The sequence below is a fragment of the Neoarius graeffei genome, chromosome 1 (assembly GCF_027579695.1).
Source record: "Neoarius graeffei isolate fNeoGra1 chromosome 1, fNeoGra1.pri, whole genome shotgun sequence".
NCBI classification, from domain to species: domain Eukaryota; kingdom Metazoa; phylum Chordata; class Actinopteri; order Siluriformes; family Ariidae; genus Neoarius; species Neoarius graeffei.
The window spans coordinates 27,069,271-27,181,128 of record NC_083569.1 but is presented as its reverse complement, the minus strand read 5'-3'; the positions used below and the strand labels follow the sequence as shown (position 1 = coordinate 27,181,128).

General features: G+C 40.5%; 1 protein-coding gene, 1 long non-coding RNA gene and 1 gene segment (V, D, J or C); 2 read left to right on the top strand and 1 right to left on the bottom strand.

Moving 5' to 3' along the window:
* Nucleotides 1–21,396: 21,396 nt before the first annotated feature.
* Nucleotides 21,397–23,482, bottom strand: LOC132884445 (T cell receptor alpha variable 17-like). The segment is given in 3 exon segments: nucleotides 21,397–21,423; nucleotides 23,010–23,282; nucleotides 23,443–23,482. Coding segments are annotated over 3 exon segments (340 nt in total).
* An 18,627-nt stretch (nucleotides 23,483–42,109) lies between these two features.
* On the top strand, nucleotides 42,110–42,647 carry LOC132887084 (uncharacterized). The gene is made up of 2 exons (XR_009654767.1): nucleotides 42,110–42,146; nucleotides 42,446–42,647. It is a non-coding gene; the product is annotated as an uncharacterized LOC132887084 (long non-coding RNA).
* A 13,487-nt stretch (nucleotides 42,648–56,134) lies between these two features.
* On the top strand, nucleotides 56,135–86,918 carry LOC132887076 (polyunsaturated fatty acid lipoxygenase ALOX12-like). Its single transcript, XM_060922432.1, has 14 exons — nucleotides 56,135–56,278; nucleotides 56,578–56,779; nucleotides 56,874–56,955; nucleotides 59,200–59,322; nucleotides 59,408–59,514; nucleotides 64,766–64,938; nucleotides 75,623–75,766; nucleotides 75,857–76,060; nucleotides 76,158–76,244; nucleotides 79,829–79,998; nucleotides 80,148–80,269; nucleotides 84,379–84,479; nucleotides 86,229–86,399; nucleotides 86,674–86,918. The coding sequence occupies exons 1-14, from the start codon at nucleotides 56,135–56,137 to the stop codon at nucleotides 86,851–86,853; spliced, it is 2,010 nt and encodes a 669-aa protein (XP_060778415.1). The 3' UTR covers nucleotides 86,854–86,918.
* The last annotated feature ends 24,940 nt before the right edge of the window (nucleotides 86,919–111,858 follow it).

Genomic DNA, 111,858 nt, shown 5'->3' with positions numbered 1-111,858 from the left:
TTAATTTGTTCATGTAAAAGGTTTGGCTGTTAATTTACAGCAAAAGTCTGGCCTTTGATATCAGTTGTACAACAACAACAAAATCTAGATATACAAAACATTTTGGTAAATTAGGAAATGTTGCAGAAAGGAATTGGAAACTGGTTATTTAAACCATCCTGAACTCTGTTTCTTCCTCATGGTGTATTCATTTGTAAGTTTCACCTGTAAACTAATAAACTGGCCAATTTGCTGCACTCACTTGAGGAAATGAACTCTGACCTCTAAACAGCAAAACTGCACCTTGAGATTCACCTGTTATTTATTTAATTTATTTAGCATGACAGCACCAGATTCTATATATTTAACAGGTTCAGACTGTTGGCTGGAGTGTATTTGCTTGTGAGGAGAAACCAGTAGAATTCCTCCTGACCACAAGGTTTCAGCTGAAGGAGAATTTCTTCTCCACTGTAATTATCAGAATGACTTTGTTTCACAGATAATCATTAAATGTGACATTTTTGTTAGCAGACAAACATTTATAGACAGACTTTCAGTTATAAAGTTTATTTTATGCTGAGGGAAGCCATGGCCTCCCAGAGGAAAGGAAATTTTAAAATGAGATCTCTTCTCTTTCTCAATTGTTTCTCCTATACAATAATGAGATCATAGTGATATTAAAATGAGATTATTGCTTTTGTCTCCTGCTTCTCAGGTTTGTCTCTGGAGCAAAAGAGTTAAGTTATCACATTGTAGACTCCCTTTAATCTACAAATGAGTTTTCAACAATGTTTTAAATAATGCTCAGTGTTGACCAATTTATACATCTCATACTTTACTCAGGCTGATCCACCAGAGAGCTCTCTCTGTAAACTCGCAAAATTCTCATTTCAGATCTATTTGGTGAGTCTCAGATTAGGCTCCGTCAGTTTTGTAAAAGAGGTCTCTACACAATCTTGAACCATTCTCATTCTAGTCATCTCAGTTTAGTCCTTTTTTGATTTACAAAAGAGATCTCAACAAAGGCTTAAACAATACTCAGATTAGAGGTCTGCACGGGACAGAATTTTCAGTCCCGCTCCCGCATTGTGCAGTCCCGCTCCCGCAAAGAATTATGATTTTCAGTCCCGCCCGCGCCTGCCATATTTAGTCCCGCTCCCGCCCGCAAATCCTGCATGATGCAGACGTTCGTGTTATTTCTCACGAAAGTTGAAATTAGTCAACTAATAAAATAGTCTTAGATGTGGCTCAGTCAACTAAGGTGCCATACCATAAACCTGGGGACCTGGGTTCGATTCCGACCTGAGGTCATTTCCCGATCCTGTCTCTACACTGTCCTATCCAATAAAGGTGAAAAAAGCCCCCCCCCCCCCCCCCCAAAAAAAAAAAAACCCTAATATATCTTTTGTGACTCCTACTTGTCTCATTGCTATGTCTCATCTTTTGCTTCTTTTATTTCTCCTAAGGCAAAATTAGGAAAAAGAACTGTGACAAAAGTAATACTTAAATGATCCTTAAAAGAGAATCAGCATTTTGTCTCCTGAGCAACAGAAGGGATACAAATGAGAAACCAAATTTTCCTCTGGACTGAAGATTAGAGAAGCAGCTTTGGGACCAAAAGGTCACTAGTTTGATTCCCTGGACCAGTAGGAATGGCTGAAGTGCCCTTGAGCAAGGCACTTGACCCCCAGCTGCTCCCCAGGCTGCCCACTGCTGTGTCTTATATCATGTGGTATGTCAGGGTCCTGCTGTACATCGCTCTGGATAAATGCCTGTAATATAATGTAATGAAACCAGTGAGAAAAGCTTATTGTGTGTTACTGTATAAGAAAAGACACTTGAGACAAGAGTGTTCAACAAAAAGATTTTTAAAAATCCTATCATAACCTAGCAAGCCAGACTAAATGTGAATATTTAGTCTGGTCTCGGTCGTAGACATTTCCGAAGGGTGTGGGTAGGAACAACCCGTTGTCTTTCAAACTGTCTCTGTGCGTATAGGCCAACGCTCTGACCAATCAGCACAACAGTGACTGTGACGTAGTCAGAGCGACAGAAAGCAGTGGGGGAGGCCTTGAAATAAATAATTTTTCAAAATGCATATTAATTAATAAACAGGTTCTAGATATTAAGAAGTTTGGAGATAATGACCACAAGTTTGGGGTCTGTACCACATATACTTAACATACACTCATTTTTTTTCAAGTGTTTTTCAAGGGTTTGCTTAAACTGTTTTTGAGAGTTTTTATTTAGTGGTGTTTGGTGAAATAATTTCCCTTAAATTTAAAATAACGGGAAAATAAGAAACAATCAAAAAGTAATGTTTCAAAGCTGTTTATTAATTCTTCGTACTGCACAAACTAGCCCCATCCTTTTGGCTACCAGCGGAGCCAGCTGGTAGATCAGACTTTTGCCATAGCCGGTCGGCAAAACAGCGAAAACGTCCTTCTTGAAAAGGAATGAGCGGAGAGCCTCTTCTTGCTCATGTTTCAACGAAAACTCCAAGTCTAATTCTTCTAAAACTGATTCCAAAGCAGAGTCAAACGAGCGCTGTTCACTAGCCATAGCCATCTTTCCTGTTGTGCTTTCTCCAGCATCGCACAGCCTTGTCGTCACTCCTGCAAAAGCCCGCCCAAAGAATCCAAACAAAAACCTTGCGTTGTGATTGGCGGGCACGATTTGATGCCCGGGGTGTTTTGTTGATATGGTGCGAGGCTAGACCCACTCGTAGGCAAAAATATTTTTGGCCGCTAGGCGGGTGGGTCTAGTTTACTAGGCTAATCATAACCTATACATTTATATTATTACACTTTATACGATTTATACTTTTACAGTGAATACTCGAATCCGATTGGATAAAGGTTTGCATTATTTTAGTATAATTTATCACAGGTAGTTCTAGCTGTAATAATAGGTTAATATTAACATGCTCGTTCGAATATTATTTCTACAGCAACAGCTCATAAACAGGGCAGATATAAATGGTGGACATAATCTGAGACTATTAATAAATGGATGTTTGTTGAACAAAATCATTCTAACAATCATTGCTGTGACATAAATTTAACACTTCTAAACAGAGTTTCAGTTTGAATGAGTTTCTTTTACGTTTCAGAAAGCCATTGATAAAACGTGCAATGTATCGTTAATACAGTCAACATTGCTGTCCTTGTCAAATTGCTGTGGTATAAGTGAAATAACACACACTAGACTGTGAAGGGTGGTAGGGGTGTGCACAACTTTTGTAGAATAATTTTGCATCAGTTGTCGGTCATGTGTTATTCCTTAATTTTAAACGTATTAACTTTCATAAAATTTTATTAACCATAACAACCTAATATATTCACATATTTACATGAATATAGAAAATATATGATACTTAAAGAATATCATGTATTAATTTGATTACTATGAATTTATATTCATTATACTAAAGCATAAATCCATAACATCCTACAGTAAAACACCTGCATTTTTAACAAGAACTAGAAATAGAAACTTACAAACTTTTTTTAATAATTGCTGTAAGTGCTATAACCTCAGGCTCTTCATTGGGATTCAAACGCTGCCTTCTATGAGGAGTGGCTTCTTCACTGTCATCTTCATCGTCCCTCCTCCTCCTTATCCCCTGGTGAGGGACAGGAATACAGTCTACAGGGATCATAGATGGATCCTTGAAGGGAACAGGGTCATCAAAGGGGCCGGGGTCCTCAAAGGAGATGGGATCCATACAGGGGTCGGGGTACAGTGGGGGGTTGGGGTCCTCAAAGGGGTCGGGATACAGCAGGGGGCCGGGCTCCTCAAAGGGGTCCGCATACAGCAAGGGGTTGGGATACAGCAGGGGGTCGGGATACAGCAGGGGGTCGGGATCCCCAAAGGGGTCCAGGAACAGCAGAGGGTCGGGTTCCAACCAGGGGTCGAGGTCCCCAAAGGGTTCAGGGTCCCCAAAGGGTTCAGGATACAGCAGGGGGTCGGGCTCCAGCCAGGGGTTGGAGTCCTTAAAGGGTTCAGGGTACAGCAAGGGGCCGGGTTCCAGTCAGGGGTTGGGGTACAGCTGGGGGTTAGGGTCCTCAAAGGGTCCAGTGTACAGCCGGGGGTCGGGTCCTCAAAGGGTTCAGAGTACAGTCAGGGGTCAGGGTTCTCAAAGGGTTCAAGGTACAGTCAGGGTTCGGGGTACAGCTAGGGGTTGGGGTCCTCAAAGGGGTCAGGGTACAGCCAGGGGTTGGATGCCTCAAAGGGGTCAGGGTCCTTGAAGGAGATGGGGTCCGGTTCCCATAAGGGGACAGGTTCCATAAGGGGGACAGTGTCCCAAATGGGGACTGGTTCCGTAAGGGGGATGGGGTCCTTGTAGGGGTCCATAAAGGGGAGGGGGCCATCAAAGGGGATTCAATCCTGTTCCCTAAAGGTGATAGGGTCCTCAAAAACACCTCACACCCATCAGCATCTTCCTCATGCTGATGAGGCTTGAGGTCTTCATCTTCTTTCTCTCTCTCCCCTGTGCTGTTGTAAAGCTCGCTGGAAGGAAACGTCTTTCCTGTATACAAGGACATAAAAAGACAGTGATGCACATCTCATCAAATGAATCAGAAACCTTTCTTTTTATAATGGAGCGTCTGTTTTGTCCAGCAGGAAATCCTCACTCGAAACATCCTTTACACCAAGTGTATTTACACAGTTTTCTCTCCTATTAGTTGTACAGCAGTTTGCTGAACTACACCAATGAGCAACTCATTGGTGTAGTTAGATTTTACTGGGAAGTTACAAAGAAGTTAGATTTTACTGCGGTTGAAAGACTGTTGTACTTGCAAGGATGTGTATTGTAGAAATGTTAATGTGGACAGAAATAAGCCATTCAGCGAATGGTTTAAGAGAGATTCTAATTTCTCTAACTTAATGTTAGTTTGTGTGATAGTTTGTTAGAAAAGTCCAAGAGTGGAACAACACATGTTGTTGAAACATTTTATCTGTTTTAACACGTTAATTGTTTCCCAGAGTGTCTATTCACTGTTTTGCAACCCAATAAAAAACACAAAAAACCCTGAACACTGAAAAGCAATAATTTAGTGACATTAACCATGCTAACTAGCCGGCCAGCTAACCTTAGCTTTGCTGATATTCCTTCTCAGCGTAACTATTTAACTTTTAATAAACTTGAACTCTTGGACTTTTCTAACAAACTATCACACAAACTAACATTAAGTTAGAGAAATTAGAATCTCTCTTAAACCATTCGCTGAATGGTTTATTTCTGTCCACATTAACATTTCTACAATACACATCCTTGCAAGTACAACAGTCTTTCAACCGCAGTAAAATCTAACTTCCTAAAACTGGGTGTAAAGGGGGCAAAACCAGCCTGTCAGCACTGCTGTCACAACAATTTTAGGAGGCAAAAATGACTATTTATAACAATTATAAAAGTGGAAAATAGAAAACCGTAGCTGCGAAACATGCAACATGCACCAACTTGCTTCCACATTTGCAAGTTCTAAAACTGATTGTTCCAAGCTGAAACTCATTACATCTTATCTGCTCCAGTTTTGAGCTCCACTTTTGAGCTTTGCTAAAAGCAAAAGATACAGTGCCACACTCCAGGCAAAAATGCGGCACAATAGTCGATGTGAAAAGGCAGTGCCGTGCTTCATATGCCATGTGAAAATTCAAAGTTGACAAAAGGCCATCAGTCCTGCGGGGAAAATGTTTGCTGAAGCTTGAAAAGGTCACCGAGAATCTTGAGCTAACCATGTGCCACCACAGACCTTGTGCCAAATCTTGCTATAGACATTCCTCTGCCTTTAAATTCCCCTTCCCAAAGTTACACAGGGTTCCCCTTGAGTTCTGGAAAAAAAAAAATTCTCCACTTTTTTCCTTGAAAAATAAAGTCAAATAAATATTCTTCACCTTTTCTTAGTCTGTATTTTTTCTTCATTACCAACTTATCAAAGTAGACTTAATACAGGTTTATAGTACCAACCAAACTGACACAGTTCAAATATTTGTACAGGCCTCTTCATTACATATAAAATTTGGACTCCACTCCAGCCTCTAATAAAAGAGACTTGATTTTGGGCATCCTGTGCACCATCAAGCTAAAATAAACCTCTTTAGTTTGTGCTTACTTCATGTTATTTGAGCACAGAATTATTCAGAAGAGGTATTAGGACTCTTAGCTTTTACTTCAACAGAAAACTTGATTTACAATTGAACAGCGTCAAGAAGACTCTTGGAACAACCAACAGTGAAAGAATTAAAATTTTCTGTTGATTTACAAGCTGAACACGTGCATTTTTTCATCGTATGTTAGCCCAGGGGAACTCAGCACGCCATGCTGCCGCGAAACGTAGCTCCTTCCAGTAGCTCCTTGCTGCGGCTGACAGCAATTTCACTTTGGCATTTTTTGACTCCTCTATTACTGACACTGTCCAATGTGCTAGGGGACGGCAGGGGCTCCGAGTGTGCCTCCCTCATGGCTGTTTCAGTCCTTAAATATTCTTCAGTGCTTGAAGAAGTCCACACAAAAAACTTTGTCAGATTAGACTGTGCCTTCGTTTGGTTCACGCAGAGATAATTACATCACCACACCAGACTGATAAAGACACACTGCGATTGGTCAAAAGCTTGGAGCTTATTTGGGAATTATGTGTTGTCGATTTTTATTGGTCACAAGCATGTGCTCATTGTTTACACTCTGGCTTTCTGCCGTCTCTTCGCTGGGGTTGGATTTCGGCAAATGGAGGGATTTGTAGAGAGATTTCTAGAAAAGATGAAATACGATAATGATGATGAATACATTCATCACAGTGATGACTGCTAGTGATATTCTCTTCATCACTGATGGACTATGTTCGTCAGTGAGGAACATGATGAGTGCCAGGGGGAATCCTGGTTACGCTACATTTAAATCCACTTTGTCAAGGTTGAGGGAAAATTGCTCCAGCAGGTCCAACAGTCTTTCAAATCATCATTAAATCTAACTTGCTCACAGTGGGCAAAAGTGCCAACAAGGTAGATTTCAAGGCAGGAAAACATTGTCAGCACTGCTGTCCCAGTGAATTTAGGAGGCAAAAATATTTACAAGACATATGAACATGCAAAATGTAAAATAGTAATTGTGAAACATGATACATTTAAACACTGCTACATGTTCCAAGTGAAAATGCTCACAATTTGAGGCTGATCAAACCAAGCAATGTCGTCTACTTCTTTTGGATTGGCACCTCATGCAAATCAATCTACCACTACTGTGTCTTTGTTTGAGATCTCAACTATTCCTTTGCAATTCATCATTACATATGTGTGAAGTTTATTCCAACCAAGTTTCAAGGAAATCCAATGAACTCTAAAGGAGGTCAAAAAAGACTAAAAAATATGTGAAAAATACACAAATTCCAAAATGGATGACTTCCTGTTGGGCAGAGTCACTCCATCCAATGTTAACAAGATCAACTGTGAGTTACTTACGTATCCCCCCGCTCCCACTTATATCAGAATGCAAGCAATTGAAGGAATAGGACACTTATTATGAATGTTGACTTCAACAAATAATTAACCCTGAAACAAATAAGTAAAGGGCAGTGTTTAACCCAAGTATTTCAAATAGCATCCTGGTAAACTGTAATTTTGAAAAAACATTTTGCTTCTTGAAATAGCGTCAAAATCCACGCTATACATTTTATAAATACATTAAGTTGGTAAACAGGAAGTTGACTTCTGAGTTCGCATCTGATTTCATGTTGCGTCTCAAGCAAATTGATTGTCTGCCATTATGTCCTCATTTGAGATATGGCCCATTAAAAAAAAACAAAGGCTCGTTTTTGTAAAAAATGCAGTGTTTCCCCTACCATTATATTGGGGGACCCCCCCCACACACACACACACACACACACACACACATCCGAAGGTGCAAAAAACACAGGACTGCAGTTCTATTGTAAAAATTTTTCTAATTATTGTTCCAAAATAAACATGAAGCCTTAAAATTGATTACTTTAACTGCTTGTTCAGGTACAAATGCTCTGTAACAGGAGCCATGGGGAGGGGCTCTAAAGGTAACTATTCTCATCCAGCAACCCCCCCCCAAAAAAAAACCCTCGAGGATACATTGAAATGTGTTGCACTCAAAAAAACTTTGCACTGTTATCTGTTGCAGATGAAGTTAGCAGTTCTCCAGCAAGTCCTTACGCCAAAGAGAATATGTTGCAAATTTGGTGTCGCTACCTTGAAAAGTGACTGAAGTTATGCTCCTTGAAAGTGTCAAAAATATCACGATTGTAATGCTTTTGCTGTGACAAAACTTTAATGCTCTTAATTCAACAGTAATTTGCTTAATTTTACAGGTCCTCTGATGGCTGATCATTGGTGTTCGATATCCAACTGGTGGGTCAAGTCTTAGAGTGACAGGTGTTTTGCAGTTGTTGTTGATAACCTTGTTGTTACACCAGCTGGCACTGAATGTGTTGACTTGGAACAAATTTGACTAATTTGTCTTTTTTTTTTTTTACCAATTACAGCGTCATTGTTGCTTGAAAATTAGCCTAAATACTAAACCTGTGACCGTTTTCTCAATTCTATATTTTTTCTTCTCACAATTTATGTCGCTAACACAGTGGCGGTGGGCTGAAAGCTTTTTAAAGCACTTCAAAACTGCCAGGAGTATGACAGTAAAATTACTTATTGCCCTGCTGTGCATGCGCTTTGCATTTTGGGGACTTGGCTATGTAGTTTACCTGAAGGACATGCAGTCTGCACCAGGATATGTTATTGGATGTGCTTTTTCTCAGTACACAATGAGGAAGTGACACGTGTCAGAAGTGTTACACTTTCCAAGTTCCTCTATGTTTTTTAGCTTCACCCATCAAGGTCTATCCTCTTTGTGAAAGATATTTGCCTGCCTCACAGCAAAACCAGTGCTACATGAGTTAAATGGACATCCATTTCAGAAACTGTGAACTTTGTAGTACACAGCAAACACAAAATGTAATTTGAGCGTAGTTTAATTTTTCACCCTTTTGTCACACTCAATGAGCCATTAAAAAAAAAAAAAACAGGCCATATTCACTATACCTTCGCAATGTATTTTCATGTATCTGGAGTTTATACCAGCTAAATTTCAAGCGAATCCAAGGAGTTTGAAAGAGTACATAAGAATTTTTTTTTAATGCAAAACTTTCAAAACAGCTGACTTCTTGTTGGCCAAAGCAAATATAAGCCAGTGTGAAATATGTCTGTCATGGTGATGATAATGTCCCCACCAAAAACCATGGAGATCGAACAAACTTTGTGGCAACGACAGAAATAAACACACTCAGACATCAGCCCATTGCCTGCGTTCAGGGGCGATATGGAGCTCCTCAGTCACACCCAAACCCATGCACTATGCACGTTTTTGATTTTTCACAAGTATGAGGCCTGAGCCAAAGATGCATGTGCCACTGGAGGTGCAGATCCTCAGACCCTCAGCCTGCACCTCCGCTTCTCGGGCCCTAAAGGAAAATGAGCAGTTGATCGGGAAATATGACCAACCCTGATTTCAGAGTACTTATCAATATACTTGGACTCAATTTAAATTAAAATCATGTAGTTAAAACAGACAATCATGCCCATTCTGTCAATTTGTGTAAGTGGGTGTGATGTGTGATGATCGACATTGTCATTTGTGTTTAGCCTGAGGGAAATGAAAATAACTTCTGACCAAACTAGAACAATAACATCCTCTTTTTATTTGCATCCCTCACTGTCCTTCTTTCATTTAGGTTCCTGAGGCAAATTTACTCAGTTCATTTTCTTTTTGAATTTATCTGCAGTGTTTGTATCTGTTGTAGCTTTAATACTCACACAGTAATGTGCTAATGCTAACAGCTAATTAGCTTAGCAACTGGATCCAACTTTTCTGACTAGCCGCTAACTTTAGGCTCATTATCATGGATATAAACCGATTCGCCCAACAATAAGGAACAGGTCGCTTTGAGCAAAAACCCTCTGAACTCTGTTAACTCTATTCCTGAGAGCATTTCTGCCTGTTTACTGCTATTTTTGACCCTTTTTGTAATAATGAGGTGTTTAAAGCACTGAAACTGAGAAACTTCACCATTCCAGGGCTCGGTCAGTCCACTCCATCTGGGCTGATGCGCTTCACTCCTGAAGTTCATTGCTGCCGGTGCGGGAATAAACCCAGTGGTGCTGCAGGAATAACCGCTGTGTCAGAGTCGCTGCTGGGATCCTGATCTCGCCGCTTCTACAAATGAACGTTTTTCTGGGGGGAAAAATTCTAAAGATTTAAACACAAACATTCCAAATTCTGAATGCATCTTTCAATTTTCGTGAGGTAGGCGGGGAAATCATGAATATTCATGAGGAAAGTGCCGCCTGATTGGCCGGTGAAGTCTTTCTGTTCCACCGCGTTACTTTATGAGGAAGCGGTTTTGTTTGGTTCCGAACCCATCAGTCTGAGTCCAATAATTATTCTACCATCAGGAAAAGCAGCACAGAATTTACTGCAATTGGTTTCAAATGCATGTTGTTGTGGTTCGTGGATTATTATCCGTGAATAAAGTTGGACTTTTCTTCAAAAGGAGTGAAATAAAAGATTTGTATAAAACACAGGTTTATGGCCCAAACCAGCATTATGTAATAATTCATTTACTGTGTTTTGATCCAATCCTATAATTAGCCTCTGATCAGGAAAAGGAGCACAAAATTTACTGCGATTGGTTTCAAATGATTATAATTTCATTTTCAGTCAGACTTCAGATGAGCATTTTAGACGGATTTATTTTTGAATATGTAGTTTTCACATTTTCATAACAGGCTTATTAAATAAATATACAGCAATAATGTTCCAACGAATATTTTAATGAGTCTGAGTTTTGACTTTGACAGAGTTATGAACACACCAAAGATCATTGCATCATATAAAATAAATAAACACACACAACTGTGGCTGAGAGGTTAAGGTGATGGACTGCTAATCCATTGTGCTCTGCACGTGTGGGTTTGAGTCCCACCCTCATCGCATTCCTGCTCTTTTGGGCAGCATGGTGTTGTAGTGGTTAGCATGGTTGCCTCACAACAAGAAGGATCGGGGTTCGAACCCAGCGGCTGGTGAGGGCCTTTCTGTGTGGGGTTTACATGTTCTCCCTGTGTCTGGGTGCTCTGGTTTCCCCCACAATCCAAAGACATGCAATTAGGTTGACGTGGGGTGCCCTTGAGCAAGGTACCGGCACTCTGGGCTGCTCACTGAGTGTGTGCGCGTGTGTTCACTGCTTCAGATGGGTTAAATGCAGAGGATGAATTTCACTGTGCTTGAAGTGTGCATGTGATGAATAAAGGTTTTAAAAATAAATATTAACATAGAGTATATAAAATGCAATTTTAACCAACAAACAAAGGTTTAGGAAAAATGTAAACACCTGTAACTGAATTCATGACACTTTTTCTCGTTATCTGTGCAAAGATCTGTACTATTAATTCAGATTTATTCCCTTTGCAGACTTTTTAATTCAAATCAATGTCTTTAAGTGTCAGATAGAAATGCATCGTGGCTGATCGCTTCATCAGGGGGAAATGGGGGAACTGTCCTTAAACTGCTCACACACACAAAATACATTATGATTTAATGCTGTGACAAAATACAGACAGACAATAATCAGCAATTATTGGTCGATAGTGATGGCCGTCTGAAGCCGAGGCTCCAAAACGTGTGCCGAGTATAAGGGGGCGTGGCAGATGAAGCCCCGCCTCGGGGCGTGGCTCGTTCGGAAGAAAACGACGTGACCGATGAAAAATGAGGCCTCGGTTTGTTTGGTTCCTGTCAGAGTTTCATCCTGAGAGTGGATTCCCGGATAAAAGCGGGCAAAAGAGCCGCCACTTTGTGGGTTGGAGAGAATATCGGAGAGAATATTTCTTTTCTTTCAAACTTTTTTGGAAAATGTTATACTGTATATCAATCCAACATTTGCAGTTTGTATTATTAAGTAGTAGTGATTGTGTTATCAAATAATATTAGTGCACTGATTGTAATAGTGGTAATGTTCTCCCCCCCCACACACTTTAAAAAAAAAAATATTTTCTTTATTTCTTTTCTTGTCTTTATTCTAAAATGGGTCCTGTACACAAGAGGAAATATTCACTGATGTGGGAACATTTTGAAATTGTTCCTCCCCATAAGGTCTTCTGGTCATATTTTATTAGAAGATTTTATCATCATCATGCACAATTATATTCATATTGCATATTCATGGTTTAAGGTGAAGTGCTCTCTGTGCCAGAAGGAACGAGTATAACAAGAACACATCATCAGTGCTGAGGCATTATAGAGCTTTTCATGAGAATGAGCCGCCTGCCAACAGACCAGGTACAAGCAAAAGTAAGAATCTTTTTTTCTGTTTCAATTGTGTCATCAAAATCAAACTTGGTTTAACTGAAAGATATCATCTTTGTGTTATAGATTCCAGAAAACCAATGATAGATGAGGTCTTGGTTAATCATCTTCTTTCACCTGCTCCCATTAGGGGTCGACACAGTAGATCTTTTCCACATATTTAATTTGGCATACGGCATTTTTTCACTCAGGGTACACATTTCGAGAAATAAAATGTTATGCAGGTGTATTTTAAAAAAATATGTCAAGTTTCTTGTATTAAACTGATATGTTTACATTAGTGTCATCGGATCACCACAGAGAACACTTTTTAAATTTTGTTTCCATGTTGATTCTTTCATTTTTTTTATGCCTTTTTGGTCCATTTTAGGGCTGTTTTGGCATGTTATACTGTTCCACTGTACATTGAACTGCATAACATCATACAGAATCCCACATTTCTAGTGCATTTTGTGCTATACAATTGATATGAAATGATAATGTAGTATCTCTGCTTAATTTAATATACAGTATGCATATAAAGGAGTCATTTATCACCTGGCAAAAATTTTGCAGTTCTTTAATAATGTGTCCGTCGTTATGCCAAATGACGTCAGTGTTCTCAAAAAGGAACCCAAAAATTCAATCACTGATTCTTTTAATGGTATCCATTTTGGTAGTTTCAATCTCTATATTTCTAGGAATAATGCACAGAAAAAATGTGCTGACTGTAAGGCACCGACACCTTTCAGCGTTCATTGAAAATGTTCACTGGGATAATGGAAAAAGCATTGTAGTCTCCGTAGCCCTCTCTAAACTCGGGATTTAATCAGGGTTAAAGAATTTCCCATAATGTTTTTATAATTACCATGAGAAGTAAAGGTATAAAAATGCCTTTAGTCATTACAGACTTGAAGGAATTGCACTGAGTAGTGGTTTAATTGAGAAATGTAGTCTCCGTAGCCCCCAATTCTTCATTAGGCGGTTCTTCATTAGAAAATATATTTGATGCTGTGCTCATTGCCATACAAATTGTATTTTATAATATTTCCAATAAAATGTATCTAGTTATACCTTTAAATCTTTCTTTTTTTTATTCTATGGAAAAAAAATATACACTGGTGTAGTCGCCGTAGCCCCCACCAATTCACCGAAATGGTGGTCTTGATCAACAGGCCATATCTTCTGAATCAGATGAGGATACCTCATAAAATTTTCACACTGTAATATTAAGATACCGTATGTGGAAACAAAATGCACTGAATAAAATCTGAAAACTAAACTTTCAAAAAATGACCATTTTGGAACAGAAATGTGTACCCTGAGTGAAAAAATGCCTATCGGTTTTACATCAGATGCCCTTCCTGATACAACCATCCCCAATCTATCCAGGTTTGGGATCAGCACTAAGTAGGCACTGGCTTGTACAACCCCAGTGGCTGGGTATTTTACTTAATCTGCATGTCTTTGAACTGTGGAGGAAACTGAAGCACCCAGAGGAAACCCACACAGACATGGAGAGAACATGCAAACTCCACACAGAAAGGCCCCCATCGGCTGTGAGGTTTGAACCCAGAACCTTCTTGCTTGAGGTAACAGTGCTAACCCCTGCAGGTTCATATGATTATTAAAGACACTCAGCCATTGTGAATGGTGGAATATGTGGGCTTTAGGGAGCTCATACACATATTGGAACCCACTTGTGTTCTCCCTGCTAGGAAGGTGTGCATTTAGTAAAGTAGTTAATTAATTAGTAAAAAGTAATTAATATAAACATTTAGCAATATTTTTCTACATCATTCAGCATTAAAGGCCATGGTAGATGAGAAATATCAAGAAGCCAAGGAAAAAGCCCAAGCAACACTGCAGAATGCAGTCACAGTCAGACTCACCTCTGATATGTGGACATCCATGAATACGGAGGCTGACCTTGCAGTAACCTGCCATGTCATTGATGATAATGTCATATCATGCCACTTCATTGATGATACAACAATGACTGGGGCAGCCGTGGCCTAATGGTTAGAGAATGGCTTTGCGACCAAAAGGTTTGATTCCCTGGACCTACAGTGCTGTTTGCTGAAGTGCTCCTGAGCAAGGCCCATAACTCTCAACTGCTCCCCAGGCTGCTCTGGGTATGTTGTATGTAACTCTGGATAAGAGTGTCTGCTAAATACCGTTAATGTAATAACGTGTACCAAATCCAGAAAAATTGTACATTTTTTTCTGGACAAGTACTATGGCAAAAGAGAGACTGTGTCAGGTACATAAGCAAATGGGGAAGCAGAGTGTGAATCTTCACTGATTAGAGAAGTAGATACATGCAGGAACAGCATCTTCCACATGCTGGAACACCCTTATAAAGAGAGAGAACCAGTGAGAGCAGCCCTGACATCTTTAAAGACAGACATCTCCTCAGTTAATGTCCATGAATATGATGCTATTGGAAATAGTTTACATGTTCTGGCCCCAATCCACCAGGCTACTGTGGAGCTATCCGAGAAGAAAAGGGTGTCTGCTTCAAAGGTCATACCCTTGCTAAAAATGTTACAGCACTCTATATTGAATGTATCAGAGAGAATAAAAAATGATGCAGCAAAGCAGCTGGGTTATAACCTGGTACAACGTATAAGGGAAAATCTGTCTACAATGGAGTCACCTAGTGTGATGACAACGACCACCATGCTTGAGCCAAGGTTTAAAACCACTGGGTTCCTCAGCCAAAATAAGATGCATGAAGCAGTAAAGTGACTGAAAGTAGAGTGTGCCAATATAATTATAATTGCTGAATCTGCCAGATCTAGTGAGCCCTTAGTCCAGCTGCCAGCCTCCTCTGAAACAGTTGGGGATGCAAACAGCTGTAGTAAGAATGGAATGATTCTGTTCATTTGTTTTGTCATACAAAAGATATCTAATAAAATATCTACTAAGGATATTTTTAAAAGTAATGTTGTAATGTGAAGTATTTTAACCACTCTTCAAGTGTTTTATATATATATATATATATATATATATATATATATATATATATATATATATTCCTTACATGACTTGTGGCATCTGCTGGACACCACAGTGAATCAGAGCAGAAGAAGCTCAAATGCCACTGCTGATGCCACAATAGAAGTGGAACGTTACTTGGGAGAAGCCAACCTTCCAAGAATTGAGGATCCACTTGTATATTGGAGTAAACAAAAACATGTGTATCCCCACCTCTACCAGCTGGCACTGCAGTTTTTATGTTCACTAGTATCCTGAGTACCATGTGAGAAAGTGTTCCACAAGGCTGGGGAGGGAATTTCTAAGAAAAGGAATCACCTTAATCCAAACACAGTGAAAAAAAAATCTGTTCCAAAACAAAAATCAATGAAGGTTCCCCTAAAAGTTACTACGTGCACTGCACGGCTGCAGTAGCACTCACAGTCCCATCACACAAGCACTGAACACAAACACAAATGTTACCCCTCTTTATGTACAACTTTTTATAGTGCAGACACAATTATACTGACCATAAATCCATAGAAAGACACAAAGTGTGTGTGCGTGAGAGAGACAGAGAATCTCATCTCATCTCATTATCTCTAGCCGCTTTATCCTGTTCTACAGGGTCACAGGCAAGCTGGAGCCTATCCCAGCTGACTACGGGCGAAAGGCGGGGTACACCCTGGACAAGTCGCCGGGTCATCACAGGGCTGACACATAGACACAGACAACCATTCACACTCACGGTCAATTTAGAGTCACCAGTTAACCTAACCTGCATGTCTTTGGACTGTGGGGGAAACCGGAGCACCCGGAGGAAACCCACACGGACACGGGGAGAACATGCAAACTCCACACAGAAAGGCCCTCGCCGGCCCCGGGGCTCGAACCCAGGACCTTCTTGCTGTGAGGCGACAGCGCTAACCACTACACCACCATGCCGCCCGAGAGAGAGAGAGAGTTTAAAAAAAAAAAAGTGTTGACACCAAATAACATTCAGGCACATAAAAAAATATTACATCACAGTTATTTAAAAATGGAACACTGAGCAAATTCCTGTCCATGCAAATAATAATGTAAAGCGGCAGAACATTGATGTGATGTAGAAATTAAAACATGCTGCACATTTCTGTTAGCAGTAGGCAGCGAGTGAAGTCTGCTGAATGAGACTCAGAGTAATGAACCTTTTAGTGAATCACAGCTCGAAGTGGGGCTTCATCTGCCACGCCCTCTTATTCTTGATACACACTTCAGAGCCTCATTTGGCCATCACTATTGGACAAGGTTGAACAAAATATCGTGATTTGTTAGTGGCAAGCAAGCAATTAATTATTTGCTGATGCCAAAAGCAGAGGCAAATATTTGTTTGCAAGACACTAATAAATCACAATATTTTGTGAAAACTGAGTTCAATAATCGTTTTATCATTCATTTTTTTAAATACTGATTATAAAGTTTGTTTGACAATTCAAACGATGACAAATAAATTGATGCACGTTAACAAAAGTGCAATGTACCTGCGCATGAGCAGACCATTATTTGTAGGCAGTTATCTGCAGTTTGCTCAGCCAATCAAAACAGCGTAAAAATGATTTGAATGATAATTAACAATTATTCGAACAATTATTCAACTTCATCCCAGTTATTATTCACTGATATTCACTGAGCTTCAGGCGGATGATTGTTTTAGTATAAATACACAGGTGATTATTTTTAAAAAATCATTTTAAAATCATTTATTTCAAATTTCAAAAGCAGCAGGCAAATGTAATGCACACAGACGTGTGTCACTTATCTATGCCGACTCACACAAAATACTTTATTTTGAAATAGATAAATAAATCACAATTCCACCGTACTTTTGAATACTTTTAGACCAAATTTCATTGCATCTTTAGTGCTTTAAGAACAGCAATTTTTTTTTTCATAATCTGTAATTCTTCCTCACTTACAGTGACAAAGTGATTGGCCACCATTTTGCCGAGTCTCTCGAGGTGATTATCGAGAAATAATCCGAGTTTCGTGACCAATCAGTGCACAATTTCTGATATTCACCTCCATATTTATACTAAAACAAAATATCCAACACACAATACATTTCTGGAGGTGCTGACTCGCTAAATATGAAAGAAAAATGTCGAGAGCATATTCTAAAGAAGCATGACTTACTGTTTGTTCAACCATTTTTTAATTACGTTGTTAATTTGGGACACATTTTCACTGATTTAAGTTTTTACTTTCTCCTCAGTGACACATTTAAAGTCATTTATTTGTTGCATTTTTATTAATGACATAAACAAATCAAATTTCAATAACAGGATTTTAAAAAACCCTCCAATTTTACCATCAACATATTCTATATTGTATAAACATATTAGAAATTTTATATTATATATTTTCCAAATTATTTTTTTCTAAAATGCTGTATGAACAGATAAAATTAAGAAGAACAAGAAAAAAACATAAATACAAAATAAAATTTTATGAACCTGAATTGATTGAGGAATCAGTTTTACAAACAGATAAACAAATGGTGCAATTGTGAGAAGGAAATTAAAACATTCATTTTCTGGTCATAATTCATTCAAACATATATTTTCTGCTCTGATCAGAAGTGTCAGAATACACCGTGATATCCTTAAGATTTCATCACGTGAAACAAGTGTCCAGTGGAAAGCAGAAAATCAGTAAATATGCATGAATTTGGAAACATAAAGCCAAAAATTCTGTATTTGGATGTTACAGTTAAATTGTTTACTCACACTGTTACAGTTAAATTGTTCAGTTAAGACACGCTCAATAGAGAGGCCTCTGCAGTACAGTTTATTGGAAAATCATTTCTTTGTTTAACGCAGAAAACATAATAGGCAGTCACAGCTTCTATTTTTTTTTTTTCATTTTGATTATAAAATGTGATATAAATCCTCTGTAATATCCTTCTACATATGGAAATTTACTGAACATGTAAAATTTCATGAAAGCAGGTTATCTGGAACCTACTTTTGATTCTGGGGGAAATAGAGTTTTGGAGAGGGGGGGAAAACAGCAACAGATTTTAATGGAAATGGTTTTAGAAATACAAATTTGGTTTAACATGTTTCCACTCATTATTTTCTCAGGAAATTGACATGTACACTCACTGGCCTCTTTATTAGGAACATCCATACACCGACAGTTTTATGCAGTTATCTAATCAGCCAATCCCTTGACAGCAGCACAATGCATACAATCATGCAGATACAAATCAAGAGCTTCAGTTAATGTTTACCAAATAGAATGGGAAAAAAATATGAAATATTCCCACCATCCATTGTAAAATTCTAATTCTGGCTCATGTGCAAAGTCAGCTTAGACAGCTTTTACAAACTGAAACTACGATGCTTACCTGCTTGTATTCTTAAACCTGCTCATAAAAAGCGAGCACCTGTCCTGAAAAAGCACTTTTCACCACTTTCCACCCAACTGCTCTCATTGAACAATGAAGCAACAAATGCTTCCTGATGCATGCCCCAAAAGTGTGAGAAGCATGCCAGAGACTCCATGTAAGGAGATTGGGTTGTTTTAGTGGCAAAACCCTTGAAGCTCACCGACTGCTTTTCATGCAAATGGGAGTCAAAATACACTCCCCCAGAATAAAAGTCCACTTCTGGGCAGTCGCTAACTTAAAAATAAACTAGACAGGGACACTCTAACGAGTGCAAACCCCGCCTTTTCCCTATTAAAATACATTGGGCGAAAATTTCGAAGTTCTGCCATGACCTTGACCTTTGACCTCCAAAATTTAATGGTTGCCTTCCTGGGTGATTGGCAACACATGTACAAAATTTGGTCCAAATCGATCCATTGCTTCTTGAGATATCTTGCAGACACACAGACAGACAGACAGATACACACACACACAGACTGATGCAGGTGAAAATAATAACCCCTCCGACTACTGTCGGCGGGGTTAACAAACAACCAATGGAAACTCAGGCATGGTTCCAGAGAGCAGGCCAGGAAGGGCAGTTTGGGGGCCCTGTGGTAGTTAGTTGGACAAACCTTGCCATGCAGCTGGGGAATTAGCTCAAGTAGTAGAGTGCTTGCTTTGTAGGTAAGCGGTAGTGGGATTGATGCTCATGTTTTCCAAAACAGCAACTGCCACCTTGCTTGCATTTTAGAATGAAAAACTTTCTTGTCATCTTGCAAATCATCTGCACTTTCAGCCAAGTAACAATCAAATTTCTTTTGCCACATTCAAAACAGCACATCTGTGAAAACAGACAGTATTTGGATTAAACCCACAACCTTGGCACTGTTTGCAACAATGACCAAATCAACTACCTGCACATTACTTTTCTGCTGATATGCTCCTCTGATGAGCTCTGAAGGTTAGCTATCACAGATTCCTTTCAGTTTGCTTGTCTTTATTTCTTGAATTGCTGACTGACCTCAGTAGTGTGCAGTTAGTTGATTTGGTCATTGTTGCAAACAGTGTCAAGGTTGTGGGTTTAACCCAAATAGTGGCTGTTTTCACAGATGTGCTGCTTTGAATGTGGCGAAAGAAATTTGATCTTAACTTGGCTGAAAGTGCAGATGATTCAGATGGTTTGCAAGCTGACAATTTTTTCTCTGTAAAATGCAAGTAAGGTGGCAGTTGCTGTTGTGGAGAACATGGGCATCAATCCCACACCCTTTTACATTTTAAGCAACTCTCTACCACTTGAGCTAATTCCCCTGCTGTGTCTCAGGGTTTGTCCAACTAACTACCGCAAGCTCCCCAACCTGCCCTTCCTGGCCTGCTCGTTACTCTCTGGAACCATGTCTGAGTTTCCATTGGTTGTTTGTTTATTTTCAAGTGAGCGACTGCCCAGAAGCGGATTTTATTCTGGGGGAGTGTATTTTGACTCCCGTTTGCATGAATACCAGGTGGTAAGCTTCAAGGGTTTTGCCACTAAAACAACCCAATCTCCTCACATGGAGTCCCTGGCATGCTTCTCACACTTTTGGGGCATGCCTCAGGAAGCATTTGTTGCTTCATTGTTCAATGAGAGCAGTTGGGTGGAAGGTGGTGAAAAGTGCCTTTTCAGGACAGCAGCTTGCTTTTCACCAGTAGGTTTAAGAATACAAGCAGGTAAGCATCGTATTTTCAGTTTTTACAAGCTGTCTCACCTGACTTTGCACATGAGCGAGAGTTGGAATTTCATAGTGGATGGTGGGAATATGACAAGCCTGTTGAAAAATGTAAGTTGGAGATACTGAGGTCAGTCAGCAATTCAAGAAATAAAGACAAGCAAACTGAAAGGAATCTGTGATAGCTAACCTTCAGAGCTCATCAGAGGGGCATATCAGCAGAAAAGTAGTGTGCAGTTCATTGATTTGGTCATTGTTGCAAACAGTACCAAGGTTGTGGGTTTAATCCAAATAGTGGCTGTTTTCACAGATGTGCTGTTTTGAATGTGGCAAAATAAATTTGATCTTGACTTGGCTGAAAGTGCAGATGATTCAGATGATTTGCAAGATGACAAATTTTTTCTCTTTAAAATGGAAGCAAGGTGATAGTTGCTGTTTTGAAGAACGGGGGCACCGATCCCACTACTGCTTGCATGTTGTTACATTCTGGTGGCCAGAATGGACAAGCAGGTTAAGCAAAAAAGGACACGTCTACCCATCTTAAGTCTAAACAAATTCCAATCTTATCTTGGCTCTCCCAGCACTGCCTTCAAGGCTGTCGCTGTAGAAACGCGATTCTCCCCCTGGAGTTCACTGCAGTAAGACACTTTCTCTGTGTGTGTGGTTTTTTTTTTCCTATACTTTCTTCTGTCTGTACTATGAAAGCTAAGTCGAACCGGAGTCAAATTCCTCGTGTGTGTAACATACCTGGCAATAAAGTGCTTCTGATTCTGAAACAAGCACTCTACCACTTAAGCCAATTCCCCTGTGGTATGTTAGGGTTTATCCAACTACCACAAGCCACCAAACTGCCCCTTCTGACTTGTTTGTTGCTCTCTGGAACCATGCCTGAGTTTCCATTGGTTGGTTGTTTATTTTTAAGGGTTCGTGGTTGCTTGGCTCTGTAGGTGGCTCCAGACCAGTTTGTCTCACTGAAGGCTGAACACCACTGCTGCCTGAAACATCACAAAAATGAGGAAATAAGAAATGCCACAACTGTGTAATTTTTGTGGCATGTTTGAGATCTGTCAATTATTTCTTCACCCACACCTAAAGATTTGTGATATAAGCTATTATATCCTTATTATTCTGGACAGAATATAGGCTATATATCTCATGGATATATAAATTAAATAATCAAACAGCTGGATTTCAATTGTCAATGGCAATGCTGTTGACCGCAGCAGTGATTTCAATACTGCATTTTTTCTTACTTTCTATGATGCTACTTTTCTGGCTGCCAAATAGAAATAATTTGTTCAGTTGGACATTTGAGCTTCTATTTGGAGGGTGGAGAAATGTTTCTTCTTGAACGTATCACACCTCTCCATGTTGGAAAGTCTTGGGCACAGCCTCTGAACCGAGAATATTTAGGGGTGTGATATTTAAATGACGATGGTTTTCAGATGCCACATTTATCGATGGCCAACCATTCTTATGCCGTGATTGGTCAGATAGGAATGTTTCACGAATCACACATGAACACTGTTGTATTCTGATTTCTACACTCAGACCTGGTTTCTATACAAGATTGGTAAATGATGGCCATTATTTTTGTTTATACTTGTGACCATTTAGTGGAATTCCACAAGTTTCACCTATTTTTATAATCACTGTGTTTCTGTGTAAGCTGCATTTTTTTCTTCACTACTATTTATCGCATATTATTCTTGCAAAAATAAAAAAATAAAAAAAATAAAATGCACATTGTAGGACTGTTGTGAAAAGTAAAAACTGAATCAGGAAAAAGGTTGAATGCTCATGTTTTCTGGTCTTGTCCCGATATTCAGACTTTCTGGAAGGAAATGGCAACAACCATTTAAAAATATTGGGGTTTTAATATCAGTACAATTTTCACATCCCTCTATCTTGGACATATTGCTGATGGATTAAGTAAAGATGACACTTTCCTCCAAAAGACAGTGTTGGCCACAATAAAAAAAATCCATTACATAATACTGGCTTGAGAAAAATTGCCTGTTGCCTTCTTTGTCAATATTGTTAAACAACTACATCTTCTCCAACAGATGACTTCCTCCATACGGCTCCAAAAAGAGCTGGGAGAAAAACTGTGGGAAACTGGTGTGTTTTTCCATAATTATTCTCTGTCTGGATATTCTGTTTTGAATTACGCAAATCTATGTTTATTTACTGATCGTCACATGATCTCGTTATTTCTCTTTTTTTTTCCTTTGTGCTTTTTTTCTTAACTGCTTCTTACTAGCTGTTCCTAACATGTGAAAAAAGGTTTATAAATAAAAAAAAAAAAGAGAATTCAGTAAAATTAGGTTCGAAGAGCATGCAAATTATGGAACTTATTAGTTCATTTGTCTTCAGTATAATAAAACTGCTTTACTGTTTTATGATACTATTATACAACATGCGGCATCAATATAATCCCTTTATAAATATTCAGACAGAAAGAGAGACTCTCATCAAAATTTCTAAAAATCATCAGCAGAACTGCCTACAGTATAAACAAAACTGTGTGAAAGTTTTTGTACAGTGCAGTTGGATTTCCTGTCACTGTGGGCCGCAGAGCGCAGTAGTATAGTGCAGAGTCTGATACAGCAGCAGAGGAGATGAGCAGATCCACTTGTTTCTTCTTTTCATCAACTTTAGCAGACATTCTTGGAGGAAGTTTGAACAATATAAAGTAGGAACTCAGGTGTAGATTTTGGATGCTGTATGTACCATTGCAGGTTGTTGACTGTACCAGTGAATTTTCTGTAGCTGCAGGACAGAGTGACATCATCACCTTCATGTCCAACTTCACGAGTGAAAAGTGGCTCTATTGAATCTGCCATGGAGTCACCTGTCATAGAGGACATAATGTTTTTAACCTTTACATAATCAAGCCAGAACTACACAAGTCAGCCCCCCATTCTGCTGTTTCTTAAAACCAAGTGTCCACAGATTAATTAATCATTAATTCAACACATATTTTTGAATTAAAAGAAAAAATCAAAACTCACCAAGTGAAAGCCACAGACATATTAATATAACAGTGAACATGATGAATGGTCTTAGCTGAATTAAAATATTCTGAGGATTTTCTGTAAGCTAATATGGAAACATCATAAAGGTTCAAGAAGCATCATGAAGCTCCGCCCCCACAACATCACATGATAGTGTCACTTACAGTGTTGTCAGATTGAGTTGCTGCAGCATCCTGGCTTTACATTCAATTCAATTTTATTTGTATAGCACTTTTAACAATAGACATTGTTGCAAAGCAACTTTACAGAGCTATATCAAAGCCAGATATAAATTTATGCCAGTTGAGCAAACCTGAGGTGACAGTGGCAACTCTTGAGACGACAAAATGATGAAACCTTGAGGGAACCCATCCTCATTTGGGTGATAACAGACAGCGTGATTATAAATATCTCACTTCTATAACTGTGCCCTATATAGTGAAAAGGGGCAACTGTGTAACCAGGAAATTCATTGCAGTTTTGGCATGAAGCCTATCAGCCCACTTCCGCATTGACCTGCATCACACCGGGGCGGGATCATCTACGTCATCCTCCAGGAAGGCATAACCCGCCTGGAAGCGCCTAGCTCTTGGTCTCTCGTGTCCGGATTCCAAGCGGTCTGGACGCATAAAGAGATACCCTCCACCAGAAAACCAGATAAAGATGTCTTTTCTTTTTCTTTCTTGCAAGATCCATGAGTTAGCGCGATTTCTTGTTTACCACTGGCCACGGTAAAAATCCAGAATAGCATGATTTTAAACTCAGTGAGTTACAACCAGTTTCATTCATTAAGTACGTACGACTGCAGCTCAAAGCAGTTAATTTATAATTAGGAGCGACCAGAATTCCTCCTGATTAAAGCGCTGTGCACAGTATTAATCAGAGACTTTGATTTCCATCACGACTGTTATCGGATCAATCAGTTCTCTGTCCACGGAATCAACTCATGGAATCGACTCACGTGCTCCACAACGGCGAGACTCAGAAGTTTTAGAACATCTCCATAATCTCGCATATAAGCAAAATACTGGAAGTAAGACTGAAACATTTTGGGCATACATAAAGATCAGTCTTAGGAATTTAGCTTTTATTGAAATAGTGTGAATTTAAACCCAGGTTTATCTGTTACACTGTTAAACACGCAGCGTGTTGATTTATTTTGTTCTATGTTCTCTCAATTGTTTTAATAGATAGATTGCTGCATGCTTCTTTGCTATCTTTTCCAACACTCTTAGTTTCATTGTTATCAAGATTTCAGGGGATTTGATAATGTTATAAGTAGGTGGAATTCCTTTGTCTCAAGGCAAACCACGAGGGGATCTTCATCTTCCCCCAACACCTCAGATAACATTCCAAACTTTACATCCCCCTCACACACACACACACGCTCTTACACACACATACACCATATCATATTTGTATATAATGATTCCAACTGATTATCCATTTTTATCTTTGTTATAATAAATTCATTTATTAAACAAACTGTGTTTTATTTGTGTGAACAATATCTGAAGTCCCCAATCTCCCAAAGAATTCAAAAAGGTGCAGATGATCTATGTAATATGGTAAGTGATTGTAATAATTTGGAATATACCATAATTTAGCTGTTTGGTAATTTATTATTAAGCACCAGGATTAATGGTATGATATACTTTGAATGAGTCACTGATTCACTTTGAATGATTCACTGATTCGATTCACTTGAACGATTCAATTGAGTGATTCACTTGAGTGATTCACTTCAAACGATTCAAATGAGACTGATTCATTTTAATTATTAACCTTCAAATTTAATGAGACTGATTTAATGAGATCACTTAATAATTACTAAATGCACCTACAGTAAATTGGTGCCCCGTGTGAGGAGATTGGTTTGTTGACTTCTTGAATATTGTTGCAACAACAGATAAACCATCAGTTTAATTCAGCAACTGCTAAGGTATATCCCCAGGTGTGTAAAACGGTTAACAGTAGCATGATAACCATATCACAAATACTCATAACCTATTCATAACTTAGGATAAGAGAGCATTTCCAAACAAATAAACCTTTTTAATTAATTACATGGTTAATATTAATTAATAAAAATTAATTAATAATTAACTCATTGATTAATTAATTATCTAGTACCCAGCCTAAGCAAAATGGCATCCCCTCGTGTCTCAGGAATTGAAGACAACACTCAAGACGTGTCTCTCTTTGAGGTCATCGCAGACCTCATTCACTGCTCTGACTCCGAAAGGGCAAGCATTAAGGACATGAGTAGGCATGAATGCCAAATTAACATAATCAACTCAATAAAACATATGAGAGAGTCAAAGAGAACAACTATTGGTGTCCAAGCGGCACTAGGTAAGCTATTCTTATCATACTTCTGAGATACTGATTCAGAAATCAGATGCCTCTGCGGAGAGGTTGAAAGGCTGACCACCAGCAACGCCGAGCTGGCAGCCGATAATAATAATTTACATAGGGAGCGTGAGCTCTTGAAGACCTCCCTTGATGGTTGTGCCGAATGGCTAGAGAAAACCGAAATGGCTGCCAAGAGGGCTGCCCAGGAGCAGACCCCCCAAGAAGAGCGTGAGGGGCGTGAAAGACCCCCAACAATGCACCAAAGTTCAGAGCGGGAAGAGGCGTCCAAACCGGACACCGTAGATGACCTGGTCGAGAACCAGACACCCCGACAAACTCCAACCCGCTACACGACTTCGTCGTTTAGCCAGGGTGGAGCCATACTGTGCTCATCCCGAGCCCAGGACCATAGCACACCCAGGTCAGTGTGCTACAGTATCCCTGATCAATCTTCGGATGAATCAGGCTATGAATCTAGTGCGAAACGGGAGCAACACCAGAGTAGCTTAGATAGTGAGTGCTCAGAAGAGCCAAGAAGGCTTGCACAAGGACGTGCACCAAACCCTTTGCTTATGGCAAATTGACCTACTTGCCAAAGATGTCGAACGATTCGATCCCAACAATCAAAGAACAAATGTGAATGATTATTTGCGAGAAATTGACCGATGCCTGATGGACCTGCCGAACGCCACAAAGCGAGAAAAACTTAAACTAATCTGGAAGACCTCCAGTAGCAGTGTTCGTGCCTTTTTAGAGACTCTACCCCCAAACATTTGTGATAGTTACTCGAAACTTCGCAATTACATGAGGGAAGAATATGCGCTGTACACGGATGAAACCTCCATGACATTGTTTGCTATACAAATCAAACAAAAATGGTCTGAGGCACCTCATGAATATTATAGACGGCTACGTACTGCCTATTTCCAGGGTAGTAGCGCACCATGCTTGGAAGAAGATAGAGGCTTCAAATCCCTCTTCTTACATAACCTCCACCCAAGCGTGCGGACTCAAGTCACACTAGCGTGTTGACAGGGTTTCCACTCAATGAGGAAAATTAGGCAACTAGCCCAAATGACCTGGGAGACCATCGTCAAAACTGCAAATGGAAACGATGATGACCCCAGAGTCCTTAGGCTCCAGGATGCAGACGAGCCCCCACTAGCCTTAGAAGGAGGTGAAGCTCCAAAAGGGGGACCCCCCTGGAGAAATCCCGGTCCAAACCGCCCCTTGCCGAGCCATCACCATGGTGAGCAAAAAAATCGGTAAGGTAAGGCCAGGAGGGACCGAAGGCAAGTCCACAGTGACTATGGCAACCGCCCATTACATGAAAAGGGTCGTAGGGAACAAGGCGGTTGGCAGCAAGACCGTCATCCCCGCTCTGGCCAGAGACGGCAGGAGCATTCCGACCGTAGATCTAAACGTAAGGGTAGAGATGACCAACACAGTGACTCAGACCAACCTGGTAAGATCCGCTCAGAGCTGGATTCTTTAAAAGCCCAGTTGGCTGAGATTAAAGAACTGTTACAAAAGAGGTCAGACCCCTCAACAAAATAAATCGAAATGAGCGTAAAGAACAAAAGGCCTACTATGACCGAAAAGCCTCCCATCACAAATATCAAATAGGTGACAAAGTCCTATATTTTAACTTTACCAAACCGGTAGGAGTTTAAAAAAAAAAAGTTCCTACCACACTGGTCGAGACCTTTCGATCGTGGGAAAACTGTTCCCCATCGCGTATCGCATTAGGACATCCAGACCTAATCAAACGCTCTCATATCGATGGGTCCATAATAATCGAAGCAAACCTTTTGAACAGTCCTCACTCCAAAAGGGGGTGGACGATAGCTAGGCCCATCCTGTCCACCTAGCTTGTACGCATCACTCACCCATAAGCGTACACTAACATTCCCGGTCAGACTTCACCAACCCAATGAAGTAATAACCCTTCGGTATAACATGGTAGATGAAATACTAAAATCCGCTATTATTACTAGTGTGTATTCATCGCAAATACACTTGGCATATAGTCTTGGCAGTGCTATCCTCATTTTTGTGAATCCACAAGACTTAGAGATGTGCACCTCCACTAAAGACATCCACTGGGTCTGCCCAGACGACCCATACATAACACTACACGCCAAGCTGGATAAGATGGTCTGCGTCCCTGATAGCTTTAACCGCAGTAGCGCACGCTTTCCGGCCAGACCACCCACTGCTATTACTCCTCTAGAAGATTAGGTTTGCCAACCCAAACACTAATACTTCTTTTCTTCCTTCATTTCTTCTCTTTTCTTGTTTTTTTATGCATAGGAAATTAAACACTACATGCTTCATGTTTACTGTTTATTTTTTTTTTAGATGTGATTTTGATCTAGTTAGTTAGATAGTGATCATATGCCCAAAATGCCTATAGTGATTATATGCCCAAAATGCCTCTGGCTCCAACTGTCTTACTGGAACTCATGAGTTTACACAGTTTTCGCAGGACACCATGGACTGTGCAGAGCAAGGCTACCTCAAGGACTATGGACATGCGGACTGTACGGTACTGTACTCTCAGTGCTATGACTCCATCATACCCCTGAGACCAAAAGGGGGATTGTAGGTACAGTCCCTTCTAGAAACTACATTTCCCATCAGCCCACTTCCGTGTTGACCTGCGTCATGCCGGGGCGAGATCATCTACGTCATCCTCCAGGAAGGCATAACCCACCTGGAAGCTCCTAGCTCTTGGTCTCTCGTGTCCGGATTCCAAGCGGTCTGGACGCATAAAGAGATACCCTCCACCAGAAAACCAGATAAAGACGTCTTTTCTTTTTCTTTCTTGCAAGATCCACGAGAGGGGCGGCACGGTGGTGTAGTGGTTAGCGCTGTCGCCTCACAGCAAGAAGGTCCTGGGTTCGAGCCCCAGGGCCGGCGAGGGCCTTTCTGTGTGGAGTTTGCATGTTCTCCCCGTGTCCGCGTGGGTTTCCTCCGGGTGCTCCGGTTTCCCCCACAGTCCAAAGACATGCAGGTTAGGTTAACTGGTGACTCTAAATTGACCGTAGGTGTGAATGGTTGTCTGTGTCTATGTGTCAGCCCTGTGATGACCTGGCGACTTGTCCAGGGTGTACCCTGCCTTTCGCCCGTAGTCAGCTGGGATAGGCTCCAGCTTGCCTGCGACCCTGTAGAAGGATAAAGCGGCTAGAGATAATGAGATGAGATGAGAAGATCCACGAGTTAGCGCGTTTTCTTGTTTACCACTGGCCACGGTAAAAATCCAGAATAGCATGATTTTAAACTCAGTGAGTTACAACCGGTTTCATTCATTAAGTACATACGACTGCAGCTCAAAGCAGTTAATTTATAATTAGGAGCGACCAGAATTCCTCCTGATTAAAGCGCTGTGCACAGTATTAATCAGAGACTTTGATTTCCATCACAACCGTCATCGGATCAAGAAGTTCTCTGTCCACGGAATCGACTCACGGAATCGACTCACGTGCTCCACAACGGCGAGACTCAGAAGTTTTAGAACATCTCCATAATCTCGCATATAAGCAAAATACTGGAAGTAAGACTGAAACATTTTGGGCATACATAAAGATCAGTCTTAGGAATTTAGCTTTTATTGAAATAGTGTGGGCGGTACGGTGGTGTAGTGGTTAGCGCTGTCGCCTCACAGCAAGAAGGTCCTGGGTTCGAGCCCCGGGGCTGGCGAGGGCCTTTCTGTGTGGAGTTTGCATGTTCAGTCCATGTGGGTTTCCTCCGGGTGCTCCGGTTTCCCCCACAGTCCAAAGACATGCAGGTTAGGTTAACTGGTGACTCTAAATTGACCATGAGTGTGAATGGTTGTCTGTGTCTATTTGTCAGCCCTGTGATGACCTGGCGACTTGTCTAGGGTGTACCCCGCCTTTCGCCCATAGTCAGCTGGGATAGGCTCCAGCTTGCCTGCAACCCTGTAGAAGGATAAAGCGGCTAGAGATAATGAGATGAAATAGTGTGAATTTAAACCCAGGTTTATCTGTTACACTGTTAAACACGCAGCATGTTGATTTATTTTGTTCTATGTTCTCTCAATTGTTTTAATAGATTGCTGCATGCTTCTTTGCTATCTTTTCCAACACTCTTAGTTTCATTATTATCAAGATTTCAGGGGATTTGATAATGTTATAAGTAGGTGGAATTCCTTTGTCTCAAGGCAAACCACGAGGGGATTCACCTTCCCCCAACACCTCAGATAACATTCCAAACTTTACATCCCCCTCACACACACACACACACACACACACACATACACCCTTGCTCTCCCTCACACACACACATACACCATATCATATTTGTATATAATGATTCCAACTGATTATTCATTTTTATCTTTGTTATAATAAATTCATTTATTAAACAAACTGTGTTTTATTTGTGTGAACAATATCTGAAGTCCCCAATCTCTCAGAGAATTCAAAAAGGTGCAGATGATTTATGTAATATGGTAAGTGATCGTAATAATTTGGAATATACCATAATTTAGCTGTTTGGTAATTTATTATTAAGCACCAGGATTAATGGTATGATTTACTTTGAATGATTCACTGATTCGGGGCGGCACGGTGGTGTAGTGGTTAGCGCTGTCACCTCACAGCAAGAAGGTCCTGGGTTCGAGCCCTGGGGCCGGCGAGGGCCTTTCTGTGTGGAGTTTGCATGTTCTCCCCGTGTCTGCGTGGGTGTGCTCCGGTTTCCCCCACAGTCCAAAGACATGCAGGTTAGGTTAACTGGTGACTCTAAATTGACCGTAGGTGTGAATGTGAGTGTGAATGGTTGTCTGTGTCTATGTGTCAGCCCTGTGATGACCTGGCGACTTGTCCAGGGTAGACCCCGAAGCCGCCGCCAGGCGCCGCTAAAACCGCCATTTAGAATTTGAGCCGCCGCCAGCCAATAATTTTGTAAGCCAATTTGAGCCGCTATCTAATAAAATTTGGCTGAGCCACTAAGAATTGTGTACATCAAATAATGGGTTTATCCACATCATGAGCTACAAGAAAAGCAGTGATGGGAATAACGGCGTTAGAAATAAACGGCGTTACTAACGGCATTACTTTTTTTAGTAACGAGTAATCTAACTAATTACTTTTTACATCGTTATAACGCCGTTCCCGTTACTTACAATAAAATACTATGCGTTACTTTATTAAAGCTGTTCTCATCTGGCACGCTGCTCGTTCAGCCTTTCTTTACTCTGCTTTCGTGTGGGGCGGGGAGACGCGAGACAACGGCACAGTAAGCCAATCAGAGTAGATTTGGACAACATATGTAGGTAGGCCACGCCTACTGCACTACTGCGCGCTCTTTCAATCGGAAGAGCCAGCGATGGCGAGCGGTCAGCCCAGCACTGCGCTTTCACATTGGAAATACAGCCAGGACTTTTCATTACTTGAAATAAAAGGCAAGAGTGTTTACGTGCAATGCACATTGTGTCGAGGAACAAAGCGTTTGTCCTCGTCAGTGGCCAGTAATTAGTAACAATTTTAATAACTACAAAAATATATTAAATTTGATAGATGTCTTCTCACATTGTCCCACAAAAATATTAATATAGTGTAGATAACGTTACTAATTGGTTCTGTTAAGTGTCCATTTCAGTCATTAAACACATTTAACATTCACTTTTATTATGATTACACTAATTGAATTTGATTTTTTTTTTTGAGGGGGAACAAAATGTAACGAATAATTACTTTCCCTGGTAATTAGTTACTTTTATGACAAAGTAACTCCGTTACTAACTCAGTTACTTTTTGAGAAAAGTAACTAGTAACTATAACTAATTACTTTTTGAAAGTAACGTGCCCAACACTGAAGAAAAGTGACACAAACATGATCAACTGTACACACTAGTAGTAACACAATAGAGACGTATAGGCATACACTGTAGAGATTTAGAACTGATATCACAGCACAGAGAGCCACCACAAGCTTGCCGTTGTGACTACCTGTCTGGCTTCCCGCCCCTCACACCGTTACCACGATACACTGGGGAACCCGGGAACCCACCCAGAGCATCAATCGACTCCGATATCGACGAGATGGCTGCATTCTTTGCCGCTGCTGAGGGAAAGTGTAAAGGTGTTTTGTTTGTTTGTTTGTTTCACATACTTCGAGATTGATAAAAAAAAAAAGTACTCCACCACTCTACTTTCATCGTAGTAACATAGCTGCCAGTCCTTCACTGGTCATTGTTAGTGAGAGTAGATAGCTAGATGCCTTCCTCGAACAATCCAGATTAGCTTATTATTAGCATTGAACTACAATCTTGCTAGATTTATATTTACAATGAAGTAAGAGACCAGGGGACCTGTGGTAATTTGCTATTTATTCCCCCCATTTGTTTGATCCGTTCGCCCGGATATATGCCACACAGTGACGTCCAGTATCAGCCATTTATAGCCATAAACATTTTGGTGGCTGCAGCAGCCATTAAGGTTTTGGCTGAGTCAGCTAGCCAGCCAATAATTTCATCAGCCAGCCATTATCCTGAAAACAAACGGCTTCGGGGTCTAGTCCAGGGTGTACCCCGCCTTTCGCCCGTAGTCAGCTGGGATAGGCTCCAGCTTGCCTGCGACCCTGTAGAAGGATAAAGCAGCTAGAGATAATGAGATGAGATTCACTGATTCACTTTGAATGATTCACTGATTCAATTCACTTCAAATGAGACTGATTCATTTTAATTATTAACCTTCAAATTTAATGAGACTGATTTAATGAGATCACTTAATAATTACTAAATGCACCTACATTATCAACTGTGTACTGATTGAGACTTGAATGTAAATCTGTTCATGGCAACTGCAGTCCTGAGCCATCATAGCAAAACTTTTGTATTAATTCTCCAAAACTATCTTCTAAGTGGATCTTTAGGCTGTCCATAAGGGGTCATCCTCCACAGGAGTGAAGTGATGAGAACTTCAGCCAGAAGTAACGCATCAGGTCAGCATCACTGGTACAGTTAGGTCCATATATATATTTGGACACTGACACAAATTTTTTTACCTGTTTACTGAACAGTGGCGGCTGGTAGTCTTTCAAACAGGGGAGGCTGATTGGTTACGATATTTCCAGATTTTAAAAGAAAAAACACATCAGTTTTGCCCATACTCTTGCCTCTGATCTGGCTGATTGTTGGCAGCGTCACAAACTGTGAAATAACAGGTTCTTTTGGCCCATTAGCCTACTGTCCAATATACATAATGGTGGTGTTGGGGGGGAGTATATTTTAACATTTTATATTTTAAAATTGTGGCATGTTGTTTAAAAATTGACCTCGGCTGTGTTTTTGTTTAAAAATGTTTTCCAAGTTGTAGCTGTGTTTAATTCATATCCAGAAAAACATATATTCCAATATAATATACTCAGCATAAACATTTTAAATAGATTCTATATTTTTGGTCCATCCATGACATATTACTAAAGTAGCCTATTTACTGTTGTTGATGTGGGTCACTTGCTGTTAGCCAATTCACTTTCTCGTACCAGGAGAGCTGAAAGGAATGAGTATTATTCCCTACCTTTTTCACCAAGTCAATTTGAGGTGTTGGTCTACCCTCCTCTTTAATTTTAATTTTTTCCTTGAAAGGAAGACTGGCAAATGGCTTCACCAAAATTAAATCAGCAATGCTTGTCATCCGTGCACAGCTTTCTTGCTAGCTGACTAGCCCCCTCAAGTTCAGTCACTCAAATAAACAAAATTTCTGGAACTAAGATAGCAAACTTGACAACACTATATTTACACTTTATTTACAATGAAAATATATACAAACTAAAAAAGCTGGTAGAAACCATATGTAATGAATGAAATCGAAATGTAAGCTGATCTCTTACAATACACCGCAGCACTTGCGAATCCGCATGGGACTGAACTGATGTTGCCAGATACTGCTGACGTTATCCAGCCCAAAATATGTTCAAAACCCACCAAAATGCACTTAAAACCGCCCAATCTGGCAACACTGTACCGCTGCCTGTCTATAGTTGAAACTAGCTGTCAATCAAAGAAAATATCCGGCCGCTTTCACCAATCACCAGTCTCCTCGCGGAAACTGCCATGTCCCTCCCATGTGAGGCTTGGAGTCCGTGGGCGGGCATTTTCGCAGTATTTGTCCAATAACCGTCTTGCATTTTGAGATTGAAAAGCGCATAGCTCCCAAATGCCGTTGAAGTCCACTGAGGCTGGGAGTCCATGAGACTCCGTGGGTGGGTATTTTCGCAGTATTTGTCCAATAATCGTCTTGCATTTTGAGATTGACAAGCACAGAGCTCTCAATCCACTGAGACTGGGCTGCATCGCGCTGTCACGAGGGGGAAAAACTCACGCACACATTAGGCGAACTGGGGAAAGTTATAACAGAATGATTTCGCACTGTAGTTGGGTTGAGCACATATATTTCTATGATTCTGGATCTGAAATAGCAATGTTATAAGGTCGGCTATAACATAAGCCTAGCGCAATTCATCCTACACGATGTTTGTCATTTTTAGAGGAGGCTGAGCCTCCCTTGTTGTCTTAGAGCAATCGCCCGTGTTACTGAAACATAGTCAAGTTATAGTTATATAATGGACATAAAGTCCAGACTTTCAGCTTTCATTTGAGGGTATCCACATTAAAATTGGATGAAAGGTTTAGGAGTTTCAGCTCCTTAACATGTGCCACCCTGTTTTTAAAGGGACCAAAAGTAATTGGACAATTGACTCAAAGGCTATTTCATGGGCAGGTGTGGGAAATTCCTTCGTTATGTCATTCTCAATTAAGCAGATAAAACGCCTGGAGTTGATTTGAGGTGTGGTGCTTGCATTTGGAAGATTTTGCTGTGAAGAAAACATGCGGTCAAAGGAGCTCTCCATGCAGGTGAAACAAGCCAGCCTTAAGCTGCGAAAACAACCCATCCGAGAAATTGCTACAATATTAGGAGTGGCAAAATCTACAGTTTGGTACATCCTGAGAAAGAAAGAAAGCACTGGTGAACTCATCAATGCAAAAAGACCTGGACGCCCACAGAAGACAACAGTGGTGGATGATCGCAGAATAATTTCCATGGTGAAGAGAAACCCCTTCACAACAGCCAACCAAGTGAACAACACTCTCCAGGAGGTAGGCCTATCAATATCCAAATCTACCATAAAGAGAAGACTGCATGAAAGTAAATACAGAGGGTTCACTGCACGGTGCAAGCCACTCATAAGCCTCAAGAATAAAAAGGCTAGATTGGACTTTGCTAAAAACATCTAAAAAAGCCAGCACAGTTCTGGAAGAACATTCTTTGGACAGATGAAACCAAGCTCAACCTCTACCAGAATGATGGAAAGAAAAAAGTATGGAGAAGGCATGGTACAGCTCATGATCCAAAGCATACCACATCATCTGTGAAACACGGCGGCGGCAGTGTGATGGCTTGGGCATGCATGGCTGCCAGTGGCACTGGGTCACTAGTGTTTATTGATGTGATACAGGACAGAAGCAGCCGGATGAATTCTGAGGTATTCAGAGACATACTGTGTGCTCAAATGCAGCCAAACTGATTGGTCGGCATTTCATAATACAGATGGACAATGACCCAAAACATAAAGCCAAAGCAACCCAGGAGTTTATTAAAGCAAAGAAGTGGAATATTCTTGAATGGCCAAGTCAGTCACCTGATCTCAACCCAATTGAGGATGCATTTCACTTGTTAAAGACTAAACTTCAGACAGAAAGACCCACAAACAAACAGCAACTGAAAACTGCTGCAGTAAAGGCCTGGCAGAGCATTAAAAAGGAGGAAACACAGCGTCTGGTGATGTCCATGAGTTCAAGACTTCAGGCAGTCATTGCCAACAAAGGGTTTTCAACCAAGTATTAGAAATTAACATTTTATTTACAATTATTTAATTTGTTCAATTACTTTTGAGCCCCTGAAATGAAGGGATTGTGTTTAAAAAATGCTTTAGTTCCTCACATTTTTATGCAATCATTTTGTTCAACCCACTGAATTAAAGCTGAAAGTCTGAACTTCAACTGCATCTGAATTGTTTTGTTCACAATTCATTGTGGTAATTTACAGAACCAAAATTAGAAAAATGTTGCCTCTGTCCAAATATTTATGGACCTAACTGTATCTCAGGAGTGGCACATGTAGCACAATAGAGAGAGATTTGGTTTGCTCACTGTCATGTAATGGTTACGAACAGTGTACATTGTGTGCTGAGTGCTAGTGGGGACTCCGGCAAGACTAAATATGACAGCATAACTAAAAGGGAGAGTCAGAATGTAACAGAGACTTGAGGGCACCGTGATACATAAAGTGTACATAAGTCCACTCTACTGTCAACAAACCTGAGTGAACATGTAAGGGAGGGGACAGCATCCAAACATCCCATTTTACCATTACATGACATTACATTACAGGCATTTCACAGATCGACATACAACATACCTAGAGCAGCCTGCAGAGCAGTTGGGGGTTAGGTGGCTTGCTCAAGGGCACTTCAAAACACTCTTCAAAACACTTATCAAAACACTCTCTGCCCAAGAATCCTCCAGATGTGCTACTTTATGTAATAAAAAGGCTTGACGAAACAACTATATTTTCAGCCAAGACTTAAACATTGAGACTGTGTCTGAGACCTGAACACTACTTGTACGGCTGTTCCATAACTGGGGGGATTTGTGAGAGAAGGCCGTCCCTCTGCTGGAGCCTTAACTATTTGAGGTATCAACAGATAGCCTGCACCTTTTGATCTAAGTTGTTGTGATGAGTCATAAAGGACCAGAAATTCACTCAGGTACTGTGGCATGAGATAAAGCACATACAGCACAGACTCATCCATATTCTATATGATTGAGTATATGAGTAACCACATTAACAGATACAGTAAAGTACAACAACAACATTGGAGTTCTTATATATAGTCTATTTTGTAACTGCATAACAATGTCAGTGCATTGTATTGTTTAAAGACAAAGGCCCAAGCTTTTCTACATTCAAATGGCATGTTAGGAAATCAGTCCAGATGAGCCATATCACATTTAGAATTTCATTCATTTAACTAAGACTTTATTGCACACAACTGTACCAAAAAAAAAAGACAAGTGCACAGTATGGAATGACCCAGAGGAAAATATTACTGCTCACAACAGTCTTGTCTTTGTCTCACATAAATAAATAAGATCTTACTGAATTCTGATCTGTTTCTCCTAAAATCCCTTTAAGAGCAAAATAATAGCAGAACGGTATTTCAAGATCTTAAGTTGGACTTAATTGAGCTTTGACAATAGACTATTTCTCATCTCTAGCCACTTTATCCTGTAACAGGGTTGCAGGCAAGCTGGAGCCTATCCCAGCTGACTACAGGCGAAAGGCAGGGTACACCTTGGACAAGTCGCCAGGTCATCACAGGGCTGACACATAGACACAGACAACCATTCACACCTACGGTCAATTTAGAGTCACCAGTTAACCTAACCTGCATGTCTTTAGACTGTGGGGTAAACCGGAGCACCCGGGAGAACATGCAAACTTCACACAGAAAGGCCCTCGCCGGCCATGGGGCTCAAACCCAGACCTTCTTGCTGTGAGGCGACAGCGCTAACCACTACACCACCATGCCGCCCTAGGCTAGTTCTTTGAAGTTTAAATTAAGAAGTAACATGATGAGACATAGGGCGGCACGGTGGTGTAGTGGTTAGCGCTGTTGCCTCACAGCAAGAAGGTCCTGGGTTCGAGCCCCGGGGCCGGCGAGGGCCTTTCTGTGCGGAGTTTGCATGTTCTCCCCGTGTCCGCGTGGGTTTCCTCCGGGTGCTCCGGTTTCCCCCACAGTCCAAAGACATGCAGGTTAGGTTAACTGGTGACTCTAAATTGACCGTAGGTGTGAATGGTTGTCTGTGTCTATGTGTCAGCCCTGTGATGACCTGGCGACTTGTCCAGGGTGTACCCCGCCTTTCGCCTGTAGTCAGCTGGGATAGGCTCCAGCTTGCCTGCGACCCTGTAGAAGGATAAAGCAGCTAGAGATAATGAGATGAGATGATGAGACATTGGCCAGATCTTACTGAATTCTGACTTGTTTATCCTAAAACCCCTTTAGGAGAGAGAGAGAGAGATTTGTTTCTGAAAGAGAAAGATGAGACAGTTGTCAAAAGCAATATTTTCCTCTGGGGAATTATAAGACAACATATCAGTGCAGTGTTTTTTCTTAAGTTAAAGTAATTCTATTACAATTGCATCAGACATTTCAAAAATCAGCTAATATTTACCATCTAATGAGAGAAATTACATTTGTTCTATTTAGCAAGAGCAGTGAAATCAGGTGTATGTGTGGTCAGGGCAATACGCATACAATGGTGCAGCTTCTGGGCAGTGAGGGATGCGCAATTATTAGTTTTAATGATATTCATGTGTGAGAATGACGATTCGCATGTGTAAGTACTGCCAAACATTGTGAAGATAAAAAAAAGCAAAATCCCTTGAATGAGGGAGTTTCTCGTGGCTGACATCATGAGTCCAAAACTATTCAGAACCTGCTAACTGATTCTGACCTGCCATTCAGATGACCTGACTGTCGCAGGTCATCTGATGACTGAATGTCAAGGAGTTCAAGTTGTAAAGATGCTTCATTTAATGGTGTTACCAGCTCCTTTGCTTTCAGTGCAAACTCTGTCATTATTCACACAGAAAGGATACTTCTCTGTCCCTTCACTGTTGAATTGCCTGTTTTCTGTGTCAACTTTTCACTTTTTTAAAGTAGAAAGAGACATTTTGTCTAACGTGCCAGCAGGAATAGGACCATAGTTAGAAGACGAGAGTGGAGAGCAGCACATGCATCTGGACTTTTTTTTTTTACACACTATTTAAAGGGCTGGTACAAATTGCCTCGTGGGCCAGACCTGGCTCGAGGGCCGCCAACTGAATAGCCCAGGTCTAGATCTATACAATATCTTCCTATTTCTATAGTTATTACTCATTTTCAGAGGGGAATAGGAGATATTTAGGTGTGGAAAGTACTCTGCATTATTCAATTTATGGTATTGATTTTTTTTCTTTTTTTGGTCTGTAAGTGACAGCGCAGCGCTGATGTCACGCAGTGCAGAGGAGTGTCACGTATCCGCACTTTGGGGAAAACCCTGTCTAGTAGTAGAGTAGCCAATCACTGCATGCGACTGCTTATATCAAGTGAATGTGGATTTGATGGATTGTTCCAGTGATGATGCTGGGTGATGACACTGGACCCACTCCGCCATTCCTTCTGGAAGTCGCGCGACAAACTGTTCCAGTGTCGCCAGGTCAAGGATTCCCTCAGCGTTGTGGTCGTTCAGTCTCAGCCACTTCCAGCAGGCGTCCCAGAGATGTTGGCTGAATGCAAAAGGCCGGTCAACCTCCTCTAATGTCAGCATCTGGAAGCACTGATGGTGTTGTTCTGGGGAGCAGCCGACACACTGCAGGATGGCTCACTTCAAGTCCGCGTATACAAACCAGATGTCGGTGGGGAGCTTCAAGTCCGAGTATACAGAACCAGCCACAGTTCATCTTTGACTCTCACACTCGCTTCTTCATTTTGTAGCAAAACCCAGTAGCCTTCATTATGTTTTTTTTAATCTGAAAAGTCTCTCTTATGGAATATGCTGCTCAGATACAGGGTTTTTTTGTAACATTTAATTTTGTGCTGGGAAAATAATAAAATTTGGACTCTAGAAAGTTTTTGTAACATTTAGACTCAATAATGAATGTAGAAGTCATAAAATAGAAATCTACAACAAAAATTTGTAATAAAAAATAAGGGGCCTAAGACTTTTGCACAGGACTGTATAGGCCTTTTATTTTACAATGTACAGTTTTATAACTTTAAATGGTGGAAATAATTTCTTAGATTTAACTACAAATTTAAGAAAGACCAGGGAAAAAAAACTGTGATATAATGAGCCTTATATGTGAGTAGTTAGTATCGATTTATTATAAGGCTATGCTTCATTTCCAAATATATTACTGATTGATTTTTTTTTTCCAAAAAGGACCCACACAGTAGCTTAAAAAACCCTCTTTTGCAGCTCATAATGTGACTTATAGCTTAAACAGCTAGAGTAAAACCTAAATAAAGAAATGCTGCACAATTCACTGTATTCACACCTTTAATTCACACTACGTTTATAGCAGAACGGAGCCCCATGGGTATAGGGTGTGGAAACATATGGTAAAGAAACCCATCAAGTTGTTTTCTGATGGTTTTGGTCCTGTGTGTTTCTGCCACCACAGGAAAGCCAACAACTAATGAAGTGAACAGTGAAGTAGAGTAGTAGTCGGGACAGTATAGTAGTGAGTAACTTGTCGCTGTTGTCGCCCGACATTTTGTGCAACATAAGGAAACAGTATAGTAACTATAACGGTAAAGAAATAAAACAAAAGAGGCTGGCTATGATATAAGAAAATTCTACAACCCAGAAACAGATGGGAGCTACACTTTTAGGCAGTGCCTCAATCTTCCTCAATTACATGTGTAGTCATACAGAGAGAAAGGGGAGGACTGAAAGGAGGAACAACTTGAGAGAAAAGATATAAGTTGGGGAAAGTTGACCTAAAAATAACATACAAATTGCACAAAAGCCAGAGAAAGGAAGCGGTTGAGACAGGATAAAAGAACCCACAAGTGTTCACTAACAAGGCTTACAAGGTAAATATTGATTACTATGCTTTAATTTAAGAAGGTATTGTGGCAGTGAGGGTGTGGTGGAGCATTGGCTGTGAATGGCCAGGAGTCAGGTTGAACCAATACGTAACCGGTGACAAAGTGTACCTGTGTCTAATTACTGGCTGTATATTAACGTGTGTCTCTTTTATACAGCCAGGAACGAGAGAGAGAGCTGTGACACTCCATCACACGTGTGTGTATATGTGGATTGTGTTTATGTTTTGTTATTAGTCACTGATAAGTCATCTCATCTCATTATCTCTAGCCACTTTATCCTGTTCTACAGGGTCGCAGGCAAGCTGGAGCCTGTCCCAGCTGACTACGGGCAAAAGGCGGGGTACACCCTGGACAAGTCGCCAGGTCATCACAGGGCTGACACATTGACACAGACAACCATTCACCTAACCTGCATGTCTTTGGACTGCGGGGGAAACTGGAGCAAACCCACATGGACATGGGGAGAACATGCAAACTCTGCACAAAAAGACCCTTGCTGGCCACAGGGCTTGAACCCAGACCTTCTTGCTGTGAGGCAACAGCGCTAACCACCATGCCACCCCGAACTGAAAAGTGTGAACAATAAAAAGAAATTGTGTAACTAACAAAAGTCACTCTCTGTTTGTGGCCATGTGTGTAAAGCTGCTTATGAGTGTGGCTGTTTGTCTTCTTCCTTCACCTTAACTGTGAGCTGATTTCTTTCTAAACTATATCAACCGGGAGCCGAGAATCTCTGTATAATACGTACAAAAATCAAATAAATGTAGTTTAACTCCCATTAGTTCCTGACTATTCATAAACCCTTGTATATAATTATTTCCAAAATACAAAAATAACCCCAGGTAGAAATATACAACTAGCACCAAGTATTTATAAAAGGCACCAACTATTGTTGTTTCTGATGCTGGTGTAGTGGTGCCTCCAAAGAGGAAATGGCTGTTTCTTAATTGTTTAAAAGGTTTCAAATGATTGTGAATGCATGTACTTCTAAAACTTTTTTTCTAGCTAGTGAGCTGGATGCAAATTAATATGAAATCATTTACATATTTAGCAGAATTTCTCATGTCAACAGAAGTAGCACTACCAATTTCATACTGCACATGCAAAATTAATGAGTTTTTCCCCCCAGAATATAAAACACTACATTTTCAGTTGCATGCATTTATTGATTTATTTTTTATGATCGATAAAAATGTCTTTTTGCCCATTCATAAGTCGAACATTGATAAACATTCTCTCTAGAGCATTTCCAAAATTTTGCTCCATTTTAACATTTCTCCATAAGGAACATACCATAACATACCATAAGGATGCAGCCAGGCATGTATAAATATGCTATTGTAAAAGATCCAGATTTGCAGGTTTGCACAGACATGGCAGCTTTAGGATTTCTGGGTGAGAAAACATATATTTGAAATTCTGAAATCAATCGTTTAAAATTGAAATCAGCAGCTGTGAGAAATTGTAATATAGTGGTCATTTCCTATTGCAAGAGTTGATGTGAATTGTGTGTGCAGATGGAATACAAAGTGACTGTGGCTACAGGAACCTTAGAGTACTCGGGTACTAATAACTATGTCTACATAACCCTGGTGGGGGAGAATGGAGAGAGTGAGAAGACGATGTTGGACAACCCAGGCTTGGATCTGTGTAGAGGCACAGTAAGTGTAGAGAAATGATTGTACAGAATATGTAGCAAAATTACTTTTTTGTCATATGCTTTTATTAAGAGTAACATACAATTGAGGATACAACCCAAGCATCTAACTGAGCAATCAAAACTTTCTTAAGGGCTCAACAGTGTCTGGGATTGAGTCCTGGGATTTGAACTTGTACAATTTTGGAAACTGGACTGTCTTTTATCCATGTTAAACTATATCATGAAATTGCTTCTTTTTAATAGGCATTGTTTCTCATTATTATACACAAATTGTATTTCTCTTATTTCTTTCTTCTACAGGGTGATGAATACATTGTCCAGAGCTCAGGTCCTCTAGGTCGTGTGCTCCTGGTACGCTTGGAGAAACAGAAGTACTTTGTGGAAGATAACTGGTATTGCAATTATGTGAAAGTCACACCACCAGGAGGGAAAAACACACAAACCTTCCCCTGCTACTGTTGGTTAGTGGGGGATAGTAAAGTAGAAGTCCGTGATGGCACAGGTCAGTCCTAGCATCTGCCCCAGTGAGGATTTTATCTCACCCCAATTTAAGCTTAATATTCCTAAGGGTGGCTTCTTTCTCACTTCTTCAACAGCGAAAAAGCTGTGTGATGAGATCCTGCCTCAGGAGCTGACTCATAGAAAGGCACAGCTGCAGGAGAGACAGAAAACTTTCCGGTGTGTATATTCCAGCACTAGATGTCTGTATTTTGCATAGTTTACCACTGTTAGGAGTTTGCATGTTCTCCCTGTGTCTGCGTGGGTTTCCTCCGGGTGCTCCGGTTTCCCCCACAGTCCAAAGACATGCAGGTTAGGTTAACTGGTGACTCTAAATTGACCGTAGGTGTGAATGTGAGTGTGGATGGTTGTCTGTGTCTATGTGCAGGGCCCTGTGATGACCTGGCGACTTGTCCAGGGTGTACCCTGCCTCTCGCCCATAGTCAACTGGGATAGGCTCCAGCTTGCCTGTGACCCTCTAGGACAGGATAAGCAGCTACAGATAATGGATGGATGGATTACCACTTGTCCTTTTGCATTTACACAATTGGAGGCTCTACACTCGAGGACAGTTACTGAGACCATTTTTAGCAATATAGTACACAACTAACAGGTCACAGTTAGCCCAACAGTACACAACACTGCTTATGTAGCTACCTGTTCTTCACAATTTAAAAGAACTCACAATATAGGTGCTTACTTACAGTCAAACATGCTAGCACATACTTTTGTCTTTTCTTATTTTAGATGGATCGCAAATAATATATACAAGGTACAGAATCATTAGAAATTTACAAAGAATACAAAGTGAGCATTTTCGCTGATTCATATGGTGCTACCCCAGTTGTAATCTAACTAAATGCATTATTACTGGAGAGATAAATTACTTGGCACAGCATTATTTATATCAGAATGTCACTGAAAATTATTTCTCTCTCACTCTCTCCCATTTTCTCCTGTTGCTTTTTTTTTTTTTACTGAAATCTTTTCCAGAAGGTTGAAATCTCTTTGGATTTTTGAGTACACCTTCTGTTTATCCTGTAGTTTATTTTGTTTCCCTCAATTCCACATTACTTTTATATACTTTATAAAGATATTTTATCTTGTGCATTGTCATTTTTTATAATATTATTTGCATTGTGTGATGATTACAGCTCTAGAAGTATTTGTGGAGTGGCAATAAGGACTTTGCATTCTGGTAGTAATAGGATCTGGAGTTTACTTGGAGTTAGTGAATGGGCACTTACACTGTTGGAAAATAGTTGGGAGAGGATGGGGGCAGGGTATCAGTCAGTAATCAGTATGCAACATCAGGAAGGGCTAATGCATACTACACAGTTTTGGCCCCAATTTCCCAGTCGCTAGCTAATTTCGGTGGCAATCGCTCAAGGTGAAAGATCATGCAGTGTGTAACACTTCTATGAGTGATGATCTAGTGTGCACTCCACTACAACACCAAACAACTGATTGCAAGTGATTTAAAGTTGTGTTGAAAAGGTAGCAATTCTGAGATTTTGAAAGAGTTTGTAAGTCGTGTATCAGTTGGCTTAAGCAGGAGAATTAGTGCACAAACCACATGGTATCAGGAGCACTGATGCAAAATGCAATGTGCCTGGTTAACCTGTCAAGCTACTGTTTCTTGCATTTTCTATGATGTGTGCCAGCAGGCACTACATTCATATGAAGAAAATCACAAAGATGTTTATTTTTTATATGTACATTCTTTTTCCTGACATGTCTACCTGCCTCAGCAGCTTTGAAAGGTTATGATTATATTACTTTCTTATCTGCTCTGTTTGGATATGGCATATTCCCCCCCTTTTAAACTTGAAACTCAAAGTCTGTCTGATAGCCCTTTGGTGTGGATTTCATTGGAGCATTACCCAGGGGTATGACTGTATTCAAGGACCCTATGTGGAGGGCCTAGACAAAAAGAAATTTGGCAAGTGGAAAGGAAGCCCACTAAAACTGTTTGCGTAGAACTCAAAGTTATGAAATGCCTTTGATATCACCAGAGTCCTGCCCAGAAACAAGACTGTCTGTCTGCATACATGAAATGAAAGTCAGTTGGTGCAAAGCCATCAGCAGTTTTCTTATACAGGGGTCTGTGCAACTGAGAACTTCTGCTACTACAGGATCTTTTCTGTTTTTGAATTGCTGCAGAAGAGTGGGTTCTTACATGTGTTACTTCCCATTATATCTGAAAATTATGTGAAAAAATGTAATATGTTGATGGTCACTTAATTCTGACTTCTATTGTATTCAGTTAGAGGTTGGAAACTTTTGTAGAAATGTTTTAAAATAATTGTTTATGGATCTTAATGGCATACCTGACCTATTTTACAACTTCTGTTTGCTGTTTTCTTTATGTTACTGATGTTTATTTGTGTTAAATTAGATTATTTTATTGTATTATATTGTTAGATGGAAAACCTGGGATTCAGGAATTCCCAAATGCATAGATGCCAACTCAGTGGCAGACCTACCCCAGGATGTTTGCTTTGCCAATGAGAAGCGCTGTGACTTTGAAGGATCACTTCAATATGCGTGAGCATCTACATTTAAGCAGTCATAAAAGCATGTGTGTCATGCACATCTGTACATATTATGTTTTTAATTTAATCACCCTCAGGATTTTGGAGCTGTCTCTGAAGAAGATGGTTTTCTGGATTGGGAAGTCATGGAAAGATCTGGATGATTTTAAACAAATATTTTGGACATTACGGAGTCCCATTACCGGTGTAGTTGCTGTTTTTTTTTTAAACCCTGTTATATACAAGTGATTTCTAATCAACTTCACTGTCGCAAAAATATTTAGAAAAGCATTTGTGTAATCAACAAGATGAGTATTGTTAGTGTTTCTTTTGACTTATGGTCCAATACCCTTTTTTATGCCAAATAACTGCATTCTTTTCAACTTACAATTAAGTTACAGTAAAGTAATAAATATTATCTGTAAATAGAAACATTTAGAGTGGTGCTTGAAAGTTTGTGAGCCCTTTAGAATTTTCTATATTTCTGCATAAATATGACCTAAAACATCATCAGATTTTCACACAAGTCCTAAAAGTAGATAAAGAGAACCCAGTTAAACAAATGAGACAAAAATATTAGACTTGGTCATTTATTTATTGAGGAAAATGATCCAATATTACATATCTGTGAGTGGCAAAAGTATGTGAACATTTGCTTTCAGTATCTGGTGTGACCCCCTTGTGCAGCAATAAGTGCAACTAAACGTTTCCGGTAACTGTTGTTCAGTCCTGCAAACCGGATTGGAGGAATTTTAGCCCGTTCCTCCGGACAGAACAGCTTCAACTCTGAGATGTTGGTGGGTTTCCTCACATGAATTGCTTGCTTCAGGTCCTTCCACAACATTTCGATTGGATTAAGGTCAGGACTTTGATTTGGCCATTCCAAAACATTAACTTTGTTCTTCTTTAACCATTCTTTGGTAGAACGACTTGTGTGCTTAGGGTCATTGTCTTGCTGCATGACCCACCTTCTCTTGAGATTCAGTTCATGGACAGGTGTCCTGACATCTTCCTTTAGAATTTGCTGGTAAAATTCAGAATTCATTGTTCTATCAATGATGGCAAGCCATGCTGGCCCAGATGCAGCAAAACAGGCCCAAACCATGATACTACCATCACCATGTTTCACAGATGAGATAAGGTTCTTATGCTGGAATGCAGTCTTTTCCTTTCTCCAAACATAACGCTTTTCATTTAAACCAAAAAGTTATATTTTGGTCTCATCCATCCACAAAACATTTTTCCAATAGCCTTCTGGCTTGTTAATATGATCTTTAGCAAACTGCAGATGAGCAGCAATGTTCTTTTTGGAGAGCAGTGGCTTTCTCCTTGCAACCCTGCCATGCACACCATTGTTCTTCAGTGTTTTCCTGATGGTTGACTCATGAACATTAGCATTAGCCAATGTGAGAGAGGCCTTCAGTTGCTTAGAAGTTACTCTGGGGTCCTTTGTGACCTCACTGACTATTACATGCCTTGCTCTTGTAGTGATCTTTGTTGGTCGACCACTCCTGGGGAGTAACATTGGTCTTGAATTTCCTCCATTTGTACACAATCTGTCTGACTGTGGATTGGTGGAGTCCAAACTCTTTAGAGATGGTTTTGTAAGCTATTCCAGCCTGATGAGCATCAACAATGCTTTTTCTGAAGTCCTCAGAAATCTCCTTTGTTCATGCCATGATACACTTCCACAAACATGTGTTGTGAAGATCAGACTTTGATAGATCCCTGTTCTTTAAATAAAACAGGGTGCCAACTCACACCTGATTGTCATCCCATTGATTGAAAACACCTGACTCTAATTTCACCTTCAAATTAACTGCTAATCTGAGAGGTTCACATACTTTTGCCACACACAGATATGTAATATTGGATAATTTTCCTCAATAAATTGAGGATTCCTGGTAACCAATGTTGTGTGTGCGTACGCTCCACAGGTTGGATGTGAGTCTGAAGAGAAAGTGTCTTTCTGGGAAAAGATGGATGAAGTGGTAGAAAACATATGGAGGGAGGAGCGTGTGCTGATAGGAGCAGATTTCAACGGACATACTGGCAAGGGAAACAGAGGAGATGAGGACGTGATGGGCAGATATGGTGTAAGAGAGAGAGAAATGTGGAAGGGCAAATGGTGGTTGATTTTTCAAAGAGGATGAATTTGACAATAGTCAATACATACTTTGAGAAGAAAGAGCAGCACAGGGTGACGTTTAAGAGTGGAGGAAGATCTACACAGGTGGACTACATACTCTGCAGAAGGGGTAACCTGAAGGAGACTGGAGACTGTAAAGTGATGGCAGGGGAGAGTGTAGCTAGACAACATCAAGCGGTCATGTGCAGGATGAGCTTGAAAGTGAAAAAGAGGAAGCATGAAATAGTGGAGCCGAAAATTAAGTGGTGGAAACTAAAAGAGGTTGAACATCAGAAGAAGTTTAGGGAAGAAATGAGACAAGCATTGAGTGGTCATGGAAGTCTGCCAGAAGATTGGAATACTACTGCTGTACTAGTAAGAGAAGCAGCAAGGAAGGTGCTAGGGTGGTCATGTTTTAAACTTTACTTAACTTTTATTCTATTTTATTCTGCTGTTTTTTACTGAACTTTTACTTCATTTTATTATTTTATTTCTACTATTGTTTAATTCTTATTTTTATTTTTATTTTTCTCTCTTCTTCCCCCTTTATTTTATGTAATTTTATTTTCTATTGTTTACTGTTTTCCCTTTACCTCTGTAAAGCACATTGAACTGCCACTGTGTATGAAATGCGCTATATAAATAAACTTGCCTTGCCTTGCCTAGGATGGTCATCGGGAAGAAAGAAGGAAGACAAGGAGACATGGTGGTGGAACAAAGAAGTGCAGGAAATTATAAAAGAGAAGAGGCTAGCAAAGAAGAATTGGGATGATCAGAGAGACGAGGAAAGCAGGCGGTTATACAGAGAGACGAGACAGAAGGCAAAAAGAGTGGTAGTGAAGGTGAAAGCAGATGCATACCAGGAGTTGTACGAAAGCCTGGACATCAAAGAAGGAGAGAAAGACCTGTACAGACTAGCTAGGCAGAGAAACAGGGAAGCGAGGGATGTACAGCAGGTAAGAGTGATGAAAGATGGAAATGGAAATATGCTGACAAAGAAAGTGTATTAAGAAGGTGGAAAGAGTACTTTGAGGATTTATTAAATGAGGAGAATCCAAGAGAGAAAAGGTCAGATTCATTGGAGACAGCAAATCAGGAAGCAGAGTTGGTTAGTAAGGATGAGGTGAGGGCAGCCATGAAAAGAATGAAGACTGGGAAAGCAGTCGGACCAGATGGTATCCCGATTGAGGCTCGGAGATGTTTGGGTGAGACAGCTGTGGAATTCCTAACGAGATTGTTTAATAAGATCCTAGAGAATGAGAAAATGCCAAATGAATGGAGAAACTGTGTGCTAGTCCCAGTATACAAGAATAAGGGAGATGTACAGAGCTACAATAATTACAGAGGAATAAAATTGATGAGCCACACCATGAAGCTATGGGAAAGGGTATTGGAGGCGAGATTGAGAAGAGAGGTAGCAATCTGTGAACAGCACTATGGGTTTATGCCAAGGAAGAGCACGTCGGATGCAATTTTTGCTTTAAGAATGTTAATGGAGAAGTACAGAGAAGGCCAGAGAAAGCTACATTGTGTGTTTGTAGACCTGGAGAAGGCATACGATAGCGTGCCGAGAGATGAGTTATGGCATTGTATGAGGAAGAGTGGAGTGAATGAGAAGTACATTAGAGTGGTGCAAGACATGTATGAGAACAGTGAAACAGCAGTGAGATGTGCAGTTGGAACAACTGAATGGTTCAAGGTCAGGACTCCATCAAGGATCTGCTTTGAGTCCTTTTTTGTTTGCCATAGTGATGGATAGCTTGACGGACGAAGTGAGGCAAGAGTCACCATGGAACATGATGTTTGCGGATGATATTGTGATATGTGGTGAAAGTAGAAAGGAGGTTGAGTTGGGTTTGGAGAGATGGAGGTATGCATTGGAACAAAGAGGAATGAAGGTGAGCAGTAGCAAAACAGAGTACATGTGCATCAATGAGAATGGGGATGAGAGTGTAGTGAAGATGCAAGGAGTAGACATAAAGTTAGTTGGTGAATTCAATACCTGGGATCAACTGTGCAGGAAAATGGGGGCTGCGATAGTGAGGTGAGAAAGAGAGTGCAGGCAGGGTGGAACAGTTGGAGAAGGATTTTGGGAGTCATTTTTAGGGCATACCTAACAATGTGTTTTCTTTCTCTCTCTCTCTTCCCCCCCCCCCAATCTGTCCCTCTGAGTTACATGTTGATCCTGGGATTGAGATGCTGGCCTCTTCTGCCCCTCGGACCTGCTTGATCCATCCTGGTGCCCTGTGTCTGGTCGGAGTTTTATCGCCCCACTCCTGTGAAGGATGGCCCCATGAGGACAGTTGAGGGTTATACATGTTAAAACTGTTAATATTATAGTCAGGCTGTCTGTTGTTGCCCAAATGAGGATGGGTTCCCTTTTGAGTCTGGTTCCTCTCGAGGTTTCTTCCTCATGTCGTCTGAGGGAGTTTTTCCTTGCCACCGTCGCCACAGGCTTGCTCATTGGGGATAGATTAGGAATAAAATTAGCTCATGTTTTAAGTCGTTCAAATTCTGTAAAGCTGCTTTGCGACAATGTTTATTGTTAAAAGCGCTGTACAAATAAACTTGATTTGATTTGATTTATGATAGGAAAGTCCCAGCAAAAGTGAAAGGTAAGATGTATAAGACAGTAATGAGACCAGCTGTGATGTATGGATTGGAGATAGTATCCTTAACGAAGAGACAGGAGGCAAAGTTGGAGGTGGCGGAGTTGAGGATGTTAAGGTTTGTGATGGGAGTGACAAGGTTGGACAGGATAAGGAACAAGCACATCAGAGGGACAGCACATGTGGAGAGCTTGGGAATTAAGCTTAGAGAGATGAGACCGAGATGGTATGGGTACATCCTGAGAAGAGATGCAGAGCATGTTGGAAGGAGAATGTTGAGGATGGAGCTGCCAGGCAAACGAAAACAAGGAAGGCCAAAGAGGAAATACATGGATGTGGTGAGAGAGGACATGAAAGTGGCAGGTGTGGTCGAGAAAGATGCGGAAGACAGGGAGCAATGGAGACGAAAGATCCGCTGTGGCGACCCCTAATCGGGAGCAGCCAAAAGAAGAAGAAGAAGAAGGATCATTTTCCTCAATAAATAAATGACCAAGTATAATATTTTTGTCTCGTTTGTTTAACTGGGTTCTCTTTATCTACTTTTAGGACTTGTGTGAAAATCTGATGATGTTTTGGGTCATATTTATGCAGAAATATAGAAAATTCTAAAGGGTTCACAAACTTTCAAGCATCACTGTATTTAAACCTCATGCTTCAGCTGTAAATAACACATAATAATACTATCTAATTGAATATAAATGCCTTATGACTGTTTTTAGAATATGTTATGGAACACTGGAAGGAGGACTGGTTTTTTGGCCATCAGTTCCTGAATGGGGCAAATCCACGGATGATCCAGAGGTGCGAGAAACTACCCTCCAACTTTCCTGTCTCTGGACACATGGTGCAGGCCTTCTTAAGCCCCAACACCACCCTGGACAAAGAGCTCAAGGTGAAGTGTCATGCATAATTTCTGCAATGATTTCATACACCTTTTGAAAAATTAATACTCATCTTCAGTATCCACTTTCTCCTGGTCACCCTGAATCCTTCAGTACAGCACAGGGCCACCATGCACTCACAGTCACAGCTAGTGGTGTTTAACAATCAGATGATATGGATTACTGCAACAATTTTAAAGGCAATGACTGAAATAAATTGAAGAAACATACATTTCATTTGTGGTACCCTAAACTTAGGCCCTGTCCACACAGCAACGGATTCAGGTGACTCCGATACAATTGTTTATCGTTTAGGCCTGGCGTCCACACGGCACCGGCGTTTTGGGTGCCCAAAACGCAATCTTTTTGAGAACGGGGTCCAGAGTGGAAAGATCTGGCAACGTTGCCATTGCAAAGTCGTCTGGATGAGTAGAACGGATTTGTTTACGATGACGTCACAACCACATGACTGTGAGTGCTTCACGCCGGGTAGAAGTGTAACGAACTCGATGCGAGTTGTCAACAAATCCTATAACTTGGTTCATGAAACGCACTTACAAAATATTTTCACTGTGAATATTTATTGTGTAATGGTGCAAAGTGAGAGAGAGAGAGAGAGAGAGAGAGAGAGAGACTCTGCCCTTAGGGCAGAGTCAATCCCGCCAGCAAAAATAGGGAAAAAAAGGAGCGATCTCACCTCTTCATATGTTGGTTTAAGTCCTACAATACATTCCTCAAAAAGGGCGTAGAAGAGCAAATTAATCCATCAACGTGTAGCATTCAATTTATTCCGGACCATTAAAGACGCCGCCTTCCGCGTAGAATCATACGTCATCCTTGCCGCCATATTGGATAGGTCAAAGCGGAAAATAAAGATTCATGTGCTGCGTTTAACTGTACCAACAGGTTTACCGTCCAAACGAGATCACATGGGATTACCTTTCACAGGTGAGAAACAACAAATTAATCCATCAACGTGTAGCATTCAATTTATTCCGGACCATTAAAGACGCCGCCTTCCGCGTAGAATCATACGTCATCCTTGCCGCCATATTGGATAGGTCAAAGTGGAGAATAAAGATTAGCTACGTTTAACTGTACCAACAGGTTTGCCGTCCAAACGAGATCACATGGGATTACCTTTCACAGGTGAGACTGGAAAAATACTTTTCATTGTATTTGGTCATTATAATGTAATTTTACAAACAGATTTTCCTGACTTTGTGGCTAATATGAAGTCTCGCGCATAATAGTTTATGCGCATGCATCCTTACTTCTTCTATTGTTCTGGTGTCTCCGAAGGGACCATCTTACAGCACCCCTAGAGGTGTGGCATGTGTATTGCTTCGTTTTCAGCAAGCGTTGCGTTGCCATATGGACTTGATATTTTACTGATCGTTGCCCATTTGGATGCGATATATTTTTAAATAACATCTCGTTGCCGTTGTCATGTGGATGTAGCCTTAGGGAACCCTGGAGCTGTGAGGAGGCACCTACCTGCAGCACCATCAGGCCCAGATGGGCCATCAGGAGATTCGGGAGATCCTGATTTTGGCCTGACCATTTAAAAAAAAAAAATTTTTCCCTGTAATGATGTCAAGTGGCCGGCAAATCCTGCACTTCTGAGAGATATTGGTGGAAACTGCTCACATTTCCCATTTTCACCCCCCCCAAAAAAAAAAATTAATTACAAAAAAAAAAAACCTGCTTGGTGTCAGTCCTGCGCGCTGTGGCACATGCACTAGAAGGCCCGCCTCTGTGCGTGCGCCATGAACAAAGCGCACCTGAACTCAATTAGAGAACTATGTGTTGGGCTATTTAAGGACTGTGCTGATACAAATACAATGCGAAGTATTACGCTACGTTCAGTGTGCATTTCGAGTCTTTTTTCAAAAAACATTTTGTCTAACGTGCCAGCAGGAATAGGACCATAGTTAGAAGACGAGAGTGGAGAGCAGCACATGCATCTGGACTTTTTTTTTTTACACACTATTTAAAGGGCTGGTACAAATTGCCTCGTGGGCCAGACCTGGCTCGAGGGCCGCCAACTGAATAGCCCAGGTCTAGATCTATACAATATCTTCCTATTTCTATAGTTATTACTCATTTTCAGAGGGGAATAGGAGATATTTAGGTGTGGAAAGTACTCTGCATTATTCAATTTATGGTATTGATTTTTTTTCTTTTTTTGGTCTGTAAGTGACAGCGCAGCGCTGATGTCACGCAGTGCAGAGGAGTGTCACGTATCCGCACTTTGGGGAAAACCCTGTCTAGTAGTAGAGTAGCCAATCACTGCATGCGACTGCTTATATCAAGTGAATGTGGATTTGATGGATTGTTCCAGTGATGATGCTGGGTGATGACACTGGACCCACTCCGCCATTCCTTCTGGAAGTCGCGCGACAAACTGTTCCAGTGTCGCCAGGTCAAGGATTCCCTCAGCGTTGTGGTCGTTCAGTCTCAGCCACTTCCAGCAGGCGTCCCAGAGATGTTGGCTGAATGCAAAAGGCCGGTCAACCTCCTCTAATGTCAGCATCTGGAAGCACTGATGGTGTTGTTCTGGGGAGCAGCCGACACACTGCAGGATGGCTCACTTCAAGTCCGCGTATACAAACCAGATGTCGGTGGGGAGCTTCAAGTCCGAGTATACAGAACCAGCCACAGTTCATCTTTGACTCTCACACTCGCTTCTTCATTTTGTAGCAAAACCCAGTAGCCTTCATTATGTTTTTTTTAATCTGAAAAGTCTCTCTTATGGAATATGCTGCTCAGATACAGGGTTTTTTTGTAACATTTAATTTTGTGCTGGGAAAATAATAAAATTTGGACTCTAGAAAGTTTTTGTAACATTTAGACTCAATAATGAATGTAGAAGTCATAAAATAGAAATCTACAACAAAAATTTGTAATAAAAAATAAGGGGCCTAAGACTTTTGCACAGGACTGTATAGGCCTTTTATTTTACAATGTACAGTTTTATAACTTTAAATGGTGGAAATAATTTCTTAGATTTAACTACAAATTTAAGAAAGACCAGGGAAAAAAAACTGTGATATAATGAGCCTTATATGTGAGTAGTTAGTATCGATTTATTATAAGGCTATGCTTCATTTCCAAATATATTACTGATTGATTTTTTTTTTCCAAAAAGGACCCACACAGTAGCTTAAAAAACCCTCTTTTGCAGCTCATAATGTGACTTATAGCTTAAACAGCTAGAGTAAAACCTAAATAAAGAAATGCTGCACAATTCACTGTATTCACACCTTTAATTCACACTACGTTTATAGCAGAACGGAGCCCCATGGGTATAGGGTGTGGAAACATATGGTAAAGAAACCCATCAAGTTGTTTTCTGATGGTTTTGGTCCTGTGTGTTTCTGCCACCACAGGAAAGCCAACAACTAATGAAGTGAACAGTGAAGTAGAGTAGTAGTCGGGACAGTATAGTAGTGAGTAACTTGTCGCTGTTGTCGCCCGACATTTTGTGCAACATAAGGAAACAGTATAGTAACTATAACGGTAAAGAAATAAAACAAAAGAGGCTGGCTATGATATAAGAAAATTCTACAACCCAGAAACAGATGGGAGCTACACTTTTAGGCAGTGCCTCAATCTTCCTCAATTACATGTGTAGTCATACAGAGAGAAAGGGGAGGACTGAAAGGAGGAACAACTTGAGAGAAAAGATATAAGTTGGGGAAAGTTGACCTAAAAATAACATACAAATTGCACAAAAGCCAGAGAAAGGAAGCGGTTGAGACAGGATAAAAGAACCCACAAGTGTTCACTAACAAGGCTTACAAGGTAAATATTGATTACTATGCTTTAATTTAAGAAGGTATTGTGGCAGTGAGGGTGTGGTGGAGCATTGGCTGTGAATGGCCAGGAGTCAGGTTGAACCAATACGTAACCGGTGACAAAGTGTACCTGTGTCTAATTACTGGCTGTATATTAACGTGTGTCTCTTTTATACAGCCAGGAACGAGAGAGAGAGCTGTGACACTCCATCACACGTGTGTGTATATGTGGATTGTGTTTATGTTTTGTTATTAGTCACTGATAAGTCATCTCATCTCATTATCTCTAGCCACTTTATCCTGTTCTACAGGGTCGCAGGCAAGCTGGAGCCTGTCCCAGCTGACTACGGGCAAAAGGCGGGGTACACCCTGGACAAGTCGCCAGGTCATCACAGGGCTGACACATTGACACAGACAACCATTCACCTAACCTGCATGTCTTTGGACTGCGGGGGAAACTGGAGCAAACCCACATGGACATGGGGAGAACATGCAAACTCTGCACAAAAAGACCCTTGCTGGCCACAGGGCTTGAACCCAGACCTTCTTGCTGTGAGGCAACAGCGCTAACCACCATGCCACCCCGAACTGAAAAGTGTGAACAATAAAAAGAAATTGTGTAACTAACAAAAGTCACTCTCTGTTTGTGGCCATGTGTGTAAAGCTGCTTATGAGTGTGGCTGTTTGTCTTCTTCCTTCACCTTAACTGTGAGCTGATTTCTTTCTAAACTATATCAACCGGGAGCCGAGAATCTCTGTATAATACGTACAAAAATCAAATAAATGTAGTTTAACTCCCATTAGTTCCTGACTATTCATAAACCCTTGTATATAATTATTTCCAAAATACAAAAATAACCCCAGGTAGAAATATACAACTAGCACCAAGTATTTATAAAAGGCACCAACTATTGTTGTTTCTGATGCTGGTGTAGTGGTGCCTCCAAAGAGGAAATGGCTGTTTCTTAATTGTTTAAAAGGTTTCAAATGATTGTGAATGCATGTACTTCTAAAACTTTTTTTCTAGCTAGTGAGCTGGATGCAAATTAATATGAAATCATTTACATATTTAGCAGAATTTCTCATGTCAACAGAAGTAGCACTACCAATTTCATACTGCACATGCAAAATTAATGAGTTTTTCCCCCCAGAATATAAAACACTACATTTTCAGTTGCATGCATTTATTGATTTATTTTTTATGATCGATAAAAATGTCTTTTTGCCCATTCATAAGTCGAACATTGATAAACATTCTCTCTAGAGCATTTCCAAAATTTTGCTCCATTTTAACATTTCTCCATAAGGAACATACCATAACATACCATAAGGATGCAGCCAGGCATGTATAAATATGCTATTGTAAAAGATCCAGATTTGCAGGTTTGCACAGACATGGCAGCTTTAGGATTTCTGGGTGAGAAAACATATATTTGAAATTCTGAAATCAATCGTTTAAAATTGAAATCAGCAGCTGTGAGAAATTGTAATATAGTGGTCATTTCCTATTGCAAGAGTTGATGTGAATTGTGTGTGCAGATGGAATACAAAGTGACTGTGGCTACAGGAACCTTAGAGTACTCGGGTACTAATAACTATGTCTACATAACCCTGGTGGGGGAGAATGGAGAGAGTGAGAAGACGATGTTGGACAACCCAGGCTTGGATCTGTGTAGAGGCACAGTAAGTGTAGAGAAATGATTGTACAGAATATGTAGCAAAATTACTTTTTTGTCATATGCTTTTATTAAGAGTAACATACAATTGAGGATACAACCCAAGCATCTAACTGAGCAATCAAAACTTTCTTAAGGGCTCAACAGTGTCTGGGATTGAGTCCTGGGATTTGAACTTGTACAATTTTGGAAACTGGACTGTCTTTTATCCATGTTAAACTATATCATGAAATTGCTTCTTTTTAATAGGCATTGTTTCTCATTATTATACACAAATTGTATTTCTCTTATTTCTTTCTTCTACAGGGTGATGAATACATTGTCCAGAGCTCAGGTCCTCTAGGTCGTGTGCTCCTGGTACGCTTGGAGAAACAGAAGTACTTTGTGGAAGATAACTGGTATTGCAATTATGTGAAAGTCACACCACCAGGAGGGAAAAACACACAAACCTTCCCCTGCTACTGTTGGTTAGTGGGGGATAGTAAAGTAGAAGTCCGTGATGGCACAGGTCAGTCCTAGCATCTGCCCCAGTGAGGATTTTATCTCACCCCAATTTAAGCTTAATATTCCTAAGGGTGGCTTCTTTCTCACTTCTTCAACAGCGAAAAAGCTGTGTGATGAGATCCTGCCTCAGGAGCTGACTCATAGAAAGGCACAGCTGCAGGAGAGACAGAAAACTTTCCGGTGTGTATATTCCAGCACTAGATGTCTGTATTTTGCATAGTTTACCACTGTTAGGAGTTTGCATGTTCTCCCTGTGTCTGCGTGGGTTTCCTCCGGGTGCTCCGGTTTCCCCCACAGTCCAAAGACATGCAGGTTAGGTTAACTGGTGACTCTAAATTGACCGTAGGTGTGAATGTGAGTGTGGATGGTTGTCTGTGTCTATGTGCAGGGCCCTGTGATGACCTGGCGACTTGTCCAGGGTGTACCCTGCCTCTCGCCCATAGTCAACTGGGATAGGCTCCAGCTTGCCTGTGACCCTCTAGGACAGGATAAGCAGCTACAGATAATGGATGGATGGATTACCACTTGTCCTTTTGCATTTACACAATTGGAGGCTCTACACTCGAGGACAGTTACTGAGACCATTTTTAGCAATATAGTACACAACTAACAGGTCACAGTTAGCCCAACAGTACACAACACTGCTTATGTAGCTACCTGTTCTTCACAATTTAAAAGAACTCACAATATAGGTGCTTACTTACAGTCAAACATGCTAGCACATACTTTTGTCTTTTCTTATTTTAGATGGATCGCAAATAATATATACAAGGTACAGAATCATTAGAAATTTACAAAGAATACAAAGTGAGCATTTTCGCTGATTCATATGGTGCTACCCCAGTTGTAATCTAACTAAATGCATTATTACTGGAGAGATAAATTACTTGGCACAGCATTATTTATATCAGAATGTCACTGAAAATTATTTCTCTCTCACTCTCTCCCATTTTCTCCTGTTGCTTTTTTTTTTTTTACTGAAATCTTTTCCAGAAGGTTGAAATCTCTTTGGATTTTTGAGTACACCTTCTGTTTATCCTGTAGTTTATTTTGTTTCCCTCAATTCCACATTACTTTTATATACTTTATAAAGATATTTTATCTTGTGCATTGTCATTTTTTATAATATTATTTGCATTGTGTGATGATTACAGCTCTAGAAGTATTTGTGGAGTGGCAATAAGGACTTTGCATTCTGGTAGTAATAGGATCTGGAGTTTACTTGGAGTTAGTGAATGGGCACTTACACTGTTGGAAAATAGTTGGGAGAGGATGGGGGCAGGGTATCAGTCAGTAATCAGTATGCAACATCAGGAAGGGCTAATGCATACTACACAGTTTTGGCCCCAATTTCCCAGTCGCTAGCTAATTTCGGTGGCAATCGCTCAAGGTGAAAGATCATGCAGTGTGTAACACTTCTATGAGTGATGATCTAGTGTGCACTCCACTACAACACCAAACAACTGATTGCAAGTGATTTAAAGTTGTGTTGAAAAGGTAGCAATTCTGAGATTTTGAAAGAGTTTGTAAGTCGTGTATCAGTTGGCTTAAGCAGGAGAATTAGTGCACAAACCACATGGTATCAGGAGCACTGATGCAAAATGCAATGTGCCTGGTTAACCTGTCAAGCTACTGTTTCTTGCATTTTCTATGATGTGTGCCAGCAGGCACTACATTCATATGAAGAAAATCACAAAGATGTTTATTTTTTATATGTACATTCTTTTTCCTGACATGTCTACCTGCCTCAGCAGCTTTGAAAGGTTATGATTATATTACTTTCTTATCTGCTCTGTTTGGATATGGCATATTCCCCCCCTTTTAAACTTGAAACTCAAAGTCTGTCTGATAGCCCTTTGGTGTGGATTTCATTGGAGCATTACCCAGGGGTATGACTGTATTCAAGGACCCTATGTGGAGGGCCTAGACAAAAAGAAATTTGGCAAGTGGAAAGGAAGCCCACTAAAACTGTTTGCGTAGAACTCAAAGTTATGAAATGCCTTTGATATCACCAGAGTCCTGCCCAGAAACAAGACTGTCTGTCTGCATACATGAAATGAAAGTCAGTTGGTGCAAAGCCATCAGCAGTTTTCTTATACAGGGGTCTGTGCAACTGAGAACTTCTGCTACTACAGGATCTTTTCTGTTTTTGAATTGCTGCAGAAGAGTGGGTTCTTACATGTGTTACTTCCCATTATATCTGAAAATTATGTGAAAAAATGTAATATGTTGATGGTCACTTAATTCTGACTTCTATTGTATTCAGTTAGAGGTTGGAAACTTTTGTAGAAATGTTTTAAAATAATTGTTTATGGATCTTAATGGCATACCTGACCTATTTTACAACTTCTGTTTGCTGTTTTCTTTATGTTACTGATGTTTATTTGTGTTAAATTAGATTATTTTATTGTATTATATTGTTAGATGGAAAACCTGGGATTCAGGAATTCCCAAATGCATAGATGCCAACTCAGTGGCAGACCTACCCCAGGATGTTTGCTTTGCCAATGAGAAGCGCTGTGACTTTGAAGGATCACTTCAATATGCGTGAGCATCTACATTTAAGCAGTCATAAAAGCATGTGTGTCATGCACATCTGTACATATTATGTTTTTAATTTAATCACCCTCAGGATTTTGGAGCTGTCTCTGAAGAAGATGGTTTTCTGGATTGGGAAGTCATGGAAAGATCTGGATGATTTTAAACAAATATTTTGGACATTACGGAGTCCCATTACCGGTGTAGTTGCTGTTTTTTTTTTAAACCCTGTTATATACAAGTGATTTCTAATCAACTTCACTGTCGCAAAAATATTTAGAAAAGCATTTGTGTAATCAACAAGATGAGTATTGTTAGTGTTTCTTTTGACTTATGGTCCAATACCCTTTTTTATGCCAAATAACTGCATTCTTTTCAACTTACAATTAAGTTACAGTAAAGTAATAAATATTATCTGTAAATAGAAACATTTAGAGTGGTGCTTGAAAGTTTGTGAGCCCTTTAGAATTTTCTATATTTCTGCATAAATATGACCTAAAACATCATCAGATTTTCACACAAGTCCTAAAAGTAGATAAAGAGAACCCAGTTAAACAAATGAGACAAAAATATTAGACTTGGTCATTTATTTATTGAGGAAAATGATCCAATATTACATATCTGTGAGTGGCAAAAGTATGTGAACATTTGCTTTCAGTATCTGGTGTGACCCCCTTGTGCAGCAATAAGTGCAACTAAACGTTTCCGGTAACTGTTGTTCAGTCCTGCAAACCGGATTGGAGGAATTTTAGCCCGTTCCTCCGGACAGAACAGCTTCAACTCTGAGATGTTGGTGGGTTTCCTCACATGAATTGCTTGCTTCAGGTCCTTCCACAACATTTCGATTGGATTAAGGTCAGGACTTTGATTTGGCCATTCCAAAACATTAACTTTGTTCTTCTTTAACCATTCTTTGGTAGAACGACTTGTGTGCTTAGGGTCATTGTCTTGCTGCATGACCCACCTTCTCTTGAGATTCAGTTCATGGACAGGTGTCCTGACATCTTCCTTTAGAATTTGCTGGTAAAATTCAGAATTCATTGTTCTATCAATGATGGCAAGCCATGCTGGCCCAGATGCAGCAAAACAGGCCCAAACCATGATACTACCATCACCATGTTTCACAGATGAGATAAGGTTCTTATGCTGGAATGCAGTCTTTTCCTTTCTCCAAACATAACGCTTTTCATTTAAACCAAAAAGTTATATTTTGGTCTCATCCATCCACAAAACATTTTTCCAATAGCCTTCTGGCTTGTTAATATGATCTTTAGCAAACTGCAGATGAGCAGCAATGTTCTTTTTGGAGAGCAGTGGCTTTCTCCTTGCAACCCTGCCATGCACACCATTGTTCTTCAGTGTTTTCCTGATGGTTGACTCATGAACATTAGCATTAGCCAATGTGAGAGAGGCCTTCAGTTGCTTAGAAGTTACTCTGGGGTCCTTTGTGACCTCACTGACTATTACATGCCTTGCTCTTGTAGTGATCTTTGTTGGTCGACCACTCCTGGGGAGTAACATTGGTCTTGAATTTCCTCCATTTGTACACAATCTGTCTGACTGTGGATTGGTGGAGTCCAAACTCTTTAGAGATGGTTTTGTAAGCTATTCCAGCCTGATGAGCATCAACAATGCTTTTTCTGAAGTCCTCAGAAATCTCCTTTGTTCATGCCATGATACACTTCCACAAACATGTGTTGTGAAGATCAGACTTTGATAGATCCCTGTTCTTTAAATAAAACAGGGTGCCAACTCACACCTGATTGTCATCCCATTGATTGAAAACACCTGACTCTAATTTCACCTTCAAATTAACTGCTAATCTGAGAGGTTCACATACTTTTGCCACACACAGATATGTAATATTGGATAATTTTCCTCAATAAATTGAGGATTCCTGGTAACCAATGTTGTGTGTGCGTACGCTCCACAGGTTGGATGTGAGTCTGAAGAGAAAGTGTCTTTCTGGGAAAAGATGGATGAAGTGGTAGAAAACATATGGAGGGAGGAGCGTGTGCTGATAGGAGCAGATTTCAACGGACATACTGGCAAGGGAAACAGAGGAGATGAGGACGTGATGGGCAGATATGGTGTAAGAGAGAGAGAAATGTGGAAGGGCAAATGGTGGTTGATTTTTCAAAGAGGATGAATTTGACAATAGTCAATACATACTTTGAGAAGAAAGAGCAGCACAGGGTGACGTTTAAGAGTGGAGGAAGATCTACACAGGTGGACTACATACTCTGCAGAAGGGGTAACCTGAAGGAGACTGGAGACTGTAAAGTGATGGCAGGGGAGAGTGTAGCTAGACAACATCAAGCGGTCATGTGCAGGATGAGCTTGAAAGTGAAAAAGAGGAAGCATGAAATAGTGGAGCCGAAAATTAAGTGGTGGAAACTAAAAGAGGTTGAACATCAGAAGAAGTTTAGGGAAGAAATGAGACAAGCATTGAGTGGTCATGGAAGTCTGCCAGAAGATTGGAATACTACTGCTGTACTAGTAAGAGAAGCAGCAAGGAAGGTGCTAGGGTGGTCATGTTTTAAACTTTACTTAACTTTTATTCTATTTTATTCTGCTGTTTTTTACTGAACTTTTACTTCATTTTATTATTTTATTTCTACTATTGTTTAATTCTTATTTTTATTTTTATTTTTCTCTCTTCTTCCCCCTTTATTTTATGTAATTTTATTTTCTATTGTTTACTGTTTTCCCTTTACCTCTGTAAAGCACATTGAACTGCCACTGTGTATGAAATGCGCTATATAAATAAACTTGCCTTGCCTTGCCTAGGATGGTCATCGGGAAGAAAGAAGGAAGACAAGGAGACATGGTGGTGGAACAAAGAAGTGCAGGAAATTATAAAAGAGAAGAGGCTAGCAAAGAAGAATTGGGATGATCAGAGAGACGAGGAAAGCAGGCGGTTATACAGAGAGACGAGACAGAAGGCAAAAAGAGTGGTAGTGAAGGTGAAAGCAGATGCATACCAGGAGTTGTACGAAAGCCTGGACATCAAAGAAGGAGAGAAAGACCTGTACAGACTAGCTAGGCAGAGAAACAGGGAAGCGAGGGATGTACAGCAGGTAAGAGTGATGAAAGATGGAAATGGAAATATGCTGACAAAGAAAGTGTATTAAGAAGGTGGAAAGAGTACTTTGAGGATTTATTAAATGAGGAGAATCCAAGAGAGAAAAGGTCAGATTCATTGGAGACAGCAAATCAGGAAGCAGAGTTGGTTAGTAAGGATGAGGTGAGGGCAGCCATGAAAAGAATGAAGACTGGGAAAGCAGTCGGACCAGATGGTATCCCGATTGAGGCTCGGAGATGTTTGGGTGAGACAGCTGTGGAATTCCTAACGAGATTGTTTAATAAGATCCTAGAGAATGAGAAAATGCCAAATGAATGGAGAAACTGTGTGCTAGTCCCAGTATACAAGAATAAGGGAGATGTACAGAGCTACAATAATTACAGAGGAATAAAATTGATGAGCCACACCATGAAGCTATGGGAAAGGGTATTGGAGGCGAGATTGAGAAGAGAGGTAGCAATCTGTGAACAGCACTATGGGTTTATGCCAAGGAAGAGCACGTCGGATGCAATTTTTGCTTTAAGAATGTTAATGGAGAAGTACAGAGAAGGCCAGAGAAAGCTACATTGTGTGTTTGTAGACCTGGAGAAGGCATACGATAGCGTGCCGAGAGATGAGTTATGGCATTGTATGAGGAAGAGTGGAGTGAATGAGAAGTACATTAGAGTGGTGCAAGACATGTATGAGAACAGTGAAACAGCAGTGAGATGTGCAGTTGGAACAACTGAATGGTTCAAGGTCAGGACTCCATCAAGGATCTGCTTTGAGTCCTTTTTTGTTTGCCATAGTGATGGATAGCTTGACGGACGAAGTGAGGCAAGAGTCACCATGGAACATGATGTTTGCGGATGATATTGTGATATGTGGTGAAAGTAGAAAGGAGGTTGAGTTGGGTTTGGAGAGATGGAGGTATGCATTGGAACAAAGAGGAATGAAGGTGAGCAGTAGCAAAACAGAGTACATGTGCATCAATGAGAATGGGGATGAGAGTGTAGTGAAGATGCAAGGAGTAGACATAAAGTTAGTTGGTGAATTCAATACCTGGGATCAACTGTGCAGGAAAATGGGGGCTGCGATAGTGAGGTGAGAAAGAGAGTGCAGGCAGGGTGGAACAGTTGGAGAAGGATTTTGGGAGTCATTTTTAGGGCATACCTAACAATGTGTTTTCTTTCTCTCTCTCTCTTCCCCCCCCCCCAATCTGTCCCTCTGAGTTACATGTTGATCCTGGGATTGAGATGCTGGCCTCTTCTGCCCCTCGGACCTGCTTGATCCATCCTGGTGCCCTGTGTCTGGTCGGAGTTTTATCGCCCCACTCCTGTGAAGGATGGCCCCATGAGGACAGTTGAGGGTTATACATGTTAAAACTGTTAATATTATAGTCAGGCTGTCTGTTGTTGCCCAAATGAGGATGGGTTCCCTTTTGAGTCTGGTTCCTCTCGAGGTTTCTTCCTCATGTCGTCTGAGGGAGTTTTTCCTTGCCACCGTCGCCACAGGCTTGCTCATTGGGGATAGATTAGGAATAAAATTAGCTCATGTTTTAAGTCGTTCAAATTCTGTAAAGCTGCTTTGCGACAATGTTTATTGTTAAAAGCGCTGTACAAATAAACTTGATTTGATTTGATTTATGATAGGAAAGTCCCAGCAAAAGTGAAAGGTAAGATGTATAAGACAGTAATGAGACCAGCTGTGATGTATGGATTGGAGATAGTATCCTTAACGAAGAGACAGGAGGCAAAGTTGGAGGTGGCGGAGTTGAGGATGTTAAGGTTTGTGATGGGAGTGACAAGGTTGGACAGGATAAGGAACAAGCACATCAGAGGGACAGCACATGTGGAGAGCTTGGGAATTAAGCTTAGAGAGATGAGACCGAGATGGTATGGGTACATCCTGAGAAGAGATGCAGAGCATGTTGGAAGGAGAATGTTGAGGATGGAGCTGCCAGGCAAACGAAAACAAGGAAGGCCAAAGAGGAAATACATGGATGTGGTGAGAGAGGACATGAAAGTGGCAGGTGTGGTCGAGAAAGATGCGGAAGACAGGGAGCAATGGAGACGAAAGATCCGCTGTGGCGACCCCTAATCGGGAGCAGCCAAAAGAAGAAGAAGAAGAAGGATCATTTTCCTCAATAAATAAATGACCAAGTATAATATTTTTGTCTCGTTTGTTTAACTGGGTTCTCTTTATCTACTTTTAGGACTTGTGTGAAAATCTGATGATGTTTTGGGTCATATTTATGCAGAAATATAGAAAATTCTAAAGGGTTCACAAACTTTCAAGCATCACTGTATTTAAACCTCATGCTTCAGCTGTAAATAACACATAATAATACTATCTAATTGAATATAAATGCCTTATGACTGTTTTTAGAATATGTTATGGAACACTGGAAGGAGGACTGGTTTTTTGGCCATCAGTTCCTGAATGGGGCAAATCCACGGATGATCCAGAGGTGCGAGAAACTACCCTCCAACTTTCCTGTCTCTGGACACATGGTGCAGGCCTTCTTAAGCCCCAACACCACCCTGGACAAAGAGCTCAAGGTGAAGTGTCATGCATAATTTCTGCAATGATTTCATACACCTTTTGAAAAATTAATACTCATCTTCAGTATCCACTTTCTCCTGGTCACCCTGAATCCTTCAGTACAGCACAGGGCCACCATGCACTCACAGTCACAGCTAGTGGTGTTTAACAATCAGATGATATGGATTACTGCAACAATTTTAAAGGCAATGACTGAAATAAATTGAAGAAACATACATTTCATTTGTGGTACCCTAAACTTAGGCCCTGTCCACACAGCAACGGATTCAGGTGACTCCGATACAATTGTTTATCGTTTAGGCCTGGCGTCCACACGGCACCGGCGTTTTGGGTGCCCAAAACGCAATCTTTTTGAGAACGGGGTCCAGAGTGGAAAGATCTGGCAACGTTGCCATTGCAAAGTCGTCTGGATGAGTAGAACGGATTTGTTTACGATGACGTCACAACCACATGACTGTGAGTGCTTCACGCCGGGTAGAAGTGTAACGAACTCGATGCGAGTTGTCAACAAATCCTATAACTTGGTTCATGAAACGCACTTACAAAATATTTTCACTGTGAATATTTATTGTGTAATGGTGCAAAGTGAGAGAGAGAGAGAGAGAGAGAGAGAGAGAGACTCTGCCCTTAGGGCAGAGTCAATCCCGCCAGCAAAAATAGGGAAAAAAAGGAGCGATCTCACCTCTTCATATGTTGGTTTAAGTCCTACAATACATTCCTCAAAAAGGGCGTAGAAGAGCAAATTAATCCATCAACGTGTAGCATTCAATTTATTCCGGACCATTAAAGACGCCGCCTTCCGCGTAGAATCATACGTCATCCTTGCCGCCATATTGGATAGGTCAAAGCGGAAAATAAAGATTCATGTGCTGCGTTTAACTGTACCAACAGGTTTACCGTCCAAACGAGATCACATGGGATTACCTTTCACAGGTGAGAAACAACAAATTAATCCATCAACGTGTAGCATTCAATTTATTCCGGACCATTAAAGACGCCGCCTTCCGCGTAGAATCATACGTCATCCTTGCCGCCATATTGGATAGGTCAAAGTGGAGAATAAAGATTAGCTACGTTTAACTGTACCAACAGGTTTGCCGTCCAAACGAGATCACATGGGATTACCTTTCACAGGTGAGACTGGAAAAATACTTTTCATTGTATTTGGTCATTATAATGTAATTTTACAAACAGATTTTCCTGACTTTGTGGCTAATATGAAGTCTCGCGCATAATAGTTTATGCGCATGCATCCTTACTTCTTCTATTGTTCTGGTGTCTCCGAAGGGACCATCTTACAGCGCCCCTAGAGGTGTGGCATGTGTATTGCTTCGTTTTCAGCAAGCGTTGCGTTGCCATATGGACTTGATATTTTACTGATCGTTGCCCATTTGGATGCGATATATTTTTAAATAACATCTCGTTGCCGTTGTCATGTGGATGTAGCCTTAGGGAACCCTGGAGCTGTGAGGAGGCACCTACCTGCAGCACCATCAGGCCCAGATGGGCCATCAGGAGATTCGGGAGATCCTGATTTTGGCCTGACCATTTAAAAAAAAAAAATTTTTCCCTGTAATGATGTCAAGTGGCCGGCAAATCCTGCACTTCTGAGAGATATTGGTGGAAACTGCTCACATTTCCCATTTTCACCCCCCCCAAAAAAAAAAATTAATTACAAAAAAAAAAAACCTGCTTGGTGTCAGTCCTGCGCGCTGTGGCACATGCACTAGAAGGCCCGCCTCTGTGCGTGCGCCATGAACAAAGCGCACCTGAACTCAATTAGAGAACTATGTGTTGGGCTATTTAAGGACTGTGCTGATACAAATACAATGCGAAGTATTACGCTACGTTCAGTGTGCATTTCGAGTCTTTTTTCCCTGTGTTTGTGGTTTTTCTGGTGTCTCGACTCCTGTTCCCGTTTTTAATTCTCGTTTTGCCTCTGACATCCTGTTTGCGCCTCGACCAACCCTTTGCCTGTTTTCATGTTTATGACCTTGCCTACTGATTTGGACTGTTTGCTTTGTGTGTGTTTCATGCACTTTTTGTATAAATTGCACTTTGTTCAATAAAACACTTCTGCACATACATCCGCCTCCCTCGTGCACTTGACAGAATACTTCACCGTACTATGGATGTAGCAGATTTGTTTCAATACGTGATTCCATGCCACTTCCGGGTTTCCCTGTCCCTGCTACAAACCTCATATTTCCACCAACGTACCGATGCTCACCCTCCTATGCCCTACAATGGAGAATATCACCCATGTGGATTCCACATCCAGTGTGGGGTCCTCTATGATGACTTCCAAGAGCCCAAGCCACCCAAACCCATCTGGGTAAGTCTCATCCTGACATTCATTGGTGGGCGAGCACACAGATGGGTGGACTATCTGATTCGGGTGGAACACCCATGCCTTCGTAACTCTCAGACTTTCTTTGCCATGCTCAAGTTTATATATGAATCCTTAGTAAAGGAGGAACCCCTTGAAAATTTTTGGGGAGGGGCAATCAGGCCAGTGGTTGATGCAGCAGAGGAGACCGTTGCTCTAGAGCGCCTCCTAAAGACAACCACTCCAGTGGCTGACTCAGCTGAGGAGGTCATCGCTCCCAAGCTCCCTCCAGTGGCCAACTCAGCTGAGGAGACCGTTGCCCCAGAGCTCCCCTCAGTGGCTGATATAGAGACAGCAGAGGAGGCTGCCTCTTTTGAGCTGGTTTCTCAGCCAGAACCAGCACCTGAATCCATGGCTGAACCTGTGCCAGCATCTTTTCCTGTGCCAGTGCCTGCTCCCGTGCCAGAGGCGGAGCCAGCGCCAGCGCCTGCTCCCATGCCAGAGGCTGTGTCAGGGCCCGCTCCAGTGCCAGAGCCTGCATCAAAGCCTGCTCCAGTGCCAGGGCCCACTCCAGGGCCGGAGCCAGTGTCTACGCTGGAGCCAGCATCTGCATCTACTCCGGAACCAGTGCCGGAGCCAGCGTCTATGCCGGAGCCAGCGTTCGGGTCTACTCCGGAACCAGTGCCGTCTCCAGAGCCCAAGCCCTGTCCCGAGCTGTCTCCAGAGCCCAAGCCCTGTCCCGAGCTGTCTACAGAGCTCGAGCCCGAGTTTAGTCCAGAGACTGAGCCATCTACAGAGCTCAAGCTCGAGCCCGAGTCCAGTCCAGAGACCGAGCTGTCTACAGAGCTCGAGCCTAAGTTCAGTCCAGAGACCAAGCCGTCTACAGAGCTCGAGCCCAGTCCGGAGCCATCTACAGAGCCTGAGCTATCTACAGAGCCTGAGCCCAGCCTGGAGCTGTCTACAGAGCTTGAGTCCAGTCCAGAGCCATCTACAGAGCTCAAGTCTGTACCTGACTGCAGTCCAGAGCTCAAGCCATCTCCAGAGCTCAAGTCGTCTCCAGAGCTTGAGCCCAGTCCAGAGTCCACATCAAGTCCTGAGGTCAGGCCTACTCTGAGCCAAGAACCCAAGTCGTGTCCAGAGCCTGAGCCTGATCCCAAACCCCCACCAGGGCCAAGTAGGATGGATTTTCACTCCCGGAGGTTCTGTCAGTCCTGTGCACTGTGGCGCGTGCACAAGAAGGCATGCCTCAGGCTGCGTGCATGCTGAGTAAGCTCCATCACATGCTCCATGAACAAAGCACACCTGAACTCAATTAGAGAACTATGTGTTGGGCTATTTAAGGACTGCGGTGATGCAAATACAATGCAAAGTATTACACCATGTTCAGTGCACATTACCTAGCCTTTTTTCCTGTTTTTGTTTTTTTCTGGTGTCTCAACTCCTGTTCCATTTCTAGTTCTCATTCTCGTTTTGCCTCAGACATCCTGTTTGCGCCTCGACTGACCCTTTGCCTGTTTTCATGTTTATGACCTTGCCTGCACTTTTTGTATAGATCGCACTTTGTTCAATAAAACACTTCTACACATACATCCGTCTCCCTCGTGCACTTGACACATGGATGCTGAAACTTTTGGAGAAATTCTAATCAGAAGTATTTTTTTTTCCCAACAGAAGAGAAAAAAAAGAATTTCTGACATCATAATCAGAAAATCTTCCTCACTATCTCACAAATCTGAACCTGGATAAACTTCAACTCAAGCAACTGGCATGACGTCACTTTTATACTCTGCCTGGCCAAAAAAAAGTTCCACACTAATATTTCACTATAGCATTGATTACAACGGGCATTCCCTGTGACACTGTTTCGACAACCTTATTCAATATAACATTTATTTACATCCAAAGCTGTGTTTATTTATTGTAATAGTTCCCTGAATGGGGTGGATGCTGAAACATGGGAACAGGCGAGTAATAATAATAATAATAATAATAATAATAAAATACCTGCATAAGCAGGGCAACATCTGATTATTCACTTTGAAAATATTACCAGATCTGGAATTAATATCACTCAAAAGAAATCCCAATGAACAAATTTATAGTAACTCCAAAATTACTATACATTCAATCCTTTTAGCTGCTGCACGTGTAAAACTCTGGTACGGGATCAAGACACTTCATCCAATGACCATTTCGTCCAATGCCACTTCATCTGATAGTTGAGAAATTTCATCCAAAGCCTTTTTCATACTCACTATCAATTATTTTGTGTTTCAGGTATTCATTTGTTAGAAAAATAATTCTCAATAGTATTTGACTGAAGCAGAAAATTTTTTGTAAAGCAAACACTGTTAGATTTAATATGATCCACATGGCTTCAAAAATTAACAACTCGGCCAGGAGAGCTAACAGTGAAGCCAAATTTTACAGATACCTCCGTCTAAGCCTTCCCCTTCAATTGAGCATGGTCTCAGGTCAGTAGGGCTGCGCCTTGGCCCGGTGTTCACAAATGAAAGCCCCCCGAAAGCTCTGCTCCACACCTAAAAATTTAACATGATCCAGCCGGCTTTAAAAATTAATAACTCAGCCAATAGAGCTCAAAACGAAGCCAAATTTTACAGGCACCTCCCTCTAAGCCTCCCCCTTCGAAAGTGCACATTCTCAGGTCGGTAAGCCCGTGCCTCAGCTTGGGATTTGCAAATGAAGCCTCTGCAAGATCGCTGCTCCATGCCTGAAAATTTAATATGATCCAGCCGGAAACACAGACATGCAAGCAAGCAGCCTGCAATGACAAGGGAGTTATTGGCATGTTGGCAATGAGTGATTGGCATGTTGGCATCCTTCATGTAGTGGAGCCACTGGAGCAGGACATGGTAGGAACAGAGGGTGAATGAGCATCCTAGCAGGTAGTACCAGAGAGTGAGGACTGCCCACTTGATGGCCAGAAAGTAATTTTCAATGATGCTCTACTTTTGCTCTTGCATGGAGAGCTTGTGGCTGATGTACAGCACCGGACACTCCTCCCCCTTCACTACCTGGGACAAAACAGCCCCCAGCCATCTGTTTGATGTGTCAGTCTGTAAAATAAAAGGGAAAGAAAAGTCAGGAGAATGCAACAGTGGGCCCCCACACAAAACTGGCTTTACCTGAGCAAAAGCCTGTTCACATGGCTCCATTGACTTGAATGGATCTGGTGCCCCCTTTTTAGTGAGGTCAGCCAGCAGGCTGGTGAAGTCCGAAAAGTTAGGCACAAACCGCCTATAATTGCCAGCCAGCCCCAGGAACTGCCTCACCCCTTTTTGGTCTTAAGTCTCGAGCAGGCCGCAATTGCTCCAGTCTTATCAATGTTGGGATGCATCTGCTCACGACCCAAGTGGAAGCCCAGATAGCGTAATTCCACCCATCCAACTGCACACTTTTTTGGGTTTGCTGTGAGCCCAGCGTGCCTCTGGTCCCAGCTCCGCCCTCTCCAGAACTACCATTGCCAAAGCCACAGGAACCTCCTCTCTCCACAGTTTCAGGAGATTAAGGTGGTAAATTTGACATGTATTGCCCCTATCTGGACATTTGACATCATAGACGGCCTCCCAATTTGCCATGTGACCTCAAAAGGCCCTTGCAACTTGGCAAGTAATGTTGAGCTTGAGGTGGGCAGTAAAATGAGGACTTTATCTCCCAGTGCAAATTCATTTAGCCATGTCCCTCTGTTGTACAGGTGAGATTGATGTTCTTGGGCTTGTAACAAATTCTCCTTGGTTATGTGAATCAGTGCATGGAGTTTTGCTCTCAGGTCAAGAACGTATCGAATTTCATATTTGCTTTGAGAAGACCGCGCTTCCCAATTTTCTATAATGATGTCTAAGACAACACAGGGCTTGCACCCATACCGCAATTCAAAAGGGGAAAACCCAGTGGAGGCTTGTAGGACCTCACGCACAGCAAACAACAGAGGGTCTAGCCACCTGTCTCAGTTTTTAGCATCCCCATGAACGAACGTACAAATTATGTTTTTAAGTGTTTCATGAAATCATTCAAACAACCCATCTGTTTGCAGATGATAAACACTAGTACAAATCATATTGATCCCCAATAATTCATGCAATTTACACAGTGTGCATGACATAAAAGTATTCCTCGTGAAGAGTGTCGATGATCATTGTAACAACTCTCTGACTTTGGGAAACAGAGGAACTGGGAGCAGGCTTCAGAACAGGTGTGTTCTTTTTATTGTTCACACTTTTCAGTGACCTAATAATGAAACATAAACATACATACACGCAATGGGGTGTCATAGCTCTCTTTCTCTCCTGTTCCTGGCTGTCAAAAAGATACACAGAGACACAGGTTAATTGACAGCCAGTAATTAGACACAGTAGCAGTTCATCACATATTACCTACTGGTTCAACCTGACTCCTCGTCGTTCACAGCCGATGCTCGACCATTCTCTCTCTACCACAATTGTCTTCTGGACAACTGACAGACCACAACTGGAATTGGGTAAATTTGGACACATCAGACCACATGACTTTTTCCATTGCGCCAGAGTCCAATCTTAATGCTCATAGCAGTCAACTGTCAATTTTATGACAATTTGACTTTATCAAGCATTTACAGTGGTGCTTGAAAGTTTGTGAACCCTTTAGAATTTTTTATATTTCTGCATAAATATGACATAAAACATCAGATTTTCACACAAGTCCTAAAAGTAGATAAAGAGAACCCAGTTAAACAAATGAGACAAAAAAGACTTGGTCATTTATTTATTGAGGAAAATGATCCAATATTACATATCTGTGAGTGGCAAAAGTATATGAACCTTTGCTTTCAGTATCTGGTGTGACCCCCTTGTGCAGCAATAACTGCAACTAAACGTTTCTGGTAACTGTTGATCAGTCCTGCACACCGGCTCGAAGGAATTTTAGCCCATTCCTCTGGACAGAACAGCTTCAACTCTGAGATGTTGGTGGGTTTCCTCACATGAATTACTCGCTTCAGGTCCTTCCACAACATTTCGATTGGATTAAGGTCAGGACTTTGACTTGGCCATTCCAATACATTAACTTTATTCTTCTTTAACCATTCTTTGGTAGAACGACTTGTGTGCTTAGGGTCATTGTCTTGCTGCATGACCCACCTTCTCTTGAGATTCAGTTCATGGACAAATGTCCTGACAGTTTCCTTGAGAATTTGCTGGTATAATTCAGAATTCATTGTTCCATCAATGATGGCAAGCCATTCTGGCCCCGATGCAGCAAAACAGTCCCAAACCATGATACGACCACCACCATATTTCACAGATGGGATAAGGTTCTTATGCTGAAATGCAGTGTTTTCCTTTCTCCAAACATAACACTTCTCATTTAAACCAAAAAGTTCTATTTTGGTCTCATCCATCCATAAAACATTTTTCCAATAGCCTTCTGACTTGTCCACATGATCTTTAGAAACTGCAGACAAGCAGCCACATTCTTTTTGGAGAGCAGTGGCTTTCTCCTTGCAACCCTGCCATGCACACCTTTGTTGTCCAGTGTTCTCCTGATGGCGGACTCACGAATATTAACATTAGCCAATGTGAGCGAGGCCTTCAGTTGCTTAGAAGTTGCCCTGGGGTCATTTATGACCTTGTCACCTATTACACGCCTTGCTCTTGGAGTGATCTTTGTTGGTTGACCACTCCTGGGGAGGGTAACAATGGTCTTGAATTTCCTCCATTTGTACACAATCTGTCTGACTGTGGATTGGTGGAGTCCAAACTCTTTAGAGATGGTTTTGTAACCTTTTCCAGCCTGATGAGCATCAACAATGCTTTTTCTGAGGTCCTCAGAAATCTCCTTTGTTCGTGCCATGATACACTTCCACAAACATGTGTTTGTGAAGATCAGACTTTGATAGATCCCTGTTCTTTAAATAAAACAGGGTGCCCACTCACACCTGATTGTCATCCCATTGATTGAAAACACCTGACTCTAATTTCACCTTCAAATTAACTGCTAATCCTAGAGGTTCACATACTTTTGTCACTCACAGATATGTAATATTGGATCATTTTCCTCAATAAATAAATGACTAAGTATAATATTTTTGTCTCATTTGTTTATCTGGGTTCTCTTTATCTACTTTTAGGGCTTGTGTGAAAATCTGATGATGTTTTAGGTCATATTTATGCAGAAATATAGAAAATTCTAAAGGGTTCACAAACATTCAAGCACCACTTTATGTGATCTCTGATCAGTGAGTTAAGATTTTTTTTTTCCAACCACATTTCTTCTGGGAACAGTTCACTGCTATCCTTCCAGATTTTAATAATGAGTTGGACAGTTCTTAACCCAATTCCAGTAGTTTCAACAATTTCCTTTGTTGTTTTCTTTGCTTGATGCAGGCCAATAATTTGACCCTCCTGAAACACATCCCTTCTTTTCCACATCCATGGTATACGTCTTTCAATATTGTTGTTGAACAAATTAGAAGCTACTCACGGCATCAGTTTGGCTTAAAAGAATTGGTGCCAGATGAATCATATTAATCACTGAAGTAATTATCAAATCAAAGGCTCTTAAGTATTTAGTTATTTAAATTCAAATGGTGACTTTTTTTGGCCATGCAGTACATTTTTATCTCATCTCATTATCTCTAGCCACTTTATCCCGTTCTACAGGGTCGCAGGCAAGCTGGAGCCTATCCCACCTGACTACAGGCGAAAGGCGGAGTACACCCTGGACAAGTCGTCAGGTCATCACAGGGCTGACACATAGACACGGAAAACCATTCACACTCACATTCACACCTACGGTCAATTTAGAGTCACCAGTTAACCTAACCTGCATGTCTTTGGACTGTGGGGGAAACCGGCCACGGGCTCGAACCCAGACCTTCTTGCTGTGAGGCGACAGCGCTAGCCGCTGTGCATTTTTATTATGTTGTCAATTTTAAATAGCTTATTTAATTAAACTGCACATGCCAACTGATTAAGAATTTTGTTTTAAATAAATAGTGCCCTATAAAAGAAGGAGTTAGTTGGTGTCTACACTGACTGATGTGCTATAATGGGTAAGTGGCATTAATGAAAGGTTTAGTGAAAGATTTCAGTTATTTTTCATCAGTTCTTTGGAGTTTTGTGTTTTATGGCATTTTATTGTTGTCAGTGTTTGCACTGCAAATTCAGCAGAGCCAGGATCATGTGTGTGTGTGTGTGTGTGTGAGAGAGAGAGAAAGAAAGAGAGAGAGAAACTGGCTTTGGACTGCAATAGATACAGTTTTGCTCTTGCTTAGGATTACAATTGCTATGATAACTTTTTAGAACTGCAATTGCCACAAAAGAGCCGTGCAATGAATTGTCGACTTGCCCAGGGTGTACCCCACCTCTCGCCCATAGTCAGCTGGGATAGGATCCAGCTTGCCCGCAACCCTGCACAAGATAAGTGGTTATGGATGGAATTGCCACAAAAACCTCTAGTGAACAGATGATAACTTCATCAAAATAGACTTCATATTAAAACTATAATAAATTTCCTGGTTACATGATCACATTTTTTAACCATATAGCACAGTTACCGAAGTGAGTTATTTATAATCACACTCTGTAGCATCACCCAAAGGAGGATGGGTTCCCTTTTGAGTCTGGTTCCTCTCAAGGGTTTTTCTTCACGTCCTCTCAGGGAATTTATCCTTGCTATTGTCAGCTCTGGCTTGCTCATTACGGATAAAACTATAATAATAAGAAGAAACCTTTATTTGTCACATGCACACTCGAGCACAGTGAAATGCATCCTCTGCATTTAACCCATCTGAAGCAGTGAACACACACACACCCAGAGCTGTGTGTGTGTGTGTGTGTGTAAAATTTATATTCGGAATTCATATATTTCTGTAGAGCTGCTTTGTGGCAGTGTCCATTGATAAAAGTACTATACAATTGAATTGAACTGAATTGAATAGAAATTAATTGAATTGTGTGTGTCAGGTAGAGACAGAACAAGAGGTAAAGGTAAACAAGGTGCTAATCAGAAAATGGTACCCCCCACCTACACATGATTTGTTCGTGTACTTTGTGAATAAGAATTCACGTTGGTTCATTTTGGTCATCACACAGCATCTTAAAAATTCTTAAATGGTGCAGGGAGGGGACATCCTTAAAAGCCCCAGATGTTTTCACATCTTGGAAACACCCCTGTTTGCATGCCATGATTTTATCAGGCTCAGTGAGTTGGGTTTAGCACAAAACCTGCTGTAATGTGATGAGTTTAACCAGACAGAAAAATTAGCAATAATCCATCCATGTACCAGTACTATAGGTAACACATCTGTCCTGGTATTTTAAAAACTATAAGAATCTCTCTTTCTCTCTGTGAAGGCTGGGAATGTATACCTTGTTGACTATGCTATACTGGATGGTGTCCCTGAGAATGTGATTGAAGGAAATAAGCAGCATATAGCAGCTCCTTTGTGTTTACTATATGAGCATCCAGACAACGGACTCATTCCTATCGCTATACAGGTAATGTTTTCACCAAATCTGTTCAGCAGAGGCCTGATGAAAATATGCCTCATGAAACAGTTCATTCCTTTCCCTTTTCCTTTTTCTCAGCTTGAACAGAACGCTAGCAAGGACACACCCATCTTCCTCCCTAATGATTCACCTCTGGCTTGGTTATTGGCTAAAATGTGGGTCCGTCATGCTGAATTTCAGGTCTTCCAGGTGCTATCGCACCTGCTGCGAACTCACCTCATAGCGGAGGTGTTCTGTGTGGCCACACTGCGTCACCTCCCTGAAGTCCACCCTATAAAGAAGGTTAGTGGGAAAGTATAGATTAGCTTTCTTTAAAGCTAAAAGTGTCAGGAATGGCAGTAAGTCTTTCTCTTTCTCCATCCCTCTGTCTCTGCTACAGCTGCTCAATCCTCATCTGAAGTACACTCTGGAGATAAACTGCCGAGCACGCTCACAGCTCATCTCTCCTGATGGCATCTTCAAAAGGGTGAGCTTCAGCTACAGACAATATATAGACTGAAGTTACTTGAAAACATTTGGTATTTTTGATCCATTTAAATGCCAGGTTTTACTTAATACTGCTTACATAGTCAAGGAATGAGCTAGGTAAGCACAGGGTGTCTGAAAAGTCAGAACCAACGAGAGTGAAATTACATTTGCTTAATTTGGGGTTTATTATTTACAACATATGCTCTATATGTTGACCCTTGTCCCGTACACATTTTTTCTATCATGCTTTTGTGGATTGTGCGCAACATACAGTCGTGCTTGAAAGTTTGTGAACCATTTAGAATTTTCTATTTTTCTGCATAAATATGACCTAAAACATCATCAGATTTTCACACAAGCCCTAAAAGTAGATAAAGAGAACCCAGATAAACAAATGAGTCAAAAATATTATACTTAGTCATTTATTTATTGAGGAAAATGATCCAATATTACATATCTGTGAGTGACAAAAGTATGTGAACCTCTAGGATTAGCAGTTAATTTGAAGGTGAAATTAGAGTCAGGTGTTTTCAATCAATGGGATGACAATCAGGTGTGAGTGGGCACCCTGTTTTATTTAAAGAACAGGGATCTATCAAAGTCTGATCTTCACAAACACATGTTTGTGGAAGTGTATCATGGCACGAACAAAGGATATTTCTGAAGACCTCAGAAAAAGCATTGTTGATGCTCATCAGGCTGGAAAAGGTTACAAAACCATCTCTAAAGAGTTTGGACTCCACCAATCCACAGTCAGACAGATTGTGTACAAATGGAGGAAATTCAAGACCATTGTTACCCTCCCCAGGAGTGGTCAACCAACAAAGATCACTCCAAGAGCAAGGCGTGTAATAGTCGGCGAGGTCACAAAGGACCCCAGGGTATCTTCTAAGCAACTGAAGGCCTCTCTCACATTGGCTAATGTTCATGAGTTCACCATCAAGAGAACACTGAACAACAATGGTGTGCATGGCAGGGTTGCAAGGAGAAAGCCACTGCTCTCCAAAAAGAACATTGGTGCTTGTCTGCAGTTTGCTAAAGATCATGTGGACAAGCCAGAAGGCTATTGGAAAAAGTGTCTTGTGGACGGATGAGACCAAAATATAACTTTTTGGTTTAAATGAGAAGCGTTATGTTTGGAGAAAGGAAAACACTGCATTCCAGCATAAGAACCTTATCCCATCTGTGAAACATGGTGGTGGTTGTATCATGGTTTGGGCCTGTTTTGCTGCATCTGGGCCAGGACGGCTTGCCATCATTGATGGAACAATGAATTCTGAATTATACCAGCAAATTCTAAAGGAAAATGTCAGGACATCTGTCCATGAACAGAATCTCAAGAGAAGTTGGGTCATGCAGCAAGACAATGACCCTAAGCACACAAGTCGTTCTACCAAAGAATGGTTAAAGAAGAATGAAGTTAATGTTTTGGAATGGCCAAGTCAAAGTCCTGACCTTAATCCAATCGAAATGTTGTGGAAGGACCTGAAGTGAGCAGTTCATGTAAGGAAACCCAGCAATATCTCAGAGTTGAAGCTGTTCTGTCCAGAGGAATGGGCTAAAATTCCTCCAAGCCGGTGTGCAGGATTGATCAGCAGTTACCGAAAATGTTTAGTTGCAGTTATTGCTGCACAAAGGGGTCACACCAGATACTGAAAGCAAAGGTTCACATACTTTTGCCACTCACAGATATGTAATATTGGACCATTTTCCTCAATAAATACAACCCTGATTCCAAAAAACTTGGGACAAAGTACAAATTGTAAATTAAAATGGAATGCAATAATTTACAAATTTCAAAAACTGACATTGTATTCACAATAGATCATAGACAACATATCAAATGTCGAAAGTGAGACATTTTTAAATTTAATGCCAAATATTGGCTCATTTGATATTTCATGACAGCAACATATCTCAAAAAAGTTGGGACAGGGGCAATAAGAGGCTGGAGAAGTTAAAGGTACAAAAAAGGAACAGCTGGAGGACCAAATTGCAACTCATTAGGTCAATTGGCAATAGGTCAATCACATGACTGGGTATAAAAAGAGCATCTGGGAGTGGCAGCAGCTCTCAGAAGTAAAGATGAGAAGAGGATCACCAATCCCCCTAATTCTGCACCGACAAATAGTGGAGCAATATCAGAAAGGAGTTCGACAGTGTAAAATGGCAAAGAGTTTGAACATATCATCATCTACAGTGCATAATATCATCAAAAGATTCAGAGAATATGGAAGAATCTCTGTGCATAAGGGTCAAGGCTGGAAAACCATACTGGGTGCCCGTGATCTTCGGGCCCTTAGACGGCACTGCATCACATACAGGCATGCTTCTGTATTGGAAATCACAAAATGGGCTCAGGAATATTTCCAGAGAACATTATCTGTGAACACAATTCACTGTGCCATCCGCTGTTGCCAGCTAGAACTCTATAGTTCAAAGAAGAAGCCATATCTAAACATGATCCAGAAGCGCAGACGTCTTCTCTGGGCCAAGGCTCATTTAAAATGGACTGTGGCAAAGTGGAAAACTGTTCTGTTGTCAGATGAATCAAAATTTGAAGTTCTTTATGGAAATCATGGATGCCGTGTCATTCGGACTAAAGAGGAGAAGGACGACCCAAGTTGTTATCAGCACTCAGTTCAGAAGCCTGCATCTCTGATGGGATGGGGTTGCATTATTGCATGTGGCATGGGCAGCTTAAACATCTGGAAAGACACCATCAATGCTGAAAGGTATATCCAGGTTCTAGAGCAACATATGCTCCCATCCAGACGACGTCTCTTTCAGGGAAGACCTTGCATTTTCCAACATGACAATGCCAAACCACATACTGCATCAATTACAGCATCATGGCTGCGTAGAAGAAGGGTCCGGGTACTGAACTGGCCAGCCTGCAGTCCAGATCTTTCACCCATAGAAAACATTTGGCGCATCATAAAACGGAAGATACGACAAAAAAGACCTAAGACATTTGAGCAACTAGAATCCTACATTAGACAAGAACGGGTTAACATTCCTATCCCTAAACTTGAGCAACTTGTCTCCTCAGTCCCCAGACATTTACAGACTGTTAAAGAGAAAAGGGGATGTCTCACAGTGGTAAACATGGCCTTGTCCCAACTTTTTTGAGATGTGTTGATTTCATGAAATTTAAAATCACCTAATTTTTCTCTTTAAATGATACATTTTCTCAGTTTAAACATTTGATATGTCATCTATGTTCTATTCTGAATAAAATATGGAATTTTGAAACTTCCACATCATTGCATTCTGTTTTTATTTACAATTTGTACTTTGTCCCAACTTTTTTGGAATCGGGGTTGTAAATGACCAAGTATAATATTTTTGCCTAATTTTTTAGCTGGGTTTTCTTTATCTACTTTTAGGACTTGTGTGAAAATCTGATGATGTTTTAGGTCATATTTATGCAGATATCTAGAAAATTCTAAAGGGTTCACAAACTTTCAAGCACCACTGTAATTGGATTAAGATATTTCTTCAACATATTTCCCATTGGTTCCTGACTTTTTGTACACCCTGTCGATCAGTAGTAGATAAGGAGGAATGTTTTCCTGGCAGGTGGTGTCCACAGGTGGTGATGGGCTGCTGGTGCTGTCTCAAAAGGAGTTCCAGGTCCTGACCTACCACTCTCTCCAACCCCGTTGGGATTTCATCGACCGTGGTGTTACCAAACTCAAAAAATACTTCTACAGAGACCACGGTCTGATGCTCTGGGATGCCACTGAAAAGTAATAGTCCAGGCACAATGCAATGCACTAGCGCTACTATTTCCTGTCATTATTAGACACTGAAATGAAGTTTAACCATATTCTGCATTTTGTTTGCTTCATTTTGAATTCACAAGTCTTGATAGCTCCTCTTTCCGTCCCACCTACAGGTTTGTCTCCAGCATAGTGTCTCTGTATTATGGAAGTGACAGTGACGTAGTTCAGGATTCAGAACTTCAGGCATGGATTAAGGATGTGGTTGAGGAAGGCTTTTTAAATGTCCCTCACTTTGGTTAGTTGCCTGAACTAAAAATATATGGTCACAGGGACACAATTTTAGTAACTTTGCCACAGTACAGCACCACAATGGCTTTGAAATAAAGCATTCAGGATGTGATTGAAGTATAGGCTTTTGGCTTTAATTCAAGGTCTTTAACAAAAATCTTGCATGGACTGTTTAGGAGTTACAGCCATTTTTTACAGTCCTTCCATTTCCACAGGCTCAAAAGTAAGTGGACAAAGTAACAATTATAAGGATTATTTTTAATATCTGGTTGCAAATCTTTTGCAGTCAATGACTGCCCGAAGCCTGAAACCCATAAACATCACCAAGGCCTGAATTTCCCCCCTTGAGATGCTTTGCCAGGCCTTTACTGCAGCTGCCTTCAGTTTCTCTTTGTTTGTTGGTCTTTCTGCCACCCATTTTGTCTTCAGTCAATGACAAGCATACTCAGTTGGGTTGAGGTTCTGTGACTGACTCAAGAAGATCTTGGGTTTGTTTTTGGACAGGATAGTATATCCTGTGAAAATAGAGAGACTATGTCAAAAATGGCTGTAATCCCGAAATGGTGAATCCAATATTTTTGCTGTGCCACTTGAATTAAAACTGAAAGTCTAGACTTCAATCACATGAATCATTTTAAATGCTTCCTTTCAAATCCATACATGTGGTCATATACAAAGCCAAAATTATGAAGATTGTGTCAGCCCAAATATAACCCAGTTTCCAAAAAAGTTGGGACACTTCACAAAATATAAATAAAAACAGAATGCGATGATTTGGAAATCATGGAAACCTTATTTCATTGAAAATGGTACAAAGACAACATATCAAATGTTGAAACTAAGATATTTTGTTGCTGTTTGAAAAATGCATGCTTATTTTGAATTTTGAAGTTGGGATAGAGACATGTTTACCACTGTGTTTCATCACCTCTTCTTTTACCAACACTCTGTAAACATTTGGGAAATAAGGAATCCAATTTCTATAGTTTTGAAAGTGAAATGTTGTTCCATTCTTTCCTGATAAGATTGTGGCTGCTCAACAGTATGGGGTGTCCTTCATCGTATTTTTCAGTTCATAATGCACCAAATGTTTTCAGTGGTAAACAGGTCTGGACTGCAGGTAGGCCACTTTTAGAACCCAAACTGTCTTACCATGTAGTTGTAATATATTCCAAATGCAGTTTGGCATTGTCTGTTTGAAATAAGCAAAGCCTTCCCTGAAAAAGACATCATCTGGATGGCAGCAGATGTTGCTCCAAAACCTGGATATATTGTTCAGCATTAATGTGCCTTCCCAGATTTGCAAGCTACCCATGCCATTTGCACTAATGCACTCCATCCCATGATGGATGCTAGCTTTTGTACTGTGAGCTGATAACAACCTGGATGGTCCTTCTCCTCTTTAGGCTCAAGGACACTGTATCCATGAGTTCCAAAAAGAATTTCAAATTTTGATTTATCAAACTACAGTACAGTTTTCCACTTTACCTCAGTCCATCATAAATGAGCTTGGGCCCAGAGAACGCAGTGGTATTTCTGGATAATATTTATATATATATTATTTCTTCTTTGCATGGTAGAGGTTTAACTTGCCTTTGTGGATGCAGTGACAAACTATGTTCACAGATGATAGTTTTCATTAGTGTTCCTGAGAAAATATAGCAATTTCCACTTGCAAATCTTGTCTGTTTTTAATGCAGTGCTGGCTGAGGGCCCGAAGATCACTGGACTCCAATATTTGTTTTTGGCCTTGTCTCTTGCGTACAGAGATTTCCCCATATTCTCTGAATCCTTTAATGATATCTTGTACCGTAGATGATGTGATCCCCAAAATCTTTGCAGTTACACATTGAGGAACATTATCCTTAAATTGTTGCATGATTTGCCCTTGTAGTCTTTCATAGAAATCATATTTGATCACCTTTCCTTGTAATAACACTTTTTAATCGTATGGGATCAGAGAATACTAATTGTTGCAGTCTTGCAACTGGAATTTTTGCCCATTCTTGCTTGATACAAGACTTCAGCTGCTCAACAGTTCATGGTCACCGTTGTCTGATTCTCTTCTTTGTGATGTGCCATCCATTCTACTGTAAATAGGAGACAGATCTTGACTGGCAGCAGACCAGTCAAGCACATGCACTCTGTGTCTATGAAGCCACACTGCTGTAGCCCATGCAGCTTGGCATTTTCCTGTTGAAATAAGCACAGACTTCCCACAAAGAGATGTCACCTTGATGGCAGCATATGTCTCTCTATAATCCCAATATATGCCTCCACGTCAGTGGTACCTTCACACACATGCAATTCGCCCATACCATGGGCACTGATGTGCCCAACACCACCACAGATGCTGGCTTTTGCACTTTTCTCTGATAAATTGGATGGTCATGTTCACCTTTGGCACTGAGAACTCGACATCCAGTTTTCCCGAAAACAAGCTGAAATGTGTACTCCTCTGACCACAGCACACGGTTCCACTGTTTTTCAGTCCATCTGAGATGAGTTTGGGCCCAGAGAAATCAGCAGTGTTTCTGCATAGAATTGATGAATGGCTTCCTCCTTGTGTAATATGGTTTCAAGTTGCATTTCTGAATGTTCTAAGTGACCACGGTTTTCTGGAGTACTCCCGAGCCTATGTGGATATATTTGTCACTTTAGCATGATAGTTTCTCAGGCAGTGCCACCTGAGGGCTCAAAGGTCATGCATGTTCAAAGGTGGTCTCCAATCTTGACCTTTATGCACCGAGATGTCTGCTAATTTCCTGAATCTTTATCTGAATATTATGTACTGTAGAGGGTGGCACAGTGTAACAGTCAAAGTCTACAGAAGAACTGTGGCTAATTCTGCAGGATGCTCAATAAAACTTGCCATCTAATTTCTTTATAAAATTACACAAATTGTACCTGAAACTGGGTGGCGTGGTGGTGTAGTGCTTAACACTGTTACCTCACAGCAAGAAAGCTCTGAGTTTGAGCCCAGTGGCAACAGGGGCCTTTCTGTTTGGAGTTTGCATGTTCTGCCCATGTCTGCGTGGGTTTCCTCCAGGTGCTCCGGTTTCTCCCACAGTACAAAAACATGCAGGTTAGATTAATTGGTGGATCTAAATTGACTGTAGGTGTGAATGTGAACGGTTGTTTGTCTCTGTGTGTCAGCCCTGTGATGACCTGGTGACTTGTCCAGGGTGTACTCCACCTCTTGCCCACAGTCAGCTGGGATAGGCTCCAAGTTGTGTGACCCTGCATAGGATAAGCGGTTACGGATAATGGATGGATGTACGATAGATTTTGAAAGATTTAAATTCTCTGCAATCTTGGTTTAGAAATGTTCTTTTTGAATTGACTAACAATTCTCTCACAAATTTTGGCACAAACAAATGAGTCACGACCCATCTTTGCTTGCAAAACCTGAGCCTTTGGTGCATGTTCCTTTTATATACAATCATGATACCCTCATCTGTTAACAGTTAACCTGTTTATTGTGGAATAAAATTATTGGAAACAAAATTGTGTTACTTGAATATCCTATAAATATGTTTTTCAGTCTTATTTTGCCTCTGTCCCAACTTGAGCATGTTGCAGGCATCAAATTCTAACTTTGTTTATATTTGCAACATACAATTAAGTTGGCCAGTAAAACTATCAAAAATATTTTCTTTGTACTTTTGTCTGTTAAATAAATATTCATGTGAATTAAAAAATCGCATGTTTTTTTTAATGGGATTTTGGAAAATATCCCCATTTTTCTGGATTTTTTTTTTCAATTAAATATGGGTTTTCCATGATTTGCAAATCATTGCATCCTGTTTTTATTACATTTTACTTAGCATTCCAACTTTTTTGGAAACAGAGTTGTTCTTATGAAACTTATTGTATAATACTGGTATCATGCTATCACCTGTGGAGTAGTGGTGGTTCAGTGCTCAAGGCTAATTATGAAAAACAACAAATTATTATGAAAAACAATTAAATATTTCATAATCAATTATTTCTATGACCAGACATGAGATCATTTAAATTATCTCAAATGTAACATTGTACTACATGCAAAAGCTCTGATTACATTTATCCTTATGCAATGCAATTAACGTTATTCTTATAATTAATGTGTGACAGGGCTACTTAATGAACTAAAGAATAAACAAGAGCTGATCACACTTTTGAGTGTGATCATCTTCATCAGCACTGCACAACATGCAGCAGTCAACAATGGACAGGTGAGTGATATATCATTGTTGTATTCTTTTATGAAATTAGATCTAAACCAAGTACCCATGTATAATAAACCATAAAGGGAAGTATCAACATAAAACTAACACTGACTACTATTTCCATTAATATATAATACTGTATTTATCACCCCAAATGATTTGGCAAAATTCAGCATTGCGCAATTATTGTATTCATCCACCAGTGTTCTGTTACTACAATATCTAATCCCACAGCAAGCAACTTATTTATAGTGTTATAGTATAATTACTTGAGCCAATCATGCTGTAGGTGGCAGTTATGGGAAATAAAAATCAAACTATCCTGCAAACAAATAGCCACCCTAAACAGTAGATGTGTCTCAGAAGTCAAATTCAAATGATGTCACATTCACAATCATACAGAGTATGAAGTGCAGTGAAATACTTCATGCAATGCTCCGTAAGTAATAAAGAGAGTTAAAAAAGGAAAGTTAGTAAAAAGAGAAAGAGTAAAATAGAATGCGATAAATAGACTAAAAATAAAATGTAATAGAGTACTCTGCAGAATATATACAGAATAATATCTCACCAAAAAAGATGCACTGACAGTTGACATATATATTGCACCGCAGTAAAATTAAATTGCACAGAGAGGTCCTGTACAATTGCAATGGAAATGTGTATATATTGCACTGTAGTGAAATGAAATTGCATGAAGAGGTGAAAGAAATGGGGGGATGAGGGTGAAGTGGTGACGAGACCTAGTTATTGTCCTGGTTAAGAGACCAAATGGCCTGAGGGAAGAAGCTCCTCCTTATTCTCTCAGTGTTGACCTTAAGGGAGCAAAAGCACTTCCCTGACCTTAACAGGGAGAAGAGTCCATAGTCGGGATGGCTGAGGTCTTTCATTATCTTCCTGGCTTTGGTCCATCACCGCTTGGTGTAGATAGATTGCAGGTCACAGAGCTTGGTGTGGATGATGATCTCAGCTGATTGCACCACTCTCTGGAGAGCCTGTCTGTCCTGCTTGGTGTTGTTCCCAAACCAGGTGGAGATATTTCCTGTCAGGATGCTCTTGATGGTGCAGGAGTAAAAGTTCCTCAGTACTCTCGGCATAAGATGGAAGTCTCTGAGACATCTTAGGTGGAAGAGATGCTGTTGGGCCTTCTTAACCAGGGCACTGATGTGGCAAGACCATGACAGGTCTTGCGTGATGTGAATGCCCAGGTACCGAAAACTATCCACTCTTTCCACTGGGATCCCATAGATGTAGAGGGGCTTGTAGTTCTTCACTTGCTTTGTGCAGAAGTCCATGATCAGCTCTGTTGTCTTGCTGATGTTTCAGAGGCGATTGTTGTCCTGGCATCAGTTCAGGTTTCTGACCTCCTCCAGGTAGGCCTCTTCATTTTTATTGGAGATCAGGCCTACCACAACAGTGTTGTCAGCAAACTTGACAGTGGTGGTGGTGTCTGATGAGGCTATGCAGTCATAAGTGTACAGAGAGTACAGCAGGGGGCTCTGAACACAGCCCTGAAGCCTCCAGTGCTGAGGGTAATTGGGCAGGAGAGATGTTTCCCCACCTTTAATGCTTTGTGGTCTTCCAAACTAAGAAAGCTCTAGCTGCAACTGTGTATTGCTGTAAGAGGCAAGTAAGCAAGTGTATGTACTGATCATTAAATTTTACATTTTGGCCAGTGGGTCCCTTTTTAATAACACACTCTTGCACATTTTCATCTTGTTCAGATTGACCTTTTGTGTATTTTCCACTATTCTCTAGTTTGACTTTTGTTCATGGGTGCCCAACATGCCTTGCACCATGCGCCAGCCTCCACCCACAGACAAGGACAGTGTCACAATGGAGATGATCATGACCACACTCCCAGATGTCAGCCAGTCATGTGTGGAGATGGCAATCACATGGCTTTTAGGAAGAAGTCAGCCAGATGCAGTGAGTCGACACTTCAAGTGGTCTGCTCCATTGGTTTCAGAAAGATGTCATTGCAAAACAGGCTCAAAATAACATGTAGAAATAAAGCACAGGATATTGGCTGTAGGTTTTTAGTAAACTGGATGGAATGATGGAATCCAGCACAATTACTATTACTTACTTACTTAATCTGTTCAATTCTATATGTTATACGTACAGCTGAGTATTTTTACCTTCTTTTTAGAATTTCTCTGTTTTTAGTTGATCTCCTTTCTGCCCAATCTCTCATGCTCAGGTACCTCTGGGACAGTACAAAGAACAGTACTTCACTGAGCCGGCAGCCCAAAAGATGATTGACAACTTTAGGCAGGATCTGAACAACATTGAGGAGGAAATTCAGAAACAGAATAAGGGTCTTGAACCAACGTATTTCTATCTGTGCCCAAGCAAAATAGAGAACAGCATTACCATATAGACAGACTTGAGAAACATTCTGCAATTTTTAATGTACTTACTAAGGCACATATAGAAAGCTGTCTTAAATATATAGACATTTTTGAGAAGTTTGTTTGAAATAAGAAGAATATACTCCTAAATTACAGAAACATACTGATGATTATTGTAAATCTACACTGACTGTCCACTTTACTAGGAACACCTGTGCATTCATGTAGTTAGCTAATCAGCCGATCTTACAGCAGTAGCACATTGCAAAAAATCATGCAAATACAGGTCAAGAGCTTCAGTTAATATTCACATCAAACATTGGAATGAGGAAAATTTGTTCTCAGTGACCTTAAACATGGCCTGAATCTTGGTGCCAGGTGGGCTGGTTTGAGTATTTCAGAAACTGTTGATCTCTGGGGGTTTTCATGTGGATTTAAAAAAAAAAAAAAACATCCTGTACAAGGACAGACTGCAAGGTGAAACACCTTTCTAAAAAGATATATCAAAGGAGAACAACCAGACTGGTCTGAGCTCACAAAGTCTATAGTACTGTAACTTAAATAAGCACTCTTTACTCTTTATTCTTTACAACTGTGGTGAGAAGAAAAGCATCTCGGAACATGCAACACATCAAACCTTGAGGTGGATGGGCTACAACAGTAGGAGACCACATCAGGTTCCCCTCCTATCAGCCAAGAACATGAGTCTGAGGCTATCATGGGCACAGACTCACTGAAACTGGACAGTTGAAGATTGCAAAAAGACAAGGTGATTTTTTTTTTCCCCCCTGATCTTTAACTGTCCATTTAGGATGAGTCTGTGCCCATGATAGCCTGAGATTCCTGTGCTTGGCTGACAGGAGCAGAACCTGATGTAGTCTTCTGATGTTATAGTTCATCCACCTCAAGATTCAATGTTTTTGCATTATGAGATGGGTTTCTGCTCACTATGGTTGTAAAGACTGATTATTTGACTTTTTACATCTTTCCTGGCAGCTCAAACCAATCTGTGGTAGGTTTCCCAAAAGCCTCTTAATGCTAAGAGCATCTTAGCTACAACCCTGATTCCAAAAAAGTTGGGACAAAGTACAAATTGTAAATAAAAACGGAATGGAATAATTTACAAATCTCAAAAACTGATATTGTATTCACAATAGAACATAGACAACATATCAAATGTCGAAAGTGAGACATTTTGAAATTTCATGCCAAATATTGGCTCATTTGAAATTTCATGACAGCAACACATCTCAAAAAAGTTGGGACAGGGGCAATAAGAGGCTGGAAAAGTTAAAGGTACAAAAAAGGAACAGCTGGAGGACCAAATTGCAGCTCATTAGGTCAATTGGCAATAGGTCATTAACATGACTGGGTATAAAAAGAGCATCTTGGAGTGGCAGCAGCTCTCAGAAGTAAAGATGGGAAGAGGATCACCAATCCCCCTAATTCTGCGCCGACAAATAGTGGAGCAATATCAGAAAGGAGTTCGACAGTGTAAAATTGCAAAGAGTTTGAACATATCATCATCTACAGTGCATAATCTCATCAAAAGATTCAGAGAATCTGGAAGAATCTCTGTGCGCAAGGGTCAAGGCCGGAAAACCATACTGGGTGCCCGTGATCTTCGGGCCCTTAGACGGCACTGCATCACATACAGGCATGCTTCTGTATTGGAAATCACAAAATGGGCTCAGGAATATTTCCAGAGAACATTATCTATGAACACAATTCACCGTGCCATCCGCCGTTGCCAGCTAAAACTCTATAGTTCAAAGAAGAAGCCGTATCTAAACATGATCCAGAAGCGCAGACGTCTTCTCTGGGCCAAGGCTCATTTAAAATGGACTGTGGCAAAGTGGAAAACTGTTCTGTGGTCAGACGAATCAAAATTTGAAGTTCTTTATGGAAATCAGGGATGCCGTGTCATTCGGACTAAAGAGGAGAAGGACGACCCAAGTTGTTATCAGCGCTCAGTTCAGAAGCCTGCATCTCTGATGGTATGGGGTTGCATTAGTGCGTGTGGCATGGGCAGCTTACACATCTGGAAAGACACCATCAATGCTGAAAGGTATATCCAGGTTCTAGAGCAACATATGCTCCCATCCAGACAACGTCTCTTTCAGGGAAGACCTTGCATTTTCCAACATGACAATGCCAAACCACATACTGCATCAATTACAGCATCATGGCTGCGTAGAAGAAGGGTCCAGGTACTGAACTGGCCAGCCTGCAGTCCAGATCTTTCACCCATAGAAAACATTTGGCGCATCATAAAACGGAAGATACGACAAAAAAGACCTAAGACAGTTGAGCAAAGAGAATCCTACATTAGACAAGAATGGGTTAACATTCCTATCCCTAAACTTGAGCAACTTGTCTCCTCAGTCCCCAGACGTTTACAGACTGTTGTAAAGAGAAAAGGGGATGTCTCACAGTGGTAAACATGGCCTTGTCCCAACTTTTTTGAGATGTGTGGTTGTCATGAAATTTAAAATCACCTAATTTTTCTCTTTAAATGATACATTTTCTCAGTTTAAACATTTGATATGTCATCTATGTTCTATTCTGAATAAAATACGGAATTTTGAAACTTCCACATCATTGCATTCCGTTTTTATTTACAATTTGTACCTTGTCCCAACTATTTTGGAATCGGGGTTGTAGGAGAGGGAGCATTCATTGTGCTGTGCACTCTACCATTTAACGATGATCTTTGTGCAATGATGGTTTTGGGAAACTTGGCACTGGCCATTTTCCTCTGATGTCTCTTAGCAATGCGTTTCCACCCACAGAACTGTTACTCACTCAATGTTTTGGTTTTTCACACCATTCTGTCTAAACTCGAGAGACAGTTGTGTGTGAAAATCTCAAGAGATGAGCAGTTTCTGAAATACTCAAATGAGTTGATCTGGCACCATCTCAGAGTTAAAGTCAGAGATCACACTTCTTCTTAATTCTGATGTTTGATGGAAACATTAAGTTAAGCTCTTGACCTGTATCTGCATTTTATGCATCGTGCTGCTCCCATATGATTGGCTGATTAGAGATATACATGAATGTGCAGGTGTGAAGGCATTCCTAATAAAGTGTGTGTGTGCTTCAGATATGATGTTCTTATGTTCTCATGATTTTAATCCAATTTAATCTGATTTTCAATCAGAATCAATAAACTGGAAACTCTGTAATGCATGTAACCACTGAGAAAAGATGACTGAGATATTAGGAATGACAAAAATGTTTATTTCTGTCATTTAATTAAGTGTTACAAATGACTTTATACAAAATTAAAATTCACACAGACATCAATGCTCATTTCTACTTTGTATTTATATGTATATAAATATTGTTCAAATGTAATATTTTATGCATTTTTTTACATTCAGTTCACTGTCAAAGCGAGAGCGGCACTTTTTTAATTTTTAATTTAAAAACATTTGGACTTCAGTAAATATGGTGAGAAAATGTGTAGAAGGCAGTGAGGCACAATATTAACTAAATACAACAATCATCCTTCCATAAATATCAATCCCACACTGAGGCTTGTTTTTGTTAGACATCTAAACCTCAGAATGATTTACAAAGAGAAAAGCATCAGTGAAAATGCAACATTTGGGTCTGATTACAATTAAAATACCAACATATGGAAACATTGGTAGCTCAACCAAATTCAGCAAGATAATACAGTAAGATTGCATTCAAGGAGTACAAATTTCTCCACCCACCAGATGGTGATAACACACAAGATAATCATTACGCTTATTCATTAATTGAGCTCACTAAAGGGCACAGCCACATTGCCCGTGTCGAAGGTCAGCATGATATCGTATCATTGATAGGCTTCCTGTCTCTTGATTGGATCACTGCTTCTGACACCGCAATGTAGCTGGATGTACAAAATATTGTTGAAACATGCTGGAGTGCAAAGCTTATGGTTGCAAAAATAATACATGTGATAATAAGGAAAAGCATTTTTTCTGTGTTCCATTGCCAACAACTGAGTAATGTAAATGACTTGCTAAATAGTGGCTACACAACTTGGGGAACAGGTCTCACTTTAGAAACACTCCCCTTTCATAGAAATTCTGTTGTTTGCGAGGACCCTTTTGAGTCTGACTGCTTTGAAAGGAATCTACAGGCCGAGTGCTTGGGCTACACAGGTCGCTTGAGACTCAAACCCAATGATGTGCCAACAATATTCCAAAAAACATCCACAGGAAATGGATTCAGGCAATGTGAGCTGATTAGCTAGAATTGTATAGACATATATAAGGCCGAACACGTTGACTTGCCTCCCTGACTTTATGCTTGCAACGCACCACTGATTTCATCATTAGAATCATCTGGTGATTTGCTGCTGAAATCAGTTCCCAGATGTGGATAGTCCTTTTTGTAGGTTATGTAGGTTCATACAGATATCCAGTTTCTTTGTTATCCATACTGACTTGAAGATAACTCTTTTTCATCTGACTAAATCCAGGCCAACAAGTATGTTTACATCGGCCACACTTAACTCCCGGTATTTGGCTATCAACAATTTACATCACATCCTGGATGCCATATTTGTTGCCCATGTGCAATAAAACTTGATGTGCTTTTGGACTTTTAAGCTTATGATCATTAATCAGGTCACTGCATTTGTGTACATTATTTATAATAAGGGTTTGTAGTATCAATATCAATAATGTGTCAATACTTTAATGGAGCTTTACAGAAACCAGAAAAAATTACAGCTTTGATCTATAAATTGCACTAACTTTGAGCTAAAAGAAATCAAACATGAGCAAATTGTTATAGTTGAAGTGTAGTGCTTTCCATATGCATATAGTAGCAATATATTTATGGTCTTGAAGCCCATAAGCAAATTGCTTTAGATGTGGTTTTTGCCTGTAGGTCACATCATGTACCTTTTGGGTTTTTCTGTACAACTTTGAACATTAAATAGTCTGACCTTGGAATGCATTTGCTGGGACACCCACTCCTGGGAAGTTTGGCAACTGTCTTGAAGACTCTATATTTGTCAACAATACTCACTGTAGAATGGTGAATTTCAAATTATTTTTTGATGGCCTTGTAACCCTTCCCAGATTAATGCTCAGCAACAGTTGCTTCTTTGAGGTCATGGCTGATTGTTCTTTCTTTTTGGTATGATGTAGACACATATGAGTGATACAGAACACCAAACTGTTAACAGTTGTGCTTTTATGGAAGTGGTCAGTGTTCTTGATGATTGGTTAATCTTGTGGATTTTCCATTCCCTCCATCTCATCATCATCCTTTATTTGGCCAGGTAAAAACTCATTGAGATTAAAATCTCTTTTTCAATAGTGATCTGGCCAAGAAAGCAGCAACCATTGTTATAACAGTAAAATTAAAAAATACAAAATCATACAGCCTTTACAAATATAAGGGAATATCCAGTTTCTATGCAAAAAAAGATCATGGATACAGGGGCGTCAGAAGCATTTTTAATGGGGGGGGGGGGGGGGGGGGGGGGGCCACACTGGCAGGGGGTCCTCCCCCAGAAAATTTTTAATTAATTAGATGCCATTTCCTGCATTCTGGTGTATTTTTAACAGGTTGTTAAACACCTAATTTTACCTACAAAAGTCACTTAATTGAATGACTATTTTAGAGACTCAACAATAAGTCCTCATTCAACTAGTCCATATATTCATCAGCCACCACTGAATGTGAAGGGGACATGTCCCCCTCACATTTCATAATTCTTCGTTTGGACCCCCCCATATTTAACATAAAATATTAGTTCACCCAGCGCCGTTTCTATTGCTTCGTGAAAGAATCCATTCCACTTGATTAATAAGAGAATACACATACCACTGAAAATCCACTCCGGGTTTTCCGGGCATTACCTACAACAACTCACCGCACGTAAGTGAAGTGAATCTCAGTGCAAGCAGAGACATTTTGGTGCAGCTGCTCGAAAGTGGAGGAGGTGACGTCAGCCCCATTGCCACCTCACAATGTCTAGCTTTTGCTAAAACCTTATTCTTTTGTTATATGCCCTCAAAATTAACCCTAGGCCATGTTAAATTAATGTTCAACTAAACAATGAAATAAGCTTAGCCTAATAGGGTATTCTTGGTTGATGATGAATTGTTTGCAGTATTTGCTCCCTCCCTAGACACAATGGACATGAGGAAATTCTTTACAAAGAAGCGGAAAGTCAGTCATTTCCCCACAGGGCAGGTTTTTTTTGTCCCATTGGAAATGTTAGTGCAGTTAGCTGACTAGTCAATGTTAGGAGATGTATCAGCTAGCTTAACGTTAGCTATCATTTAATTCAAACCCAGTAGGCCTCCCTTACTGTAATGCCAAGAATGAGGTCAAGTCTGCTCTGATGATATTTATTGATTCCCTGTTTTGTCTGGTCTTTGCCAGTTTTCTGGAAAGTAATATGGGAAATCAGTGTATGGGGAAGGAGTAGTAGAAAGGAAAACAATGGAGAGAGATGGATGTTATTCCAGGTGGATTGTGAAGGAAAGGGGGATAAAAGTGATGAAGTGGTAGAAATTGTGGTGGCACCAATGTAAGAAGGAGTGATATCTATAAATCTATTTGTTATACTAATCTGTAAATGTTACTGTAGTACCACCATTGCATGTAGGTTGACAAAACTGCACTTGTTCATTGTGTGAAGTTCTCTTTTATGTGTCATTACACAGTGTAATTTTGTGTTATGAAGACTGCATGATGCCGTGTCATTTTTGTTATGAGTATCACTAAATCGGAAAAAAGTAAAACATACCCACTAAAGTCACTGTTGGTGGTGAACAAAATTGCACCTGTTCATTGTGTGAAGTTATTTTTATGTCTCACCATTGCTTGACACAGTGTGATTTTGTGTTATGAAGTTTGCATGATGCCATGTCATGCCTGTTGATTGTGTGAAATTATGAATATTCTTATTTTTAAACACACAGTTGAGTGTCACTATTGCTTAGCACAGTGGCATGTTGTGTTACATCTAAAACTAAATAAAAAAGGAAACACAAAATAAAAAGTAAAATGTACTCAAAGTCATTGTTGGTGATAAATTGTGTCACATTCATCTCATTATCGTAGGCAGAGCAGTGGGTTTAAAAACAGGCTGATGAATATATGGACTAGTTGAATGAGGACTTATTGTTGAGTCTCTAAAATAGTCATTGAATTAAGTGACTTTTGTAGGTAAAATTAGGTGTTTAACAACCTGTTAAAAATACACCAGAATTCAGGAAATGGCATCTACTAATTAATTAAAAATTTTCCGGGGGAGGACCCCCAGACCCTCCACCAATGTGTCCCCCACGGGCAATTGCTCTAAGACAACGAGGGAGGCTCAGCCTCCTCTAAAAATGCCCTTATAACTTTAATGTGTGCGTGAGTTTTTCCCCCTCGTGACAGCACGATGCAGCGGAGCCTCAGTGGACTTCAATGGCATTTGGGAGCTCTGCGCTTTTCAATCTCAAAATGCAAGACGATTATTGGACAAATACTGCGAAAACACGCGCCCACTGACTCCCACGGACTCCCAGCCTCAGTGGACTTCAATGGCATTTGGGAGTGCTGCACTTTTCAATCTCAAAATGCAAGACGGTTATTGGACAAATACTGCGAAAATGCCCGCCTACGGACTCCGAGCCTCACATGGGAGGGACATGGCAGTTTCCACGAGGAGACTGGTGATTGGTGAAAGCGGCCGGATATTTTCTTTGATTGACAGCTCGTCAATTAATGGTCACCATGCAATAGTATTGCACCCATGCAACAGTGGAACAGCTGTGCCCTACTCTTCACGGAGACATGGCTAAACGCTAACATCCCCGACTCGGCTATTCAGATTGCCGGCTGGACTGTATACCGGGCCAACCGAACTGCTAACTCCAGCAAGGACAAAGGTGGAGGTGTGTGTACTTACGTGAGTAACTCTTGGTGTACCTCTGTTATTATCACAGAACAACATTGCTCTCCGGATTTGGAGTTTATTTCTTTGCAGTGTAGACCGTTTCATCTTCCAAGAGAATTCACCGCGGTGTTTCTCCTCACTGTTTACATTCCTCCCCAAGCTAATGCTAAGATGGCACTGAGCAAACTTTATGACAGCATCAGCGACTTGCAAAACTCTCACCCCGACGCTGTGTTCATTATAGCTGGAGACTTTAACCATGCTAAATTGAAGTCTGTTCTGCCTAAATTCTATCAGTTTGTGGATTTTCCAACCAGAGGAAAGAATACACTAGATGTTGTTTACTGTAACATTGCCAATGCATACAAGGCATCCCCCTCCCCCCACCTCGGACGCTGCGACCACATTCCTCTGTTCTTAACCCCTGCATATACTGGTAAGCCTCTCATTGCCAGGTCAAAGCCCACTAGCCAGATCATCAGAGTCTGGCCTGAAGGAGCTATTGAATGCTTGCAAGACTGTTTTGAGGACACTGACTGGGAACTTTTTAATTCGATCTCTACCTTGGATAGAATAGACAATCAGACCTAAATACATATGCATCTTCTGTTCTGGATTACATTAGCTTCTTTGTAGACAATGTTACCACCAACAAGACCATTTGCACCTTTCCAAATCGCAAGCCCTGGATGAACAGACAAGTCCAGAACCTGCTGGCAATCAGAGACAAGGCTTTTCACTCCGGCGACCAGGCAGCCTACACAGTAGCCAGGGCCAACCTGAAGAGGGGCATCAGGGAAGCTAAGCACTCCTATAAAGAAAAAATAGAGCAGCACTTTGTGGACTCTGACCCCAGACGCATGTGGCAGGGCATCAAATCCTACACCGACTACAAGAGCACCAACCCCTGTCTGCCCAGCTCTCACAACCCAACCCTCCCTGATGACCTCAACAAATTCTTTGCACGGTTTGATGAGGGACCCATTCCCCAACCCCCCACTGAACTTATGGACACTGCATCACATGCACTGGTGCTAAGCGAACACAAAGTTAGGCGGGCCCTCGGCAGCATTAACCCTCGCAAAGCACCAGGACCAGACGGAGTTCCCAGAAAGGTCCTAAAATACTGTGCAGGCCAACTAAGCACAGTCTTCACTAACCTGTTCAACATCTCCCTGGACCAAGCTGCAGTCCCCACCTGCCTTAAAACCAGCACCATTGTTCCTGTCCCCAAGCAGGCAGCCATCAAGTCCCTGAATGACTATTGCCCAGTAGCACTCACGCCCATTGTGATGAAGTGCTTTGAACGACTGGTGCTAGCTCACATCAAATCCAACACCCCCCCCATCCCTCGACCCACATCAGTTTGCATACAGGACTAACAGATCAATGGATGACAGTATTTCATTGGCCCTTCACACTGCCTTCTCACACCTGGAGGAACCAAACAGTTATGTGCGTATGCTATTCATTGACTATAGCTCGGTGTTTAACACCATCCCCCCTCTCAAGCTGGCCACTAAGCTGTACAACCTCGGCTTCAGTCCCCAGCTCTGCAGATGGATACTGGACTTCCTCAGTAACAGACCTCAGTCTGTGCTCATGGGCAAACTCCACTCAAGACCCATCACCCTGAACACAGGCGTGCTGCAGGGATGTGTGCTCAGCCCCCTTCTCTACTCCCTCTTCACACAAGACTGTGTTCCTAAGCACAGCACGAACACAATCGTGAAGTTTGCTGACGATACAACTGTGATTGGCCTGATTTCCAACAACAACGAGTCAGCCTACAGGGAAGAGGTGGAGCACCTGGCACATTGGAGCCAAGACAACAACCTGGCCCTGAACTCCAAGAAGACGAAGGAGGTGATCTTGGACTTCAGGCGGCATGGCCAGGGTGACCACCACCAATCCATCAGCATTGGACGGGGGTCAGTGGAGGTGGTGCAGAGCTTTAGGTTCCTAGGAGTTTACATGAGCCAGGACCTGTCATGGGCCACCAACACCTCGGCAATAGCCAAAAAGGGGGCCCAAAGGCTGCACTTCCTGCAGACACTGAAGAAGGCCCAATTACCACAAAATCTGCTCATCAATTTCTACCGCTGCACCGTTGAATCAGTCATTACATACTGCATTACATCATGGTACTCCAACTGCACCTCTGATAACAAGAAGACGCTACAGCACATCATTAAAACAGCACAGAGGATCATTGACAGTCAACTCCCCACACTTGAGGAGATCCATCACACACGCTGCACAAACAGAGCAATAAACATACTGAAGGATCACACACACCCCGGTCACAGGCTCTTCACCATGCTGCCATCTGGCAGACGCTTCAAGACGCTGCGCAGCCGCACTACAAGACTGAAGAACAGTTTCTATCCTACTGCCATCAGACTTTTGAACTCCATGCATCACCTGCCCCCCCTCATTACTTCAGGATGTGCTGAACTGTGAGATGCCAGTGGTCCCCCCAGGCTGGGAAACCTGGAGGTATGACTGTGTGTGCCTGTAGCCGCAGGCTGTGTGTGTGTGTGTGTGTGTGTGTGTGTGTGTGGTGGGGGTGGGGGTAGGGGGGATGTCTGTCCAATAGTGTGATCACTGTACTAGGACATTACTGATACTGACCCCTGCTTTCCTGGACTGTGTAGTGGGGACTGTGCAATAGGACCCTGTGCATTGGTCTGGGTAACTATACTGCATTCTGTGGCTACAGCTTTGTAATGTAATATGATGACTCACTTGCACCTTATTTATTACTATTACTATTTATACCTCTATTTTTAACTTACCAACTGTGTGTGTGTGTGGGTATGTGTCCCATACCAACATTAATCTACCTCTACTGCGCTGCTAACTTGGTCAGTGAATACCTGGACCCTGCATCTATTTATTATTTATCTTAATTTTATATCATCACTTCCAACCTTACCAGTACATTTGATTGTATATATTTATTGTGTATCTTATATTTTCTATATATATTTTAAATATTGATGTACAGTACCTATATTGTTTAAACTACTTAATTTACTTATTATTTTTATGGGCATCTGTGGGCTGTTTCTAAATGACATCTCACTGTACTTGTATGGTGACAATAAAGTACTACTACTACTACTATCCCCGTTGTCAAGCCAGTCCATAGCAACAAAAGAAATGTAACTTTGCGCCATCTGGTGGTTATTTTGGGTAAAACAGTCCAGGGCCTTTTACCCCACGGGGGCGTATTACCCCACTCTACTCTAACTGAATATCTGAATATAAGCTGTGTGTGTGTGTGTGTGTCAGTAGAGGAGAGTGTGTGTGTGTGTGTGTGCACCTGTCTGTTTATGTGCCCTGCTGTCGGTGTGCCCATCTATCAGTCTGGTTCATGCTCGTTGCGAGACGAGTTAATTTGTGATGCTGGTGGTATAATATCGATATCTCTACGACTACCACTGCAGCTAGCATTGCTGTTGGCAAAACCCAGCTCATTAGATGTGCTGGCCCTGGGTTCTTCTTCGGTGGAAGAACTTGTGTGGAAGAAGGTTGTTAATTTCGGTAGCTTTTCAACAAACTGCTCGCTATCCTTTTTCCTCTTCCTTTTCTCACTGCCACTTAGAAATCGTTTCATTCTGATTTTACTTTAACAAAAAATTTTACGAGGGCTCTGCAGCTAGAGCTAGATGGTGGTGCATGTATTCAGCCCGCTCGCGTCGTTGCCTAGGTTACTTCAGACACTACGGCTCTGAGAAAGAGCGAAGCCGGATAGCTGTGCGGGACATCACGTCACATACTGGTGGTTTTGCTTGTGAATCTAGCTGTAGGATTACACGTGAATCCTGCTTTATTGCTTTTATTATTTTCGTAGCAATATGGTTCATGTCGAGTGGAAAATATGTATAATCACAATGAATTATTACATAGTAAATGATGATGTATAGCATGCAGGAAAACAGGAATACCGTAACGCGACGACGAGGCCCCTGATTGGACGAGGTTCAGGGCAATTGCCCGACTTTGCCCAATGGAAAGACCGCCTATGGCTGTAACCGATGAGTAATTTCATTTCTATTAGGATTTCTCAGTGTGGTTGGCAGCTGCAGCAGTGTTGCGCTTCTTTCAGAAAACATATTCAAACTCGCTGTATGAGCGCATTAAAATCTTATGGCTTTTTAACTCGCGGTGAAAGTCCTCCGGGTTGAATTAACTCACTGAAATCAGCTGTTCTCAGCTTTTGATAAACCTGCTTTGTGAAACGGACAATCAACTGCGCCTCCCCGTGGACAAATGAGGGATAGCAGCTGGTTTTCACACAAGCTGCTTAGGGGCGTCACCAGTCAGGACTGCATTGACTACGTCATTGTGGGGATAAATTATCTGCACGGACCAATCGGCAGACAGTCACGAACCAGTCAGGTGCTGGCCAAGGGCCTGCTGAGGGCCAGTCATGGAAACACGGGAAAAAAAACAATGGCTCCTAATTAGAAATTAAAAAGCAGGAGTCATAATTATTTAAATCAAATCATTAAAACAAATATTGAATGTAGATAATACAGTTAATCACATGCAGGTTAGGTTAACTGGTGACTCTAAATTGACCGTAGGTGTGAATGTGAGTGTGAATGGTTGTCTGTGTCTATGTGTCAGCCCTGTGATGACCTGGTGACTTGTCCAGGGTGTACCCCGCCTTTCGCCCATAGTCAGCTGGGATAGGCTCCAGCTTGTCTGCGACCCTGTAGAACAGGATAAAGCGGCTAGAGGAGATGAGATGAGTTCATGAGTATAAGGACCTTCTGTAGTTTATGTGATATTAGCAGACAGTGCGATAATTTTTTTCTCTATGGAACATTATAGGCTCCTTAATGCTACACATGCATTGAACTAATAATTAAATAATTCAAATATACAGTAACTGTTTATTTTCACTTTATTTAACAAATGCATTCCATTGCATTTCAGTGGAATTACATGGAATTTCCTAAGGTATGACATGCATTAATCACAAACAAACAAATAAAAAAATAAATTAGGAAATGTACACTGCTTGCTGTTGAGGTGATCTGCTGCATAATAGAATTTAACTACCACAATTTAACTGTTCAGTTTTATTTTAATGAGCCTATTCCACTGTATATCAAACTCACTGCATCAATATTCCTAAAGTGTTTCCTGTGTTAGTCAACTGGGTTGTGATTAAATACATGGTTAGAGTTTGATCAGCCTGCTGACTAGTTAAACTGTTTATTCTAAAGATTAAACATGATTAAAGATGATTTAAAATGCTGATGAGAATTTTCATCACCATTCCTGTTTTACAGTGATTCAGGTTTTCCAAAACATCTGCACTCTCATTTATTAACCTTGTGGACACATAGTTTTGTGGATAAATAGTGCATACATTCCACACAGAATGTGCTTTATCAAGTTGTTCTTGTGTGTGAAGATGACCATGTGTATGCAGGAACCTCTAGTGGTAGAGAAATACAACTGTAGATAAACTGATTAAAAGCAGCTCATCCCATTTACTGTCAAACAGTGTAACTGTCATAATCCAGTACAACCTCAATTCCAGAAAAGCTGGGAAGCTGTGTACAACGTAAATAAAAACAGAAAACGATGATTTGCAAATCATGAAAACTCTATATTTCATTGAAAATAAAAGTTGACGGCTAATTTCACTGGTACTTGTGACTAGTGACAATAAAGGGTTCATTCATTCATTCAAAATAGTACAAAGACAACATATCAAATGCTGAAACTGAGGGTTTTTTTTTTGTTTTATATATATATATATATATATATATATATATATATATATATATATATATATAACAAACCAGGTAGAGGACCCGAGCTTGAGGATGACATGGATACCCCCCCCCCCCCCCCCCCCAAGGAAGAAAATAATATTTTTGCTTCTGAATTAAGGTTTATTAAACTCCTTACTGCTCAGCCTGAACAACACACAAAGTTAAACATCATTAAATATGAAAAATTAAACTTTTCTCTACTAAAGGTCTCATCAGAAGAAGAGAAAGAACAGTAAAGAAAGAGTTACAGACAAGTTCACTGTTTCTGACACAGCACGTGTTTTATCATAGAAATGGAATTAGATGAGGATTTATTCTCATGAAAGTTTAGTCATCCGTGGACCGTTATGTTGTTTTATCAGAATGGTGTCTCTGAAATTAGATACTAAGAGTAACTGGAGCAGGGGTTCAGATAATACATATGCAGTGTGTATGATAGAAGAGCAGGTATACTCTGTCACAGAGGTTTTATTGTGAAAAGTCGTGTTCTTCATCAAAGAACTGAACATCTCTGGAGGATGTGAGCAGGGCTGTGTGGTTCTCAGTACTTTGCCCACAATAAGATAACTGACTGCTCCATCTAGTGTTCACCAAGGAGAAAAACCTTTATACATTCATCAATGTTTACAACACATAGTGTATACATTACAGAAAGACAAAAGAGTTATGAGCTTTCAAAGATTATTTTAATTTTGCAAATTAATATCTGCGCAAAAAAAACAGTACAAATAAAAAAAATTGGACACACCTTCTAATTCAATGTTTTTTCTTTCTTTCTTTTTTTTTTTTTTTACAAATTAACATAATCTCTTAAAGTAATGATGGACTGTCATTTCTCTTTACTTAGTTGAGGGATTCCTGACATGATATGGATTATTACCAGTGTTGACTTGAGCTAGTTACTGTATTTTTATTATTTATGATTTACTGTTTGATCTCAAACACATTAAGAAGGCAAGAAATTCCATGAAATAACATTTGATGAGGCAACACATGTTAACTGAAAAGCATTCCAGGTGACTGCCTCATGAAGCTGGTTAAGATAATGCCAACAGTATGTAAAGCATCATCAAGGTAAACAGTGGCTACTTTGAAGAATCAAAAATATGAAACGTTTGTTTTTTAAACACTATTTTATTTACCACATAATTCCATGTGTCATGTGTTATTTCATAGTTTTGATGTCTTCAGTATTGTTCTACAATGTAGAAAAGAGTTAAAATACAGAAAAACCTACAGTATTTATAGGAGTTGGTGTGTCCAAACTTTTGACTGGTACTGTGTATAAAAATTCATAAGGAAATAGTTGTTGAATACAATTGTAAACATCAACAACTAAAATTAAATATTCACATGATATACTTTCTGATCTATCTGGGGATTAAAAATGCAAAATTCTTTTTCCATAAATTTACTTAAATGCTTGATCATTCATACTTTTAAAAATGATTTTTAGTCGTTGCTTCATGCTTCATACTGAAGACTGTGTGGAACAAACAATGCATTAATAAATAGGCCAGTTCTATTCATTTGGTGAAAATACAACTAATTGGTTTGTAGTGTTTATACTAGCTGATACGTGAATAAGAAGATGTGGAGTACAGGCCAGTCATTGGTTTCCTCTGTAAAGCTTTAATATTTAAAACAAACAAATCAAAGTACATGCCATATAAATTAATGTGACAAAACTTTAAATCACACACACTGCAGTGGTAAATTACACTGATAAACTCCATCCCAACAGAAGTGCCAAAGTGTGTGAGGTTTACCCATCCAGTGGCAGTTCTTGCTTGTATGGTGCCCTGAGCCAAATAGTAGAGCAGGAATCATAATCCGGAAACGAGCGAGGGTCAGCCAATCAGCAAACAATGCAACAGAGAGCAAGCAAAAGACAAATCAAAAAATCAAAGTCCTTCCCACACCCAGTACCTGGTATTCCTAGGCAGTCTCCCACTCAAGTACTAACCAGGCCCAACTCTGATATGGCGCATAGGGCAGCGCCGATCTCCGTTTCCGTAGCCCTCGGCCTCTCACATAGCTAGGGTTACAGTGGGGGGCTAGTCCTCTGGTAACCACGAGAGTTTGACTCCCCACTCACATCTGTATTGCAGCATGCCTTGCCAGATGGCAGTAGGTACCATTTTTAAGATGGTCTTTGGTATGACCCGACCGTGAGTAGAACTCGCAATCTCCCGATTGAGAGGCGGACACGCTAACCACTAGGCCACTCCCCGGTACAAGCAAAAGACAAGGTCAAGGATAAATGTAAACACGGGTCATACACTGGAAATCAGGGGTAAAACAAACAGCTCGGTAAAATTAGACATGGGGTACTAGACAATACTTTGCGAAGTGGAGAAGTGAGAGCTAAGTATATGTAGGAGAGAGGAGGGTGTACCCCGTCTCTCACCCATAGTCAGCTGGGATAGGCTCCAGCTTGCCTGCGACCCTGTACAGAATAAATGGCTACAGATGATGGATGGATTAATGGATGATAACAGTGACCCAGTGGGCAGCATTGCTGCATCACAGCTTCAGGGTTCTCAGTTAGATGCTAAGGTCAGGTTGCTGTCAATTTGTGTGCAGTTTTACATGTTTACTCCGTGTCTGTGTTAGTCATATATAATAATAATAAAAAACAACAACCTTGCAGTTGGAAGTTTGCTTGGAGAAATTGCCTGAAGGTGTGAATGAGTGTGTGAAAGGGTTTGTGCATGGTGCTCTACGAAGGGCTGACAGTCCATCCAGGGTGAATTCCCACCTCACAGCTGGGAGCCCCAGGACAGGCTTTGTGTTCACGACAACACTGACCAGAATACAGCGGTAACCAAAAAAAACCCAAAACTGTTTACTAATAATGGAATATGTGTCAATAATATAACTCTTCATAAATTTTGAAAAAGAGAGATTCCCACAAAAGTGTATGTCAGTTTCTTAAAATCATCAGCAGAACAACCAACAATACAACAAAACTGTGTGAAAGTTTTTGTACAGTGCAGTTGGATTTCCTGTCACTGTGGGCCGCAGAGCACAGTAGTATAGTGCAGAGTCTGATACAGCAGCAGAGGAGATGCGCAGATCCACTTCTTTCTTCTTTTCATCAACTTCAGCAGACATTCTTGGAGGAATGTTGGGACTTAGATCTCCACTTTGGTAAATATAAAGAAGGAACTCAGGTTTAGATTTTGGATATTGTCTGTACCAGTGCAAGTAGTTGTTTATACCACTTGAGTCATAGCTGCAGGACAGAGTAACATCACTGCCTTCATCTCTCACTGTCTGAGTGAAAAGTGGCTTTATTGACGCTGCCATGGAGTCACCTGTCATAGAGAAGAGAACAGAATGTGTTTAACCTTTACACCATCAAACCAGAACTACATGTCAGACCCACATTCTGATTTTTCTCACCACCACACAGACTAATTAATCACTCATTCTACAATTAATATTTCTGAAATAACACAAAAATAAATAAAAGGATAACTCACCTAGTGAAAGCCACAGACCCATGAATATAACAGTGAACATGATGAACGGTCTCAGCTGAATGAAACTATTATTTGTGTCTCCAATATTGTTCACATCATGCAGGTTGATGAAGCTCCGCCCCACAGCATCACATGACAGTGACACCTACAGAATGTAACAGGCTGATTTTGGGGGTGTGCCTTTCAATTTAAATATGTAAATATATCCACTGTGATTGGCTAACAGAATCCGTGTGTGGATAGCAGAGTTGGATATTAGCCAATCAGAGTGAAGCTATGTACTTATTTTGAGAGTTCAAGCTGCAGCTGCATAATCAGCCTGGAGTGTTTACATCCCATGATAAAACAGCATGAGGCAAAAGAACCAAGGTGCTTTTTCAATAAAAACAATATCACAAACTTTACAAAAGCACCTCAGAGAATAATATAAATTAATTGAAAAGAGTATGGCATGTCCCTTTGAACACTCAATCAATTTATAATAATAATAATCAGCATGGTCTTGGAACATATGAGACACTGGTTTTGAACCTCCTGTGTGAAGAATAAACATGTCAGGGTCTGTCCATTCTTCATCAAAATTGATTGATTTTTTTTGGTCCATGTTTCTTTTTTCAGAGCACCATGTGAAATTACTTTCCTCTGTTTCTCTGACTGTCTCTTGTCTGTCCCCTGTGTGTGTGTGTTTCACTGACTCGAGTCCTTGACTTGAGGACTACACAGATTTCATTGGCGAAAGAAACACACAGCATAATTATTTTTATTTCCTTATCAGAAATTGCTGTGAATAAGTCATGATAAATAATTTAGTATAACAAGTTATTATTACTATTATGAGAATGTGATTGATTTATTGACTCTGTAATCACAAAGCCTGTTATTTCACTGAGGTGAGGAACAAACCAGCTGCTGCTCTTGGTAATAATATTAAAGATGCCAGTAAGCCATTAGGCCTTAAGGGAAGTGATGCATTTTGTGTGTGAAGTTTGCTGGATCGAGTGAAGGTTGCAGAGAGAGAGAGAGAGAGAGAGAAACTGGGTGTTTTATTTATTTTGTGTTTCTCATTTCCTCTCTGTAGCCTCGTGTTCTGCCTGGCCTACCTGTCCTCTTTCTCTTTTTATTTATGTTATCAATTTGCCTCTAAAAAATAAATCTCATGATTGCTCATTGTCATTTAAACATGAAACAATGTAAGCACAATAAAGTATTTACATTATCCAATCACAAACACCTCCATTACAAGTGAACCTGTCCAGAGCCCATTTTATTCACTGCAGCTGTAATGTGCTTGTCTGGACACAAATATATTACACATCACACATTAGTAAGAAACTGTATTTATAGCCCAACTGCAATTTCAGTTTTCTTCATGAATTAAGAGAAACAAGTCATTTTGTTGATGATGAGTTGACAATTATACTTTACAGCTCGATCGAATAATCAGATCTGATGCTGAAGCTCCAAAGATTGGAACACAAAGTTCCAATAAGTGCAATAAGATCTCACATTTGGACAAAGTGTTTTTTTGTACAGTACTATAAATACTATGTATGTATGTATGGTTGAAGAGAGTCTATATTATAGTAAAAAGTAGTACTCATAATCAAAGAAGTTGAACTCTTTGGGGATGTGATCAGGGCCCTCGTGCTTGGCCCACAGTAAGATAACTGACGGTGCCATCTTGTGGAGAAAGGTGAAAGACTTTAACACACCAAGGTTGTTTTGTTTTCTTAAAATGAACCTTGTCCCAGTGTACCCTGAAAACAAAAGTGTTGCTGGGAAAAAGAAGTCTTTTTTTTTCAATTCACAAATCATTACAGCAAATAACCTAACTTGAAAAAACTCATGAGCTTGTACAGATCCTCAGCTCCATCACTCAGGTTCAGTATTGGTCTCAACCACAAACCCTGTGGACCTTTCTGTAAAGCCTTCTGTCTACTGTAACTGAGTAAGCTAGAAAGTCTTCATGTGTCCACAAAACCAGGAAATCTTTATGATTTTGACAGTGAAAATTGGTCCATGCGGACATCAGAAGTTATACTTGAAAGTTTTGGCACAAGTCTATAAAAATCAAATTTCTATATTTTGTTTTAATTGTATTAATATATTTACATGTTTACACAGACAACTACTTTACACTTAAAGTGTGTAAGTCAAAATGTGCCATTAATCCAATCACGCAAAAAAATGTGTTAACCACCATGAGATAAAAGTGACGCATTTGAGATCAGTTATTGACTGACCTGAGAGTTATATTCACTATAGATCATCCCTGAAGCTTTTAGCAACCTGAGACCTTTAGCTGTGAAATGTTACCATCTAATAAGATAATCTGCTTTGGAAATCCTGAGTAGTGTGTATTCGTTTTTCCACAAAAAGGATATAATTCATAAGTATTGAAAATGTGTCTAATCTAGTAGCCTGCTGAATGTGTGTACATGCACTGAATATGGCAATAATTCAACTGGGCATTTATATGCACAGCAATACCATGATTAGAATAAAAAAAACAAACAAACAAACAAACAAACAAAGTGGATCAGTGAAGTAGAGTGGCGGCTACAATTATCGACACCTTAATGATCTTTTGACTGTTGCAAAAGTAGAAAAAATTTTCAATACATAAATTGTGCATGAATAGTTACTCAAACTTCCACTGGAAAAAAAATGAGTTGATTCCCGATTACTTAGCGTATGAGATCATGTGACACCATTCCACAAGTACTGACACCTTTGTCCACAGTTATCGACACCGTTCCACAATTATCAACACCCAGATGATTATTTATTTTAAAAAATAATCAGTATGTGTTATTAAGTTAACAAAACATAGTTCTTATTTAAAATTTGTTTTACATAGACATATTTCGTACCAAATATATATTTATATAAATATATAGATGTCGGTGCTTACGCAAATGAGGAAGTAATTCTAATGTTTGGAAACAAATGAACTGATAATGTTTAACCTGTCAGAAAATATTTTTGTTCCACTTTCTACCCACTTTCTAAGTATTTTCGTAGATCACATTTTGTTCATCATTTGTTGTTGTTTGTATTAATTTCTAGTTTTGTAGCTTACCAATAAATGTCAACAGGCAATTGACATTGTAACTGCATGAAACTCCAGGTCAAAGGTTGCATGTCGTTCCTCAAACCAAAATATAAAATGTTTACTGATATTGTAATATGTGGTAGATATATACTGCAAAAAAATATTTTCTGAATGGAATAGAAAAATCTGAACATTTCAAGCATGTCATCTTTTTTTTATATGCTAGGAATTTAATTCTGGTCTAATTCTATTTATTGCAATAGGATTCCAAATACTCTATAAACATTCCATTCTGTTATGAATCAGAAAAAAAAATTATAAATCACAGCACTTTTTTTTTAAAAGTACTTCATCTACTTCAACAATGCTACATGAAGATCGATCCATAACAGTTGTAAATGTCACTTAATTCCACAGGGTGTCGATAATGGTGGACACCAGTGAAAGTGATCACTATTATCGAAACATCACGTGACTTCTCAAACACGTGTTTAGATACAAAATGGCGACTGTCAAATGAAAGAGTAAGAAATAAAGTAGGTTTAGACAGGATATCATGAAATATCTGTGAATTTGATGAGTAAAAACATGTACATGATCTTTCCACCATGCTTACCTGCGATGATAACATCCAGGTTTTTCTCAACTTGCTGATCACGCTAAAAAATTCCATCTCAGGTAATGAGCATGTCATCAGATGACAAGATCAAAGGGTGAGGGGTGTCTTCCGGTTGATTAATTAACCAATGATACCTGTTGTAACTGAAACTCATCTCATCATCTGTAGCCGCGTTATCCTGTTCTACAGGGTCGCAGACAAGCTGGAGCCGAGCCCAGCTGACTACAGGCAAAAGGCGGGGTACACCCTGGACAAGTCGCCAGGTCATCACATAGACACAGACAACCATTCACACTCACGGCAATTTAGAGTCACCAGTTAACCTAACCTGCATGTCTTTGGACTGTGGGAGAAACCAGAGCATCCGGAGGAAACCCACGCAGACACGGGGAGAACATGCTAACTCCACACAGAAAGGCCCTCGCCGGCCACAGGGCTCGAACCCGGACCTTCTTGCTGTGAGGCAACTGCGCTAACCACTACACCACCGTGCCGCCTGTAAAACTGTTTTTTATTGGTAAATCTGAAGAGGCGTCAATACTTATGGACTGTTTATAATTTTAGCCATAAGAATAACAACACAAAAAAGTTAGGATAGGGAAAACAAAAGACTGGGAAAGTTGTGTAATGTTTAAAAATAAAAAAATTAAAATTAAAAACAATAATTAAAAAACGAATAAGGTTAATTGGCAACAGGTCAGTAACATGATTGGGTATAAAAAGAGAATCCCAGAGAGGCTGAGTCTCTCAGAAGTAAAGATGGGGAGGGGTTCACCGCTCTGTGGAAGACTGCGTGGGCAAATAGTGCAACAATTTAAGAATAACTTTCCTCAAAGTTAAATTGCAAAGAATTTGGGAACACGTCCTCTACGGTACATAATATCATTAAAAGATTCAGAGAACCTGAATAAATGTTTGTCCACAAAGGATGAACATACTCTCGTCGTATGGTCAAAGGCATCAAAAATCAGGCCAATGCATTACCATATTCTCTTAAGTATGGGGCTACGCTCTGCTATAAATGAATAAAAGTTGATTGGAATAAATCATGGGGTAAACTGGGCAACAAAGTAAACTACAATGAATTTAAAACAGGATGCAGCAGTAACACCTGACACACTCCCTCTTTAATTTTATTTTCTGTTATTCAGCTGCATCTGTTACCACAAATGTTTATATCTGTGGTTAACTGATAACAAGTTGGTAAAGGAAGTATCTTTGATAAAAACCTTTTAACTTCATATGTACTGTTCTTAGGTTTTTGTACAGCCTCTCATTGACTCTGTATTACTGTGCTACTACTAGTCTAAGAGCGCAGTGATAGAGTGCAGAATCTGAGATCTGTAGATCTTTAATAGTAAGTTCAGTCGAGTCTGAGGATGTTTCTGAATTGAATCGAGCGCCAGAAGGGTTGCGCCCATCAGAACTTCGTGACTTTGCCCCTTTAAGCAGTAAAAACTGTGGTGCGCTGTTAGGATATTGTTTATACCAGTAAAGCCAAATGTCATTGCTGCTTGACTGATATGAACATTTCAGAGTAACAGTGTCTGTTTCTTTCCCCACAATGTTGGTATCTTTGTCCATCGGCCCAATGTTATCTGCAAAACTGCCTGTTTGCAAAGAAGAATAGAAATAAATAGATCTGTGAAATATTTCTGTTAACAAAATACTGACTTACAAAATTAAGAAATTAATAGATTAACACACACACGAGTATTAGTTAATACAGTGAATGAGCTGATGAAGGTTAATTACCTGTTGCTACAGTGAGAATCAGTGGGATGTATCTCACTGTGTACAGTAAGTTGTATAGTTGAGCCATTTCTGAACACAGCTCTGTGAGGATTCTGTATAATAGTGCTGTATGTGCTGAAGCTGAGGTTGAAACAAGGTTTACACATGAGGGAACATGTGTCTCTAGAAGGCCACACCCAGGAAGTGCAGCTGTTGTAGCAGAACGTTACACAGATCATCACTTCACAGCATCAGTGACAGTGAACTGAGTCACCAGTACAACACAGAACAAGTCCTGCTGCTGATCAACCCAAAGCATGCTTTTTTTCCATCGCAATTGTAGTTCATGATGATTTTATCCATAAAATTGATGGATGATCATGATTTGACTCTTAACCAGCATTATTTAAAAAAAAAACAGCACACATCCAGAACTGAATATCTCCACCTACACACATCCCTTTATCTTTACTAAGTGCACAGTGGATCTGGAACCTTTTCCTGAACACACTGAGTGAGTCACAGGAATTATCTTCATTTTATTTCAGAGTTTTTGGAGCTTCACAAAAGAAGACTTTTTTTGTCACAACTTGAGGCACAAGCACCTCTGCCAGTTTCTCTGAAATAAATTTTTCCGAACAGGACTTAAACAACGTGTGGAAAAAGGTTTACACACAATGGGTTAGTAAAATGTATATATTTTTTAAACAAGTCAAAATATCCTTGGCAGTTCATCAGTAGATATCGCCGATGGGGAATAAACACCAATAAACAAGATTTCAGCAGATAATTATTGTACAACAATCCTAAAATACCCTAATGATACCCTGAATATGCTGCTGGTGTGAAATTATTTTTCTTGTACATTGCATGTACATCAAGTTATTTATTAAATAAATATATGCAAAACATTATGACTATATTTCAATGAGTTATGGAATTATGTATGAATATTGTAATATCACATTGATATCACCACATTTTAATCAAATTTAATTCCATTAGCCAAGTGATTATCTCATTTAGTGTCAAATTTCTGCACCTGTAACATTGTCTGTGTGTGTGTGTGTGTGTTTATATATGGGAGACCATTGCAAACTTGGCACTGTGAATAACAGTTGAAATAATCATGACTCCACGAATCCACTCTGAAGCTCCACTTCTCTGACCAGCAGGTCTAGTTTTGCCTGTTTAAGGCCCATCCGCTCCTGATGGTGCCACTCATACAGGTCTCGGAGTAACTGGAGCCGCTCCTTCTCAATGCTGATCAGCTTCCAGGTGCACTGATGCTCTCGGCCAGCTGTAATCTGGCTGCCTGCAATCTGGGAAGCGGCACTGCGGTCTGGGGAGGTGATGGGATCGATACTGTACCTCCTTCATATGCCAAACACCACTCAGCTGCATGCCAGTGTATAAGGGACATTAAGCTCTTGACTGGGTAACAATGAAATGAGCAGGCACAGGAAAAACATTTTACTGAACTATTTAACTTGTTATTTGTTCATAATTTTATGTGAATGTTTGCTCATTTAATTAAAAAAATGCTTGGAATTAAAAAACAAATTATTGTCCAAAAATGTAAAAAGTTTCAATTATTCATTCCCACATTATATATGTAATGCTTAACAACAATACAATATATAAACATATTTTGACACTTTATATTTCATTGTTTTTTTTTATTAAAAACAAATACCATCTGACCTCATCGACTGGATTTAGTAACTATGATAATGCCTTTAGCAACTACAGTACAAATACCTTTAGCAGTTACTAATGCCTATTGCGAGGATGCGCATTGCAAAGACGCTCTGGACAAAGTTGCGCTTAAGATTCCTTCTTACGAGTGAGTTCAGGAAAACCACATACAGAGACAACGTTCGTTGCTTAAGAACGTCTTGAAATTTGCTCTTTAGCTCTAAAGTGCAACGTTATCAGGAAACCCACCCCAGATCATTGATAAGTCTATGTTATTGTTTTTAGCAACATAACTGTAGTCTTTGTTCTCTTGTACCATAGCCACAAAGTGCACAGAATTAACAAATTAATGGATAATTAACATCCAAACATGAAGAGGAAAGGAGAATCTTTACCAGTTTCTTCTCTCAGTTAGTGTTGCTGTTGCTCTGCCCCTCCTCTCTCTCTCAGCTCTCTTTTTCTTATATCCACCAACAAAAAAGAATGAAGACATTTCTGCAGAATCAATTAATAAATAAAATGTTTTTTTTTTTTTTAAATCAGAAAAAATTATCCTTGGGGCATCATCAGTATATCTGGAGCATGCAAGTTTCACCTGTGTGTGAGAAACACTGCGAGGCTTTCAGTGGATCATTATTGTGCTACAACTTTGAGAATAATTTTACAGGCTTTGGTGGCCATGAATATATTTTGCACATAATTATTGTTAATGAAGTAAATAATAATAAAAAAA

Bases quoted from the DNA above. Each gene is read 5' to 3' on its own strand.
- LOC132887076 (XM_060922432.1), top strand. From the start codon at position 56,135: ATGGAATACAAAGTGACTGTGGCTACAGGAACCTTAGAGTACTCGGGT. The intron at 75,767-75,856 runs GTAATGTTTTCA...CCTTTTTCTCAG, and splicing joins TCATTCCTATCGCTATACAG to CTTGAACAGAACGCTAGCAA. The intron at 76,245-79,828 runs GTGAGCTTCAGC...TTTTCCTGGCAG, and splicing joins CTGATGGCATCTTCAAAAGG to GTGGTGTCCACAGGTGGTGA.